Genomic DNA, 142,433 nt, shown 5'->3' with positions numbered 1-142,433 from the left:
TCGGATTCTGTGGCTTATAGCTGGCTTCCTTAGCTTCAGTGTCAAGTTTCCGTCTCAGCACTGAGGTCTGGAACTGAAGAATTTGTTCGCGTGATAAACATCGGTCTTGCACGGTGGGTTGCTGTGATTGCATAAGGTGAAAGCTAAGCCAAATCTACTCCTAAGATAGAAGGTAAGGGCAAAACAGATCATGTTGGCATTAGCTTAATATTGTTTCTTGCGAAGGTTTTTCCATAGACAAACGCCCAGGCTAAATACTCAAATACTCGCACTTAACATTTCAACATCCCTAACAACGCGTTTTGTCGGAAATAACAGCGTTTCCTTGAAGAAGGACTGTACTCCATCTCGCAGTCATTAGATCTTATTTACTATAGTAGGAACCTGGCTCAGAATTTTGCTTTTCCATGTGTTTTACTCAGTTACTATCCTCTGTTTACTTTGATTTATGCTAAGATGGCAAAGTAAAGGCCGTATATAAATCTAAGCTACGCGCTCTGCACGCAAACTTTAGTACGTTCCTATTTACTGAGTTCATTTCTTTAATGTACGCGTAACTTAATTTTTGTACTGAGGATTACAATTTCGTTGTTGACATCTTAGTACAAGAAAGCGAAAGCGAGGAAGGCGCAACCTTTGATTAGTTTTGTTGCCTTCCCATCTTCGGTATGAAATGACATGACCTTTGACTGGAACAAACATATTTATCATATTTCATCAGCGATGAGATATCTTCGCACTCTCTTCACGCCGCCTAGGATCAGTAAAATAAGTTGGAAACAAGTCAGCGATGAAGTATTTTTCTCAATATAACACAATGATTGATGACTCCGATTTATTTTTGTGCGCGAGACTCTCAAGTAAGTTTCCGGCCAGTTTTTCAATCACTGTCTCCATCAACAGCCTTTTTCATCTCTGGCGCCATTTGGTAAGATATCACTGACCTCCATTAGTGATGCTGAATGGTAAATGCGAGACAAGCGTTTTTCTTTGCGAGCCCGAGACATTTTCACTGTTTCAGTTACGAGAGCGAGACTTCAAAGTGTTTTAAATGCGAACTGGAGACTTTCAGGTTATAAGATGTTCACTCATTTAAGCATATATATAAAAAATAAACAAATTGGTACTTCTCGACTTTCTTACCCTTGAAAAAAATGGAGACTGTGAGACGCACATCACCGTTAAAAAACGAAACTGCGAGACCCATGAAATTCGGCGAAAATTTTGCGAGACCCAGAGTTCAAAGGACCATTCGCCACCCCTTCCAAGTTTGTACAGAGCGACCATCTAGCATTGAGACCCTTGAAACTCTTCTGCCCAGGCGGTCTCCCAGTTTTTGAATCCTGAAAAGTGAATAAATTTATTCATTGACCCAGAGAAAAACCTTCCTTGTTTTTAAAAGCCAAACATGGTAAAACTATAGAGAATGACCCGTAGTCGAAATATTGCAATCTGAACCGGCAAAAGTCCTACAGTTTTGTGACCGCAATTTTTTCGCCTCCCGGGGGGTACTCCCTTGCATGGGCCTACCCCTCGGGCAGTTTCACAAGACAATCACCCTGGCAACGAATCGATTTATTGTAGATTTACGCGTCTAATACCCGGTACTAAACTTTGAATTTCGCAATTTCCGGTCGGATGCAGTTTCTTAATACTTAAGAACACGTTGTCATTGCATATCGCAGTCCTAAATTTCCGGTTAGTTTGAAGAGAAAGGCTGTGTTTCCCAGCCTAGCGGTAGAGAGAGCGCTTGTAGCCTAATGTCTGCGTCTGACTCCTCAAAAAGGTCAATTAAAATTCCGCCGGACGGGAGCCGGATAAGAGATACAATAAACGGCACGCAATACATGCTTAGAGATTTGTTACATGTAGAATATGTGACCCCATAAAGACGTTAAATTGTAATCATTTTAGTGTTATACAAGTAGATTAAAACACGGTACAAATTATGAATGGATATAATTATGAAGCAATGAATTGATTATTATCAATTATAAAGAACGGTATAAAATTATTCTTACTAAAAACGTAACCACATTTTATTAAAAATACTACAATTCGATTACAATATTTCCATGGATATCTCATTAGTGGGAATGGCAATGGACACGTTTGTAATATACCAGCGTATTGAAAAACCCAAAATTCACTTCAACATTATTAGCAGTCAAGTAAGAAACCTTGTGTATAAGATTAAATATATATTTTAAAACTCAACGCTTTCGTCGTTCAGGCAAAACAGAACATACAGATAACTCACCTCTTCAATATTTTCCACAAACTGCCATAGCTGTCACAATAAAATCTCCGCTCAAACGGACTTTCCCAAGATGGCGGATGACAAAGAAAAGGTCTAGTCCCAGTGCTCCTCGGTTCTAATGAAGGAATAATGAGTAAAATAAAAATATAGCAAATTTAAATTTCAGGGGAAAGAATTCCCCAAGCTCCCCCAACCCTTCAATTGCGTTTCTGGCACCTAGACCATTCTCCGTTGTTTTGTTTTCTCTACGTAAGCACATTTTGACGCAAAAACAAAACTCGTTATTGCCGACCTGCTCACCTTGCCTAGTTCTAGTAAAGCTTTCCCCCAGACCACCGCGCTTAATTCATTTTGCGACGTATCCTACACGTAATTCCACTCTTCCCTTCTACCCCTTCACCTCCAAAAAAAAAGTAGTGGTGAGATACAGTCGCAAGTCTGCCAGTAGAAAGAACAGAAATGGTTAGACTTGCACAGTGAAATCAGGAGCCTCCTAATCTGTTGGCAGGGCATCTCATGATCACCACTTCTACGCATGCATGCATTCGATGTACTCGCAGCTTTTTACAGTTAAAATTCTCTAGCCGTGTTTAGGCAAATCTCTTAGTATCTCTTAAATGTAGATAAAAAAAGATTAGAAGCTTTCTGAAGTTTTGTGATTTTTTCCTTGTGATTTTGTTCTTTGTGTCTTTTGACAAGGATTTTAATGATGGCTACGTGGAAATACGAAGGACGAAGTGCGATTATCTTGATGACTTTCATGGTACAGACACTCTTCATTATCAATGGAGGTATGAGAATAAAACAAACTAGTAGACTAGGGCTCTTTTTGGAATTCACGATATTCCCCCTTTCCCTAGCTCAACCGTCCGATTTCCCTAGTATCTATGAACAATTGTTGGAAGAAATTGAGCTCAGTAGAGAACAACACGAATTGACTGCAACATCGCGAACAACTTATGATTAAATTAAAGCCCATTTTAGACCTAAAATATGCAGCCTTTTTGATTGTGAATCCAGCGCCAAGAAATTTACCCACTGTTCCCAACGTCCCGGGTCCCAGGAGCCACCAAAAAGTTTTGATCATGACTAGGGTTGGTACGAAATAACTTTATTGCTTAAACTTTATTTAGGGGTTCAGTTTGGAAAGCAGTAGATTCGATTACCAACCGCTGTTCTGGAAAGGAGCCCACGCTCCTGGCCGGACCTGTCGAGCCTTTCAGCTCAGGTGTTATTTAACAACCCCTACAATACAGCCGGTCTCGTTATGTAACTTGACCCGATATTGGTAGCCTTTTAGTAAACTTAGAGGACTTTGATTTGTTAATCTTTTTAACCTTTAATGGTCCGTTTCGTTTTAGATGGGGCAGAGAGCTCAACAGTCGTGGCCAGCTCGTCTCCATTAAGCAGCTTTGTTGAATCAGTGGAGACCTCTGTGCCTGTATCTGCTTCAATAAAAAGCCGACCCATTTCTTCTCTAGCCCAAAGTTCAGCGGTAATTGAAACTCAGGTTTCATCACGTGCATCTTCTAGTACACCTGTAATTCAAACTTCTTCTCAGGCTGTTACAATTGTAGTCATGAATTCGTCTCCTCAAACGTCAATTACAACTTCATCCACCTCCCCTGTCTCAGTAACAGTCACACCTTTGACTCAGGACCATACAACAACCGTAGCCGCGGTTCCCTCTCCTCAAACGTCAATTACAACTTCGTCCACCTCCCCTGTCTCAGTAACAGTCAAACCTTCGACTCAGGACCATATAACAACCGTAGCCGCGGTCCCCTCTCCTCAAACGTCAATCACAACTTCGTCCACCTCCCCTGTCTCAGTAACAGTCACACCTTTGACTCAGGACCATATAACAACCGTAGCCGCGGTCCCCTCTCCTCAAACGTCAATTACAACTTCATCCACCTCCCCTGTCTCAGTAACAGTCACACCTTTGACTCAGGACCATACAACAACCGTAGCCGCGGTTCCCTCTCCTCAAACGTCAATTACAACTTCGTCCACCTCCCCTGTCTCAGTAACAGTCAAACCTTCGACTCAGGACCATATAACAACCGTAGCCGCGGTCCCCTCTCCTCAAACGTCAATCACAACTTCGTTCACATCCTCTGTCTCAGTAACAGTCACACCTTTGACTCAGGAACATACAACAACCGTAGCCGCGGTTCCCTCTCCTCAAACGTCGATCACAACTTCGTTCACATCCTCTGTCTTCATCAATGCCACATCAGCGCCTCAGCAAGAGTCAGTCTACATCGAGATGACCTTCAAGATGTCGTGGGGAAGATTGTGTTTCTTGCTAACTCTGTTTAAAAAGGCGCTGTCAGATGACTTGATTGAAATGAAAGACTTGGAGTATGAACGTGTCAACCCGGCAAGAATTAAGCTTATGAACAACAATGCAAAGTGCGAGAACAAGACGTATTATAACGACAAAGCCGTTTTAAAGTTCTATATTTCCAACAGCACGGAGGATTTCGACACATTGGATAAGGAGATGACTATCAAGGCTTTCCAAATTCTGTACGATTATTGGGTGAACAAAAAAATGATACTCCTCGATGAAGTGTTTGAGAGAAAAGTAAGTAGCCGCCGGAAAAAAAAAAACTTTTTAATTAATGAGTAGAATTTAACTTGTGGTCTTGAAATAATCCACTTACACAATGACTCTAATAAGAACCAATTCCTGTTTAAAAGAAAAAAATTCGCTCGAAATTTGGAATTCAGTTGACACTGAAACCTCGAATTTTAGTTTTATCGGAAGTTATCTTAGGCCCGGTCATCAAACGCCGTACTTCACATGAGCCGAACTTAATGACAGTTTAGGTCGACTCAAATAATTTAAAAAAACGCCTTTTTGAGTCAAATGTCACACTTAATTCAGTCGAACCGAATGCCAGAACTGCTACACCAAACAAATAACAAAAGCGGTCTTGTTGGTCCGTGGTTTTTCAAGGTAAAGTCAAAATGGCACCTTTAGGCATTATGCATTTGATCCGACTCATGTGACGATCGGCGTTTGACCCAAAGTCGGTCTTCAGGCGCTATTCACGGCTGGCCAGGCGTGAAGAACGCCTCAGCCTCTCCAAATAAAATCAGTCGAACTTAATTGGGTCAAACGCCGAACTTCACATGAGCCTAATTGGTTTAACTGGGTTCGGCTCTTGTGAAATACGGCGTTTGACCCGGGCCTTATCCTTTGATGCAGACCTCTAACAACACACGGAGGCAAGGGGTTTTCTTTTCGACGTTATCAAGTTTGTGAAGTGTATTTAAAACGTCACCCTAATGCAACATGCAGTTCCGAGCTTAGCAGCAGTTGGACACAGCGGATATCACAAATGTTTTGATGGGTTACGCGAAAACCGAACATATTGGATATTATGTAATTATTGACTAAGTGGGGAGGCCGGACGGGAAAATATATGTATTTGGCTCGAGTTCAGGACGTACGGACCCCGAGCCAAATATTTTTCCGTCCGGCCCTCCCACGCAGTCAATAAGTACATATTATTATATAGACACGAGCGTTTTACTGGAAAATACACCACTTGTAAAATTCATACGAAACAACATCCGGGACCCGAGTACTACGATTATCAGTTGCAATTGAGTAAGGCGCGAACGAGCTTTGGGGATGAAGTTCTGGAGTTAAAATTACGGTGTTGCCACGGGCAACTTCCACGTTTCCAATGGCAACAATATCGTCGCCTGCAATTTCGCGCGTTTTGCTGCTAATGACGTCAATGCAGACAAGCTGCCACTGTATCGGAGCCAGTTGCCGTGACAACAACACAAGTTGAACGTCAAAACCTGGTCACCAAACTTTCGTCGCGCCTTACTCAACTGGTAATCGTAGTAGCTTATTTTCCATATCTTTAACCTGAGTATCAGACCTTTCTTAGCAAGAGGGTAGGGGTAGGGGGAAATTGCAGAGCCTTCTTTGCCGGGTGTTTCCTCCTCCTACACCGCGAGTAGGAAAAGCCTGATACTCAGGCTACTATATCCTCAGTGGAAGCGAACTTTGTGCATGTAGTTCTCGAATCCACTTGTTCACCCGCCGTAAACCGGTGGCAGTACACGGTGTCGTGTAACTTGCCTTCCTTGTTACAAAATCGCTTTTTTTTTTTTCTTTTGTACTTTATCTCTAGGTTGAAAAAGTGGAACTAATAGGAACTGATCAAGATGCATACGTTGAAAAATACACAGAAGCTCAGCGCATCGGTATTGGTATCGGAGTTGGCCTAGCTGTGGTAGTCCTCATTTTACTTATATTCTACTGTGTGGTGAGTTAAGAGTCCTAAGACAAGGAAATGTGTTTTTGACACAAACATCGACCGAAGTACTCCGCGGCATGCTATATTTTATTTGGATATCTATTTTTTAGGAAGGATTTTTCTTCTTGTTAGCTACTTTTCGGAAACATTAAATGGAAATTATTTATACAATAAAGGAAAATTGAGGGTCTAAGTTATGTTGTGCTCTGCTCTGCTGTGTTAGTTCCCTCTAGATATTTTAATTCGTGGGTGGAGGGTGAGAGGTGGGGGCTATGCGATGCGTAAGGGGAGCGCAGTGGCCTTCAAAAGAGTCTCAAAAGAAATAGATAGATCAGTGTGCGAGGATATTTTCGACGACATTTAACTGATACCCTGAGCTTCGCCGAAAAATGAGTGCATTTGTGTGTACGTCTGAGGTTGTTCTTTAAATAAGCATTTGAAGGTGGATCTGAACAATGGTTGTATCGTAGATTTACTACGCCAGACACTGTCCAAGATGATTGAGCTTGGAGCGGGTTTTATCTCAACGACTGACTCATTGACTTGTACTGTTGTTCGATAGAGATGTTGCAGAAACGTTAAGAGTGTCGGCCATTCTACAGAGGAGCCCCGGATGATTTTCACCAATACAGTCGCAATAAATAAAGAAGCCACAACAGACGCTGATGGTGAGAATACAGATACTCCTCGGTCGGACGATAAGCAGACAGACGAACCAGAGGAAGTGGTCATACATAAACAAACTCAGGATGAAATGCCGCTTCTGTCTGCAATCAAGGATTTTGAGGACGGTCAAAAAGTAGATCAAAGTGAGTGAAGCTGATCTTAGAGATCAAAAAACTCAACATGATGCAAATCTCTTTTTGTTGTAATCGCTTAAAGTGTGAACCCGGTTTAAGGAACTAGGATACCGAGAATTAATCTAATGTTTTGATACTAATCATTTCTAAAGAGGATGGCCAGACGTTTTTACGAGTGAAATGAACTCGTTTGTAATGAGTGCAGTTTCTAGTCCTAACATCAACTAAAGGTCACATTCACTCCAGACACGTATACTCTCGTGCTCTGCTGCAGACATCTAAGATTATGAATTACTAAGGAAAATAATTAAGGCTGCATACACTCATTAAGTAGTTTAACAAATTGTTTTGCAGCCGAATCTGATGGAAAGCCCAATACTGAAAAAGCGCCGCTGGCCAAACCTGAGCCCGATAACGAATCCGAGGGTGAGCCAATAAAATCAATAGATGAACCAGAACCGAAGCCAATCAAATCACCGGATGAGCCGGCAGGAGAGCCCTCAAATGAATACGAGGTTGTTGTAAGTAACTCTCTTTTTCAAACTGAACGGCGTTGACTCTAGCTTGGGCCGTAGGCCGGAAACGTTTTAGTTTCACGCGGATGGCTAGCAAAATTTCGGCCCAAAACAAGTGCGGACAGGAAATTTGACATTTCGATCGATAGGTCTTTAGGTAATCTTTGACAACTTCCTTCCCAAAATGCAGATATTCTGGTGCTCTCGATTGACGTATAGTAGTGACAGTGAGTGCTATTTTTTATTGGTAAGGATGGCTCGGAAGATGCTCCTCCAATCAGTGAACCGCCAGTTACAGAGAAGCCTCCCGAGACAGGAGAAGACACCGTCACTTCGTCTGTGACTATAGTCGTGAGTTGTGTACTTTGTAATTTTTTTTGTTTTATATTTTTCCTTCCTTTTCGTGGTACATGAATCCCTGACAATTTTTGTCACTCCGATTGGTGCAAATCACACTTTGTTAACTGAAGCACGAAAAACAGATGGGTCCAATGACAGTTGTCTCGAAGATACTGACAAGATTAATCGCGACCAGTATCAACTGTCTGCTCATAGAGTCGGCTCAAGCTAACTTCAGTAATTCAAAGAGAACCAGTATTACGGTTTACTTTTCTAAGAGATGTTCTAAGATGTTCGATTTCTAGGAGATGTTACTTCTGTGTAGTCTCAAATTGCTGGCACATACACAGTGAATTAAGGAACGTGTGTGAACGTTTACTGAGTGTCTACTGTATTCACGCACTGAATGCCGGCGGGTTTTCAAAAATTCAAAGGGAACTTCCGGGGGTACTCCCCTATAAAAAGGACCGGGGTGCTCGTCGGAAATTTTGAAAATAACCCCTAAGAGGTACCCAGATCCTGTTTTGTGGACCTCGCTTGAAATTTATTTTTAACCCCTAATAGGTACCAATTCTAAACAACGCATTAACTGACAGTTTCGTAGCATGAATACGCTAGTTTTTAAGTGATAATTGTCTCCCCCACAAGAAAAAGAATTGTTTTTGTAGGCTTCAAAGTACTTTCTGACGAAAAAAACCTACATTAAAGTACCACGCATTTGCAAGCTCTTTACGTTTTCATTTAATTATTAGATTACCCCGGAATCAAGTCCAGCGACAGTTGAATTCCCTGCCCCAGAACCTGCACCCGAGCCAGCGAAAGAAGATGATGACGACAAGCCTGACTTCGGCCAATCAGACAACATTGACGTAGGTCCTAACCAGGGGGCCATTAACATGGCATTTGACGACAAGGATGAGGCACCAGATGAAGGAGAAGAAGAAGAAGATGAGGTTAGTTAAAATTTATATTTATAATGGCAGTGAAACTTATTTACATAACTTTAATATGCTAGCTTCGCGTGGATGGAAAAATATTTTCGACCGTTGATAGGGCGAGGAACAGCGCTTAGTTAGTGCTGGGGCAAGGGCTGTGCAAAAACTATTAGCCCGGATATTACCGATCAGTCCAACCCACGCCCGAAGGTTCAGTTGCTTTGCTGACAGCGGAAGGCAGCAGCAGATGTGAGAGCAGATACTTTCTTGATATACCTCCAAATTCCCCGAACTAACATTTAAAGAAATGAATGACGGATACTAATGAGAATCAGTCACTCTCAAACTCCCTTATTCTATTTGGTATCAACATCACGTTACTTTTCAAATCACTTTTACTGATTTCCTCTGAGTGAAAGACAAAACCCGGGTTGTTATACCTCCCAACTCAAATACGTTTTCCGATTGGAGGAAAACGTCTCACGTGTCGTGGGTCAAAACTCACTAACTCCCTAGGGCGAACAAAACTCACTAACTCCCTAGGGAAACAACAGCATGAACTTTCGACTTGCACGTGAACAGGTCGTGCACCTTGAAACCACGGCAAATTTGTGAGCCAGCCGGCGCAAAGCAAACGATTTCTTCAGTTTTTTTCTACTTTTGAGTTGAGAGCGTGAAACATTGTGTTTTGTTTCCCCTCGACCTCTTCGCCTCGGGGAACATTGAGGGTCTCGGGGAAACAAAACTTACTGTTTCCCTTGGGACCAGTCATTAAGTGCTTAATGTAACCGGAAGGGGAGAGGGGTGAATGCTCATCAAAGCATAATACGGGCAGTCTCTTTCTCGAGGTCCAAACCCTTTCCCTTTTAATACAATTAAAGAAAAAATGTAACCCTTTCATTTACCTTCGATATCTTTTCCCCTGACTGAGTACCCACTACATGATGCCAGTCTGTTCGAGATATTTTGAAAGGACCCTATACTTCGCTCTGTGAAATTCGTACTCTTTTATACACCTTCAGCCTGAAGAGGAACCACTTTCGAGCGGAATCTCAACGAATAATGAGTTCCCCCGGTGACTGCAAGGCCCGAGGTTAATGTAAATAGTGTACCCAAATCCCACAGTACTGCACGATGCTTAAATAGTCTTTTATATATTTTCCTTTTGCAGGAGACGAAATTTTAAAAATTTTAATAGAAGCTCACCCTGGAAATGTTAGGAGGCCATGAGCCAGTTTCAAATAGGCTGACGACTTTCTAAAAATGTATTTTTACGCAAATGCTATTTCTTAGTCACCCTTCGGACGTACAAAGCAGAAGAAAGTGGAGATGACTTTTACAAATATGTCGAAGTGGGACAACCCACCAAAAATGCAAACAATCAAAACTACACTGCCAAAGTATGCTTTAAAACCTGAAGTTCATCGATCAATTTCAGTAGGGGATCAATTTTTCGCGCATTGTTTAGCAAAACAGATCATTTCCAGTTTTTCATTTGAATTCACATATAACTCACTTTGCATCTGAGCTCCTCGAAGAGACCTTTTGTACTCATGAAATTACTACTTTTAGAGACAGAAACATTTCTCGCGCAACTTGTCTGTTTTCTTCAGCAGAAGACATATATGTACGAGCACTTCAAACAATTCTTCTGCACGACATACGTCCGCTGGGCGCATGCGCTCAATAAACTAGCAATTATTGGAATGCTTTTTCACTTATTTTGGACAAATACGCACAGCTGACTTGCAGGGCTCTTGGACAACGCCAAAGTCATCTATGACTGCAGTGCAGCTTGGAATTCGTGCGACTGCAAAGTCGGATGAGAACCGGTTATATGAATATGGATAAGCAGGGGCCTAATGGGTATCCCTCACCTCGGATCGAGCGGTCCCGGTTCGAGCCCTGGCCGGAGCAAGAGACGCATGCCACTCTCTCTAAATGGGTATACCGGTGAATATAATACCAGGGGTAACCCTGCGATGGGTTAGCATCCGGCCGGGAAGGTGAGGGAGGAGTAGATACACTCCTTATCAATTAGAACCACAGGAACGGTGTAAGCCCAGTATAAGAACCTGTAGAGTTCTCGAAACTGATGAGTTCTGCTATCGAGCAGCAGGATAAATCCATAATATATAACGGAGTTAAAGCTGGCTTCTTCACTAGATAGTTATTTACCTGATGCCTAACGTCTTCCACCCAGCCGAACAGACCTTGAAGCTGTAAAATCGATATCATAAATATACTATGGAGATTATAATATTGGAATATATATAATGCGGTCCTTGCAAACAAGAGTAAACGTAGAAGTGATAAAAGAAATGTAGTGGGTATTACATGTAACTAAGCAAGCAGACTCAGTTTTTGTTTAATATTGAGGTACAATACGAATGCTATTTTTTGCAAGTGTTCCTTCTTGATTACCAGGATATATTCTCTGTATTTGCATTTTTTTTACATGATATCTTTTTTTCTGTAACGGAATTAATAAATATCTATCAAAGATGGGGAAGATATACTCGCTAGCACGCAGCCTTAAAATGTAGATAAATGTCTGTGTGTAATTATGTTTCAATTTTTTAAATAAACTGAGCATGAAGCTTTTTCATTTTGGTCTGTTTTTTTTTTTTTTTTTTTTTTTTTTTTTAATGCCGATAAATTCTTATTATACAGTAATCTCGACAAATAAACAAAGAAGCAGTAGGGTGCAGTTTTCTTGTCACGGAAGTCTCCCTTCCACAGACTGAAACAGCCTAATCCATAGGCGTTTTGTGCTTCGAAGTACACGTGAGGGCCTGGAAATTAACGAGTAAGTTCCGTGGTGAAGAATTTCGCGTCAGAAAGTGTTGGAAAAAAGGAAGCGTCTGGGTAATAGGCTCACTACTGGCCTGCGCACCTAGAATCATGTCATCGTATATCTCGCGGAAAATTAACACGTGACGGTGAAACAAACAATAACAGCGCTTGTTATAAGTCCAACTAACCCAGTCATGCGCGGTACGTGTTCTGTACTCGTCTCAGCCTTTTCGCTTTTACAAGCAGTGACAAGACGAAGATTACGTGATTGAGTCTCTGGAGGTGACATCGATCTTCAAAATCACGAGGAAACTGTCAGGTATGATAAAACCAGCTTTTATCACAAAATCTATTATTTTTCTACATCATTTATCATTAGTTGTTTATTTCCTTGGACTATACGAAGAGGACCGCGCTGTACAAGTACACTTCAGCTATATATATATATTCCTTTGAAAGTTCACATCTGCGGCTGGCATAATTCACTGGAAAAATCTCGACTTTTTGGCCCCGATTCACGCAAGCAGTTCGATAGCATCTCTGCCTGAACAAACCGTTGCGCTCTTTATGTGCCCAAACCAACTGCGCCATTCGCGGCGTTTTAATTCGCCGGAAACAAGCTCAAACCAAGCACGTAAAAGATCGACGCTATTGTGATCTATTATAATTCAAGCAGGTCGAAATTATGGCAGCTAGGATGTTTTTTTTTTCAGTAAGTAAGTAAAATATTCTCCAATTGCAAACTGAAGTTAAACACAAAGACCAAATATTGCTTGGAAATTTTGCAACCTCCCCTTGTAAATGAACAATAGTATTTTTTCCTTTACTACACCAGTGCGATAAAGCAGGTCTACACGTAGGTTCAAAAGTTGTTTTCTTTTTCATTTTATCGTTCTAGCCCGAACTGTCATCATGTTTACTCAGTGTGTTTAATTTTTAATGACGTAGTCATTTAACAAAGACCATCTTTGCTTTGTTGATTCGGGATACGCTACTTTTGTCCTCTATTTATAAATTTAAAACTTCTAACAAATGGACTTCGTAGGTGCAAGCCGTCATTAGACTAATATTTCAGTGAAACTTCATGTACAAGAAAAGGACTGCATCTAAAAGATCCCTTCTTTGAAGTTTAAATGAGGTAAAGTGTTGCTGACCTATTAACAATGTTTTGAATCACGCAGATGAATTATATATGGTAATTTTCAGATCAAGAGCAGATCTTGCAAGGGTTATTTGAAGCATGCTCGTTTTCGCGGCATAGTTTAGTAGGGTCGACTTGTAGCTAGTTGGAAAGGAGTGAAAAAATATTTTGCTAAAGAAAAAGTAAGTGAGACAAAGCTCTTAATGTCCTTAATGGCAATGACATTTTGGATAAAATATTTATAGTTCTTGGTGATCAAGAAATGTTTATCGTGATCCAAGATAGGTGTACTTGTTCAAGTGAGATGTGGAGAGACTTCCGAGGATCATCAGTGGAAGATCGAATTTTATTATATGGCTAGCTCCGTGAGCGGGCAAGATGAATCAAATCCTGCGCTGTGATTGGCTACCCAAGCGGGCAAGATAGAGCTATCTTGCCCGCTCGGGACTACCCGCCGTGTCCCTCAAGAAAAATTTCCCCGAAAGCCATATAAATCCTTTATTGACCAAGCTGGTTCAGTCAAGATGGCTAGATATTGGCCTTGTTCTTTTTTTGCGAGTTTATGGACCTCGACTCCGTCTAGGTCCACAAACTCGCAAAAAAAAAGAACTTAACCAATATCCAGCCATCGTGACCTCACACTTGGTCAATAACCCATATATCTTGGCGGTGCACAATTACCTTACGCACTAGCTACAACTATACAAAATTAAAAAGGTTAACTACCGGCGACATTGCTACATGAAGCAAAACTGATAACAGTAAATTCACTGAGTTCGGTCAAGCTTTCGGCATAGAAGCCTCTTTTGCAAACGGACGTTTCATGGCCATTAGCCACTGCTCCGAACCAAGATAATTAAAATTTTGTAAACGCTGATGCGGGAGTTTGGATCCAGAATGACCCATCTGGGATGTTGGTTAGTATAGGTTGCAACCATGCAAATTTGTTCCTCTGGAGTCATGTTTCCACGATAATGTTAGCAATGGACGCTGGAAGGAGGCCTGGTAGTAAGTTTCAAATTGGCCAGCCCCAGAAAATTACGGCCCTGTTTATTTGCAATCATCCGAGCCTTTTTCACAAAAGATCCTTTAATTTTGGCTTCATTTTATTTCAATATCAATAGGCACCATTGTAATTTTTCCAGTTAATATCACTTTGATAAACAATTGTTTATACAATCTGCAACTTTCATTTTGCAAAAACAATCAAAACTCCTTAACTCGATTCGCTCTTGTGCAAACCAAACTTTTCAATCCAAAACTCATGAAAACTCGGGAAGAGCAGGCAGGGCAGCTTCGTAAAACTATTGGTAGCGTATGGCCAAGTGTTTAACAAAGCGTTTTTAATTGACACGTCAATCTTCAGTCTTTGTCATGCATCCACTCCAAACTCAAACCGATTTTGACGAAGTTGACTAAAGAACTTAAAACCAGTTCAGTTGAGGTTCTTGTTTATAGGGCTCGTAGATGTATAAAACGTTTTCTTTTTGACGTTCACTAAAGAAAAGTACACGATTTTAAAGGGCACATGCTGCGAATAAAAACATCTTTGAATGCGTTACTGAACGGAAATCAAATGTAAACCTGCTAACACTTGACTTGATCTTATATGTATTAGCTTAAGACCCTTCACAACTTGTTTGAGCCTGTCCCAGTCTTTGAAAATGGACCAATGAACACGTTGATCTGACAGTATGCAACAGTTGGCTGGCTTGTTAAAAGCTACGCTATCGCTGTTTTAACTAAAAATCCAAATTTCTCTCAGAAATAGGCCAGCTCACAAAAGGGACACATCTTCATGGAGATTCAAATATTTCGGAATTAACTCGGTTACCATCCTGTCAAACAACCTACCTTGCTGGACACATTCAAGCAAGCAAATAATGGTAAAACTAATCATGCACGGAAAAGTGTTGCATGCGTTGAAGCGGACTTACATCCCATAAAAACTGAGTTCGAGTCAGGTGTTGGAGCCCGTTGGGGCTAAGTTCTTACAAACTGCACATACGAATGTATGGAGCGTATCAGAAACACACTGAGGAGTCTGACGTTGACATCACCACGTACTGAGTCACTTAAATTTTGTGTAGGTGTTGTACTGGCGTAACTGAAAGCAACTTAATTGCTTTGTTATGATAATCAAACATCTCGAACTTTCATTTATACTTTGTCGAAGTTGTTAAACTATGACTTATTGTCATAAAGTCTTTATGGAATCTTAAATGCCGCGTAAATGCTTCAAATAGTTCTCCGATAGTTATTAAAGTTTTTCATGTATATTTGTCAGGGGTTTTTTTCACGTACTTATTTCCGTTGAAACTACTTTTGCATAACAACTAAAGTTAGACCTTTGACGTTGTCATTGTGAACAACGGAATATGAATATATTTGATCACAATACGAAATCTTCCCACGGTTAAATTCCTTCACAACAAGACTGCCCGTCGACTGTGTTAGTTAATCTTTGGGACAAGGTAGCAACGCTTCAAACGAATCAGATACCGGAGTTTCAATTGCCTCACGAAGCGAGGCAAAAGGTTTGCCAAATATTTGGGTTTATTATAGAAGCAGTCAGACTACGAGTGCTCCAGGCGATTTATTAAGTTAAAAATAGAGAAGTTTGAAGAGATCACTAATGTCGGCTTCGTTGTCAAGTTCCATCTCGAGCTTTAAATCTGTGATCATCTCTCGATACTGCTATGGACAGATTTATCAATAAGAGAACGATGCTGTAAGCTGAAAGTTATTCGTAGCCGGCAAAACTGTTGTCCATGTATTTACCAGGATTTAAAATTATCGCGTTCGCGGTTAGTGCACATGACCACCAAAACTCGGTTGCACTTTTCGTAATTCAGATTTACAGTTTTCTTTTTGTTGTGTACATGTATTTTAAAACGATGTTGTCGAAATAGCGGGTTAAGAAAGAAACATGAAGCTTTCTACCTGAAAGGGGTGTTTCAGTTATTTAGATTTCGCAATCCACCATGCTAAACCACGTCAAACGCCGCAACGTACGTGAGTCCTTCACCTAAAAGGAAAGGGACATTACACATTATTTTCACATTTGGGAGGCAAAATTAATCATCGATTTTGAAGGCATTTGACAAAATTGATTGTTTTAAGTTTCCAAATTTACTGATGAGCTGAACAGTAAATCCGTGACTGCTTTATCTAATTAGCTTATCTGCTCATTTAGTGAGATAATAAATGTTAACTGCGAATATGAAATTCAGGAGCCCGTTTCTCGAAAGTCCCGAAAAGGTTTCCCACCCGGAAAGCCGTAGATGAAAAAATCAAACCTTTTGATTACAGAGCTGTTTTATTCACATATTCTAAATATGAACCGAGGTTCTCTTCATACAAGAAGTTCCAGGCGTATACACCTCTCTGTTTTTAGATACAGATGAACTAAAAATGGCTTGACGGGTCCGAAAAGTTTCCGGGGCTTTCGAGAAACGGGCCCCTGGAGTCTTAAGTGGGTATTACCTTTTGAAAACGGCACGTGTTCAACGGGTTAAATTAAAAAATTCCAAGTGGAATTCTGAGTTGAATTGTTATTGTAAACGTTTGCCTTAATTCTTCCAACAACACGATCTGCCTACTCTTGAAAATTATTCAGATTTTCTATTTATTGTGTTAAGCTATGAAGTCACCCTCGAAAGAGAATTAATTATGTTTGTCACGGTTCATGCTTTTCAAGGGTCATTTACTGAGGTCTTTTATATAAAAATAATAATTTTTTCGACAGCGAGGACTTGAATAACTTTCAACAAGAGGTTAATGCACACGACTTTGAAACGTAATTATTTTTTTTGACTGATCATGAGATTTAATTTTTCCACTATTTACAAGTCAATTAATTGAAAATGGCATGGCCGGTATTGCCTCAGCAAATTGGTAATCACAATAGAGATATGGTAAAGATGAATGCTAAATTTGATACTCGTAACTTCGAGAAATATATGCACACATGCTCTCCTATCCTATGCGTAAGTTGGGTCGATTTCTTAATAATGCCTGCATCAAAGGCGGCGCACTACAGTTGTTAACTCATGTAGACTAGTTTAGGGTGCCTGGGGCGACAACAATTCGTTTGGAGGCAACCGCCAGTGCAAGTGATAAAGTGGGTGGTTTGTTGCCCCATTTCAGACCATGTGATGATACTCTTGAGAATTCTTGCTTTCAAATTTTCAAATAGTCGCGTGTATATGAATGGATTATTTCTAAATGAATAAAAGAAAAATTCTCTAGAGAAAACCACGTGGTCTGTAATGGGACAATGAACCTTCCAAGCTAAAAGGGTATATTGACCTTGGAGGGAAAAGAAGACTGAAGTTGAAGTTTATGTTAAGTCCAGGCCAACTCATTACCTGTAAACTTTTTTTTTCAGCTTTGAAAATCATGACCTTTCTGTCATTAGGCTTCGTAGTTTTGATTTGCGCTCCATCTCTTGTGACAGGTAAGGATGTGCTTAAAACTGAATTTAATTTTTAATTATTTGATCCAGACATTTTTTCGCAATAGAACGTGAAAAACCCCCCAACAAACCAGTCATTTCTTTGAAAACAGACAGTGAACGGAAAAACTGCCTCGAGCGACTATAAGCTTGAAGGAAGTAACTGAAACCTAAGTCATATTGCTGGCTTATTCATAACAATAACAATTTCCTCAAATGTGTTTGGTGCATAAACTGCAGTATTTTGCACTAATTAATGAGCAAAGTTGTATTCGGACAGTGTAATCGGACAATTGACTGTAATCGGACACCTGTAATCAGACAGTTACACGAGCCAATCATTTTAAGTCCTCTCAACTAAATCCACCAATCACAACATTGATTACAGTCACTGTAGTAACCAATTCAAATGAGTGACTTTGAAATTGTTATCTCCGGCGACTATTTTCAAAGAAACTTAACAGCCATTTTGCAAGCTATTCTCCATATTTGTAATCACCATATTTAATTCATATGAAACTTTTACTCAGTTTTTGAGAAATTGTAATAGTTATGATTTATTTGTAACGGGACACCTTGTCGTCCAATTCTTATACTCGTGATTAACAAATCGGACTCCGCTTCGCGGTCGTCCGATTTTGTTAATCACTGATATGATTACAGCCCGAATTGGACTTGCTCAGTTCTATTACAATTATACAGCATATCTCAGATATGCTTAAAGACTCTATTTCTTTTTCTCCACCGCAGGAGCTACTAAACCTTTGCCGTCAGTGTACCTCCAAATGGACTTTAAATTCACCTGGTCAGAATTCTGTCTTATGGAAACATATTTCAAGACAAAACTTGCCGAATTACTCCTTCAGGACAACGGCGAACCTATTAACGCAACACAGATATACCTCATTAATTTTGACGATAACTGCCCTACGAAGAACAACGTGGACAAGGCATCACTGTTGTTTTACGTGATTAAAGCTGACGGCACTGTTGATAAAGACATGACTAAACAAGCGTTCAATGTCCTTTATTACTTGGTTGAAAATAATCTCGGGCGACTTTTTGGACCAGTATTTGAATTAAAGGTAACATGGTTAATTTCCTGGCTATCACTGTGCATTTACTTATTTCTAACAGTAGGTGTGAAAAAAATGATCACGGACACAGAAGCTGTCCTCGAAGCAGACACACAAAGAGATGATAGTTTTGGACAAAATGATAAAAAAAATAGTTTTACATATTTGGCATTGCGCACGATTCATTATGCCTTTATTTATAGATCGAAAAAGTTTCAGCAAAAGGCGAGGACGCTCCAGCTAAGCCTACCGGCTTCACAGAGATGGAAAGAACCTACATCGCCATCGGAATAGCAGTCGGTATCTTGATCGTCATCATCACCATTTTGGTTGTAGTGGTAAGTGCAACTGATTATCACTGCCGCCTCCGCCGCCGCCGCCGCCTCCTCCTCCTCCTCCTCCTCCTCCTCCTCCTCCTCCCCCTCCTCCCGCTAGTGCTAGTGCTACTACTCCTACTCCTTCTACTTCCCCTCCTCCTCCCCATTCCTTCTCCTCCCATTCTCTTAATCCTTCACCTCCAGCAATGCGACAAATTAACTTGAATAGACGGGGATAAACTTCATCAGTTTTACCACTTTTTTTACTAACCGTTCTGTTACGTTTTCTTGGCATATATATATGACTGATAAAATCCCTTCCTCTGAAAAAGAGAATTCACTTTCCTTTTTCCTCCCTCCCCTCCTTTCTGTCTTTCTTTGCTTACTTGATTAGTTTTTTATTTATTCATCCAATAGTACTTGATCAAGGATCGAAAAAGACGAAAGCGTAACGGCGAAGCTAACCAAACACAGGAGTTTATTGGAGAAGAGAAAAAACTACAAACCACTGAACAAGAGCCTTCAAATGTCAACGTATCTCCTTATGTTCACGTCGAGGAGGTAAGCTGATTTTCTGCATTAACGTACAGCTGCAATTTATAGACTACAAGTGCGGCCCCTATTGGGCAGTCGAAATAAAAGGCTACTTGTACAAGTTCGTAAAAGCTTTCAGTATTAGAGGAGCTCAGTCGCGGTATTTTGATATATTTTGGCTACGTACAAAATTACAATTAAATTGAAGGAAAGCTGAAAATAGTAGTTTATTAAGAGAGAAAAACACCAAAGAGATAATAATAAATCATAACGGAACAAGTATGGTTAAGGTCGGAGAAGATCAACACGGATTGCGAACGAAGAACATGAAAAATTTAGGCTAAACTCTTCAAGATGCACAAACTGTGACGTAGCTCCTTTAATTAAACTATCGTGGCTGGCTGGTAAATCATATACAACGCCGTTGCAAGACAATTTACTTGGCGTCAATGGTAGAGGATTTAAAAAATACTCCAGCAAGCTTTCCATCAAGAGAACTGTGAGTAGAAACATACAGTATACATGATAAGAAAAACCAAAAAACTCTCTAATCCACAGTGCCATTTTGAAAACAGTTTTTCACGTGAAATGCATTCTCCGACAGCAAAAGTTATTTTAATAGACCCTTTATGTAATAGACGGATTCGGCCGACGTGTTTACATCCTTGTTGCCACCCAATTCAGACCACGTGATGATTCATCAGGGAGGTTACAATCCTCCGTAGGAAAAAAAAATGGCGACTGGTACATTTACCCATAATTCTTACCGCATGAAAACCTTAAAAACGTTCATAAAAACGTACGGAAACGTCAAAAATCTCCAAACCTAGGCTACTTAATGTCTTTAGTACAGGGACAAATATTTTAAAATTTTGGCTTTCTTTGTGCCTTATAGGCTGTGTTAGGTTCGCAAGGCATTGTGGTAAAATGTACAGCGGCGATCTTTTTTCCTACCGTAGATTGTGCAATTTGCGTCTCGCAACTGATTGCATGGGTGTATGTACAAACAGAACAATTGTAACCTCCCAAATGAGTCATCACATGATCTGAATTGACCTGTATCCTTTTATGAAAAATAACTGAAATTTCGTGTTATAAACGTACATCATTCCGAAAAATTAACCGTAAACCGTCAAATGACCTAAAATACAATCGCCAACCGTCAAAACGGCTTATTTTTAACCGTCAACCGTCAAAGAGACCCCCCCCATTGGAACCCCTTCTACTGTGTCGGTGGGTAGTCCGTGTTTTTGGGGTTTGTCGCATAACTCTAATCCAATATTTGTTTCTTCAACTTTGACAGCCCAGCCACGCCGAGACGAAGTTCTAGAGTTCCAGGTTATACACCAGCAGCTTCTAACCCGACAGAGGACTTCAACGTGTAGACCAACTGAAAAAACGACGTTGTAATTGTCTATATATTTCTTGTATTATATCGTGTCTTTGTTAGGTCTCATTTACGCTCTTTTCAAATACTGTTTAACGCTAATTGCACGTAAGATTAAACAGTGCGTCATTTTCAGATTGAACACATCCATGTACAAGTACGGTTCATCAATGTATAATTCCCTTATGGTTTAGTGTCATCTCCTTCATATCCTTTTACCTTAGGAAAACAATGCAAATTATATATTTCAAGGTTTCCTTGGGAATAGCGCCATCAATGTGCGGATAAATCGTAACAAAGCTTCTCCAGTTGTCCTTTTAAGCTTTACCAGGTCATTGCTTCTTATTACGATATCAATAAAAATAAGCGTAAGACATGCAGATGACGAGGAAACTTCAAATCACTGACTGAGAATATTTCCTTAATCGATAATCGATTTCTTCCAGCTATACTGTTATACGAAATATAGCACTTATACCAGGGTATTCTCTTAAATTTAGACAAGAAGAATGTACCCTTTTGTTGCAACGCTTCAAGGTTATTGACTGTTATAGAGAATATGCCCTCTGAGGTTAAGTTGCATACGGTTTTGATTGGCGTGCACATGTATTTTCAAATACTAATGCCAGTTTAAATTTGTACTGATTGTATTGTTTTATAGTTATATAGCCACATAAGCACAAGGGAGAGGTGTAAAGACACGTGTTCTCTTGCATAATTTATTTGTTTTTCTATTCATTCATTTGTTCATTGTTCTCGCTTTAATCGCTTCCAATTTAAAAGAGAATGGCTGTAATTAGTAATAAAAGACAGAATTAACACCGAAGCAAATAAGAGTTTATAGCTACTATACATGTGCACAGTTTCACTGAGGTCGTCAATATATGAAAGTGCATGAGAAATAAACAGTCAAATTAGCACAATATTATTATTTCTATCCCTTCTCCTCACGCGCCATTTATAATCAATATTTCCCAAGTGCCCACTTCTCAAGTTTTAAAGCATATGCTAAATTGAAATCGTATGCAGATCGCTGGATTTGTTGTCCGATGTGAATTTAACAATAACAAGCACAGCTGTCGGAAATACTTTTTTATTAATTTTCTTCTTTCTTTTTATTTCTTCAAGAAATTATGGCGCATTTCTTAACAAAAGACCTAGGAAGCCAACTGACACATTGAGAAAAATCAATTAAGTAACTGACTCATTTTCATAAAAAGAGGTCTCCATCACATTTTATCATATTTTTTTGGATAAGTTTTATCAAAATAGGGTAAAGACAAACACGCTATGATATTTGGTTGTTTTGAAAGGTACCTTAAAATTGTATATATTGTCATCCTTGTCATAACTAGAAAAGCGCTGCACTTCTTAAATAATTGTCAAGACAATATTGTAGAAAATATGATAAACTTGTTGGCAATGGTCGCTAATTGGCGCTCAAGAAGGAAACAAACAAAACTCGTCCGCGGGAAATGTACACTCAGACGCCAAAGCATTATCTGAGAAATTGCGATCAGGATTATTTTTCTGCATTCTAATTAACATTCTCATAACAAGAGTTGCGCGACCACTAGTAAGCATAGTAAATAAAGTAAGGAGCTTGAAGAAATTCACCTGATCGCAGTTCAATAAATTATAACAGAAGTTTCACATCGCACCCTCATCAAATCCTTCGAGATAGAGACACATGATATCAGTGAATTTGATTCCCAATTTCCATGCGGATGTCTACAACGATACCACGATCTTTGATTGGTCGCTTCTCGCCTTTTATCTTCCAATCAACCAATGAGAAGCATTGCACGAATTTCTCAGTGTATACTACGTCACCGGTAAATAATTTGTCGGGCGGAATCTTCGATGAGTTATATTTTTCCTCAACTCTCACGCTACGGAATTCAATAAGGACAGTAAGGTAACCTAAGTGTGTTTTAACATTTTGTGGTCGTCTGTTTTGCCTCTCATTTCACCTTGGCCAAAGCGGACGAAGACAAATCATATAAAAATAAGGCTTAGTAACAATAAGAAACCTTTACACGGTGGGAGACCATGGCCAAATACTGGCGTCGATGGCCCACCTTGATCTAAAACGCTTGTTTAAACCTCATAAGAGGTTTACATGTCCATTCGAGAGTTCCAGCGTTATAGCGAATTTGGACTCATCATCAAAAATGTCAGTCTGGATAAAATTTTATTCCGATTTCCAAGTCTATGAATAAATTTAGGAAGTCAGGATTCTCTTATTCGCAAGGCAAACATCTCAGATTATCAGACAAGTATTTCAGCGAGACTCATATAGTTGAAAAAGAATATTGCTTTCTCCAAATTAGACAAAGAAAAAAAATTACAAGCAAGTGAGCCACTCATTGAGCACTATGTTTATCAGAACTTTGTCCTTTGGGCAATGACCATCAACGTTTACATTCACTTATCGCCTTGGATCAGACTGTGTGCATTTACAGCTTTTCACTATGGTTAGCAACTGAGTTATAAGTCGTCTCTCACGCAGACGCAGTTGCGAAATACAATAAGACCTTTGTTGTCACCCATTAGCCCGAAATAGAATCGGCAACTTTCAATCGGTCGTAAATATACTTTCCTTCCCCTTGTTACCTAAATACTCCCATGCTGGCTAGCACCTTGGTAACTGTATCATCCATATTGCGCTCTGAGTACAGAAAACTATTTTATATTTTACTCATGATTCCAGAGAAGGAAGACAATATTTTTGAGTGTGTATTATTTAGATTTATATTATTCATCATACAAAATGACTATTTTTGAATGCAATTTACTCAAAATGTTGTTCACTTTTAAAATAGGAGTAAACCTTATGTTTGTTTACCTTTGAAGTAGAACACCTCGAAGAAGTTTGCAAACCAGTTGTACATAATGTTTTTTGCTGTCAAATCCTAATCGCAGGATAGAAAGCGAGATAAAAATTGTTATATTTACCATTTTATACGCGTTTAAATTAGATCTAGCAAAATACAGCTCTAATATGTCGTGAAATCTCTAGTCTGTGAAGGCAGTTGAAACACTCTCCATAGAACGTCAAAAGTTCGTAAAATCTGTCTTGTATTTACGAAAACGAAAAGCAATAAAAGCGGGGACCGGATATAACGTATATTTTGAAATTGTTTAATGAAAAAAAAATGCCATTCAGAGATCTTGTAGTAGGAACGCGACACCGCAGAGCAAATTTGCCTACTTTAAGTAGTTTTCCCGAGGATTTCACGTCCTGATCACGAGGAGAAAAGTATTAAACGAAATCTGACATACATATATCAAAACGACATCAGAACATGTTTTTTTTTTCTTTAGGTAATTTCGTTTATATCTAGCTAAGGTGATCGCAGCTGCCTTGATGATGATTTGCTTTTGTTCTTCTTCCATGCAACTTCCTTTTGACGTCAACTCAAAAATAAGGACGAGAAGAAAAAAAAAAAAACAGAATAAATTATTAAATAAGACATCTTGCCGCCAGAGTTCCGCAATCAGTCGTCAGCAAGGTTGGCTGGTGAAGGACGCCGTCGAGGTAAGATGCCAAACTCCTTGATTTTTTTAGTTGAACACCAATTGACGATTCTTTGACGAGAAGAATTTTAACTTGACATTCTTGCGTTGAAAAGTAATTAAAATCGATCGTTTAACATGGCGCGCTGTCGCAACATTTTGTTGCAAATTTTGTCGCAAAATTTTGTTGCTGTAGCACGCTGTGCAAAATGTTTAGAAACACTTGAAAAAAGCCTGCAATACTGTCACTAGGCGAAAAAAGGTTTCTCGAGTGTTTGTTTAGTGACAATGACCCTCAGAACTTGACTATTGCATAACCTCGATATTTTCTTTAAAATTTTCTCTGTTCCCAACTGAAAATCAAAATGACTTAAAAGAACTAATATTATATTTCTAGCGCCTTTTAACTGCCCCGGCCTGTAAATTACGCGCACAACACCAATAAACAATTGTACTCAAGCTTACTTACATGCAAACTATTTATTCTCTGTCGTACACTAAGTTATTTCTGTACATTATAAAGTTTTAATGCGATATTTTTTTACGTCGTCTGGGATAACAAGCAAATGAAAAGATTTTTCAAAAACACAACCCAGAACCAAATTTATCTTCACAATAATCATGATTAAACCAACGTTGAAATATAGTCAGATTTATACAACTTTTTACAGTTTTTATAGATCTTCAATGCTTTTAAGTAATCAGACTTTTATATACAGTTGAACCGTCAAAATCTTACAAAACTGGTAAACAAAGGTTGTAATGTCTCGACTCAGTTGAAATCCTCTTCCAAAGCAAATATCAGCAAAGCAAACGTCTCTTTTGCTTTACACGAAACGAAAGAGGATGTGCCATTATCAGCAGTGTTTTTTCCATTTTTTCCCGTCTGTCTTGCTTTTTTTGTTAATAACGTACAAACATTTGATGACGCAGAAAAAGGTTCCGGTGAAAAGAAGCGGTATAATACACAAAATTTAAATTTCAATACAGGTAAATTAATTAAATAAACTAAAATGTTTATCACTCTGGATAGTCTCATAAGCGTAGGCGCGCTACACGCATACAAGAAGGTTTACATGCTTGTCTACGATGATTGGGTCAATAGCAAAACCTGGCACAATATCAGTGAATTACAAGACATAATGATCGTCCTGTCTGGTGAAATATAAACCCAAAGATACCTCTTCAGTTTGAGGTTTGTTTCCAGTTTTCGATGCATTTATGAAAAGCGCAATCTCGCTAGCTTTCAATCCTAAATATATACAAAAAAATAATAATAATCGAAATGCTATTGGTCGATCTCCCGAACCATCATAGACGATAACCAGCCATGTTCTTCGTGACACTTGTCTGGTCGGGACGTTTGATCTCCCTTGCAGTACCTACAGTGGCGGAAACTTTTTCGAAAGCCAAGCTTTCAAATTCAGACAACACGTACGTCGTGTAGTTACCTATTACAACCAGACGTGTTTAAATTCGAACGAAAGCTAAGCAACGCCAGGATTAGAATAACAAAGGTCTGGGTTGACCGATATAAAAGAAGGCAATGCACAACACCATTTACTTTGAGGATCACCCTTATCATGACATAGCAAGAAATTTATTTTACTGAACCTTCCGCATTCAGTTTTGTAAGATTCGTGTTCGGTCGATTATGTACGAAATTTCTCAGATAATTGTCATGTGCAGGTTTCGTTGAAATTTTAATCCAAAAATCGCGTAGAAATTTCAGCTTAGATACAAAACGTATGGGTTATTGACCAAGCTTGTTCGGTCAAGATGGCTGGATATTGGCCAAGGCCAATATCCAGCAATCTTGACCGAACAAGCTTGGTCAATAAAGGATTTATTATATGGTTTTCGGGAAAATTTTTCTTGCGGGACACGGCGGATAGTCCCGAGCAGGCAAGATAGCTCCATCTTGCCCGCTCGCGTAGCCAAACACAGTGCAGGACTTGATTCATCTTGCCCGCTCACGGAGCTAGCCATATAATAATGGAAAATATTGCTAATTTAACTTTCATAATTCCACCATGGGTAATATAAAGAGCAAGACGTGATATTTATTGGCGACTACCCTTCAAAGAAACAACACCACAGTAGTGCTTTGAGTGTGCCATATGTTTGGCATGCATTCTGGTTTTGTTTTCCAGGGCACGGTCACGAAAAACGAGCACTGCTTGCATTAAAACTGACCCAAGATTAAAAAGTCTATTATGTTAGAAAACATAAATAGGTTGCTCGACTGGCATCCAGTGTAAAGAGATTAAAAATAATTATGCATCCATCACATCCAACTTAAATGGCAAACGTCACGACTGACTACTTTTCCTTGTTAATCAGAAAAAATTAAAGATCAAAATAAAATTTCACGTTACGATCCCACACTCAGTAAATTACTCACTTTTTACGAAGAGAAAAGCAAGTGATTGAACGCAAATGGTAGGATTTTTTGCTGTCTGTAGAAAACAAACAAAAAAACAAACAAACAAGCTTCTAGTCTCTGAACACACCTTCTGGGGCAAAAGACGACAGCGCTTTACTCCTCTCTTCAAAGTAACAATTAAGACAACAGACGAAATTACTTTTACAGCAAACGCAAAACTACTCATGTTTGCGAAAAAGCGTAACATCTGTAGACTACAAAGAGCGGGACGCTTGCTGTTAGCGAAAAATAAAACAAACAAGCACACGTTTTGCAGCTCTTAGGTCAAGGTAATAACCGCAATCATTGTATTACTCGAATTAAGTTTTTTTAGCCATAATCTGTGGGTTTTGGCCTCAGATCTGTGAGTAAGATATCTATAACAGGAAAAGCTATAATTGAGTCAGAAGAACTTGAAAAAGTATTTTGGTGATTCAGGACCTTCAGTTCTATATTGATCAGATAAGAATACCCTACAGATTTGATCTTGTACATGATGGACTCCACTTCTTTGTAGTTTGGTTTGTTTCTTTAATCAAATAGATAAATTAATAAACAGAGTGGTTTTAAGTTGAGTGTTGAAAGTAATCAGGCAATTACTTTAGTTTTGGTTTTGGTTTTACTACGGTTTGAAATTAGCTGAGAAGTCCAGTTGGTAAGTAATTGGTTTGGTTTTGGTTTTACGACACTCATTTGAAAATCGCTCCAAATTAATCAGTTAAATAAATAATAAATACCTCTTACTAACCGAGGTTCAAATGACTGACATACGTGAAAAGCAAAGCGAGTCAATTCGAAATCGTTGCTAGTTTCAATACCTGTCAAAATTTTAGAAAAACAGAAGGTTTTGAAATTTACATTTGCCACGAACGTTACGAAACTCGGCGCAAATCACGAGACAGCAGCTGCAAATTCAGTATAATACGGCCTGCTAAATTGACCAATCACAGGTAAGCATGGTAACTGAGATATAATAAAAGCACTTATTTTTGAACGATAGGTTAATAAGCAGCACAGCTGATGAGCTCGTGTCATACAACAAAAAGGTTTGATATTGCTAAAATTACAAGTTAAAAGTCCTAATACATTCTAAAATTACGAGAACACTGGATTTAATTGTTATTTTTCAAACTACATCATTTACATTTTGCTTTGTTATGTTTTCTTTGGTTTTGTTTTTCCATGAGATTTCATTGCCACCTTTACAATAAAATACAATACAATACAATACAATACAATATTTTTTTATATAGCGAGTATATGCAAAGCTCTATATCGCTTTACAGTCATGAAAGTAAAACTAAATATAATAATTTAAACTAACTTAAGTATAAACTTTAAGTTAGAAATTATCTAAAAGCAATTCTGAAAAGATGAGTTTTTTAAACGCGATTTAAAGACGGCGACCGATGGACTTAACTTAATTTCAAGAGGCAGATCATTCCATAGTTTGGGGGCGGCAACTGAGAAGGCTCTGTCTCCGTAAGTTTACAAAACAATAATGAAAAAAGGAAATGACAGATTGCGGACTTTTGTTTCAGGGGTAACAAAGAAAAGTGCCATAAGTACCATACACTTTTAATGCATTATTCGTCTGAGTCAGATAATTCCGGTATTTTTTTTTCCAATGCACCTTTGAGACAGCATTAACGCGCCTAAATCGTGTTCGGTATGTAATACCTTAAAGAATGAATTCTTCCTGGTGACTAATTCCTTTCAGGCGAATATTAATTTAAGACGGATTAGTCGCCAAAATAACTTTGGCTATTATTCCGGAAAGCGGCTTAAATTAAAAAAAGCTGTGAAACGAATGAATTTGTCTCCTTTATAGGTGGCAGAGTTGAAGGGCTGAACACACATTGTGAGCCTCCAAGCAACCACGAAGACACAAGTGCAAAGACGTGATTCATTTTTCTGGGACAATGACCTCTTTAAACGCCACGATAGGCAATGATTCAAAAGAAGAAATGCTCTCCTTGGCGACTGATGTTGCGATGGCTTCGTCGACAGCTTCCAAAGTCTTAAAAATAATTCCACTGGCCTTGGTGATGCTCGCGTCAATAGCCGGCAATTCCATTGTGATCCATGCGGTCTACGCGGACATACGCATGCAAACAGCAACGAACATTCTCATTATGAGTCAAAGTATTGTCGATCTTGGGACGAGTGTTCTTGTGATTCCATTCGCTCTGATTTCCGTCGGTTGCGACGGGTGGATTTTTGGAGATAAATTCTGCACTGCAAACGGATTCTTTAACCTGTTCTTCACGCAGATTACTGTCTTGCAGCTAGTAATAATCGCATTTGATAGATATTTAGTGATCGTGAGACCGTCAAGACGTGCTATCGATATTAAGGATGCCATGAAATTAGCTGGAATAGCTTGGTGTGTGAGTTTTGTAGGATCATTTCCATGGCTACCGTTGCTGACCAATCGAGTGGAAGTCCTGTTCTTCCAAGGTTTTTACGTGTGCGCACAACGGTACCTACAGAAACCTTTGAACGGTTTGGAATTATTTTCTGTTACTGTCACTATTGGTGTCTTTGCGGTTTTACCATTGGTCCTGATATTTTACAACTACTACCACATTAACAAGGTTATTCATCGAAATAGGCACAGAGTGTCTCCTGTGTCCTTGTCGAACGCTCAGAAGCTGGCGATCAACGTTTACGCGAAATCTGCCTCAACGTCCAAAGTCGTGATAGGTACAAGTTTATTTCAAGTGTTTCCCGCGTGTTTTATCCTACTTTTAGACGGACTGGGCGTCGGTTCTTTTCCACACGATTTCGAAACAGCCGTCAAATGGATCATGTGGTGCCATTGTGTAGTCAAGCCCATAATATACGCAGCGAAGAGCCGAGTATGGGCGAGAGTCATTCGTAGCTACCTCGTGACGATTCCGATTTTCTCGTCAATAATCGGAATAGACTTTAAGATAGCATCGTTCTCTACGCTTGCAAATCGCGTTAAAACTTACAGACTCTCGAAACGTAGAAGATCTACACAGAAAAACTTGAAAGGCAGAGGCCCAAGCGAAACGAAGACATCACAGCAGAATACGGAGAGACCGGCATGGTTTAGCAATATAAAGCAGGCGTGGCTGGCTGATGATCAGCAAGACAATTTTTGTTCGTTTTAAACTTAGACATTGATACATAACTAACCCCCTCCCCCTTTCATTCGATGGTAGACCTGGCAACAGCAATGGCAACGGCGATGCCACGTGCAACACCAAGTAAAAAATGAATTTACATTTACCAAAGAATCCCAAAATTACATATGGCTGTTCAGTAGCTCTACTAGTTTTAAACCTAGTTGCAGCTGAGGATGTAAGGGAAGCGTTGAACTCCAAATAGAAGTAGGAGAATTACACCGTCCCTAACGAACAGATCCCGAAATCCCTGGGTAAAATCTATTTTTCCTATCGGCCGGGCATTGTGCCCTGTGACCCGGTGGCATGTGACTGTTCAAGCTCCCTACTGATCAAGAAATATCTGCAGGCTAAGCCACTATTTTACCCCACAGATTATTCTTTATTATTTAGACATACCTTTCTTATGTTTAATTTCAAAATGTTGTTTAAGATCACGATAGTTATTGCGGTGAACTCTTTACTTTTTCTAAACTATATGTTTTTAATTTATTCCACCGCAGCATAATTAAGTAGTAACTAAAATGTTTTTTGATGGGTAATCAAGTTTACACCTTTACCCAGTCACTAAAATTTATATTTTCAAAATTACGTAGCATGATTAGTCTAATGGTAAAACGTGGCGAAGGTTACCATGTTTTTAAAAGATTAAATAGTCTGTATATTTCATTAACAGCACGTATAAATGAAAAACACTCATTGGATATATAATTCCGTTGGTTGTTTTTTCTGCTCTCGTTTTGGTAAACCAAAAAGTTTTTCACAAAGCTAAACACTTTAAAGCAAGCACTACAGATAAATACAGTATGTTTTGGAAGTAGTATGTGTGACTTAGTTCATTTTCTGTGTTAATACATTCTTCTTTTTCTGATACAACACTTCTGGTTTAAGCCCATGTCGTCTGAAGTCGCCAACTGGGAACTGTTACAGAAAAGAAGATAATCTTTGCTATAAAAAGGCTACATTGAGATAAATACACAGGAAGCTCTGCCATTAAGCTAGTTAATTCAAGGGCACAATTATGTGAGTTAGGGAACTGTCTACAATACCGTATCAATTACTCTATTACACTGTAGGCTTTTTTAGATGGAGGAGACGTTTTCCTGGTAGCACTGTATCACCCTCCATACTGTCTCCCTGGGTGAGATAACTCTTGATACATTTCCTTATAGCACCGATCCTTTTATACGATGAATCTCAAAGCTGGGAGTGGAGGGGCAAGTTGGAGGGTATTTGCTTCAAAAGAAACATGGCCTTAGGGGGGAGAGGGAGGTGAGCTATTATTGATTCGCCTTCAAGAGCCACGTCGCGACAAGTGAAGCATGCGTGAAATCTGTAGGACCAATTTTTTGGATGGGTTACCAGGCACAACGTAGACTTGCCACAAGTCGACTGCGAAAATGCGAAAGCGAGCGAGTCTCAACGGAAACGGGCTTTGAAAAAGTCTAGGCACAACGTTTTCAAAACAGTCGCTCGGTAAACAGTGGCAAGTGGTATGTGCTATCACTTCCACCCATCATTTATTTTTCTTCATTTAAACAATCCCTTTAGCGGTTGATTGCAGGGTGAGGTGCAGTTGTATGCCACATTTCAAACATTTCATTTGTCAAAAGAAACTATTTTAAGATGTCTTCAGTCGTCTTTTATAGGAAAATTTGAGACGGCCGCGTATTCTATTATTATCCTAGGTTCTTAAAATATCAGTTCCCATTACGGTAACAGACGAATAGGCCCGAGTCACATTCTATATGACAGCTTTGTTAAGATTTACACTGGTTATGTTGATGCCTTTGTGATTTGAAGTTTTCGAAGTTCATAAGTTTAAGTCTTCAGCTTTTAATTGTAGTTTTCATTGTTTTTTGTCACACTTTTATTATCGCTACGGTTAGCTTATATATTAAGTAGGAAACGTCCTCGATAGGGATAATCTCTCATGGTTTCTTTTTCATAATAAATTTGGATAGGATTGGATTGAAATCTGTGGCTTTATTATTCTAAGTGTTATTCTGTTCTTGTCATAAATTCTTTTTTTAGAAGCCGCGTTTCTTCGGCACCCTTTAACAACTAACACGTTTCCAGAGATTTTACTACGTGGTGTAAACTGTTGAACAGTCCATAAAATTGTCATAGTGGAAAAAAAAAATGTGATTTTATAACTGTAAATCGCAAATGCCCCAGATACTTGGGTGAGATTAAGCTACGTGGCATGTTGCCTTGCATAGGGTGGCTGCGCCCGCAGTACGAGGGGCAGTCAAAACTTAGCTGTTATTCCGAAACGACACTATAATTTAGTCTTTTTCTTCGCAGCTAACAAAAAATAAAGACAATTCTTAAGTTGCTTTGGCCTCTTCTAATGCTTAACTCGAGAATTCTTGGTTTAATTTGACGAGGAATAGCATATTTTGTTCAAATGACACAACTATTATCCTATCTGGGACAGCGTTCGAAGAGCGAATTGCCGAACGTGGGCAACCCATTTTTGGCGCCAAATTAAAAGCTCAGAGACTTCAATACCTTTCCTGTCAACATACATTGACGTCAGGACAGCAGAGTTTCTCCCGCCTGCTGAATTCTGATTGGCCAATACAAATTTCAGGTGCACCGCCCGCATGCAAGGTAAACAAATACATAAGTTGTACTCACAGGGATTCAAAAGTGTGTCGTTTCCACTGCGTCATATTCCACAGCATCAAAGATGGAGAAACGCGACTGTATCTCTGTTTGTGTATCTCGATTACACTTCCTGTTTATGCAGGTGGTAGCCTCGCAACTATCTGCCAGCGAGTCCCTCATATTGACATCATGTTGTTCGCCTTCATCAAAACTGACATCAATTACCCCCGTGTCTTTCACTGTCGCGAACAAGGTGGGTATTTCCACGTTCCCAGTGTTTAAGGGGTTTTTAAGGACGTTGGTTTCAACTAGACCACCAATTTCTCCCCGCAAATCGTTGAGAGGAAGAAGAAAAGCCAAGCAGCAAGAACATGACCAATGTGGATTTTTGCGCCATTCCTTGAAGTAGCCATAAAGAAACATTGCGTACTGAACTAAAAAGGAACCAGAAACAAATAGTTTTCATTTAAAACAAAGAACCATAAAAAAGCTGTAGAACACATAACCAAGATGACAAACAGCAAAAGCAGCGTCACACCTTCGTGACCTGATCAAGACAAGGTGTCCATCGAGTAGCATACATTAGATTATCAGCAATGCATGGGCATTCATTTATTTGTACGGCATTATTTATACATGTCAGTAAATCGAGAAGACCTTCAGTGAAAACGCAACAACTGAATGCCTGATAGATGCTTTGGCACTCACAAGTGCTTAATTACTTATGTAATTCGACATAGTTCGAGAAGAAAGTAGAGTACATGAATTGCTATATGACACCATAATGAACTCGAACTGATCATGGAGTGCGAGCTTTCTTGAGTATTTTATAAAGCAGAATAATTGGAGAAGATAATCAACCCATAAAAATTTTAAAGGATCAATAAAAGTACAAAGCTTGCCCACGCAATTGCATGTTATTAGTATTTTCTTACCAACAAGTACACCGATCACCAAAGTGTTTGCTCCAACCACCAATATGTCAAAGAAGACTGTGTTCATGAATGACACGGTCGAGTCTGGTATGTTTTCTGCAGGAATTTTACTCACGGCTCCAATGGCCAAGTTGACAACAGTAACGGCGAGGGATGTTGACATCAGTCTGTTTTCAAACGCGTCTTGCATGGGACGGACATAGGAAAAGAGCATCCCATACATCCCAGCAATGGTCAAAGCCAAGCCAATGTAGGACCTGCTTTCTTGTCCCACAAGGATCAGACCAGATGTGAGGATTACTTTACGTGACATTTCAACCAGCTCCCAATACCACGATTGGGTTTTATAATTCTCAAAGAGAAAACGCAATCCTGTGATCACTTCCACACAAGGTCCTGGTTCCTCAGATGCGCCGGTGTCTGCTGCATCTAATGTCAGTCTTCGTTTCCTCCAAAGGGTGATGAATGTGGTGACAGATAGAGCAAAAATATAGGCAATAGAAATATACGCCACGATAAGCAAATGATTGTACTTTGTCCCTTGGCACTGTATGCTGTAATCTGCGGTTAGGAACTTGTTACACAACTTTTCCTTTTCATCTCGGCAAAGTTCCCGACAGGCAAGTGGCAATACATTGGCTGTCTTTGAACACGTGCTCAGGTATGTCACGTAAAGGAAGAAAAACAAATTTCTGAACACAAGTTCTTTTGCCTCAGATACCTTTTTCGACCTTTCCTCTTCAAGCAGGCTTCGATTTCTTAAGAGTATCACTTTACGAACTCCGTATGCCACGCCATAAATGCCGATGACAATCGCATTTATTGTCATCATCACAATCAAGTTTCCAAACGCATCCACGTGAAACCCCGGAAGGAAGCAGTGAACAGGTGCTATCTGAAGAATATCAACCTGGAGTAGTCCTGAATACTTTCCAATCACCCGCAGGGAGGTTGGCCATTGTATGTGCGAGAACGTTTCCAGTAAGCCATACGTCACTTGATAAAAACCTATCACGATCTTAAGCTTTGCTAGAATCATGTCGACCAAAGAGTGTTCTTCGTCCCGGTTACTCTTTCTCTTGTTTATCCACACCAGGATTACCATGATCATCAATAAAACCGCCGCCATGATCGACAGCTGTATAACCATCCACTTTTTAGACGGACATGGCCTGCATGTTTGTAACTGCTTATAGTAACCAGGACTGCAAACTCCACAGAGTGGACCTTCGTAACCAGTATTACACAGGGAATCTAAACCACCCTTGCAAGACTCTTCTACAAGGCACTTGAAAGGAGTTGGTATCGGATAAGGGTATTGGACATCACCATGACCTAACGCTGGTGCCGATGCCAAGAGGTTTGCTATAAAAACGCGGTAGCGATTTTTCTGAGAATCATTCCTCCATTTCCACCAATAACCAGATTTTAAAGTTGCATAATCATCTCTGCATTCTAGCCCACCTTGTCCACATTTATGACATTTCTCGAACATATGGGTTCGATAAAATCCTTTCAGGCATTTGCAAGCTCGTAATCCAGCAAAGAAGTCTGATTCAGTTCCTGTTGAAAAAGAAGGGGAAAGAGTTTATACCCCATTGATCCTGAGAGACATTTACATTTCATGATTGCGTCGGTGTCGCTCGGTTTGTTGGGAACAGATATGACGTGTCGCAGTCTGGCATTTTTTGGCAAGTGACCCTGCCGCTTAGTATCGGTAACGAACGCCCAAATGCCAATAGTCTAGCTTTAAAAAGACAAAAATGGTTACTGTACGCATTTTAAAAATGGACGGGTGCTGGTTGAAAGTAGCCAATTACGATCAACTGACTGGAAGCTAGGACAGATTCCTTGCTTATATTTCATAATAATAAGGAGCATAAAGCTAGTTATTCAATGAAAATCCTTTTAAACATGTTCACGTTCAGTTTATCTGAGAGTGATAACAGACGCCTCTCTCATCTACTTCACGCCAAATGGCGCATAAGGCTTCATCTGCAAGTAACGAGTTTTTCAAGCTTTCTTTAGTGGGATTCAGTGACAATCTGTTAAATGACGGTTACCATACGTAACATGGGTAATCCCGTTATTACCCAAAGAAGGATTGAATTGAAATGAGTTTCATAAAAATAAAATGAGCATGCTCATTGTTTACCTAGGGGACAAGTCTTGCAATCCTGAGCTTGGGTACCTGGCGCTTTATCAAATGGAACATAGGAACCATTCGGACACTTCTTACAGCTGCTAGCCACGTAACCGACATCGTCTGAGTAAAAACCGCCTGAAACACATAGAAAAATGGGTCTGTATTGGACTACAAAGAGGAAAGTTAACGATGGCAATAGTTGCAGGGACGTTTACTGTAATTGTTGGGATGAACTGATATAGTTACAAAGATCATTAAAACTCATTTCTTGGTTTACGTTTGAATTCTCCTCACTTCGAGGCAAGTTTAGAAACCGTATAAACTACGTGACGTGCCATACCTGGGGGACATTTTCTACATCCCCATTCTCCTCGAGAGGTAGAGTTTGAAAATGTGCCCAACGGACATGGGAGAAATACGTAATCAGCTGAGCTTTTGTCGGGTATACGTCTGAATCCGGTCACCAAGAGAGCGGATATAAGGTGTGGACTGTAGTGCGGGTTTCTGACTCTGATAGCTTCTGTAAGGGAATTGTCAGGATTCCTGGAAAAGAGCAGTTACATGCATCCGTTAAAGTTAGATACAAAATGAATGGAGTGAAATGATTCTTGTTCGTGTATGAGAGCTTCTGTTGAGTCCTTCATTATATCGCAAAAGTTAACTTTGTGGATAAAAATGACTCATATTTGTGTAGAAAGCGGTGGCACCGATTTTGAAAGCTGGAAATCAGTACACGCACAGGCAGGTGATCTCAAATTCTCTTTTTCTAGGGGGTGAGAGAATATCTTCTTGCAAGCGTCAAGAAAAGCAAATTCACGTTCTGGACAGACAGTTGCCTGGAACACAGTTAAAAATGCTCGAAAATACTTGAACGAATTGCAGAAATCTTTGAAATGTGTCCTCAGGAATTCTCACAAATCTTCTGTTTGACCATTCGATTAGCAATGAAAATGTTGTTAAAACAAACTGAAATAATAGAATGTATACAAAAAAATACTGAAATAGTTTTAGTTATGATATACATACACATTAACCGGCCACACCGAAATCCTTAATGACTTTTGAACAAAAATAGAATACTGATTTGGCCACGGTGTTTACTGCATTGTTTTTGTGATTTTTTAATTTTTTAAAAAAATAAATGTACTGACAGATATATTTTACAGCGCGTCTTGTCCTCAGATGAATATTTCAGTGTTCTAATCGTTCTGTTCGTTATCATTCTGAAAAGAAAGAAGACTGATTTCAACACTAGCTTTAGCATCGATTGCATAAATTTATGCGGCAAAACGCGACCGCGAATAATTTCGTTATAAAACTATGTTCAGACGGGAGACGGAATCTGCCCTTACGGACGCGAATATAAGCATACGTCATCCAAACTGGCGACTCGTTGATCGTAAATTCATGACGTCCTTACCACGTCACACGAAATTATTAAGACCCAATAAAAGCCTTGCTGGGAATAAAAAAAATCAAAATTCAGCGAAGGTAAAGAAAACGTAGCTGAGTGCTGAGTCAGGAATGCGCAGACAAGAGAGAAATGCAGGAATGATGCAGTTGAGAAAAGTGGTACTTAAGAAGGCCTTTACTTAAAGCACTGAAATAAAGTGGTTTCTTGTTTGTGTCGTTTCTTTTTTTCAATATATTTTTAGCCTTTATTAGTGATACGAATCCCTATTTATTTGAAACGATACTTCACAGTTTGGAATCCAAACCGTGGACACCAATGAAGAAATCAAGACTAAAGATCTTCAACTTCGTCCGTAGCAAATATCTGACAAGTTAAAAGAAAATTATTTCTTAAGAAAAATACAACAAAAACAAGTTACTGAAGAAAACAAGTGCAACTCACGCTATATTAACACACGTGAAACTGTTTGGTTAGAACGGTTTTAATGTGCTATACTGACACCATTTTTGTCACAAAATCACTTCGAATTGAGTAAGACGAGATTGCCTTTGTTGCCTCTTTTGTACTGCCTCTCCCCGCGTTTGATTGATCGTTTAACCTCAGTAAAAGTAAATACTCCGCCATCTATATCACCCTGATAAATCACATTTTAATTGTCTTTCACATAAACAATAGCCTCCATTTGGCGCGAAAATATGTTCGGTTATTATCTGTTCCGAGAAGCAAACAGTTTTCCGAGAGCGTAGCTCGAGGAAAACTGTGATCTTTGAGGAATAGATAACGTCCAAGGACAAGTATCCGAGCATATTTTCGGGCCAAATGAAGGCTATTGTGTTTATTCTTCAAAAATATTACAAAAAAAACGCGCAGTTTTAAAAATTCGGGAATATAACCCAGTTTTAGCTGGGGCATATTCAGTCACGTGACGCGTTTAGATGAATTAAACGTTTAGATGGATTATATTATTAACCTTGACATGGGTAAGGTAAGGTAAAGTCTGCATACGAGCCAAGTGGCCCACCAGGCCGGAGCTTATCCCCGGTTCTGTAGCATGAAGCGACTAGGAGTATTTCTACTCCCCCCCTGGATGGGTTACCCCCAGCATTAAGTTCGCCGGCACCCATTCATACACCTGGGTGGAGAGAGGCACTGTGAGAGTAGTGTCTTGCCCAAGAACACAACACAATGTTTCCCCGCCATGGCTCGAACCCGGACCGCTCGATCCGGAGACAAGCGCACTAACCATGAGGCCACCACGCCTCCCATAACCTTGTCATGGGTGAATAAATATTTACTTAAAATCATCGAAGCATGTGTGTGTGCGACTGAAGATTTGTATGCTTATAAACGATGTTAGAGTAGAAGTGGTAACTTACACTTGTAAACTCAGTGTGCCGAGTCTAAATGCCTCTGGGCCGATGGTCTGTATAGGATTATCCGATAAAATTCTTTAAAAAAAGCAAAAATAAAAGAGTTTACTCCGTGGAAAATGCGCGTACGCTTTTCACATTTGTTTACGAGTTGAATTACTTCAGAAAACGAACAGGTAAACGCAGCGAACGAGTAGCTTTTCTGAAACACTTCAATGACGTCAGTTTACTCTTGAAACTCACATAATCTCTTCATCTTCAAAAATGGTACTCTGCCGCGGATACAGATTAAAGAAAGCTCGATATGGAATATTCTTCAATCGATTGCCGCTTGCAAATCTGGAAGATAATAAAAGATGACTGCCGCACGGAAAACCATTCCACTGTTAGAAATGCTTTGGTCTTTAGACGTTTGGTAGACGTAATGACTTATTGTGTGGATTATGTTGGGACTCTCGTTACTCACTAGACGTTTTTAAAACCACGGTATTTCTTCTATCAAATGGTAATATTGTTAACGTCCATGCCTTATGCGACTTTTTACAACACTCCTTTCTGTTTAGCCACTGAAAAGAGCTCAGTGTTAATAGAAAAAATATCGGCAATTTGACGAAGGCTTATACGTGTTTTTTTTAATATCCACAGAAAAGTAATCACTTACGATGAGAGAGCAAGGAAGTTAGAAAATGGGTGAAAACAGTTTCAGGACATTACAACAGAGAACCTTGACATACACCCCCCTAGCTACCAGTTATGAGCGCTTGGTCGTTTCATCGGCTGTAATTAAAAGCGTTTTGTTAGCTGCCAAGAACCATATTCCAATACTATAACTACAAGACCCTGTAAGTACTTACAGATGCAACAACCGTGTTGTACAACAGAAAAAGTCTTTCGGTAAGTATTGAATTTCGTTGTTAGAAATAAAGCTGTAAATCAGAAATTTAGAATTAATGTGTTATCTAATTAATCCACAGGCGACGACCCAAGCTCATGATGCGAGGAGTGTTTTTTTTTTTTTTCTGCTTTTTTTTGTTGTTGTTGTTGTTTACTTTTTATCGAACGTTCAGCGAAACGTGACATATTCTAAGCATGGCGAGAGTCATGTTTCGCGTATTCCAGGCAAACTCAGTTGTTGTGTAATAGAATATGTGACGTTTCGCTGAATGCTCGCTAAGACGTGAAAAAAAAAAAAAAGAAAGAAAGAAAACACACACTCCTCGCATGATGAGCTTGGGCCGCCTGTGATTAATCTTGGACACAATATTTACATGTGCAGGATAGCTTGGAACCTCGTCAAATATTTTAAGAACAACAAAACTCTTAAATACAATTCGTAGGCATAGCGATCCAATAGTCACCGGACTCGGCACAACTGTGGTATAAAGCGCATGGATGTCAACATATTTAATAAACCAGAAGTTATAGAATCCCAGCGGAAACCTTCAACTTACGCTCATAGAAAACGAGTGTGATGTGATATTATACTATGATCAGCTGCATTATTATGTTATCCCCAGAAATTGAAAATAAATTTTTTTGGTAACAGGTTTAAGGCAAAAATAGTCTTTGATTTCTTAGATTAGCTCCAATAGACATCAAAATTAAATGAACGCACCGGTTGCGTTTCTTGTTTCATTAGTTCTTTGATAATTCTCTAATAAACATTCAGTTGGTGCCCTACTCATTTTATGGGGTATCTGGAAAACCTTAATAGGGAACAGCGAATAGTCGCGAATAGCAAATAGCGAATAGTACGAATAGTGCGAATAGTCTCAAATAGTGCGAATAGTGGCGAAGTGTCGCGAATAGGGACGAATAGTCGTCAATAGCCACCGCTTTAGTTCAGCAATGATCTGGATCCGTTGAAATTGATCACGTGGAGTAAAAGCTTTTATCCGCGCGGACGCTGGTAGATTATATTCGACCAAGCACGTTCTGTGAAAAAAAAAAAAAAAAACAGTAAAATACGTATGTGACACAAAAGAGCTGCTCTGATAACCGGTTATAAAAACAACATCTAAGCTATATCTCAGGTTAATTAACTATCCAAATAAGCGACTGAATTTCAGTGAATTTATTAAATTTTCTTCTCAGGACTTAGGCTAGGGCTGTCCATCGCCGACATTAAGAAAACAGAAAACACAAGGATAACCAGGAGTCCAGTTCCTGGGATAACCTAACAAAGACGTAATTACGCTTTTGCAGCGGTGAAAACAGAAGAAATTACGTTAAGAAACACCTTTTGTGCTGATGAGCGTCTATGCTTTTTAGCGGAAAAATCCCATCACACGTTGCTTCGTGGTTGACCGCGAGGTACTAAGTATCAAATTTCTGTCATTCGTCACTATTCCCCACCCCTATTTGCCACTATTCGCGGCTATTCGCGACTATTCGCGACTGTTCGCCACTGTCCGCACTATTCGCGACTGTTCGCATTATTCGTACTATTCGCTATTCGCTATTCGCGACTATTCCCTATTCCCTAATCGGGTTTTCCAAACACCCCATTTTATGGGCGTGTGGTCTTACATTTCACTACAGTTACACTACAGTTACACTTACAGTTTCCACAATGCTGTTAGATTTGCAAACGCTCTATCAGGTAAAAATGTAATAGCATTGAAAGACAAATCCCTGCAACGAGGTTTCACCAATAAGAAACAAGATAAAAACATGCTTTATTTCTAACTCATACACTATACACACGTTTCACACATGTACTTTAAAAAAAATGTTAATGAATTCAGAATTCGCTTACAATAACCGAAGATTTGCCAGATTGTCAAACACTCCGTCAGGTAGAGATGTAATAGCATTTGAAGACAAATTCCTAAAAAAAACAGTGGTCATGCACTTAGCTATACAAGCACTAAGCTTAGCTAGTTTATAGGTATGCCACTGAAACAAAGGAAAAATCTCCTGTTGAGTACAACGTTGATATTGAAATGAGCACGTTCCTAAGATGCAACTTTGGCGTGGTTTTCCTATTTTTGCATAAGAAACGTTCCTCTTAGCTCTAATCCGTTGCTTACGATATGGTGCAGTAGCTGTATGTTCATATAACTACACTATTTCACTTCATGGTGGGTGCAATGCGTTTCAATGTACTCACAGATTAAAGAGGTCCTCAAGCGTCGAAAACACATCCGCAGTAAGACATTCAATAGCGTTTGAAGCCAAATCCCTATAAATGATATCAAAACGTATGTACAACAATAAAAAATATCACTCCAGTAAAAAAAGCATCGGTGCGACGCAAAACGTAACCGCTAACGTAAAATGTAACAATAACCCAAAATAAGAATATCAATTTAAAGTACTGCCTTTAATCTTACACCTTCCTTGATAAGCCTGCACACACATGTACCGAAAAAATCGCATTTTACAAAATGTCACGGAAGACAGAAGTAATATATCAAACACGAAAGACTGTGCTTGACCACATTTCCAAACACCGAGAAAAAAATTGAAAATATGACGCGCAGCGGACTATTTTTGAAGAACTTCGAGGTGTTTGGAAATGTGGTTAAACACTGTCTTGATTGTTTGATATATCTTCTCAATCGAAACCAAAACTAAGGAGAAAACAGAGAAATAAAATCGTAAAAATCTATGCTAATTAAGATCAGTTATCCAAACACGGTCACGGTCATGATTTCCTTTGTTCAAACTTGATGATTTATTAATGAGTTTGAGAAAGTCTGTCCTTTTCCTTCTCTCCCCTCCTCTACACCCCAACTACTTCTACATGGTTTGTAGCACTATAAGTGGAACTGGTACATGAATAGACAATGTCTTCTTTTTTGTCCTCATGAAAGTGATAATGGCTTATCATAATAATACCTAATCTTATTAGAAGACTGAGAAAATTACTATCTATGATCCTAAAATCACTCCTTCACAAATTGAACGATTCCTCTGATCCTTCTTTCAATAGTGATATTGCTAAATTCAATTCCAATGATGTACAGTGCACTTTTCTTCTCTCTCTTTCTCTCTCTCTCTCTTTCTTCTTTTTTGTTATTGTTTTCTTTTACGGTTTTGTTGTTGTTTCTGTATTTGGACACTCATAACAAATTACGAATCTATCCTCCAAATTGATCGTCCATGATGACATCTGTTTGCGCTGAGACAGATACTGGCTATCTCCTATAACGCATCAGTGTTAGGTTTTGCGTTGATACATTTCTCCCTGAAGACGTTATTACATTTTTCTTCAAGAGTTGTTAAAATTCTGGTTAATTTTGCATCTTGTGTCAAAGAAAGATTGCACTCGACTTTGCTTTTAGATTACAAAGAAAAGAGTCCATTAAGCTATTGCTTTTGTGGTGTGTACAAGGCGTTTAACTTACAGCTCAAATAGATTTTCCAGGTTGTGAAACACTCCGTTGGGTAGATATTTCAAAGAGTTTGAAGACAAAAACCTGTGGGAAGGTATCAACGTTGAGACAAGGTTTTGGGATAATTATATCCCGAACGTTTGTTTCCAGTACACTATGTTCAATGTCTGGACTTTTTAAGAGGGTGCGTCCATCTTTTTACTTCGGGCTAGTGACCGAGACAGAAAACAAAATATTGCGCTGAAATTCAGATGATCTCAGTATTTTCCACTTCATCAACCAACGCCCAGAGGTTTATAAACAGTTTGTCCTAACTAATAGATGTTTGACGTTCTAAAGATAAGCTGCTAGGCCCCTTAATGTTTGAGTCACAACCATATTTGGAACGTTTAGTACTACCAGTAGCTTCCAACAGCTTGCACGTTTTGACATGACAAGGTCAATAATTAAAGAACGTTTCAATGCATAAGGCGTCGCATGACAAATGCTAAAATTCACATTACCGTTAAAGTTAATTACATTGACGTTATGACGTCATAAACGTGTGAAACGTAAACATTTTCTTTAATATTGCTGTTGGTGGCGTAAACGGAAACAGATTTTATGCTTGATAAAGGTGGATGGGCTTCACTGGGTACCAAATATAAAATACCTAGTAAGCCGCTAACTTATATCACAATTCACTGAATCGATCGTAAGGTTAACTGGACAAACTTATTTTTTAATTTTAAAGTTATCTTTCTCTTGTATAATCTGAATTTAACACGAGACCTAAAGAAAAATTCGTCAATTTCGTTCTTTTAACCTCAGAGCAAGGTTAAATTTAATACATTCAAACCGTAATTCAGTCTTTTTAAAATGTTTTTATGTTTCACTGTCAGAATGCAAAGTACAGATTAGAACGAAAAGTTCGAAAAGTCCGTCAACACTCTGCAGCTTTTTCAGTCCAGTTTACGTATTGACGTGATGTTTTAGGTGTTGCAATGACTGACTCCAAACCTAAATCCCTGCTATAGCACATGCTATGGACAAATGATTACAGTGATGCGGTGGGTGTGTGACGTTTTACTTACAGATTCCTTAGAATTCCGAGATTGGCGAAACATCCGTCAGGTAGAAATGATATAGCAGTGGCAGACAAAGCCCTGTTGAGAGTTTAGTTAAGTAATAATTAGTCATACATGCAATAACTTAAATCTGCTTGTTCTAACTGAGTTCAAACGAAGTTGTACATTACCTGGGAGGAACTAACTTATAAGGGTTTAATGCACAAGCTTATGTGCTAACTGAACGCACGCCTGAGATTCTCGCCTGAGATTCTCGCCAGAGACAACCAGCTGCAGGTATATAAAACTAGGTACTCGGATGTGAACCTACACATACCCAGCTGACAAAGTAGAGCAAATAAGGTCTAGCCAATCAAAACTAGGTAAAACTAATTTCAAGGAATTAACCTTCAGTCTGATTAAGTGAGCCAAGGCCGCAAGGAAAGCGTAAACAAGTTTACAACTAAAGCCTACTTTTGAGAGTCTCTGGAACAAACGAAAGTGGCGTCCAAGAATCGAGTATGCCTCAGCTCTTCAACAACTTTTAGTAACATTCCAACGTTTTTCGCTTTACAAATAACAGATCACCGAGTTTCACTTACAGGGTTCGGAGATTCTTCAGGTTGGCAAATACTCCATCAGGTAGAGATGTAATTGCGTTTGAGTACAGAAACCTATGAAAAAGTTCCATTCATTGAGTCAAAAGTGTAGTTGATTTGCTTTTACTTTTGATGATTAAATTCCACTGAATGTTATCTTGTGTTGAAAGAACATGGTATAAAAAAACAGCCGGCATTAATGTTTAGCTATATTATATCGTGCAATGGTGGCCTAGGCTTCACTTACAGGGAGTCCAGATTTTTCAAGTTAGCGAATACTCCTTCAGGTAGAAATGTAATTGGGTTTGAAGACAAAGCCCTGTAAAAAGATACCATTCATTGAGGCAAATGAAAAATTAAGTGGAATAGCTTCTATTTTTCACGAGTAACTGAGTACCAATGCTAAGCTTCTAATCACTTACAGGGAGTCCAGATTTTTCAAGTTGGCGAATATTCCTTCAGGTAGAAATGCAATTGCATTTGAAGACAAAGTCCTGTAAAAGACAACATTCACTGAGTCAAACGACGACTTAACTACATACTTGTTGTGTTGATGTACCATATCACAAAGGAAGTGTAGCTTCAATATTTATTTCCTAAGCAATAACGCACAATGTTTCACTTACAAGTCCTGTAAATTTGTCAGATTGTCCAATATTCCAGGAGGTAAAAGTGCAATAGCGTTTGAAGACAAATCCCTGTGAAAAAGTACCATACATTTAACAAAACCAGAAAAATGTACGGAAATTACATTTCTTAATAAAATTACATTCAACTGCTGAGGCGTTTGATATACTTTTAATTTATTCTTTGTTATTAAATACGTCGATACCCATTTTTATTGCATGCCACACAAAATACAACCAATCAGAATACAGGAAAGCCGTTGTATCCTTGACAGTACCACACCCAGCCTTCCCATCGCGCGCTGTTGGCCAGTGTATCTTCTATAGCATGTTATTAAAATAGTTATGCAACACTTTCTCGTGATATTCCACTTGTCGCTTGTATCTTCTTGGTATACACACTCGCCTACTTAACCCTGTATGAAGAGAAAATACAAGTGACTCGTGGGGTATTCCACGGAATACCACTCGAAAGGGTTGCACACTCGCTAGTACATACACCAGCATGAAGAGAGGCATTGTGTGATTGAAGTCTCTTGCCAACACAGCACATGGACTTCTCCAGTTATTAGCACATTTTCTAATAGGTACTGTAAGTGTCATGACTGACATTGACTGCAATGTGTGTGACGTTTTGTGCTTAACCCTACCCTACCCTAAAGGTAAATACGGGTGAAATTTACATTTCATGATTTCATAGAGATGCAGCACAATCATTAGCTACCCTGAACTTACAGTGTAACTGTTTGCGCTACATTTCACTTACAAGACACGGAGACTCGACAAATTAGCTCCGAATCCAACAGGTCGAGATGCAATGGCGTTTGAATACAGATCCCTGCAAAAAGGCATTGTGTCGTGACTGAGACAACAAGAAATCAAATGTATCAAATAAGTGGACCTTTGCAGACTTCTTTTTATAAGCTTTTCCCTCCTTCTTTCTAGAGGTCTTAGATAAAGCACAAACTATGAAATGGCTTCATTATATAGTTCATAGACAGCAATATCTTTATTTTTCTCAATGTAAACAGGAATATTATTACATTTTTTTAATTTAGGTTGTATGTTTCAGATGAGGTAATTGTTATAATTTTGTTTGAAATTAGACTGGAGGCTAAATGAATCGTTAGGCTTTCGAGTTAGCCTTCAGCCTAGTTATGTCTAATTGCAGGGCAGGAGAGATGAAGGAAGAATTTGCAGCTTAAAGGTCAAATGAACCAAAATTTAGACATCTTTTCTTCAGCCATTTTATAGCGACCAAATGTTAAAAAAAAAAACATTTAAAAGGAAACTTGTGAAATTTTTCTTTCTGAGCCGTGAAAAGGAGTAAAAAAGTTAAAAGTACGAAGACAGCCGATTGCTTCACGGAAACGTTTCCAAAATGACCGCGCACTTTAATAGAGGAATGGAACTGAGACTGCTTTGTGACGTCATTGTTGTCTTGAACATTGCTGCGTTTCTGCGTCAGTGAGTCTTTCGTGGGGAAGGTTTTGGATCTAAATACAAACCTTATTTCACTTCCTTATTTTATTTTACTGAGTTCGCCCGCTGTTCTATTCGGCTGGCATTATTTGCTTGTTTGTAGTTGTTTTTGTCCAATTGCCGGCTTGCAACGTTCCATAGTGAAATCGTCGGTACCGCGTCTTTCTTGACTGCAAGTTGACAAAGCTTGAAAGAGGGTCCTAACAAACTCATTACTACAAGATTTTGTTCGAAGCTGTTTTCGGTAAAGCGTTTTTACACAAACGCGGAAATGCTTCGAGGGCATGAAGGATTCTCAATTCATTTTTATAAACCATTCTCTGTTAAGTTTTGGGTCCTGGGGGAACTTGAAAGTGCTAACTTTTGATTTTGAGTGGTTTTCCTCTGAAGTTCACAGTGAACTTGAAACCAAAACAGTTTCAAATTTCCCGCATTTCTTGAGCTCACCAACAGTGACGTCACAAGCGTTATTTCCGACAATTATCTGAAAATTTTCCGAACCGCTCTACGATTATGACGGATAAAAAACAGTGATTTTAACATTCCAATATCAACGCAATGCTTCATCCAATTCGTTTGAAACTTCAGAATATGTTTATTTTATGCTTAATGAACACATTGAACTCAAATGAAAACAGTGTCTTAATTTTGGTTCATTTGACCTTTAAAGAACAAAAAAGGACATAATTAACTAATTCGCGTATTGGTCAGGAAATAGTGTTTTATGTTTTTTGAAAAAGCAAATACGCTAAGTTCTTCGAAGCGGGTTGGAAGTTCTTTTAAAATTTCCATGATTCAGATTGACTTTTCCAGGAATTTAAAATGCTCCCAAGATCTCAATGTTAATTCTCCTTACTGCCATACATTTCTTTTTATTAAGTCTAACAGATTTTCAGACGTTTCCAGGACCAGTAACCTCATTCCAGGATTTCCAGTCCTGGAAAATGCCAAAACAAAAACTGATAAATTCCAGGAATTTCCAGGTTTTCCAGGACCCAAAAAGTTCTTGTTTCTGGACGAGTATTGATTAAGGGCAGTGAACGGAATATTAAACCGCTATATTTCACGTACAAGATTTCCAAATTTGTAAGCTTGGCAAAGAATCGCTCAGGTAGGATTGAAATAGCGTTTGAAGACAAATCTCTGTCAAAAAATCAAACAATAACGAAATTAGCAATTCATATCTATTTTTAAAGTAAAGTAGTGGAATTAGTTTCTCGCTCTTTGTGACAATACGTGCTGCAAACAATTGATTGCAATGACGTTTCATAGTGTGGCGAATGTGTTATGATAAACTTACAGGTGCTGTAGACTTGTGAGATTAGCCAAAACTCCGTCAGGCAGAGATGATATCGCATTTTTGGACAAATCCCTGTTAGTAGCATTCAAAAAAGCAACAATCAATGATTTAGGTTGATGGACTCTGCCTTTCACGCATCAATTCTATTCACGAAATATTCTTTGCCTCAGACGCTTTGTTTGTCTTTCTCCCCTGATCGAGCGCGGTACAAATAACTGCGTTTCACTCACAGGTGCTGTAGATTTTTCAGGTTGGCAAATACTCCGTCAGATAGAAATGTAATTGTGTTTGACTTCAGACACCTGTGAAAAGGAATCGTTCAATTGTAACTTAAGGAAACGAGGAGAAATCTGTAACGAACCTCTTCTTGTTATCCCTTGTGGGGCCGTTACTGGGGGACAAAGCAAAGCATGAAAAGCTACATAGTAACTAGAAATGGTCCCAAAAAAGACTGGCAGATAAAACTCGCCCCAAATCAGCAAGATTTCTTCTCGTTTCTAAGTGGCAAATTGAGTCAAACGATCAATGCAGAGGACTTGATTTAAATTTCATTATTGAATTCTACGGAAGAATGAATTGTCATGTATTGACATACTGTACCAGACGGCCAAAGCCATAACTACACTAATGTTTCGCTCTATACGACGTTTCACTTACAGGGACTGTAAATTTATCAGCTTGGCAAATATTCCATCGGGTAAAAGAGAGATCCCGTTTGAAGACAAATCCCTGTGAGTGAAACGAGAAAATAAGGCAAACTTTCTTCTAAGCTAACTTAATGATTCAAGCTTCGTATATTTAGCCGAAACACTTACGACCTAATAAGGTTATTAGAAATGACTTTAAGTGACAATGTATTCAGAACTAGTATGTTAAGGACGCACACCGTAAATAAATCGACAGACACTGCAAATACAACAAGATCATGTTACTGCGCCTTTCAATAACATGCGGACTCTAAAATTCAAGGCTCAACCGACAAATGCGTTTATCGCTACTGTCAATCAAATGTTCGGCGGCTCCTCCCAGCTTCCGACTACTGCCGAGCGCGCGGTAATCAAGTCGTTGAGCACAGTTCAGACAACGAAACAGTGCTCGGCAGCGAAAAACGCATTTGTCGGTTGAGCTTTGGATTTTAGAGTCAGCATGTTATTGAAAGGCGCAGTAAGAATGCCACCTAGTAGCAGGCCAGGCCGACAATTTAGTTATTTACAAAGCGCTAGCGTGGTCGAGGAGCTGAACTCGAGACTCTCGCGCACGTATTTTGCAATCTATAAATTGAAGTCAGATCTGAGTGCCAACCTCAGTCTCATTTCTGTTGAAAGACTCTGGCGTTGATCACGCTGCATGTTGTACCTCCAGGTTCACATTAGCATAAGTTTGGACCTAGATTCCTACAATTGCAGGTTACTGCTACGACCATGAGAAACCGTTGTAGATGAGCTTCAAGAAATACCGACAGAAATTATTTTTCGACCATCCGTTTTATATCATTATAAATGATCCTTGCGGCAATTCTTAAGCAATTGTAGTTGGCATATGAATACAATGTAAATACGTCAATGCACTCAGGGGCGGATCCGGGATTTCACATGATTGATTTGCATCAACTTAACTAGGAGTGTTGGGGGCATGTTCCCCAAGAAAATTGAAATTTAGTGATCTCAGAATGCAATTTTCCCGCATTTCCACAGAATGCAATTTTCCTGCATTCTGAGAAGTTTGGAAACATTTCAGTGATTTCTGGAAATCACTTGAACTACTCTGGGTCCACCCCTGGCACTGTTTCGGTTCCTTCACTTACAGTGTCCTCACATGATGAATTGTAGGAAAGACTTCGTCAGATAGAGATCCGATATTGTTTGAAGGCAAATCCCTGTTGAAGAAAAGGGCAATCCAGTGAGAGGAACGTCACACAAATACGTTTGCTTCGGTGATGTCCGTCCACACTCGATAAAAAAAAAAAACAAAAAAACAGATAGACAGAGAGACAAGCTTAAATACATGTAGACAGGAACTTACAACCAAGTTAAAGTTGTGAGGTTAGAAAATAATCCCAGTGAAGATATTGAAAAGTTGCTTGACGACAGTATTCTAAAAAAGAGACAGAAAAATGAGAATTGTTAGCTAAAGTACATAACGGTGCAGATTCGCACATATATTCCTCTTTTTATCCACTCTCAAATTGATTTGAAGCGCTCTTTCTATCTTGTTTGTATTGCAATCTTTGAAATATTTTGTAACAATGTGAAGGCTTCGTCCACACTACGCCATTGTAATTTGAAAACGGAGCTTTATTTCTTCAGTCAGGCCACTAAACCGTCACGAAAATGGAGCTTTTCGAAAACGCTCTACAAGCCGGCGGAATTTGAAAACGCCGGCTTTGCGTTTTCAGCTTGGACGGAAAACATTTTGAAATGGAAGCTTTTCGTGAACGATGACGTCACGATAATCGTGACTTTCCTCGGCTAGAGTTTTACTCAAACACAAATGTAAAATGACCGGTGATCGTTGCATTTTCAAATTCCTCTGGTGTAGTGTGGACAGAAAACGTAACATTTGATGCTTTTTCAGAGTGAAACCTCCGTTTTCAAATTCCTCTGGCGTAATGTGGACGGAAAACAATTAATGCGTTTTCAGAGTGAAAGCTCCGTTTTCAAATTCCTCTGGCGTAATGTGGACGGAAAACAATTAATGCGTTTTCAGAGTGAAAGCTCCGTTTTCAAATTCCTCCGGTGTACTGTGGACGGAAAACAATTAATGTGTTTTCAGAGTGAAACCTCCGTTTTCAAATTCCTCTAGCGTAATGTGGACGGAAAACAATTAATGCGTTTTCAGAGTGAAACCTCCGTTTTCAAATTCCTCTGGCGTAATGTGGACGGAAAACAATTAATGCGTTTTCAGAGTGAAACCTCCGTTTTCAATTTCCTCCGGTGTAGCGTGGACGGGGCCTAAGCCAGACAGCTCAATCGAACCGTCACATTAAAATCACTTGACAAAAGTGGACGTTTGGAGACATTGAAACGAGCAATCGAGTACGCAATGTTGGAGAAGGAGAGCGGCGCCGCTGTAATAAGACTATCAATTTTCATTTTGCGAATACGTGATGAAAAGTATTCATAATTGAAACAATAACCTGTCAAAAACCTTACATCCTTTCAGCAATTGTTGGAACGCATTCACTGATGTCCATGAGTGATTTTAAGTTCTTGCATGAATAAGTGTTTCCAGTAGGCTGCGATTGATCAGCTGCACAGTTCGGTCCACAGTCTAAGAAGCAACCGCAAATCGTAACATCAAGCTTCCATTTTTTGTACTTCTTTCTGCTCCACGACTCGCGCATAAGCATAACCAACATGCGCAAACGCAGCAAGGTCCCGTTAAAGCCTGGTTTTCGCTAGCGACGCAAGTACAAGTGCAAACACAAACGCGAGCAATAGGGATGAACCAAGTGAAAACGAAATTCGACGCAAACACAAGCACAAGCAAAATCATCCGAACCTTCCGCCATTTTGGAAAACTGTTTAGGCGCGAAGTAATCTGAATCCAGTGTTTTCATTGACCAAACATAACCACGTGTGGTAAATATTGTTGTGTGTTGTGCCTGAGCGGCATTTCGTTTTCACTTGTTACAGCGCAAACACAAGCATAAGCGCAAGCACAAGAAAACGGAAAAAGTTTGATCCTTGTGCTTGTGCTTGCGCTTGTGCTTACGCCTTTATCAAGGCCGTTTTCACGGTAAAATAAGAAATATTGTGTTTGCGCTTGCGCTTGCGCTTGTGCTTGTGTTTGCGCTTGTGTTTGCGCTTGTGTTTGCGCTTGTGTTTGCGCTTGTCCTTGCGCTTGTGTTTGCGCTTGTTTGCGCTTGTGTTTGCGCTTGTGCTTGCGCTTGTGTTTGCGCTTGTGCTTGCGCTTGTGCTTGCGCTTGTGTTTGCGCTTGTGCTTGTGTTTGCGCTTGTGTTTGCGCTTGTGTTTGCGCTTGCGCTTGCGCTTGCGCTTGCGCTTGGGATTGCGCTTGGGATTGCGCTTGGGATTGCGCTTGTGCTTGCGCTTGTGCTTGCGCTTGCGCTTGCGCTTGCGCTTGCGCTTGCGCTTGTGTTTGCGCTTGTGCTTGTGTTTGCGCTTGTGTTTGCGCTTGTGTTTGCGCTTGTGCTTGCGCTTGTGCTTGCGCTTGTGCTTGCGCTTGCGCTTGTGCTTGTGCTTGTGCTTGCGCTTGTGCTTGCGCTTGCGCTTGTGTTTGCACTTGCGCTTGTGTTTGCGCTTGTGTTTGCGCTTGTGTTTGCGCTTGTGTTTGCACTTGTGTTTGCGCTTGTGTTTGCGCTTGTGCTTGCACTGGTGTTTGTGCTGGTGTTTGCGCTGGTGTTTGCGCTTGTGCTTGCGCTTGTGCTTGCGCTTGTGCTTGCGCTTGTGCTTGCGCTTGTGTTTGCGCTTGTGCTTGCGCTTGCGCTTGTGCTTGCGCTTGTGCTTGTGCTTGTGCTTGTGTTTGCGCTTGTGTTTGCGCTTGTGCTTGCGCTTGCGCTTGCGCTTGTGCTTGCGCTTGTGTTTGCGCTTGTGCTTGCGCTTGTGCTTGCGCTTGTGTTTGCGCTTGTGTTTGCGCTTGTGTTTGCGCTTGTGCTTGTGCTTGCGCTTGTGCTTGCGCTTGTGCTTGCGCTTGTGCTTGCGTTTGTGCTTGCGCTTGTGTTTGTGCTTGTGCTTGTGCTTGTGTTTGCGCTTGTGTTTGCGCTTGTGTTTGCGCTTGTGCTTGCGCTTGTGTTTGCGCTTGTGTTTGCGCTTGTGCTTGTGTTTGTGCTTGCGCTTGTGTTTGTGCTTGTGCTTGCGCTTGTGTTTGCGCTTGTGCTTGCGCTTATGCTTGCATCGCTAGTGAAAACCAGGCTTAATAGACGACGTGAATAGCTCTGGGGAGCCCAGCAAAATGGACAGTCCTGATTGGTTTCCTTTGAAACAAGGACAGCGCTTCATTATCGATGTAGTCCCTTTTGAAAGGAAACAACTGCTTAAAAAATGGACTGGATTTAGTACGAACTCAACTTTTTACTGCACATGCTCATGGTAATACAAAAATTTTAGAAATTCGTGAGAAAATACGAAAATGTCGAAGAATTTTTTAAAAAAATTTTCTAAAATTTATTTCATTTATGACCATCAATTCATAATGTAGACGGAAGAGATTGAACAACACATGTTAAGTCCAGCAGCACTGATTTGGTTTTGAACATAGCATGCGCTGTGTGGCCAACAAAGCCAAAATTCGGCTACGTTCGCTCAGAGTTCCCCAAAGCTTCGTGTCTTGCTTAGTCAAGAAAGCGAAGGACTAGGGTCGAGAACGCACCTTTTCCTGACCTTTTGTTACAAAACAAAACGCGTGGTTAGTTGTCGACAACTCACTGCGTCTGTGTACACGGTATGATCCTTATGCTTATGTTATGTGCTAGAAAAGGCCGCAAATTATAATGTACAAGTCAAAGAAAAATGGCGAGGAGGTCTAAACTATAGATATATACTATATACATCAATGTTTACCAATCTTTGGAAATCACAACAAAAACAGGTTTTGGAGCCGTTTTTATGATAAAAAGTCTTACCTGTGAAAATGACTGAGAAATCCCTCACGTCAATTCCGTACTTGCTGCTGGCCACACAAGAGTAGCTTTCTTCCTTCTCTAAGTAGATACTCGCAGTGTTTGTTGTATTGAACAGCACTGTAGAGTTCCTGATGAGTGCTGTGTATATGGGAGGAGTTCCAGTGACAGGAATTGACAGTCTGAAGGTTGGTGCTGCTCGTATAACAGAAGTTGATAACATGACCTTGGGTGCAACTGATAGAATAATAACTGTATTTAGTTTAACTCATATTTACGTCATGCCTTGCACACATAAAGCGTACCGTAAGTGGACAAGGCTTCTTTTAGCGTAATAAATCCTGTACAGTAATGGTATAAATCAATAAATTTGAGCACCTCGGCTACTTTACTCTTGCTCTCTCTCTAGAGTTCTTCTTACTCCTACTTTTGTGGCTTAATAAAACGTCCGAAAAATTTAAGGTGTATTTTGAATGCTCAATTACATATGTGTGCCTTCATCTACAAAACACAAAGAGCTGCACTGGTTATTTCGACTGATACAACTTCGTTAACATTTCTCTGAAGCCATGTTCGAAGAAGAAAACATAGTTAACAGTGGGAAATGGTTAAGGAATCCGGTAAACATCAAAGAAGCATACAAACAGGCCAAGATTTATGTACGAATGTCCACGACCCTGCACATTTTTTGTTCTATGCTCATAAACTATGCACAGTTTGCGCAGTTTAGGAGAATTTTCTGGTTGATACTTCGGCTTAAAAGGGATTGATGCCTTGTTGATTCCAAACATGGAGTGGATTAACTATCAAACAACATTCTTCTGTACATACCAAGGGGAATAAAAGCTAAAGATATGTGAAATCCTCTCCTTTGAAGACTGTAGTCTGAATGGAATGTTATTACTCCATATTCTCCTGTTACAAGAACCTCATCTCCGGGCCTAGGTATCGGACCACAGAACACACCAAAAATCTCGCTCTTCTCATTTGTAATCCTTAAAAAGTCTCGCCTACAACAAACAAGGTTTAACTGAGAAAAAACATCAATTTAGCCCTGCCCCACCCAAGTAACATGTCTCCGAACACCATTATTGATGTCACTTTGGGACGGAAATTGGAACTTTGCCCCGGATCCTGGAACACAATCGTTAATGAAAAGTAATAGCAAAACAACTCGTAAGTGAAGTCATAGATAATAGAGAGAATGATGATTAGGAGGGCCGGTAAACATCAAAGAAGCAAACAGAAAGGCTATGATTTATGTTGGAAGGTCCTCGACCCTGCACATCTTTTGTTTTGTGCTCATTGACTATACATGAATTACATAATCGCAATGCTTTTATATTGTTTAGTTGTATGAGCGCACATAACTACCTTTTGTGTTATGTCAGGTTTTGCACAGGGTCAACCCCCAAAATAACCAACAAAATCATACAACAAAGAACTTTGCCAGATTTCCTAACCACGTCCCTCTATAAACTATGGTGAAGTGTAAAAGACATCTTTAGCGTCTCTCAGTCTTCTGAGCCCGCCATTATTAATTTAAGCTACTACATTGTCCTTGATAACCAAGATTATTCTTTGTACATTTCTGATTTTCAATTTGTCCAACACATTTGTCAACGCCAATCAAATAAGGTTCACCTACATGGACGTCGTTGTATCTTACGAAAGCAACGCACCAGCCAAACTGAAAAGATTAACTTGACGTCCTTGGAGCTAAGCAAATCTAGGAATTACTTATCCTCCTTTATAAGCGCTTTCGGAACTTAATGTTCAAGATTACATCGCGCAACTGAACAGCTTGACATCTTGACTAAGCTCTAGAATGACTTGCTTTTTTAGATTTTCGTTATTTTTACAGTGTACTAAACTAGTATAAAAAGCATGATTTTTCTTTAAAGAATATAAAATTGATGTACTTACAGCTCGCACAAAGGAAATTTATGCTCAATCTCCAAGTCAAAATCATGAAATTGAATGTTCATCGCCATACCGCGTGGAATACGAACTGTGTAATTACAATCCATGTTTCGTGGATAGCTGTTTGGATATCCAGGACTTGTCAGTGAATTGTTTACCACTGATCCACATTCCGAAATAGTGAAATTTTCTATTCCAGAGAAAAAAGGGTTCAGATAAGATTAATATACTAATAGCTACGCGGGATTAAACATCTCACTTCAGTTAGTCTTTGTTTGAACGATGTATGTGTTGTTGCTTTCTTGTTGTGCTTTGGCTAAGTATTCCTGTCATTACATGACCGAGAAAATTACTTCATTGTGTTTAGCTGAGAGCAGGCCAATTTATCATTAATCTTAAATTTGCACTGTAGTGCAAATTAACGGGGGCACGTTCGTTAATTTCTCAGTCATATAATAAATTAAGGATTTAAACTACTAATTAAGGATTTAAACCACTAGTGATATTTGAAAATTCTTTCAAATTACACTCGCATAAAAGCTCATGCAATTTTGAGAGAATTTTCAAACAGCACTCGTAGTGTGGATCCTTAATTGCACTCGCACTCATACGATTACCTGTACTAATCATATACTAATTCCTTTGTGGGAACTTCTACGTTAGTTATTAGTGAAGGAGATTAAAGTTGCAGAACTTAAGTTTTGCCCTGTAAGATGGGAGGGTGCTCAGAAAGCACTTATCCTTGTGATATGTCATTTGCTGTGTTTAGTAGTGATCGTCACATGTTTATACACTATCTTCTCAAAAGAAACGAGCCTGTATTCTCTCAACTTACTATGAATGTAGATATGAATGAGTAGGTCGAAAGGTAATCAAGGGGAGGCGCACCAGCTAATGGAACATAAATTCTTTACATAGGAATGCATCAGACAAATAGTTGGTAATTACGTAACTAGGTTTTCTCTAAAAGCCAATTTAATTAAAGAACCATTTGAGATCAATGAAATACATTGCCATAACTCCTCTAATAACTCCCCGTTCGATTCCATCAATGCGGAATATTCATACAATCGAAACATCTTTTTTGGTTACACAAGAAAGTGCACGCACGGCATAATAACCTGTATTCTCTAAACACTTACCAGGTGGAATGGCAGTGAAAGAAATTAGGAATCCCTTTTCCTCATAATGGTTATAAAAGACGTTTGAGTGAAATATCATCAAAACGAGGTCTCCAGTTACAAGAATTACTTTCTCGGTCCATTGGCCACAATACACACCAAAGTTCTTGTTGTTCTCATTAGTAACCTTCAAATAATCCGTCCAGCTGTGAAGAGAAAAGCACTCCTTCCATATTTCAAAGTCCCTGTTTTTAGTTTTTTTATTTTTTTTTTCGCTTCAAAAGGCGAACATTTCACGTTTGTTGCGCAACTTGTCAACAACTTGTATATCGCAGTTGCCCCGTGGGTAAGCCAATAAGAGACTTTTCGTGTGTCCCCATTGATTCTTTAGGCAGAAAACATCTCGTGTGGCTAGTTGAGCACAATACTCCGTTTTCAAAAAAATCTGGATACGTGTAGACGGGTCTTTATATTAATAAGTTATGCTACTTACATACATTCCGGGAAGCTGAACTCCAGGTTAAACTCGTGGAAGTTAATTTCCATCATCATACCGGGTGGAATAGGAATCGAGTAATTACAATCCATATTGGGTGGGTAACTGTTTGGATATCCAGGACTTGTCAGTGTATTGTTTACAACTGAACCACATTCTGTTGAACAAAAGCGTATAAGGTTTACCTTCTGCTGATCTACATCGACAAATGCATATGGAAAACAACGTGAAGCAAAACTTGAAAGAACAAGTGGCTTCCATTCAAAACTATAGGTACTCTGAAATAGCTTATTTTGATTGGCCTTGATCTTGTTAATCGTATTTTTCCAGCCTCATATTTAAATAGTTAGTTCCGGGACTTTCAAATTAACAAAACCAGAAGTAGATACACATCTGACGGCTTTCTTTCATCTCGTGCCGTTTAAGGTTTTTCACGGCTCGCAAATCTTCCTTCGTGTGCATGTGTGTGGTAGAAGAGACGCGTCTTGTATACGTCCCCGGGAGGGTGGGGGAGGTACTTCCAGAAAAGTTGGGTGGCGGTGTGCGGCCCACTTCCCAAAATCCTTACCCTATTTATGACCAACATCTGCGTTTTTTGCTACCCTATTTATGACCTGTCTAAAAATTCGATAGCCTATTTATGACCGTTGCGGCTGACACAGTTGCCCCAAACATAAGTTATGAAGGGCTTTTGTTGACGGTTTTATCGATAAAGATGAAAAGGTAGCTTCTCTTAAGAAACATACCCAATTCAAGACTAGAGTGCTAAAACCATACCCTATTTATAACCAAAATGGCCAAAAGCGATACCCTATTTATGACCAAAACGGCTGAAAAACCCTACGCTTTGGGGCCGCACATACCTATATGGCACATATTAGGGAGCACACCCCCCCCCCCCCGGGTATACGTCCTATTAATCAGAGGGATTTTCACTTGAGTGAAACTAATTCGCACTTACTACTACGTCTAGAGATTAGTTTAAAAATCTCGCGCCACTTTATCATCCAGTCCGAAATAAAATCATAAATCAATCGTGACTCGGTCCCAAACGTTCTCCCATACTCCGTGACGGCTAGATGTACTTACTGCGAATTTGGATTGGTTCACTGTACTGTCTATGGCTTGCAAATGGCAAAAGCAATTCCTTTGGTTTCGGTTTTACAACAATCAGATGAAAACTGATTCTCGCCAACCCCGCTATGAAACAGGAAATAGCGTTGCTTAATCCACCGTGTTTTGTGTAAATAAGATATTTTTGCATTGGCACTTCTGGGTAACTTCTACAAGATTTCTATCTTAATAGAAAATCCGCAGGTGACCTACAGCTACCTAGGAGTTGTGGGCGAAAGGAGGCGTCGTGATTGGTGATTTTGACGGCGATAAATTGGATGCCTGTTTCATTGGAATTGTAGATGAGATTTCAAGTTACAATACAAGAACGTACTAAACTATAAGACGACTTAGGACACTTAGGCGTCAATTTAGTGTTACTTTAAGAAATCCTCCGTAGTACGTAAAAATGCATGTCCTGTCGAAAATCTTTCAGGAAATTTTAAATCTTAGGGGTTGACTTCGGGCAGATCATATGGTCAAGATTTACGGCTGTCTGATATTCCAAGTGACACAGTTCAATGAGTCAGTTAATCGAGAATTAATAGCGCTACAGCACATGAATAGCTCTTGTTTAAAGCCATTGTGAGCACGCAGAGGTTTGCATGAAATTTTCTCATGTGCTATTTATATATCCAGCTTTACTGGATGTAAAGAGAAAAGAAAACTTAAGATGTAAAGTTATATTATACATTTACCGAGTTACAGTTTTCTTAGGAAGCTGATTCATGTTTTAGATAGATGCTTTTGTCACATCATGTAGTCATTATGTATTACTCGCCCTCTGCCGTACACATGCCTTCCTGATAACACTCCAAAACTTAACTACCTACTTGCAATCTCACAGTATAAACTGATTCAAAATGCCCATTTGTTTACTCAAACTGTAGCTTACCTTGTATAGCGAACGCCTCATCCTTTCCACAAGACAGTAACAAGAAAAGAAGGAAACATTTGTTCATGGCGTACAAGTAATTTTCTTCATGCAAGATCGAAATATCAACCTTTCCTGATAGAGAGGAATATAAAAAAAATACCTGGAGTTAATTTGTGCGATACCAGAGTAAAAAAGGAAAACTAATGTTCAGGAAGGTGATTTTTCTCGGGTAATTTTGAACGACTACGTTAACCTTGAAAAAGTATTTACCTTAGGGTCGTCGTCTGGCAAAAGTTTTCTTTCATTAACTAATTCAAACTCTTCCTACGTTTTTCTTCGTTGTTCCATTTCTTCCCAAGTTTCTTATTCCCCTAGCTCGTGGTCGCTAAACCAGCCAAAACCCCAGCGCGTTTTATTAAGTCGAATATCCTCAATCCGTTCACTTGTTTCTCGATTTCTGGCTAATTTTTGGAAGAATTCCTCCATGTCTAACGCATGTGCAAGAGTGCAATAGATTCGTAAGAGTTGTTCGACACTAGCTATGGCCTTGCGCCATGGCTTGTTCAAAGCAGAGTGAAGAATTACTTCAGACATATTGCTCGTGATTGCTCGCTTTGTTTTAATCATACTTTAACTACCAGACCTTTTGGCTACTTTTACAGAAAAAAATTCCAACAAAATAACCTTGAGGCTATTATTCAGAGGATAAAAAAAACGTTAAATGGGATTTTTTTTTTCCATTCTAGGGTAATGATATCTTCACTATAACCCTGAGTTATTTTTCCTTCCTTTTAATTTAGTTGACTATCACCTGCAATTGTTGTTCAAGCTAGCGCTAGAGGTTTACGCTATTGTTCTGGTTATGCAAATCTAAACCACATGTTGCAGAAACTCGAATGAAAAGCCTTTTTACTCTGCAACGAAACTTATGAAACTAGGGACAAAAATTTTTTAAAAGGCGGAAAATCACCACAAATTTTAATGTGAGCAAATAGACCAAATAAGCATATCTAGGCAAATAACTTTCGTGTTGCAAAACACGGCATGAGAAGCAGCATGTAGCCCAAAGAAATTGGACATTTCCAGCTATAATTTAGTAAAATTGAGGAAAATCACCATAGCCAGTTTTTTTGATGAACAAGGGCATTGCCAAAATGTGCTAAGCGTAATTAAAATCCCTTGAGGTAGAGATCACAAATCTTTAAAACTATTTCGATGAACGTTTGGTCTTGCGAAATACTCGGAAAAAGATGCCTAATGCACCTCTTTTATTCTGGGGGCAATTTGCAACATATAGTGTTGTATTGTCCCACCATAAAAAAGGATTATTAAAGATTCCGAAACCACTTGCATATGTCACAAATTGAAGGATTTCAATTCCGTATACCAAGGGCAAAACAAGACAATTCAGCTTTCAGCTTCATAACATAATGTTTTGCTTGTTCCACGATTGCACTATATTGAGACCCAGTAGGGAAAGAGGATCATCTACATAGCTATTCAGGGAGATTGATCCCAACTGGGCCAAACCCATCAGAAGGTACCAGTGACCTTTCAATAGCAACATTTCAAACCATAATTACTAAAAAAAATTGAAACAGGTGTGACTAATTATCGGTTCAACCGTGAGAGATGAAAGACAACAACTGATTTGGGAAAAACAAAAACAAAAGGTTTGATAAAATGGGCGTTAATGCTTTCAAGAGTTAGTCACGTTTAAATAAAACTTTTGTGTATAGAAGCAGCAGATCGCCTCGTAATTACTAAACTCTTCATTCAAACTTTCAATTTTCGGCCTCGGTCAAGAGTTTCAAATTAAACTACAGCCTCCAAGGGTTGAACATAAAAAAATTCTTATCCTGAGCTATGGGTGTGTTTCTTTGACATGATCCGAATCAAGATTTATGATCCAAGATCACTCTCATTATGATTCATCAAAGAGGCGTATTTGAAACACGAAATGGCGAAATAACACTTAACAATGTGGGCGACGGTTAACCCATAAAATTATTGAAAGCTTACCACCTTCAAGTCAGTGATATTTTGGCTAACCTGAACGCTAGTCTGTCTAATCGGAACGCTATTTTGCTTTACTTAGGCTAGCCTTAGTCACATTTCGTCATTTTGCCATTTCGTGTTTTAAACACGCTCGCATCAAAGGATCTAAGAGCTGATGTATCCAGCTCTGAACAAGGATTCATCGGTTCCTTTGGTGCACCATGATCCGGGTGATCTTGGGTCATTGATCACACAAGGGACAAACACCTGTTTTGAAATACTACTGATTTTGATGGGAGCAAAACTGATTTGCCTGCTGCGCTTTATCTCAAAAAGGGAAATATCAACGAAATCTCCTGTTAAAACTGTCCATAGAAAACCTGACGTTAAAAGGGACGAGTAGCAACATTAACTTGACAATCTGAAATTAAAACAAACCCAAAAAAAAAAGTTGAAATGGACAAGTTTTCCACAGCTTCGTGTTACCGCGATAGCATGTGCCGCTTGTACAATCGAGTTCCCTATTCTGAGATTTATAGAAAAACGTTTCGATAAGATGAAAAATCAGTTTCTAGAGAGTGATCACGGAGATAAACTTATCCAAATTAAACATATCAGTGACCCTTCCAGCGAAAGCCGCGAGGTAGCCTTGAATGAGCTTCCTACGGTTAGAATAAAAGGCCAAGGACCTTTGAATCAGTGTGATCGAGCCTCCAAAATCGTCCCTCAAACTCAAGACAATCGGACATCTAATGGTTCCAATACTAATTTTAAGGAAATTTCTTATGAATTTCATAGTCGTCATCTCTTGGACTCGTCTTTATGAACTGGTAAGCGAGGATAGGTTCCGAGATTTTTATGTTTAATGAAAAGGTTCCAGCCTCCACAGTCTCACCTCAAACTCCAGACAATCGAACATCTAATGGTCCCAATACCAGTTTTAAGGAAATTCCTTATGAATTTGGGAATTCATAGTCGTTATCTCTTGGACTTGTCTTCATGAACTGATGAGCTGGCTTAGGTTTCGAGATTTTTATGCTTAATGAAAAGGTTACGCCTTTTTTATGACAATCAACTACTGATGCCAATCAAAATCGATTTCAATGTGATTAGCAATAGGTAGCGCATTCGCTCTATGCGCGTTTCTTAAATGATGAATAAGTCAATATTTCCTACTCCTGATGATCAAAACAGCCACACTTCTAAGCAGAATTGGTAAAAAATGTGTAACAATCGTGACTCCTTGAGCGATGAACAGAAAGGACCTTCAGTTGAACAAACTAAGCAAAAATGGTTGTTGTAAAATACACCTAAGTCGAGCAAGGAGTAATGTACGGCCCCGCAAATGATCCCGGCCCTCAAATGATCCCCAAATTGTACCGCAAATGATCCCAGGACCGGAAATGATCCCCAGATTGTACCATAAATGATCCCGGACCGGAAATGGTCGCCTCGCCATAAAATTTGAAAATGTGAGGACTCAGGAATTTGGACAGTGGATTTGAAATCTATGCAATCGCTTTTTTATGACTTTGAAACTCAGAAAACCGTGAACATTTGGATTTGATTCCAAAAGGTTAATTTGGTACGGAACCAATCACTATAAAGTTCAGGACACGCGAGAAAACCTCAAAACCACAACCAATAGGCCACGTTCGATATATCAATATTCTAACATCGATCCGAGGCTTTCGGGTCAAAATTGAAATTTTTTTAAGTTTCTTTTGTCTTTCAATTCCCAAAAGAGCGTCGGATACAAAGAAAACACCACCAAACATAGAATTTTGCCCTGAAAGCCTCGGAGCCATGTTAGAACATTGATATATCGAACGTGGCCAATTACCGCTGGTGTTTGCGGTTTCGTTTTTTCACCCTTAATTAGCTTTTTCCTAGCTGCACAATAATAATCCTTAACTATGTCTGGTATTCACGGTTTTCTGAGTTTCACAGAAATAATACAGTATTTTGATACAACAGTTACTATATGAAACGCAAGAAAATGTGCAGTTAGTCTCCTGCGTTGCGTGACATCCCAAAAACGGCTGCGAAGGAGACTAATGTGCAGTATGAACGATTTGAATGCAAATTTCACAACTTTAAAAATGATATCCAACGTTACGAAATCCTGTGTTTGAAGTTTGTAGTTTAGCTGGATCCTTCCCTGAATGACTTTATTGGGTCCGGGCCTGAAATGTATGATAACACACGCAGGATGTTCACTATATCCTCAAATTTGGAGACAACTGAGAATTCCCAAGTGGATTGACTACATTTTTACTACGGTAACTAGCACGAAGAAATCTTGACTTTCGTGGGAGCCTGTGACTATCTAGGACGCAGATATTAGAAATGTACAGGGAAAAGTTCTAAGCGGTTAATCAGATGGCAGAGGCATCTTCGAAGATTCAAGTTTCTTTTTGCAGTGCGTTTCCTAAACGAAAAATTTGTGCAGTCGACACATGTCAATTTAGTATTTTCCGCAGTACGAGAAACTTTTTTTATTGCTGCTTTTATGCCTGAGGTACTTGTCTTTTCTTCACCTAGGATAATTAAGAAAATATGTATCCATCCATAGACTTTTCATGCAGTCCACGCCATTCCTAACTTTTTGCGGTGGGATCAGTTCCGGTCCCGGGATCATTTGCGGTACAATTTGGGGATCATTTGCGGTACCGCCGGAGATCATTTTGCGGGCCGGGATCATTTGCGGGGCCGTACAGTAAACTTAGACAAAATGGACGTTCTCCAATTGGCAACTGTACTGCATTTTACTGCCCGTCTTGGTTTCTCTATTAGTTACTGTCATTTACCCTAAGCTCCAAGGGTTTTTTCCGGGTTCTCCGAATTCCAATTGGACAAGAATTGGGGACCCGCATGAAATATAAAAATAAACATGTTGTAATTTATTCCTAATTGCTGCAGTTTCGCTTATTGAAAATATTGCAAACACAAGCTGCACATGCTGGATTCTAAATAACTGAATCGGAATGGTAATCATTGAACATCTCGTTCCGTTGAGTTTGATACTCGTACGCGTAGCAGTAAGTGTACTGAGTGATAAAATTCGGAGAAAAAGTGAAAAAAATTATCTCATTGCTACCTTCTCGAGACATACTTTCGGCCCTAAATGCAGATCAGTCTTACATGTCTCGCGCTCCTTAAAATTGTACGTTAATTTTTTCGAAATTTTGAATTGTATCACGTTTTCCTTATACGCCATTGCTTGTTTTAATTCAACCGAACTTGTAAACGAATTCACAACTGAAGATGATCGTTGAACGATCGAAACATGTCTTGTTTTAAGCTAAAAGTTGTTGTCCATTTCTTAAAAATAGGTCAGTCTTGAATTTTATCACGACACAGAAATATCCGTAACAACTTATCCACTCCTGATCAGAAAGTGGTTGTGTGCGGGGTCCGTCTGTTTTCGGACACTGAGGAGTTACGACTAAGAACAGACTGAACGGCTAGTGAGAAGAGGGACGGAGAGAAAATTTGATGGAAATGTCGGGATCCCTGAAATAAATGAAAATGTGAGAGAATTGTGAAAAAAAAAAAAAAAAGGACGTCAGAGTAAGAGGAAGACATAATAAAGTTAAGACGTAAATTCTTAGCACGTACTGCCACTGAACTATGTAGCCAAAACATCAACCTATCAGTCCTCTAGAGTTCGATTTACATTTTTCCTCTGATGTCATGATCTCTCGATTTCTAGTTCGTAAGCAAAGTTAGATTAAGTATTCCTCTCGACCCATTTTAAAAGGGAAGATGATGTGACAGATGGTTGCTAATGTAAATGAGTTTGAGCTTCGATTGACAGTTTTCGAATCTAAGAAAAGCACAGGTTGCTTTACTGCGGAACATTTTAGCGAAGGCAGAAGAGAGTAGCCTTAACTACACGGTTTGTTTTATGTGAACCGTATTCATGCTCTCCTTTGCATCACTTTCAGAGTAAACAATAAAAATTACACAGAACAGAATATGATTGCTAACAAAAGAATGGTAACGGATATGAATTTCGGTTTAATGATAACACTTTGCTGATCAGTGAAGAAATAACTAACTGCTACAGTGGATTTTCAAGATTTCTGACGAAAAAAGCATAAATCAGCTAGACTGCCTGTAAAACCCTAGGTTCTCGGGTAAAATTACGTTGGGTAACCTTGGGTAAAAATATCAGTGACGTCAACTATTGTCATTTTAAAATGTGTCAACCAGAGAGCTATTAGCTTGCGAACAAAATACGTCTGCGTTCGCAGGCTAGATAACTATTGGCTGGAGAAACAAGGAAGTTTTAGACATTTAAATAACAATAACGATGTTTCCAAACAGATGTCTGCCTTAAATGAGAATAATTGCATTTAATTTATGCTTCCTATGTTATAATTTCCACTCTCAAACTACGTTTAGAACGATGTTAATACATCCGAATTGAAACACCAGGGTTACATGCGTCCTCGCACTTTCGCATGGTTGTAAACCTTAATCCAGTGTCTTTATGTAGCATTCAAAGCTGGTCGACGTAAGGTAGATTTTTAGGGGGAAAAAAAACATTTCACACGAAGCAATGTCCTCAGAATTAGAACACAGAAACCTTGCTCTGAATGTTCTCGAACCCGCAATCCTAATGTTAATGGCATCAACGTGTTTGGTTGGAAATAGCTTAACTTGTATCGCCGTTTACAGAAACTCAAGACTTCGCACATCCACAAACCTCTATCTGATTGCCTTGGCTGCCAGTGATATACTCAACGCATCCATAGTGATGTCGTTAGCCGTAGGCGTCCTCATCACTGGACGATGGCCATACGGGGAAGCGCTATGCAATTTTCATGCGTTCTTCACCCTGTTTTCCGTGTACGTTTCTCCAACCACAATGGGACTGACCGCCTATAACAGATACGTTCGTATTGTCAAGTCCGCACAAGACTACTCGCGCATCTTTACACCAATTCGGTCAAAAATGTACGTGGCAGCTATTTGGCTAACCGTCGCGGGATACGTTTCCATTCCCAAGTTGGCTGGTTGGACTGAATACGGGTTCATCCCTGGATATGCTGTCTGCACCATTGTGCATCCCACAGAAACCATGAAGATAACTCATTATAGCATCGTCGTGTCTTTCTTCTTTCTCCTTCCCTTGGGAGTTGCAACAGTTTCCTACTACAAGGTGTTCAAGACGATAAAACAGCACAACCAAAACATGGCTTCAACAAGCCAAACTGAGGACCAGAACAGTCGAATAACAGCAAGGGAGATCAACATTACCAAATCACTCGCCATTGTCGTTTTGGCGTTTGGACTGTGTTGGATTCCATTTTGGATTATTGCCGTCATGCAGCGTTTCACGTCTGATGCTGTTGTATCGCGCAATGTCCAACTGCTTTGCACATTTTTGCTGTTCTTTTCAAGCACTATCAATCCGTTCATATATGCTGGCATGAATCCATCTTTCAAGGCTGAATTTCGAGAAACTTTGTGCTGCAAGACTAGATCAGATGATCTCGACTTACAGCAAATATGAAAACTCCAGGACGACAAAGTTCGCGGAAATTATTAGCAACAAGTATGAAACGCCTGGAAACTGAAATAAGGGATTGAAGAGTAATTTAATAGTCGAGAATGGCTAAAAAATAACTAAGTAACGTTGACTACTTAAGTTGTTTGAAGAAAAGTAGATAAAGAATATAAATCCGAAAAATAGAGGCTTGGAGAAATGGATACATGTATACATGTATTAAGCTTATATTGAGTACTCGTGGATAAATTTTCCGTTTCAACCCACGAAAATAATTTCCGATATAGTGTTTCGAATTCTTCTGAAGTCTTGATGAATCTGAAAGTGAACGACCTTCGTCTTAACAACAGGAAGACGAACTTCTTTATGAACAAAATTGAAGCAGTCAGGTAATCATACTTTGAAGTTATCCGTTTGAACATGGCCTGTTTAACTAATTTATCGAGACCTGTTTAGTTCTAGAACATTACATTGTTACGAGTTGAAGTTGGGAATAGAGAGCACTAAGAAACTTGTCTTGATGTTCTTCAATATAACGCGATTTTAGTTAATTTGTTTTGGAGTTGACAGAGTTAAACGGAAATAAAAACAGACTGATATCTAATTTGTTGTTCATGATTGAATACTTCTAATGACTGAGGTACAACAAGACAATTAACACGACATTTTACGATATAGGGAGGTGCATCAAGCCTGTTGAAGGCTTCGAGTTGCCTGATTGTTTTATATCCAACTGAATTTACAACTGAAATGAAATCACTAGGAATCTTAACGAAAACAAAACGTTAAAACCTGGAATTAGAAATGTAAGGGCTTGTTGCATGCCATATAATAAAGCTTAATTTAATTTCAAAGTTTTACACTTATGAAATATAAAATTCTTCGATTCAGAATTTTAGTCAGTTAGAGAATTTTTGAGTGCCATAGCTGCATGGGTAAGGCTGGTAAATGCCCGTAAAAGTAGCTCTTTCCAAAAATTAGATTGATCGTGATATACCGACTAGGTTAGGTGAATACGTATCATAAAACCAGCAGGTGTTTCGCTCATCTATCCTCGCGGACACTGTTTGAAAATAACATAAAACTAGAGCTTGAAGATTTTCCAAGTAATAAGAAAGAACCTCTTATTGTAGGTTCCAGTCATTAAAATAAAAATATGTTTATATACTAACCATGAACTACCGTGTTCGTGCAAATTTTTCACTCGTTTACCCGAAAGATTTGAAGTACGTAGTTCGACAGTAGTGATGACAGATTGCTTTTGTTTAAGGTAGCTGGTGTTTCATTGAGCGTTTGCAGTTCGTGAATAATTAATGTAATGAAGATACCAATGAACTGGTTCTAATTAATGACTTCGTCATTTCAGCACGTATTTTACCTTGTTAAAGGAAGTCACAAAATGAATTTTGGCAATAACGCTAAACTCGTGCTGGAAAGCTTACTTTTAGTCTGTTACTTATTGATTGGAGCATTTATTTTCGAAGCTCTTGAGAAGAAAAACGAACAAAGAGAAAAGACTCGTCTAAAAGACGAGATTACCTCGCTGCAAAGAAAATACAATATATCAAATGAGGCTGTAGTATCATTAAAGGAGATATTCCAACGTCCTTATGCTACGAAAAATATTGAAACATGGAGCTTTGGAAATGCGTTTGTTTTTGCTGGGACAATTGTAACTTCTGTTGGTGAGTATAACTGAAAATAAATAAATATATTATATTACTATGCTATTCATGATCAAGTTAATGGTTAGTACAGTTTCATTCAGAAGTTTCAGGCTTGCATTATGTCTCCGAATTCTGGGAGATAAGTTAATGGTCTGTAGGGCATTTCATTCCAATCATTACAGGAATACATTGCAGATTCTACTTTTCACATACTGAGACAAATAAAGGGCATTTGTGAGTGGATCTCTTGAACTGAATAATTCACTTTCAGAAGCACCTTGCTGGGCATTTTATTAGCGCAGGATTAAACTGAAGGAAAACACTACATTTAGCTCGAGTAAATTCTCCCACTCTGTAATCCGTTCTACAAATTCTCGAAATTTTCGAACGAGAAAATGCTCTTCCATTAGTTATGAAACGGCGTTCAGACAAACACATATTATGTGATTCTCTCAATATACAGAACGGCAAAAATTACGCCGTGTTCTCAATATATGAATACTACTTTCATATGCAAAATAACATTAACATATATAGACGCTCTTTCTCGCCGATGTTCAGCGGCGAGGTAATTCTGTCTGTATAATAAAGGAACCAAAATCTCGCCGATGTTCAGCGGCGAGGTAATTCTGTCTGTATAATAAAGGAACCAAAATCTCGCCGATGTTAAGCGGCGAGGTAACTCTGTCTGTATAATAAAGGAACCAAAATCTCGCCGATGTTCAGCGGCGAGGTAGTTCTGTCTGTATAATAAAGGAACCAAAATCTCGCCGATGTTCAGCGGCGAGGTAATTCTGTCTGTATAATAAAGCAACCAAAATCTCGCCGATGATCAGCGGCGAGGTAATTCTGTCTGTATAATAAAGCAACCAAAATCTCGCCGATGATCAGCGGCGAGGTAATTCTGTCTGTATAATAAAGCAACCAAAATCTCGCCGATGATCAGCGGCGAGGTAATTCTGTCTGTATAAGAAAGCAACCAAAATCTCGCCGATGTTCAGCGGCGAGGTAATTCTGTCTGTATAAGAAAGCAACCAAAATCTCGCCGATGTTCAGCGGCGAGGTAATTCTGTCTGTATAATAAAGCAACCAAAATCTCGCCGATGATCAGCGGCGAGGTAATTCTGTCTGTATAATAAAGCAACCAAAATCTCGCCGATGATCAGCGGCGAGGTAATTCTGTCTGTATAAGAAAGCAACCAAAATCTCGCCGATGTTCAGCGGCGAGGTAATTCTGTCTGTATAAGAAAGCAACCAAAATCTCGCCGATGTTCAGCGGCGAGGTAATTCTGTCTGTATAATAAAGGAACCAAAATCTCGCCGATGTTCCGCGGCGAGGTAATTCTGTCTGTATAATAAAGGAACCAAAATCTCGCCGATGTTCAGCGGCAAGGAAATTCTGTCTGTATTAAAGGGACGGAAATCTCGCTGATGATGATGATGATGATCGTCGACTAGGTTAATGATCCTCGCCGAGATGAATGAACAAGTACTCTAAAGCAATTCTAAACATATTTTTGTTGCTTTTGCGATCACATAGTGTAAGATGAGGATGCTGTGTGTTTATATTCCGGAGGGCAATTTTTAAATTTTGAAAATCACTTATTATCGGAACTTGAAGTCTAGTAGCTGTAGTTTGTAAAAAAAATATCCCGTTGCGTTTGCATACGTTGCTTTCATTACGTTTTCCCATCCTACGTACCCTTGCCACTCTTGCCAATCTCGCAACAATTAGCCTCTCTGTGCAGTTCGAGTACTCGCTGTTCTTACAATTCGAGTGCCAGAAAGTGATATTTCCCTTTATGATTTAATTTAATCAAAAAAACGAAGGTATATGGATCTATTGTTCTATCTTTAATCTCTGAATTTTACATAGGTCATGGCCCCTTGAACTGCACAATTCCATTAAAATTTTTATTACGCGAATAGTACGCATACTCCATCAGTTATTACTCAAACAGTCGCACGTCCTTCTCGTCTACAGACTGCAGCCATTCCTGGTCACCGTCTTCATAATTTACTAAATAGCCCTTGGATCTGTTCCATGCCGCGATGGTGCCCTTTATCCAGCCGAGATATTTAGTGGAGCCATCCAAATTAACTCGGTTGTATTCTACCTCAAGTCTTGCTCCAATAAGGGCATTACCTGTGGAATGAAGTACATGAATGACTTCCGCTACATGACATCCTCTTCAGTCATAGTTAATTTCTCTTGTAATCAAAATGAAAACAAAAACGGGCTTTTTTCTTTTATGATATAAGCTTGCAACAATGGAATCGGTCAAATATCATCGACCAAAATTATTTTGTACCTTGTCTCTTTTTACCATGTTTTCCGTAGTTGCAGGCACGTTGCAACTGGCGCCTTTTATCCGGTGGACCTAAAAGATTTTAACCAGTTGTTAACTATATATAGTACGGGGAAATGAGTTTAGCTGGAGCCCTGTTCGTTCTCTACCCTTTCAGTTGTTTAGGATGACTTCAAACATTGACTACATCCATAATAGTTATAGTAGCACTGCGCCTAACTTGTCCTCTACTGCATTAGCTTAATTGTCAAAGAATCTGAGTATTGCTGCTGCCTTGAGTAGACAGGACGCAGGTCTTGCGCCAGGGGCGCTTAACATGTTATTTTGAATATAGGTTGAAAATTTCCTTACTGAGGGGAATGGAATTGAAAGCTGCTGTAGTATTTTCATCAAATGTTGGGAAGGCTTGGGTTAAAACAAAGTAATCGTCCCTAGCAGTTATATGAAGCAAATGGTGTTCATAACACCGATTGTTCCGGTGAAATCTAGAAAGGTGATACCTCGAAGGTAATAGGTTGCATTTCCCAAAGCCCTTGAACAAAGATGCGGGCCAGGTCCCGCACCCGTACCACTAGAACGAGCTTCACATGTGATAACAATAACGCATGGTCTCACATTATCCGTCAATATCATCTCGAAAAGCTTTCAGAAAAATACTATGGTCGAGGAATTTAAGAAGGCTCGACAATTGATTAATCCCAATTGATATCACTAAAAACTTTTAATTTTTGGAGAATTCCCTACCGTCTTCTTTAGGAGCATGATATCTTCGTTTCCTTCTGCGATTATCGTTTCGCCTCCCTCTTGCTTCTTCAGAGTTGTCACGATAAGACAGCGAAACATTCTTGCCTGCTGCTACAACTTTGGCTGCCTGCACTCTGTCTTCCCGATATATGTTCTCCAGCAAGGGTGCGAGACTGTTTCCTTTTTCTGGAATTGATTGCTTATTAATACTTTCTACCGGGTTGTTTGTGTTGGGTCCTTTCTCCCAGGTTTCCTCAGAGAGTAAGGTGTAGGCTTTTGTGAACATTCCTAGACACAGTAGTAATGACGTAAACGAAAATGCACAAATCGTTTTTAAAATTTCCTAATAATCCGAATTAATTTCATTACATTTTTAGTCGTCAGGTAAATTCATAGTACTCGCGACCACTTTTGAGTTAGTTTAAGGAAACTAAATTGCTATACAAAGAATATTCTCCGATATTAAACATTCTAAAAAATTAAGAAATAAAACTCTAAATTTAAGTGCGGCCCAAAACTAGCCTAATTAAATTGCATACTAAAATTGACACTAAAAATTATGAAATAAGATTTAAATACGGCCCAAAGCTAACCTAATTAAATTGCATACATGTCACTCACGAGTTACACCTGAGTTAAAATTGACACAGATGATCTGATAGCTAGGATTTAAATCTGCTTAATGAGGGTGCATGCATAATGTTCGATGGAATATCATTCCAGTCAGTTGTGTAGCGAGATGGCCGCGAGTCCATTATTTTAGCAGACCAAAGCAGCAAATTTAGTCTAGCATTTAAATTGGTTTTACTTTCCGCCGCTTTACTTTACTTTACTTTACTTCATTTTGTTTTACATCTGTAATGCTTAATTTTCCTAACAAATCATGAAAGTGCGTTGAGGTGCGATGTTCAGCAGTCGGGGTTACTTTGTGGCACGCGAAGGTATATTGAATTGATTAAAAAAAAAAGAAAAAATTAAGCGCTGTTAACCAAGAACTGAAACGTCACCTATTAAGCATATTCAAGGTCTGGGCTGCCTGTGTCCCTTGTGCAATTACCATTATAATTACCTCGCCACTGATCTTCGGCGAGATTTCCGTCCCCTTGATAACAGACAAGATTATCTCGCCGCTGATCATCGGCTAGATTTTGGTTGCTTTATTATATAGACAGAATTACCTCGCCGCTGAACATCGGCGAGATTTTGGTTCCTTTATTATACAGACAGAATTGCCTCGCCCCTGAACATCGGCTAGATTTTGGTTCCTATTATACAGACAGAAATACTTCGCCGCTGAACATCGGCGAGATTTTGGTTGCTTTCTTATACAGACAGAACTACCTCGCCGTTGAACATCGGCGAGATTTTGGTTCCTTTATTATACAGACAGAATTACCTCGCCGCTGATCATCGGCGAGATTTTGGTTCCTTATTATAAAGAAAGAATTACCTCGCCCCTGAACATCGGCGAGATTTTGGTTGCTTTCTTATACAGACAGAATTACCTCGCCGCTGAACATCGGCGAGATTTTGGTTGCTTTCTTATACAGACAGAACTACCTCGCCGCTGAACATCGGCGAGATTTTGGTTCCTTACTATACAGACAGAATTACCTCGCCCCTGAACATCGGCGAGATTTTGGTTCCTTATTATACAGAAAGAATTACCTCGCCGCTGAACATCGGCGAGATTTTGGTTGCTTTCTTATACAGACAGAATTACCTCGCCGCTGAACATCGGCGAGATTTTGGTTGCTTTCTTATACAGACAGAACTACCTCGCCGCTGATCATCGGCGAGATTTTGGTTCCTTTATTAAACAGACAGAATTACCTCGCCCCTGAACATCGGCGAGATTTTGGTTCCTTATTATACAGACAGAATTACCTCGCCCCTGAACATCGGCGAGATTTTGGTTCCTATTATACAGACAGAAATACTTCGCCGCTGATCATCGGCGAGATTTTGGTTCCTTTATTATACAGACAGAATTACCTCGCCCCTGAACATCGGCGAGATTTTGGTTCCTTATTATACAGACAGAATTGCCTCGCCCCTGAACATCGGCGAGATTTTGGTTCCTATTATACAGACAGAAATACTTCGCCGCTGAACATCGGCGAGATTTTGGTTCCTTATTATACAGACAGAATTACCTCGCCGCTGAACATCGGCGAGATTTTGGTTCCTTTAATATACAGACAGAACTACCTCGCCGCTGATCATCGGCGAGATTTTGGTTCCTATTATACAGACAGAAATACTTCGCCGCTGATCATCGGCGAGATTTTGGTTCCTTATTATACAGACAGAATTACCTCGCCGCTGAACATCGGCGAGATTTTGGTTCCTATTATACAAACAGAATTGCCTCGCCCCTGAACATCGGCGAGATTTTGGTTCCTATTATACAGACAGAATTGCCTCGCCGCTGAACATCGGCGAGATTTTGGTTCCTTTAATATACAGACAGAACTACCTCGCCGCTGATCATCGGCGAGATTTTGGTTCCTTATTATACAGAAAGAATTACCTCGCCGCTGATCATCGGCGAGATTTTGGATCCTTTATGATACAGACAGAATTACCTCGCCGCTGATCATCGGCGAGATTTTGGTTCCTTATTATACAGACAGAATTACCTCGCCGCTGATCATCGGCGAGATTTTCGTTCGGTATATAAGAGAAATTAAATTATCACATATTCCAACATTTACATAAAATAGTTTCAATATATATATTTAAACATTCACATAATATGTGAATATATGTAAACCCGTTATGAAAAACTTCCGGAAATTCAAAGCGGAATTTTTTGTTGAATGGGAAGCATTTTCGTTTAGTGGAAGCATTTTCGTTGAGTGGAAGCATTTAAAACACTCCAATTATTTGGAAGCCTATGGCCCGGTTTGCGCTTCAGCATGTGTTATAAAATGTCTTTCGTTTTATATTTACATCTGCCTAGTCATTGCGTGTTCACTGTAAATGGTTCCTTTACCGAGATCCCAAGTTACGCAATTCACTCCGCCACCGCGCGCCTGGGAGGATAATTGATATTTCATCAATCTATTCAATTATTTTGTGCTTGTTAGATAGGTTCTATGGTATAAAGATATCAGTCTTCAGTAAAGCTGTCCATTTTATTGATTATTCTTGTTATCTCTCTGTAGTAGCAACTATATTGGATGACACAATTAATAGCTCCTGTCAGCTATATTTGGCATGATTTCAAAATAAAAATGGCAAAAACTGCTTTCTTCAGTATATTACATAGAGATTTCAGTTATTGTCTCACTAATTATAGTGTGATTATATTTAAGCAAAAGACCACAAGTTTTTATGGTTTATAGGCTGATAAACCACGCGGGATGTTGGAAGAACACGAGAAGAATTCGTAAATCACAAGCCGCAGGCGAGTGATTTACGAATTCTTCGAGTGTTCTTCCAGCATCCCAAGTGGTTTATCAGCCTATAAACCATAAAAACTTGTGGTCTATTGCTTTTATATAATAATTCAGAAGACACACGAAATTTCCATGAGTTTACTGGCACAACAAACCATAGCTGATAGACCAATCAGAGCCCGCGCATTCGTTTAATTATTATATAAAACAGTATGAACTATCTGTTCATTTAGACGGTGTACTGCCAGTACGTTTAAACTGCGTCTCGCTTTCTACAGGCTACGGACACATTGTTCCCATGACAGCTTGGGGAAGGATTTTCTGCATTGTGTATGCGCTATTTGGGATACCGCTGACCTGCGTGGTTTTCAAATTAGTGGGCACGAACATCAGCGACGTCATCAAGAAGATTATCAGCGCAGTGAAAAAGAAATGGCCGAGAAGTAAATCGCAACATTTGAAAGCTGCTGAAAGTGCGTTAGTTGCCATATTTCTTAACATCTTTGCTCTTCTACTTATCTCCTTGGTGGCCTTCTTTAGGCGAAGAGAATGGACATACTTGGAGAGCTTTTACTTCTGCTTTATAACGTTTAGCACCATAGGACTGGGTGATTTTTTGCCATTCGAGGACACAAACGTTGGAGTCACTGAATACCTACTCATGGCAGTAGCAATCATTCTGGGATTTTCAATGATGTCCACGATGCTTTGCGCTCTTAGTCAAGCGCTTGAGGAGGCCACCCCTCTACCAAAAGTTAGACCCTTAGGGACTACAACTGACACACACGGCGAAACAGACTTGCAAGCCAATAATAACATAGAACTAATCGATATTGAGAAGGTAAACGACACACAAACCTACCAAGCACATACAAGAAAAATATCGGTAGGTTTGGTTACAATTTAGTGTATAAGTTTTGAAGAAATGCAACAAATAATTAGCGTAAAGAATGCACGATTATCTAGTGTAATGATTAGAATGCAAGATCAATGCACGATTTAAGGGTATCGTACTTGCTCAAACTGATGAAAAATATATATATATATATATATATATATATATATATATATATATATATATATATATGTCTGAATTTATGAAAACCGTGTTAAAGACTTTGCACCAAAATAGCGGGCATGTTTTTGAAAAAACGGTTAGAAAATGTACATAAATATGGCCACGTCGCACCGAGAGTGCTATCTACCTCGTGTACTCTTAATGGAGTCCATACCATGCCTATACAAGCCTGTAAAGTCGCTGCAAATGAGTCGAAGGAGCCAAACAAAACTAAATTAGAGCTTAAATTGATCATTTGGTTCGCCGCGGCACTAATTTAGACAGGCTTAACCTCTGCGATTTCACCTAAATGACCTCACTGTGTCTTTACTGTGGGTTAAATTAGCCAGTCACGCTAACAAGAGCATGGTAAGCAGTGGAATCGGTTATTTACCTCTATATTTCAGCCAAAAAGTAGTCGTTACGTGACATTTCATTTCAATATCTGACCGGATTCGCAAAAACATAGCCATAGAATTTGACTTGTCACTGATAATCTAACTTGCTACAATTCTGTCCTAGAGCTAGCTTTCCACGAGGCTTATCGTAGCTCAAATAGCAGCAAATAACTCTCCTGTATGCCTTTTGAGGCCAGGAAGACTAAATTCACCATCTTTTCGTTGAATCATGAATTGTACAAGTTAATTAAGAGTGCTTTTAACATGAAATTGGAGTCTAAATCAACACGAACGTACAGATATCAAAACCGCGGCGGAGAGCTAATCTATCGCTTTCTAAAGGCCTGCATCGTCCTAAATGGATTGAAAAAGAGCTTCCTACATCGAGAATCGATTGAACTTCAGACAAACTAGGCCATAGTTAGCAGTAAGCGAACACTCAACATGTTGTCGTCACGTCAATTATCGCCCGGAAGCCACGCAAATAAATTTCTTCCGCGCTAGCGAATCACAGACAGTTCTGATACTTAGCTAAGCCGAGAACGCCTAAAATTGATAAAGCAAGGAAATTCTACTCACGATCAGCGCTTGAACTCATGTTCTTCTCTCTCCTCGTGGCCATGTTTTGCTGGCAAATAGCAATGTCCCGGATGTACTTCAATTTTGTCGAGCGCGGAATGGCACATCCAGATTTCAACAGATTTAAGTCTTTAGCTACATCAAAGTTCAAAGCAAATGACGCCAACAGCAGCTAGAAATGTCTAGTCCATTGCACGTCTAAGCCCTAAATTGATGTGGCTAAAGAGTTTTGCTGTCTAAAGCAAGCACAACATTATCGCCACAGGGCAAACGGTCTTCTGTTACGGGACTAAATGTGACCCGTACAGTTTACACATCTCCTCAGGCCCGCCTCACGTACGATAATGGACGACGCTTACTAGCAAATCGTTAGACTTGGGCCTTCATTGGACTTAATGATGTCCTCGGGCAGACTTCCTTTAGACAGCAAATACAGAACGCTAATCGGTCGCTCCTTGTCAGAGTCACCGCGCGAACTGAATTCAGACGAGTGTAGCCTGGGCTAAACTTAACGCAAATTGAAAAAGGGGGGGGGGGGTCGATAAATAATGAAAAAAATACCTAAATAAATGAAACATGCGGCACGGAGTTTCTACATTTCATGCTAGGTAAGATTTACAAGCTGCTGTCATAGCGAAAGCAGAGAAAAAAAAAACAAAGAAATGAAAAAAAAAAATCAAAAAACACCTGATTCAGTCTTTAACACCGTTTTCATAAATCCAGACATATATATATATATATATATATATATCTATATCTATATCTATATCTATATCTATATCTATATCTATATCTATATCTATATCTATATCTATATCTATATCTATATCTATATCTATATCTATATCTATATCTATATCTATATCTATATCTATATCTATATCTATATCTATATCTATATCTATATCTATATCTATATCTATATCTATATCTATATCTATATCTATATCTATATCTATATCTATATCTATATCTATATCTATATCTATATCTATATCTATATCTATATCTATATCTATATCTATATCTATATCTATATCTATATCTATATCTATATCTATATCTATATCTATATCTATATCTATATCTATATCTATATCTATATCTATATCTATATCTATATCTATATCTATATCTATATCTATATCTATATCTATATCTATATCTATATCTATATCTATATCTATATCTATATCTATATCTATATCTATATCTATATCTATATCTATATCTATATCTATATCTATATCTATATCTATATCTATATCTATATCTATATCTATATCTATATCTATATCTATATCTATATCTATATCTATATCTATATCTATATCTATATCTATATCTATATCTATATCTATATCTATATCTATATCTATATCTATATCTATATCTATATCTATATCTATATCTATATCTATATCTATATCTATATCTATATCTATATCTATATCTATATCTATATCTATATCTATATCTATATCTATATCTATATCTATATCTATATCTATATCTATATCTATATCTATATCTATATCTATATCTATATCTATATCTATATCTATATCTATATCTATATCTATATCTATATCTATATCTATATCTATATCTATATCTATATCTATATCTATATCTATATCTATATCTATATCTATATCTATATCTATATCTATATCTATATCTATATCTATATCTATATCTATATCTATATCTATATCTATATCTATATCTATATCTATATCTATATCTATATCTATATCTATATCTATATCTATATCTATATCTATATCTATATCTATATCTATATCTATATCTATATCTATATCTATATCTATATCTATATCTATATCTATATCTATATCTATATCTATATCTATATCTATATCTATATCTATATCTATATCTATATCTATATCTATATCTATATCTATATCTATATCTATATCTATATCTATATCTATATCTATATCTATATCTATATCTATATCTATATCTATATCTATATCTATATCTATATCTATATCTATATCTATATCTATATCTATATCTATATCTATATCTATATCTATATCTATATCTATATCTATATCTATATCTATCTATCTATCTATATCTATCTCTCTGTCTCTCTGTCTCTCTGTCTCTCTCTGTCTCTGTCTCTGTCTCTGTCTCTCTCTCTGTCTCTCTCTCTGTCTCTCTGTCTCTCTCTCTATCTGTCTATCTGTCTATCTGTCTATCTGTCTATCTGTCTATCTGTCTATCTGTCTATCTGTCTATCTATCTATCTATCTATCTATCTATCTATCTTAAAAAATGATTAAAAATCTCAACTAGCGGGAGGAACACCAATAGGTTATTTACAAAGCGTGACCAAGGAGTTGACCCATTAAACTTAAATTTCTTAATCAGCTTTGCTGCACTAAAAGGTGGTATTTTGTACTTTCACACGTCATATGTTTATAAATGTAAACGATAGCTATTAAGAAGTTTTAATGTAATATGTGCACGAAAGTAAAGTTACTTGCGTTCTACAAAAGACGAAACTACTTTTTTTCGGTGGGTGTCCTGTGATGTCGCGAGTGTCTTATGTACGCACACGAAATAAGACCCCGTGATGTTCCACTTGTTCAGTTCGCGTCCCCTTTCAGTGTCATTTTTGAATTGATTATTTCTCCTCCGTCGCGCTCTTTCAGGCTTACGCGTGTCGCGCGCGCTCTACACATAAAGCCCCCTTCCCAAAGCTGTTCCCGATTTCCGACATGCGAACTACCTAATAGGTTTTATAATTCATCAAATATTTTCGCTCGTACGCGATTGGTCTAGATGCGTCACGTGATTGAATATGTCCAGCTAAAACTGGGGAATGTCCGAGAGATATTCCCCAACTTTTAAAGCTGCCAACAGATCCCAGATTCCCAAAAAGAGCTCCGCCCTCGGAAAACTTTACGCTTCTCGGAACAGATAATGACACGAGCTGGCATCCTACTCATATCTAGTTGGCTGAACCCTAAAAGAAGCATTCGAAATTTTGCTTCTCGAATGGCCCGGGGATTTCTTTTCAAAAATTAAAAACAACAAAATTGTGTCGTAAAAAGTAGGTCGTAAATTGAAACTTGGGGCAGTCTTAAGGTGTCCGTTTTTTCGGTTGAATTCTTCCCAGTAATAAATTCGTAGTGTGAATCTAATCTAAGCACGCCATACGAAGAAACGCGACGAAACGTAGCAGTGTTTCAGTTTGATGTTTCTTCTTTCAGTAATTTACATTTAAGGGAGCGGTTCAGTTTGGCCATTACGAAATATTGGCGAAGATATCTGAAGGAAATTTAAGTTGTTTAAGGCGGCTCAAAACAGTTTCCAGCAGTTAGATTTTGATGGGTCGTTATAACCACTCCTTATCACTTGATGTCACAATCATGGTATCAAAAAACTGCCCAATCATTGGTGAACACATTGTTATCATTTTCGTGACGCAAAAGGTTACCATAGCAACAGCATGACCTCCTAAAAACACCCCCAATTACAGCTTTAGGGGCTTATAATTCAAAAACGGCATATCAACTTTTGATAAGCATGATAAGACGCAACTTTTGGCAAAGTTTAAAAAATCCTGTAGGTGGTGACGACATCGTAACTAGCTTATGGAAAACTAATGTGAGAAGCGTTTGGCAGGGTTTCTTGTTATTCTGATTCACAATGGAACAAAAATTCACTAGAATTTCAATAACATGGTCACATAACTTGAAGCAAAAATAGAAAATCATAGTTCAATTTATGACTTTGTCCAACAAGAAGTCTTTATGTATGACTCCGTCGTTCATCTTAATTACAGAAATTAATTATTTTGGGATAAAGGCTTTGTTAACGACGTCAGCTATCTACGTTATCAAATTTTATCATATAATTTTAAATGATCTTGGGTCTGCGACATTTTCATTTCGTATTGGTAAAAGCAATTTTAATCCACTTTCTTATATACTGGAAATCAAAGTATTGGCCGAAAGTTAAATATCGATCTTTATTAAAAATACAATGTCAACTGCACAAATAAATAATATACCTCCCTCCTCGCCATAACATACCAACAATAAACTAGTTGCTATCCATGAAACAAGACATCTTAAAAAAAAAATGCCTGGAAGAGCTGAATTCATTCTACTTTGGCTATAATGCGCGTTTGCGGTTGCTGTGAACGGGCTCAAGGAAACATACAAGTAGTTCCAAAGTAATAGATGCCCAACAGTAACAATTAAATGTAGCCACGTAGATGCAAATGCAGCCATAACACTACTGGAAAAAAAGTAGTTCATTGCCGCAATCACCAGAACGTTTTGTGGAGAAGATTCTTTTCGCTTCTTACGAGGGATCTATCTACACTCGCTGGGTGACCGTACTCAAAAGTGGAAATTCAGAACTAAACAGAGCCAAATTATGTGTCAAAATAACTTCAATTACTTAATTTAACCGCAAATAGCAAATAATTCACCCTTTTTAGGCTCATAAGTTTGATTCTAGTGTCAGGAAGCTGTCATCTCGTGCTTCACTTATATTAAAGATTTGGCTCCATGCAAGCTCAGTGCAGTTAGGAAGAAAGGAAACTCTAAATTTACTGGCTCATTTGCATTTCTTTTTTTTATTTGGAGAAAAGATCAATCTAGGTATTGTTTACTTTTCTAAGACGTTTCACAAAAGTGTACCGAGAAGACAACCAAAGCTCAACAACAATTAACAACCAAGAACACGAGTATACTATTCTCGATATATCTTAGAACTACGTTTAATTACACGACTATACGTCTAGATAATATTTTCCCCATTCTTTCTGATATCAAACAGTAAAGTGAATTGAACTCCAATATCTGCATGTTATCAGCACCTCAATGACCACCTGTTCAAAGACAATGTCCTTGTTGGTAGTGACAGCTTTTAGCTCTATTTGTGTACCAATGACTGTGGACTGAAAAATCGAAAGTGTTGGTTCCTTTTTGGTAGACTAGTTTCGAGTGAATCTCTGTTTTATCGACTGCCAATAAGTTATCTTGTGCATAAAAGACATCGAGATGATCTTGGATAAGGACATGAGGAAATTACTTATGTTTTCTTGCTTATTCACAACTTACATTGTAATCGGAGCGCTCGTCTTCCAAGCACTCGAAATAAGCAACGAGATCAAGGAGAGATCTTTATTAAGCGCAACGCGAAAAATCCTTAACGAGAAGTACAACATTACCGACGAGGATTGGTACAAACTGGAAAGCCTTTTGAAGCACAGGCACAGTTTGGATTCAAACACCATGTGGAGTTTTGGGAACGCGTTCATTTTTGCGGGAAGTGTCGTCACAACAGTGGGTAAGTAATTCTAACGACCTTTCTACACACGCTTGTTAGCATCTTACAGCTGTTCCAAAATACATCAAGGAACCTGATATTTTCATCTTTGAATGCTGTCCTTCAAATTATGTTGTTTTTTTTTTTTGAAACTATCGCTGCTTGTTCAATTCTTGCTTACGAGGCAATGCAACTGAAATCTTAGACATATTAACTACAAAATATTTTTATGCTACTCATATTACATTTCGCATATTTCTTTTCTCATAGATGTCTCAGTCGTCCATTCAGTCACGTTTCTTACATTAACCATCATCATTTATTGAAATGCCTTTCAGTTAAAGCCTCATTTCAAAAGAAAATTCTTACTGTAATTAATTTTCTTGGCATATTTTCATTTACTGCTTGGGATAGTAAAAAGTAGAACTCAAAAATAATCAAACATACTTAATCATAATATGGACGATAAAAAAACACCTTTTGTAAAACGCATCATATTGTTTTCAATACAGTCGAACCTCCCGTAAGCGCTAACGGGGGGTGGTCGTTTGCGAGAGCTTAGACCATAATGGGTCAAATTTTTGCCTCATTAGCATATGGTAACTGCAGAGACTTACCCCATGTTTTAAATGTTTTAGTCATGCGAAAAGTCAATTTCGAGAAAAAATCCTGTACTTGCCATTGAGAAATTTCCGTCTCTTGTGCTACCCAGGAATGCGATATGCTTACAACACCTTTAATATTATTCAATTTACTCGCCAAGTCAAGTGGTCGCTTACGGGAGGTTAAAAACAAGAGAAAATTTCAAACTTTTAGTTCTAGAAGTGCTCGCGGTCGCTTACGAGAGGCGGTCGCTTTCAAGAGGTTCCAAATGCAGTGATTTGACTTGAAAACTTGAGGTATTTTGGAAAACTGGTCGCTGAGAAGTGGTCGCAACCGGAGGTTCGACTGTAGATGAAATAATTAAGAGGCCTTTTCCATTGTTTGACTGCCTGTCAAATTTGATATTTCAGTTGCCATTAAGAAATAATTATTCGTGATTTATAATGAGAAAATTCAACAACTTGTGAAAGTTTTATTACTGTTTTTACAGGTTACGGCAACATTGTTCCTCGGACGGCAAACGGTCGCCTCTTCTGCATATTCTACGCATTGGTTGGTATACCGCTGACCTGTCTGACTTTAAAAACTATCGGAGAAAAGCTTCGTGACGTCATCACTTCTTTAATTCAAAATATTAAGAAAAAAATTGACGGATCAAACGAGGAGAACGTGCGAAAGGGAATCGTTCTTGGTATCAACGTTTTCCTCTGGCTCGTAACACTCCTTCTGCTTTCTGTCTTAGCAATTTGGAGACGTGGTTGGACAATGCTTGAGAGCTTTTACTTTTGTTTCATAACTTTCAGTACTATTGGTTTTGGAGACTATGTGGCATTCGATGAAAACGAGGCAAATACGTTCGCAGATTACTTTATTATTTTTCTTGGCGTTGTCCTGGGGTTTGCCGCGACATCGACTGTTTTGTTTTCCTTCAGTTCTTTGATGGAGGATAAATCTCACCAAACTAGACTCTTAGAGTCCTTTCGCGTGTTCAAAAAGCGACTGACGGCGGGTAAAAGAATTACCGTTGCTAAAGCTTTGAATCCAAGAGAGAAAAAAGAAGGGGAGGAACTGACTAAAACTGAAGCTACAGTTAAAGAAAACAAGTGAAGAGTAATAGATGACAAAGCAAAAGTAGGCAATGACTGGCCTTGGCTACGGCGCACTTCTCCAGCACATGTGGCAGAATGGTTGAAGACGAAAAGTTGAACCAAGTGTGTAAAGTTCAACAAATCATTCAGAAGCTTGCCTGATTTTTTGGAATAATTGCCCGTAAATAGTGCGAAGGATAGTCACGGTTTTCAGGAATATTTCTGACCGACTGCCTTGGTGTCTAAGACGATCTACAGTCTACTTACTCTGCGTTATCTTTTTGAACTGTAATCACATTTTAAGAACTTAAAGGGTCCTAGTCACCCACACCTCTGTTTTTGTTTACACGCAAGAGTTTGCCTATGATATCTTATTCCGAGAATGTCGAAACGAAGGAAATCACTGTGAAACTACCAGAGATAATTAAACATACTTCCCGGAACACAACTTACAGTAAAGCAATAAGATTTCACCTCACCATGCAATATAAATAATTTCGCAAATGGACATATGAAAGATCGTATATTTGAACTGCGGAGAAAGATACGAAGACACGATTGATCATCGCAGTTATACACACAACTTAAGCAGTTGTGAAATTAAAGCCTGAAAACTCACATACTGACCAGCTCCCAACCAACTGCATATATGAGTTTTTTCAATTGAGGTTTTTGCGCTCACCCAAAGCATCATCACTCATCACTATAAGATCCTGCAAGAGGTCCGGGTGGTTTAGTTTCAGTTGGGACAAAGCATTTAGCATCTGGCAGTTCTACAGTTTTAATTCATGAATAACCTCGAATAACAAAAGATACAGACGTTTAGGTCTGTAAACGCAATCTACTTTTGTCCACGCAAATCTCGAGACTGTTTGTGGATAGTTTACGCCTGTCATTGATTTCATTCCAGACAAGAAGGATGAAAGGAATAGCTATTTACTTAACGCTCAAAAGTCCACCAGACGAGAACGTCTGGGTACACACAAGGCCAGGCTACATCAACGGAGTTGAACAACAATGAAGTTATCCATTATCCACTCTGGGGAACGAATACGAAAATACACGTTTACGTTGGCCGTTTAAGTCGTTTACGTGTGGACTTGTTGTCTTCCTAACGAAATTGGTTTTGATGTGTTTCTCCAAAGGCAAAGGTTTAAATTTACGAAGACCATTAGAGTCGCCATGGGCAGAAGTTAACTCTAAATTCAGAATGACATAACAAGGTTTTTAGCTTCTCTTTTTTTCCCGGTGTAGAGCCAATGATGGCAACATGAACCACGGCATTCATAAAATAAAACACAATTGTCATTATCTTGACAAGGATTGGGGGGATAAAAAGAAAATTAAAATTTGCACAAAGCGAGTGCACCAACAACGAAAAAGACTCACGCTGATAACCCTATCATTCTTTGGATATCACTGGATATTGCTAAGACAACGGCAATGCATGACATTTTAGTGTCAATGTTGTCGAACAAGTTTGTCTTTCACGTAAATAAATAGAGGACAACTAGATCAACTCGAAGAAATAACGGCACTTGAATGTTGTAGTGTTCTCTTTCTTCTCCAGTAAGGGAAACAATACCAATTGTCATAAGTGACATTTAAGGGATCGTTTCTACTTGGACATGATTGACAGCCAGATATAATTAAACGTTCAATACAAACATTACCAGCAGGTATGCAAAACAAGGCCTTCGAATTCAACCCTTAAATTAAACAGATGCAAATACGTTGCTCTACTCCTTGGTGGTGAACAATGTTGAGTGGAAGTTGATTCTTTTTAAATCGGAGCCCGGAGTTTATCTCATGAATGAGAGATAGAGGGGAGATACTTCCAAAGAAAATGGCTTCATAGGTAGTAGAAGGTAAGACTGTATACCTGGTGACTTAAGACTTGGAGGTAATACGCGTTAGATTTTTATTAAACATTCATAGTCAAATTAAGTTTTTCTTGACCTTCTCAGAGACCTCCGAGTATGGGCGATTGCTCAGTGCTGGTCGAAAATCGTCGACCGCCACCTTGTTAAGATTGACGCAAACCAAATTTAAATCTTCCGAGAGCATGATGAGAGGAAGCAAAACAAATTTATAATAACATTCAAGGAAAACCACATTTAAGACAGTGAAAAAATGGAGCAACCAAATTAACGCCTTAAAACCGTACAAGAAGTCACCTGCATCGCCTTTATTCAATTTCTCTTACATAATTGAGGGCAACAAAAAGCGTCGATTCATCACGCTTAAAAATTCCACTTACTTGATAGGCGCCGCGAGGTTGTTTTTAAAGAGAAATAATTCAAGCTGGCACAGCACAAGTGTCAGAAACGAACATAGCCATGTTGTAGCCCGTATTCAAAAAGCTAGGGGAAATATCTTTTCTCCTTTTTCACGTATGAGTGAGGTAAAAGTGCTGTTAAGTAAAGAAAAAAGCCAAGAGTTCAGATTTCCAAAACGTATTCTACCGGCCGTTCTTACCCAAAATCGATTTTAAAGATTTGAGGTTGTATTCTTATCGTTCACTGTTTTAATGCATAACTGAGTAAAGGAAAAAACTCTCCAGCCGACTACCTTTCAGGGTCACAAGTATAACGGAACTAACTTTGAACCACATTTGTAAGATGTTCCAAACGTTTTCCAAGGAAAGAGCAGCTTAATATCTCTTGACGCTGCACACAACTGATTCGCAAAGTCTAAACCAAACCAACGATTACTTCACAGGCTATCTGATAGTAGCGTTGTGGAAGCTAAGCCTTGAAATTAGGAACAAAAATTGAAATGTATTATTTTAGTTTGGTAGACGGTCATGCACCAGGTGTCGAAGAGGGTAACACACGCATATCATCAAAATATACTTCTGGAGTTGGATATATGCGCCCTAATCTAAACTGCAACTGCCCCTGTTGTAGTGTTTTGAAAAAACGACGCTATTTTGAGCAATATTTGCATCCAAGTTACCGCATTACCAATATTATTTCCGGATTGTGTTTTTTAATATACCCAAACAACAAATTGCCGCCATTTGAAGCTTTACAACGAGCTTTTTGTGGGGAACATTATTTTGGCGTCGGGATGAAAAACCATATAAGCCATTCGGGATTTGAACGCCAAACACAATTTAATTTTAAGCTAGCCGTCTCGCTGTGTTTATCAACTTTATTGTGTTTGTGTTGCAGTGGGAATATTGTGTTCTCTCTAATAAGTTTTCGAATGTTTCCTATTCGTCTTTGTAGTAAAATAACTTGATAACAAATGTCTCATAAATGTCGCCTTTTGAAGAAAACTAATAGATCAGAGTGTCAAACTGTGACAGCAAATAAAAAAGAATGGTAACCAATTGTCAAAACCTGTGACTATGTTTACTGCAGCTAGCAATAATTAACACTGAAAATTTTCTTGTGAAGTATATTGGTCTATATTAATTCTTGAAAATGACACGGATGTTATCATCCTTGATAAAAACGATTGTCTACTCAAGTTTGAAAATCGAGTACGGGATTTTGTTCTTTCGAAAATGGATATCAGTCTCGGCGCGTTTGTTCATTCGTCAAGACGCATGAAAGATCTCAGACGGATCACACTGATGTGGCAGGAAATAATTTGAGTTTTGGCTCCCTAAAAAAATATTAGTACTTCACTGTCACTTTCCAGTGCACATAGTGGAAACCACAACATAACGATTTCATCTTAAAGATTTAACCTGATCAAGCGTTTTTAGCCACGTGTATTTACCTTTTTTAAATTTTTACTTTAGCGATCGGGTGAGTAAAATCATACAATTGATGCTACATGGCGATGTTGACGAAAAGGAAACACGAACACCCTACCAGTTGCCTCTTCTCGTCCTTTCGCGTTCACAAATTTTCCAATCTTGCCAAGTGGGGTCTGGGACGGTTTTGCAAGGTGGAATATGGAATCCAGTTCATCTCCGTGATATGCATAACATGACATTTTACAGGTTTTTGAAATCCAAAAACAAAGTATTGCATTTTGTTTTGTCAAGGCTACCGAGATTAACTTATCCATATCGACATCACTATTAGCCTCTGATTCGCTGCCACACTTTTTCCAATTTTGGTGACTTCTAGAGCGCCATAAGCGGGCGAAACCATCTAATACCAATCAGTGGAGGGTCTTGACGGCGGCCATAATGGTGTACTTAACGGACCTTATTCACAAAAAGCTTTCATGTTGTAATGCAAATTGGTCATGTGGTCTGCGGGTGCGCAAACATTGGAAAAAAGACGTTACAGTGGAACCCCGTTAATACGGTCACCAACGGCCCAATGATATTTGGCCATATTAACGGGGTATGGTCAAATTTCACGACTGGTCCAAATTGAGTAACGTCTTAACAGAAGCTAACAGATATATTACGATTGCACTTCTCAACAATTGTTCTTTACTAATTGTCCGGAATGTACATCATTTTTAGAAACTGAAACTTCAATCGCTACATACAATATTAACAATGGTAAGATGAATATAACTGAGCCGAGTTGTTCGAAAGCCGGTTAACGCCAACCCAGGATTAAAAGTTAACCGAAGTATTTATTTCTCTTACATAAAAATGTTTTTTACTGCTTACGTTTTGTGTAGTTTAAGCTTAGTCAAACTCAAAACTGAAGGACAAACAGTATAAACATAAAACCTCACCGAAATGTTACAAACTCAAATCAAAATTCTCGCTAATCCTGGGTTAGCTTAATCGGGCTTTCAACAACCCGGCCCTGGTTTGAGTGGCCCTATAAACGGGATATAATTTATAGGGTTACACAGGTTGGGATTTCAGAATGCTGCCGTTGGCCGTATTAACAGGGTGGCCGCATTAACAAGTTTTGTTATAAGAAAATGTATGGGCGTTTCGCCGGGACAAAAAAAGTGGCCGTAATAACGAGATCACCGTCGCGTGTATCAGTTTTGAAAGAGGTGACTGTAAGGCGGGGCTCCACTGTACTTGAAATCTCGGCTCGTCCTAATAATAACGCAGTTGAATCAGAATCACTTTTGAGAGCTAAATTATGAAGTCTTGATATCTCTATCATGGTTAGTTTGGAATAGATAATCGATATCTTTCTTGACTGGTTAACTACGAAAGGCGTTTGGTTTTTAGAACTGCAAGGACATTGCATACAATTAATGGCGGCTATTTTAAACAAAACTTAAAGCATGGCATGGCTAGGTTATATTTACCACACATAATAAGAAACCAGTTGAGAAATTAAGCCCCCGGCCTCAGAAATCATGTGCCAAGTTTGCATTGTAATGAAAGCAAATAATGAATAGAGTTCGTTAAACAGCAGGAAACTTTGGCATAAGGACAAAAAATTATTTTCCCAATTAAAGAAGCAAATTTCCTTGTTTGGGTAAAAGCAAATGGCCGCCGTGAATCTGTGAAACGCTACAATCTAAATTCTATAAACGAAGAATGACAAAATTTGGACTCGAATCAACAACAGGTGAGATTTCCGAATAGCCTTTACTTAATTATACATATGACATCTTTCATACAATCCTTTGCACACGAACGCCAGTCATGAACAGAACAATACTCTCATATGCATAATTAAATATGGGGAAATACTGAAAATGTCTCCTTCTTAGCAGACAACACGGGGAGAGTTTATAATCTTTGAATTTAACAAGTTAATCTTATGGCCATGGCTAAACAGTTATACAAATTTCAACTTGTGCCGTCGATTGCTCGATCTTTTTACTACAGATCATACTTAAACGGAGCTATTTCACGGTTTTCCCATCTTGAAACTGAAAAGTTTAGCCCAAATTTTTCAAGTTCGTCGTTTGTGATCCGCGTTAATCCTCTCCATTCTTAATCATTCCTGTTCGTTTATGGTTTAGTATTATCTCTTTGGTGTTTTTCTATTTTAGTAAACTACTATTTTCAGGTTTTCTTCGACTTAAAGGTAATTTTTGAACGCGGCCAAAATAACTCAAATTATAATTCATCAAATATTTTCGCTCGCGATTGGTCTAAACGCTAAAACTGGGAAATATCCGAGAGAAATTCCCCAATTTTCAAAACCGCGCGGTTGCGAAAAATATTTAAGGATAATAAGCATAATAGCCTCCATTTGAGGGGGAAATATGTTCGGATATTTGTCCTTGGACATTATTTGTTCCTCAAAGTTCACAGTTCTGTTCTGCTCGCTTCTCGGAACAGATAATGTCAGCGGACAAATATCCGAGCATATTTTCGCGCCAAATGGAGACTATTGTTTATATACTGCGGATGAGTTCTATTAAAATGCTTTGTTAGTTCCTTGCTTTAGGACTGACTCTGCATAAGCAATCATATCCAGCCTCAAGGGCTGTTAATTCCTCCAGGTGGTTTCGGTACAAATTATGAATGATATTTTAATACTTCGGAAGCGGAGTGTTTTTCCTTAAGCTACAGCACAAACAAATCATGCAAAAACAGCCATGCAATAAATATTCCATCAGTAGAGGTCTCCATGACAACCCAGCTGCAGAAGAAAACATCAGCTAGGAGCATCAAATTATGACATCTATCCCATCGATAGCAGCTAAAAATAATAAGTTTGTCGACACTTGTTCCTAAAACATAAACGGTCAAACATCATAATTTGAACGCGTGAGCCACTGTGGAGTTAACAACGAAAACTTCCGGGCAGGCAAGCATTAAAGGGCCCATTATTCAGATAAACCATTGTAAGTTCTTATGACGTGATAATTTCATGTTCGCTTTAGTGACTTTCTCCACAATTATACCCCGCAAAAGAATTCCCCGGTAAAATTTGAAGGTAGGTGTTTGAAGGCAAGTTCGGGTTTTTAAGCATGTCACGTTTTCCTAGCTTTCATAAAAACACGAAAAGTAAAATAGCTTAGAAAATATTGGTCTTTAAACATCACAGAAACAAGAATATTACGAACGAAAAGAAACATCTGCAACACTAATTGCTATACCTCACTTAACGTTTTTTGACTTCTTTATTCATTTTCTGACAAAACTACGTAATGGCCCTTATTTTTAGTCCTCGGTACATGTTTATGACACCTATCCTGTCATGTTCAAACAACCAGTTGATTCTTGATAGGCATGACATTTCTTAATTACTGCATAACGCAGACACATAGAAAGCAGCTTGGAGGATAATTGATTCTTGTATTTACAGGTGATGCATGAGTATTATTTCCACAGCGGAACATTTCATGCAGTTACCACTCTGTCTTTTTATGGCAACCTTCAACATAAACAACCATTTTCGTGAATATTTGCAGAACCTTTCGTTCTCTCAGCTATTGGTGTGATTCCTCATGGCCAAGTTTGGCTCACTATTGTTTGGCACACTGATATCTCGTTATTCATTCAGATTCAGAGTATTAGTTTTAAGACTCAGTGACTACGTAAAAGCCGACTTATTCAGTTACATGGGCTTTAAGTCCAGTTAGCAAACTCTACTCCGTGGTAAAGAAGATTTTTGCAAGGACATAATTTCCAGAGAGTGTTGTTTCAATTTAAGGCTTCTTTTCTCATTTTAGAATCTCATTTTAGTTCCTATTCATACGCGATATAGTCCTGTTTTCAACAAGCGACGCGGTGTTCTTCAATTAGATCATCCCGGATTTTAAAAGGCTCTGAGCTAAAATACCTTTTAAGTTTTACTACCAGGCATGGAATTAAAAAGTTTGCTTTCAATGCAATTATTCAAACCAAACTCAAGTTAAAGCGTGTAGCGAAATTCTCACAAAAAAATCTCTTCGTCGAGTCGTCTTTCCCTACGGAATATGACGTCGTATGGAATATTCTAAACGCAATTTAGTTGACAGTATGTAAATTTTACATAACACTTTGCGTCGTTGACACAACATGTCACTCATCTTAAAAAAAATATATCAACTGAATAAATTGACGTGTTTCTGGGAAAGGACATACGCCACATATGTACAGATTTGCAATAGGCTTAATAATACACCATTGAACATTTTCAATTTCAATAATTTGTGTTGGCACTGGTTGAATCTTTGACATGAGCTTATACTTTTCACAGGTGGTAACCACAATAAAACAATCGCCATGCTGGTTTTGCCAAAGGTCTTGAAATTGAGGGAGACTGACACTGAACGTGAGTTTCACTTTTTTCTGTTGATAAGGATAGACTATTGCTGTCTCTTCGTACTTAGATATACATATGCGCGTTTGGTTTACTTGGCTACTGTAAAGTAAAAACGTAGTTGAGATGCGAAACCGTTAAGATGTGTCTTTCTTTATTTGTTTAAGTTAAAGCTTGCTTACTCTCCATACTTCTTTATTTACCTTCGTCCATGCTTTTGTGATTTAGCTCATCAGAATTAAATGACCTTTAATTCAGAGGATGCAGTGACTACATGTAGCGTGAAAACTGGAAATGGCGTCAGCCTTTTCTCCACTAATTTCAAGAATTAAGAGTCACTGACTGGAAATATCGAGAATGGCTGGCCAGGTTAGAAAAATCGAAAATCCTGAAACTTTGCCTAAAGAACGCTTTTAGGGAGCCCAGGGCTCGAAAAAACCCCCGACCGGTCGTCCGGGACGAGTAGATTTTTCCTTCGGACAAGAAACTTTTTCTCCTTGCTTGCCCCATGGGTAAGGACCCGGGCAAGCCGTTCGCCAACTAAATTTTTGATAACGATTTTGTGAGGAAAAGGTAAATTTTAGGCTCAAGGGTAATCAGTACAAGTGTTTAGATGAAGCTTGACGAAAATTACAATTTATAGCGTTGTTTTGTTGATCGCGTGACACGCGCTTACGGCTCAGAAGTGGTTGCCTAGCACGTGATCAAAATCTGCCCCGGTCAAATTTCTTTCCAGGATTAAAAATAGCCGCGTTGGGCACGAAAACGCGGTAGTTATTCCTTAAAATTTTAGCAATTTTCTGCGTGCATTTTCCAGTTTCTTTGTACAGAACTTAACTCAACAACAATATATTAAAGCTGTAGAAATTGTACGCAAAAAAAGCCGCATATTTCTACCGCGAAAACGAAGCCAGTATTTTTGATGCTAAAATCGAGGTAAACCTCTGTTTTCGGTGAAACATGCAAGTTTGCTAGTGATAAAATACTTGGGCACCGCTGCGCAAAATGAAAACTATTGTATTATTAAAAAGAAATCGATAAGTAAGTCATCAAAATACTTTCAGAGTTCCTGGAACTATTTTTCATTCACCCAAATGAAAAAATTTGCTCTCGCCGGCTTTTCAAATTCGACACTGTGCCTGTATCAAAACTGAAGTGAGAAGGCGACTTATTGGTAATTCTGTGTGTTATAAATTTCTCGCGCTTCTCTTCACAATGATTTCGTGGAGCTAGAAAAGACGCAGGTGAACATTCAAGGAGTCGAATGCAATCTTCGACGAACTGAACAAATTTATTCAAGGCTGTATAATAACAAAGTTAATTACTGCAAACCGTACAACTTCATAAAAGCGGAATGAAGAAGTTAAAAGTTGTGGAAGTATTACAATATAATGGCGTAAACATGAAAGTGATCAGCACTAAGAGGACTACAGTCAAGATGGGGTTTGTTACATTAAAACGCGCCCGTAGTTTGACTTCCTTTTTTGGGTTCATGAATTATTAATGAGTTTGAAAACTTGGGGAAGTGGGGAAGTGCCCGGGGCAAGCAAAATTTGAGAGTTACTTGCCCAATGGGCAAGGTGGAGTTCAATTATTTTTCGAGCCCTGGAGCCACTTTCGAAAATATTATTCCAATTTTCTTAGAATTTAAAGTCTTCGAGAAATTTGCAAAAAAACGAAAATATAGCTTTTTGCCTCATTAAATATGCAAAAAATATCTGGAAAATTGACAAAGTTCTCGGTATTCGCATTGAAACAATTTACAAAACTAGAACTCGGGGTAAACTTAGCATAAGAGCTTTACTTTTCTTCTATCTAACAATAGGAAGTTTTAAACTTTTCAAGCATTTTGAAGGATTCCGTCGACCGTTGAAGAATTGCCTTCTAAAGCCCCTACGAAAACGGCAAAAAATTGCGTACTTTTACGGGCTTAAAACGCATCTTGGTATGTCCGATATGGAACTAAAACAAGTACTGTGCAAAAGAGTGTAGTTTCTACTATAATAATATGGAAAAAAATTCCTGGGCAATCGAGGTTCACACAGGTAAAATGCAAAAGTTCGCGACAGCCTCTTCTCAAATTTGCATAATGCGGTATGTTCAAAGAACTCTATTGTTGAGCACTCTAGTCTGTTTTTGTTCCATTTGTGGGCGTTGCTTTGTGGGAAATATACAAAAAGAGAGTTGATCCATGTCGTTATCGCAACATTGTTTCATTATTTCACGCAAGGTACATAAAACTATAGACAAAGCCCAAAATATAAGTTCAAACACGCTGCATGTATTACATGACTGGCGTCACGTAATATTTATTTTCAGTTAGCTCCAATTGGAATTACTAGATTGTTGAGGCTTAGACACTTGCTTATAATAGAGACATAGCAGGGTTTGTCTTTCCCGTTTATATACACTCGATTAGTCTGCAAATATTCGAAAGGAGACTGGTCTTTTAAGGTAAATTTTAGCATGTGTGTCGATTTTGATCTTGATGGAAAACGAATCAATTAAATACACGAAATGAAACGAAGAGGTTTTATTAACTTGATCCAGCCAGACCAAGGAAGCAAGTTTTCTTGAAAAATAGAGTAAGACTGTTTGATGTCTATCCCGCGATCTGACTTCGGTTGGAATTCGGCCTAGTCCAAACGTCGTGCTTCTGCCGTGCCGAACTCAAATAAATTTGGCCCGGCAGTGGCATGACAAAAAGCTATGAAAGATTCAAACGTCGAATTTAATTCATTCGCCTAGAAGATCGGAAGAAGTTTGCTTTGCTGAAAACCTTTTTAAATGCTAGAAAGCAACTGCAGCTGATGCAGCAGGATATGAATTCACAGGGACGGCGGAGTCTTTTTTCAAGTAGCCTGCGAACAGGGTCCCAGCGAGGGCGGAAAAAAAATTCGAGCGAAAGCGTGATTCGGTGAGCGAAGCGAGTGGGAGTCGGAGCGTGAATCCGCGAGCGAAGCGAGTGGGACGCGGGGGGGGGGGGGGGGGGCATGTGCTAAAACCCAGACGGTGGATTCTGGACGATAGACGATGGACGATGGACGATGGACGATATTTCTGACATTCATTTATTTCTCTCAGACAAAGTATAAAATTGTCACACAATCTTTTGCTCTTGTCACGCGATGTTAAAATATTGAACAGCGAAAATCGTGCCCTCCCCCTTCCCCCGAGAAAAAATCTAACTTATTTGAACTGGACAAAGTTATGATCGCGAATTGTTCGTCACGCAATTTCACGCATTCCTTCTTTTATCACGCGATGTCACCATGGAATTTTGAAATAGTGCACAGCGAAAATTCGTGCTCCCCAGCAAGAAAAAAAAAACAAACTTATTTTGACTGGACAAATTTTGACCGCGGATTCTTTGTCACGCAATGTCAGTTATTCATTTATTAAATTCTGACAACAAAGTATAAATGTGTCACACAATCGTTTTCTTTTGTCCCGCAATCGATTGCTTTTTCACATGAATTATTCCAGACTGCACGCAGAAATGACGCAGGATAATCGTATCCCATACGGCAAGCACGTGGTATGTTTTTTGCATGAGTTGCCGTGGGGTGGGGTGGGGGGGGGGGGTAAATAAGCAGCCTCACCTTAGTTTTTAAGCTGTTTTGGTGAAGCTTTCCACAAGCGGTCTGCCAGGATTATCGGTGCTTGCCATTACCAGTTTTCCCTTCCTTTCCTTACGTGTTTCAATTTCATTTTCGCCAGCTCTGAAAGTTTTTATTGCAAAATACCAGCGCTTACACTTGCCAAAAGGCCAGAAGATTTTTTTTTCGAAGCATGAACTTTTACACCAAGCGAACCCGAAAATGGGAATCGTGATAATTTGTCCATTCCCTTAAAGTTAGATTTTTGCTGGGGAGGGGGAGGGCACGAATTTTTGCTGTTCAATATTTCAAAACTTCATGGTGACATCGCGTGACAAAAGCAAAAGGTTGTGTGCAAAATTTATACATGTATATGTACTTTGGCTGAGAGAAATAAATGAATGCGTGACACTGCGAGACGAAAAATCTGCGATCAGAACTTCGTGACAATTTGTCTAGTCCAAATAAGTTATATTTTTGCTCAGGGGAGGGGAGGGTGGAGGGCACGAATTTTCGCTGTTCAATACTTTAACATCGCGTGACAAGATTGTGTGACAATTTAAATGACAAATAAATGAATGTGACAATTAAATGAGTGTCAGAGACATCCTCCATCGTCAATCGTCCATCGTCTATCGTCTATCGTCCAGAATCCACCGTCTGGGTTTTAGTACATGCCACGCGGGGGAGCCTGTAGACATTGTTTTTGATACGCCGTTCCGCCCCTTGGTGATTAGCCTGTCACAAATCAGTCAAGTAGGTAATTAAACCTGTCAAAATTGATGGTTTTTCCCGCGCTGATATATCGGCTTTTTATAGCATTCTACCGCACGCGGGTTTTGCGGTAAGGGGAAATGCAAGGCGAACGGGAACGTATTTGCCGTTTCTGCAAAAAGTTATTAAAACCGCTTGAAGGGAAAAGAGTGCCGGTGGTGTCAGTTTTTAACAGGGTAAAAAACAAGGAACTGACTGGGGGCTTCTGGTCAAGAGAGCGTGGTTTTGGCTGCCGAAGTTGACAAGCTAGGACATTGTTTACACCGTGGAATGAATTTCCCTGGATTGTCTTGCCTTTCTTGTGCCAGGCAAGTCGTTCGCGTGGTTTATTCTTGCACAGTAATAACAAGCCGACATGCACATAACAGCGGAAACCATGCAGACCTATGACCTATAAAAATTTGCCATAGCACGATCTAACGGCTCAACTCCACTTAAAATTCCTCCTTATTACACAACATGAAGTGCCCTTCATGAACACGAGTGAAGCGACAAGAAAGGTCGACTGACCGAACAGAGAACGGCAAATGTACAAATGCCACGAACCGTAGAAGTCGTGTAGGCTAGTCAACCCCATTTTACACAGAGATGTGATGAAAATGTTGCAAAGAATTGCTCAAAGCTGCCTCGAATTCCACGTCAGTGAACTGTACATTGCACGCAGAAGCCATCTTTGTCGGTCGCGGCAAGAATTATGCAAATTTACATGCAGTTGTCAAGATCTGTCAAATATTTATCTCAAAGCTTCTCAAAGCCGTCAACAGTCATCAATTCAACCAATCAGATCTTGATACCAGGAGCTGGTATCATGGAACGGCGGCATCAATGGAATGTCTACAGGCTCCCTCGTGCACTCCCTCGTCACCAGACCGCTCTCGGCTCGTCCCCCTCGCCCTGTTCTACATTCGGCTAGCTCGCTCTGAAACCAACCGGGAGCCTGTTCGCAGGCTATTTTTCAAGTGAAAGAAATGAGGGGGGGGGGGGGGGGGGGAAGGTGCAGGGCTTGAAAACGAGCGGTGCCGGCGCAAGTTTGTAGAGGGGTCTAGGGGCATCCTCCCCCGAAAAAACCTTTTTAAGTTTAGGGGCTCGGAAATGGTATTTTTGACATTCTCCATGGTGTAGTTCCTGAGAAAATCAACCTAGCGGATGAACTATAAAATGACAGGTGCTTTTAGTACATTTACAGCAATATATTTTGAAGGTATTGTGCGCTTGATACATCTTTCTCAGCCCCCCCCCCCCCCATGATATATCACAGCCTTAGTACTGACTGACCTGCGCTTTTACACAAGCCCCCCCCTCCCCCCCTCCCCCCCGTGAGTGGGAAGGAAGTGCACGCTGCGGAAAGGTTAAAACTATGTAAACACGAAAAGTTTCCTACAGATTTGGTGCGAGGTTGTAGCTTTGTGAATTCTTGGTAAAACTGTATAGTCAACCTTTTTTCGTTTTCTTTTCCTTCTTCTTTATTTCTTCATTTTTACCTCATACTAAAACAAAATAAACTGTCATCGTGGTAAAAAGTGGAGGGGGGGGGGGGAGGGCTTAAGCCTCCACCCCGGCTCCGCCGTCCCTGGTTCAGTTCGGCACGTGCATGGCAAGAGCACGCCGTTCGAAGCCAAGTCGCGCTACTGCCGTGCGGAACGGGAGATTAGGCCTGCTGTGCTATAAGTAGTCGCGCCGACTTCCATTTAGCCTGCCGAACTGAGTGAGTGCATGGTTTCAAACGTCGTGCTACTGACTAGAACATGGGATAAACTAAGTATATTGAAAACTTTATATTAAATTAAATTTTGAGGGGTTCCGTCGGTTGACGAAGAATTCAAGCCCCTATGGAAACGGCAAAAATTGCGTAATTTTACGGGCTTATAAAGCGTTTAAGTCCGCCCAATATCGGGTCGAAATAAATACTTTGATTAACTTTTGGTCTTCTTCAATCAGTATTCGGAAGAAAAAATCTGGGCAGTAAGAACGCGCGCCAGCAAACACAAACGTTTTTAAGGCTAGGTGAACTTTTTTTGCATAATTGACGAAAATTGAAAAGTCTCTTCATAGAATGATTACTCGATATATTTCTAACAGTGTTGTTTTGTCGTTGTTGGTGCCTTCAATTACTTAGACTTAATAGTTTCCAAATAATAAAGAAAGAGGGAAAATCGATGGTTAAACTGACAACCGTTTACATAACAAATTATTCCCTGTCATATTTTCCGGCTCAATCCCGGTAAAAGGTAACGCAAAAGCTCTCGCGGTGGACCTTTTGAAGATTAACCCCGAAAATGTACGACGAGCACCCCCGTTATTTTTATATGAGTCTCGATTTCAAACAGTCTTACTCTATTTTTCAAGAAAACTTGCTTCCTTGGTCTGGCTGGATCAAGTTAATAAAACCTCTTCGTTTCATTTCGTGTATTTAATTGATTCGTTTTCCATCAAGATCAAAATCGACACACATGCTAAAATTTACCTTAAAAGACCAGTCTCCTTTCGAATATTTGCAGACTAATCGAGTGTATATAAACGGGAAAGACAAACCCTGCTATGTCTCTATTATAAGCAAGTGTCTAAGCCTCAACAATCTAGTAATTCCAATTGGAGCTAACTGAAAATAAATATTACGTGACGCCAGTCATGTAATACATGCAGCGTGTTTGAACTTATATTTTGGGCTTTGTCTATAGTTTTATGTACCTTGCGTGAAATAATGAAACAATGTTGCGATAACGACATGGATCAACTCTCTTTTTGTATATTTCCCACAAAGCAACGCCCAAAATGGAACAAAAACAGACTAGAGTGCTCAACAATAGAGTTCTCTGAACATACCGCATTATGCAAATTTGAGAAGAGGCTGTCGCGAACTTTTGCATTTTACCTGTGTGAACCTCGATTGCCCAGGAATTTTTTTCCATGTTATTATAGTAAAAACGACACTCTTTTGCACAGTACTTGTTTTAGTTCCATATCGGACATACCAAGATGCGTTTTAAGCCCGTAAAAGTACGCAATTTTTTGCCGTTTTCATAGGGGCCTTAAAAGGCAATTCTTCAACGGTCGACGGAATCCTTCAAAATGCTTGAAAAGTTTAAAACTTCCTATTGTTAGATAGAAGAAAAGTAAAGCTCTTATGCTAAGTTTACCCCGAGTTCTAGTTTTGTAAATTGTCTCAATGCAAATACCGAGAACTTTGTCAATTTTCCAGATATTTTTTGCATATTTAATGAGGCAAAAAGCTATATTTTCGTTTTTTGCGAATTTCTCGAAGACTTTAAATTCTAAGAAAATCGGAATAATATTTTCGAAAGTGGCTCCCTATAAGCGTTCTTTAGGCAAAGTTTCAGGATTTTCGATTTTTCTAACCTGGCCAGCCATTCTCGATATTTTCAGTCAGTGACTCTTAATGTTGTATGGCGTGCAAATCTTTAGACCTAAGTTACAAGACAATTTTGTTCAATTTATTGTACGTTTGCTTCAGCAGTTTGATTTTGGTTTTCTCGTACTGAAGTATGTAGAACTTGACTAATTCTGGGAAAATACACATTGGCGGACACCTAATTCATGTAAGTGTTTCAGGTTATTTGCATTTGGACCTTTTAACCGGGCTGGCTCAGTTAATTGGGCGAGTTTTGTCCTATATTCATATGAGAAAACCAAGATGAAAAACGGTTGCGCGGTTGGGGTTTGTGCACGAAATTCAAGGAATAAAACCGTGTGATAAAAAAACTCATCGTTAAGTTTTCTCGTTCGCGCCTAACATAGCATTTTTCAACCTCCGGCTCGTTGTTTAACAGCTGCAATTAAGTAGCAAACTTCTGATGTGGAAAATACAACAGGCAAGGGCTGCCTTCCTACGGAAGCCTGTAACTAGGCTGGCGTGTTCATATCAGAAACACTTCAAGCCCAGTTATCACAATCTCGGTCGCAAGAAACCGGAGATATAAAAGAAATAATAAAAATAAAATAATAAAATAATAGCCAGTCGAATTTCTCGGAAACCAAGCCAGCCCGCTTGGCTGGGCGTCATATTAAAAGGCGGTTAAAGAACGTCATCAGGTGCGGTAGGCATGGACATATTTGCCTGACTATTTAATGACGATCATTTTATCGCAATTTACTGCTGCCTGTCATGTGTTCATCCGGCGATCACCCAATTGGACAGATATCCTTTAATACAATTGCATCCGGCTGTTATCACACCTAAGAACTTTGTGATATCTGTCCAACTGGGTGATCTCCGGATGAACACATGAAGGCTTTTGTTTTTTGTTTTTTGTTTTTTGTTTTGTTTTTTGTGTGTGTGCTTTTCAAAAAGGTAACTTTCACGTTAGTCCATATCAACTGAATGAGCATGAAATGTTACTCCTTTTTTTTTCGAAACCGTTTAATATTGCTGTATTCATAATTTCTGTTGTTTCCAGACCAGTGTTAAATGCCAAAATATATTAACTTACTTTATAAAGACTGCACCCGTAATTCACACCATAAATAAGCGTGGTTATAAACCGAGTAAAACCATTCACTGCAAAGGAAACCGATTATAAGTCCCCTCTATTTTGATTATTTTATAACATCTTCATTTTCCAACTATACACAACCCCGCCAAAGGAACCGCAGAATGCAAAATTTAACTTAAAATGACAAGTGTCAATTTCAGCTATAGCAAACATAGATTCTTGTTGGTAAATTTAGTGAATTTTCCTTATTGTATAGGACTTGACAGCTTTCCCAGCTCGTATTTGAGTGGTAAATCAAGAGGTCACTCCAACATTTTGCCATTTTTTCCATACACTGTATATACTAGACTTACCACAGGAGTTTCAGGGTAGAGCATGCACCTAAGCGAGCGACGCGAGATGCGAGGTTAAAACAAGACGAAGGACATTTCTGAAAGTTTATGCAAATAGACAAATGATATGTGCCCATATCATTTGGCAAGTGGCAACGATTGAATTTCGGCTGTCGTCGAACTTTAGCCGTCGTGATCTGAAGCAAATCTTAATTTTCCAACTATATATAACCCTCCCAAAGGAACTGCAGAATGCAAAATTTAAATTAAAATGACAAGTGTCAATTTCAGCTAAAGAAAACAGATTATTTTTGGTAAATTTAGTCAATTTTTCTTATTTATAGGACTTGAAAGCTTTACCAGCTCGTTTTCGAGTTGTAAATCAAGAAGTCACTCCAACATTTGGTCATTCTTTCCATATACCGTATATACATTATGTGCCCATATCATATAGCAAGCAGCACGAAAGATTGAATTTCGGCTGTCGTCGAACACTAGCCCTCATGATCTGAAGCATATCCCGTCACCAAAGACAAATTTACTTTTCAAAATAAAATTTCGTTTTCGTCCCTTTTATATTTGTAGTTATCAGTTTGTTAATTAGCTAAGGACAAGAGCTGTTTTGATCATCACATATAACAATTAAACCCATTCACAACAGCTCCGTTTATAATCATCAAATCTGTTTCCTGCCTATACTCTACAAAACCACCTCCAAGAAACCTCGGATCCTACAATAGTTCTTAATTGACAATTCCCTTTTTTCAGTTTACGCCAGTTGCTATGGGCCTGACTTAATTTCAAAATGAATGTTTCTTAACTTACTTATTAAGATACCAAACGAAAGAGCCACAGGCGAGTGATCTAGTTATTTTAACGGTCGGTGATCATCGATACATAAGGCGAGATTCATGATTTTCATAACTGGGATTCAAATTATTTTCCAATTCTGAAGCGAATCACAACTCAAACAAAACGCAATGTAGCTATTTAAAATCTGTTCATAGTCAGATGTGTAACCTTTGTCTACACTCTAAAATCAAACAGAGGCAAAATTATCCTACACTAAGCTCTTTTAATTTATTTTACAGAGTACGTTTCCTTTACAAACGATTTCAAAGGAAAACTGGGAAGAAGATATGTCCTTAGAACAATTTACACTCTCCTCGATGGAAATAAATTAAATCCAAAAATTAATTATTAGGATTCTCAGGAAAAAATTATTCGCATGGCGAGACTTTTTAAGCTTATTGTCTACCATCGTATGCCTGTCAACTGAGGGAGACAACTCAATTAAGCTACTTGCAAAAATACATTAGTGAAAGTTACCTATTAAAAAACGCGTATAAACCCCATGCACTTACAGTTGAAAGCTTACAAGCCAAACACAAAATCGTGCCTGAAACTTCCTCTGCGATAAAGTATTACGTCACGATGCAAATCTATTTATTTGATAAAGCCAATATTGGAACACAGCAAAACGTTTTAGCTTTTCCAAACAGTTACAGGCTCCGCCTACCAAAAAATTTATTTCTTTTGCACCCAACTGTTTCAATATTTTACAGAAAGTTGTGTTTTATGTTTCTCCTCTGTGAATCAAGCTATCAGGATTTCAACTGATCTAAGTGTTAGTTAAGGTAAGTTACCCTCGCTGAAGCCATAGATTGTCATTCATAAAAACAGCGGAGATGAATAACAAAAAGCGTGTTCCCTCACTGCACGTTCCCAGCCGTTTATCGACCATGCCAACGCGCCGAATAGGTGTGCCGAACAGATGTTCCGTGTAGTCAAAACGAAAAAAAAAAACATGAATAGTGTGGATAATATCTTACAGCAATAAACGAAGACAACCCGGCAGATTTTTGTGTGTGGCGCAGGACAAGCTGATATGAAAAAAACGACAATAAGGTAAACACCACTCGAGTATATTTTGACATTTTCAGCTTATAAATTTTGACGATTGGAACTGGTCTGACCAGCCGGAGAAAATTCTCCGTAAAAGTCCTGTAATTGAAAGATAGGCAGCACTACCTATACAAAAAGGAGCTCAGTATAAAGTTCGAAGGCTTATTTAAACTCATCAATAATCGATATGCAGATCGACGTAAAATAGCGTGTTGCTTTCCCGGTGTGATGTTAATTTAATCACAATCTGAACAAAATGCAGCAGTAGGTAGTAATTGAAAATGAAAATACAAGAAAAGTGTCTTTCAATGGTTCCTCCACACGTGCCTTGGCACGCTTTTCACAACCAGAACATTTGGCTGCTACGACACTTTTCAGGTCGGACTTATCGACAACATATGGTTTCTTCTCACGATATTGGAGAGAACAGTTGGTCCATTTGATGGGTTGGTGAATGATTATTGTTTTGGTGATGTGAGGTTGCATAATTTTAGATTGTAGCTGCTTGATAGTTTGTCCTCCTTCCAGTTCTGCTGGGTTTTTTTTCCATACCTCTGTAACTGTTTTGCTCCATATTTTTATATATTCGATATTCTTTTGGGGGGAATTTGTCCACCCCCCTCCCCTATATCAATGATCAAATGGCCCTGAGTAAAACTACAGTATATGCTTGTCGCTCACTTGTCAATACCACACTCTATCTTATCACGAATACTAAATCTATGCATTGTATTTCAAAACCTTAAACCGGATATTACTATATTATTAGCGCAGTTTTGACACCACAATACTCAACCTATTCCAGTGATTTATAAAATGATTCAAGCTAATAGAAATCTCTTAAAACAGCAATCTTCAAGTTAAATAAATATATTTCCCTGCTACAATAAGTTTAACTTATCCCAGAGTTTTCAGTGTTTGATGGTGCCGCCAAAATACAGGAAATGCAAAACAACCGACGACAGAGGTGCCATTAGCAAGTTTACACGAGATCTTAACTACGCCAGTCATCTAATGAGTTGTTTTTTTGTTTTTCAACAACAGATTGCTCCGCACCATGATCAGGTCACTCGTGACTTGTCTAGTGTTTTGGTTATCTAATGCCATGCGCGAAGAAGTGCGAGTAGGTGTATTAGTGCCAATCACAGGAGGAGGATTTCAAGTGGGAAATGGCATCAGACCAGCTATAAAATCCGCCTTTGATGACATTAACAGAGATGAGAACTTACTTCCTGCTTTAAATTTGACTTACACGATCCACAACAGCGCATGCGACTCGGTGAGCGCGGTAGGGATAGCCGCTGACCTTAAGCAATCGCCTGCATCTGTAGATGCATACATAGGTCCTGGCTGCTCAATAGCGTGCCTCGCTGCCGCGCTTCTCGCACAGTATTGGAATAAGCCCATTATATCATACTCTTGTTCCTCGTCGGACCTTGAAGACAAGACCAAGTACTCAACGTTTGCAAGGACGCAGCCGTTTAGCCGCACGTATTCACAAAGCACGCCGTCAATCCTACTGCAAATAATGCGAAGATACGAATGGCAAAGGGCGGCCATTCTTGCGAAAGACGACGGTTCTACTAGTATCTGGGTACCAATTGCAAACAATGTAATGAAATATTTCAAAGAGAACAACTTGACCGTCTCATACTATAATGTCTATAAGGTGGCCGACGATCCAGAAACACAACAGGCAGACACTGAGAGGCTACTCGGAGAAACGAAGAAAAACGCTCGTGGTAAGCTCATCCACCAATACTGATGCTTGTAAAGCTCAAATATAAACAGAAAAAAACGTTTCGAGTAGTTGTAAGTGTAAGCCTATCGTAAGTCAAACGGCTAAATAAACCAAATTTAAATCTCAACCTTCAGTATTTTTTTCTGAAATTTTCATGAGCAAACATTCGCTATGCACGGTTTATATCAGTTTTAATAACGCCACCTTATCAGGTCTATTGCATCTATTGCATACAGACATAAACAGCCTCTATTTACATTTATACTTATTAAAAAGTGGACCATTGGATAATGCAATTCAAGAATTTTCATTGGCTTAGCCATCATGGTATGAGCTATTATGTCATGCTCTACAAATCAAATATGTATATGGAAAGGATACGCGTAATCTTTTGGATCGTTTATTTTTTTTTAGTTTGGGGGCGTTTTTAACAAAACAATTATTCCAATCGCGCTTGTTGGATATGAGATGATTCTAGCTATCTACCATCTCATATTCAACCCGCGCCTGTGGAATAATTGTTAAATATGTGTTCTTGAACTAGCGTGAAGTCCGCATTGAAGAAATATTGCTTGAGTTCTTTCATCGCGGACCAGTTCAGCCATAATATAAAGTAGCATATTTATTAATTCTTACATTCGGTTTTATATTTTCACATGTCACTTCAGTTATATTCATTTTAGCCGTAAGGACTGAAGTCGCGCGCCTGTTGTTGGTTGCTAAGAAGCTAGGGATGCTCGAAGGCGATTTCGCGTTCGTCACCTTGGATTTCTACATCTCGGAATCTCTAAAACTATCCTTGGAGAAATTCCCGTGGTATCAGAGTTGGGACGAGATGCTGGAAGTATTTGAAGGTCTCATAACATTGTCCGTGAAAAAACCCGGAAATCAAGAAATACAGAATATTACAAAATGGTTAAATGATGGACTTCGGGACATGCCACAGTTTCAGAACCACTCTGCCACCCCTTCGGTAAGTATTTATACCAAACACGAAAGACCGTGTTTGACCACATTTCCAAACACCGAGAAGAGAGTTGAAAATACAACGCGTAGTGGAGTATTTTTGCAGACATTTAGGTGGGTGGTCAGTCACTGTCTTGAGTGTCACTGATTCGGAGAAATAAAATCGCAAAAAATCTATGCCAATTAAGATCAGATATCAAAACACCGTCACCGTCATGATTTTCTTTGTCTAAACTTGATGAATTATCAACGAGGTTAAGAAATAGCTATCAAGTTATACATGTAAATAGTTGTATCGCACTTATTATATTGCAGTGCTTTCTGTTAGCCAGCGGTTACTGCGAAAAGAGAATTGACAATTTAAAGAAAAATATGTCAAATACGGTTTGTTTCTTAAGTCCAAGTATATCAATTAACTCGAAAACATTTTTATGTAGGCAGCCCAGACTGCACCTTATCTTTACGACGCTGTGTGGCTGTATGCGCATGCTTTAAACCGCACTCTCGATGAAGGAGGGAACATCTCCAATGGAACAGCAGTGTTTAAAAACATTATCACCACAACACCGCTATTCACAGGTAAATAACGCCATGGCTTCCTAAAACACATTATTTTCTCATCATTTCCGGCACCAAATATGGTCCTTGTTTGTTCTCAACCCTAACAAACAATGACCAAGTCAGGTAGTAGTGTGCCTCCTACGCTATAAACTATACATCTGTATGGATTTTGTAAAGCCAAACTAGCGCCACTAAAAGCTTGAAGAAATAGTATTCCTTGTTTCTAATTTCTACTGTACCTACAACCTTGGTCACCAGGGTTGGAAAACAATATTCTATACGGATTTTGCCCCTCCCCACCCCTGTGCAATGTTGACAAAACACTTTCATCCAACACAAGTTTGCGTTTTACCATTTTCCAACTTTGGAAGGGAGAATGGGAGTGCTCACACTTATTCTGTAGGAATAACGGATATGATTTCATGTTTTTGCACATTTTCCAACACAATTTGTCCACGGTTGTAAGTATTAGGTGCTGGGTGCAGTGGAAATAAAAATACAAACAAGGAAAACTGTTTCTTCAAACTTTTAGTAGCACTGTTTTGGCTTTATGCAGAGGTATCTAAGCGTGAGTCGCCGGTGACATGAAAGTAGTATCTTTCTAAGATGAATTAGTACCAGAAATTATAGCCGTGAGTTGTTTTTGAATTCACAGGGATGTCCGGACCAGTGATGATTGACAGCAAAGGAAACCGCGTGCCGTTTTTCGTATTTGAGAATATACAAAACAGCGCAGCAAGAGTGCTACTGGAGCTAAATTCAAGCGGAACTGTCGTCAGACAACCCAACGTAATGGCGGTGTGGCCAGGGGGACTAACTAAAGTCCCTGATGACGAGCCCGAGTGTGTTTTTAATGCTGAAACTTGCACAGGTAGGGAGAGGAAAAACAAGTCATCTGATAAGGCTCTCAATTATGAAGACTGAAGTGAATTTAAGGTGAAACGATTTTAACGCGGCGGCGATGCTATCTCTGTAGGTAATAATCTGGTTCAGGATCGGAAATGGACACTGGCTGGTTAGTTCAGGAGTCATGTTATACCACAGGCCACTAACTTCTGTCCTCAGAATTGCAATAACATCAGGCTGTCACACCGGAAATGTCTCTTAATTCAAATCATACTGAGAGTTGTATATAGAGCTTGCCTTTCTCTCCCACTACTTCTTTCTCATTCCGATTACAGTTGAAAAACATTGAAAAGACATTTTCGCGACTGTTGCGGAAAAACGATATTTAAAACAGACTAATGATTCGAGCGTGATTGACGTAAATTGGACACAATTGCCACCTTCTGTTGCAGAAATTTAGTAAATTGAGTTCCATTAACAACCAAAAAACAACGAGGCCAGTATCCAGCCATCCGAACAAGCTAGATCAATAAAGTATTCAGTATATGGCATAGAGGGACACCATTACGGGACGCCGCAGGTAATTTCTAGCAGGCAAGATGGCTCCATCTTGCCCGCTCGTGTAGCCAATCACAGCGCAGAATTTGCTTCATCTTGCCCACTCGCTAGATAAATACCTTCTATTACCCCAATGAAAACTTTGTTTTATTGTGTTTTGCAGTGACTGATAACGCGATGGAAGGTTGGCTGATTGCAGTTATTGTCCTTGCTCCTCTTGTTGTCATTTTATTTTTCGTGGCATTCTGTTTGTACAGGTATTATTTTAAGACATTCTCCTCTTATTCCTGGTAATGCCTTGTTTTAGTCACCCATTCATCGCCTCTTCTTAAAATTCTGATAATTTCAGGCGGAAAATGTACGAGAAAGACCTGCTGAATGACGCGTGGATCATAGACTTCAGTCAAATCATATTCGGCGCAGTGGATAACAGGTTTGCTAGCAAGGTAAGAATGTAAGCAAGTTGATTTAATGTAAAGTATACTTTCTCATGTAGCATGATGGCTAAGCCCGTGAAAACTCTTGAGTTACATAATCCAGTGATCTAGTTTTTAATAAAGCTGATTTTCAAAGGAACTGAGCTTAATGTCCTATGTATACGCTAGCATGGCTAGTCTACCTACCTATGGTGACTACCTATGGTGGCACACGGTCGTAATTTTGAACATAGGAGCAAACAAGTGCACTGTGTGCCTTTCAGTGCACAACCGAAGTCCGACGGAGAAACTGCCAGACAAAAGTGTCAAAACAAACTGAAACCCTACTACTCAAGTTTCTCGAATATTAAACTTATTAATTCATAAAGTTTAAACCAAAAAAATCCTGACTGTGACGGTGCTTGGATAACTGTTCTTAATTACCATAGATTTTTAAGCCTTATATCTCCAGTCTCCCTAGTTTTTTATTTTGATTGAGAAGATACATCAAACACTCAAGACAGTGTTTGAACACATTTTCAAATACCTCGAAGTTCGTCATAAATACTCCGCTACGCGTCGTATTTTCGACTCGCTTCTCGGTGTTTGGAAATGTGGTCAAACACGGCCTATTGTGTTTGATATATTAAATCACCTTCCAACTCGCAAGTGAGCCTACTTGAGAGTTCATTGTTACTCACTTACTAACTTACTTGGCAGTCATGGCTTAAAAACACGAATGGTACAGAACTGACGTAAATTTGTGAAAGCAAATGTCGTAAAACGAACTTCCGTTTTCGTCAGACTAATGTTGTGACTAGTTTTTCGTAGTCAGTCGTCTGAAATAAATTTGCCGTTCACAAACGCATGAGTATCTCGTTTCAACACGTTCACAGTGGAGCTTCAATGATGGCAGCATGCAAGAAAAAAGCCCGAGAAAGGCAAGGACTCGAAATAGCATTGGTTCTCAGTTCACTGTGAGTAAAACCAGCACCAAGTAAAACTGTCTGCCCTTGAAATCTGACAGAAAACTCAGTCACTAACTGCCATCGGATGAGATGATAAGCACATAAACGGCACTTTCTTTAAAATGCACTAATACATGTAGGTGCACGACTTCGTTACTGCACCATAATACGATCAACCATGTATCAAATATAACTGGGGTATATAAATCGTCTTTTGTGACCGGCATTTGCTCTCTTTTTTATGCCGCACCCCTGCGTTAACGTTCAATCAGTTCAGAGTTTCACCCTTTCATGTTCCAGCAATAATCAATTTCTATTTTCTTTCTATGTTTTTTTTCCCTACAATTTAAGAAACACGCGTGATGACAGTAAAGGATTCAATCTCCCTATTGAAAATGTGTCACAAAACAGTTATTAAATAAAAAATTATGCGACTATGCTACAAGCGTTACGGAGAATATTCAGTGATGCTGATCCCTGCTGAACAAACTAACATGGTGGATAAAACTATCACCCCATCTAATCGTGAGGTTTGAAATACTTTTCTGTCCACTCTTTCCAGTTCTGAACTGAAAAATTGTTGTTGCATTGGTTACTGGCTATTTGAGACAGTTGTTTCAGCTGGTACCACATTCAACTTTTAAGTTCTTACGGTGGCTTGTAAATTTGTTTGTATTTCGGTATATTGTTTGTATTTTGACCTTACAGTTGTTTTTACTTTGATCTGTTAACTAACCGTGAAGGTTTTAACAGTAATTTGTGACCTGACAGTGGTGTTTATACCGTGATGTGTGACCTTAATGTAATGTTTTACCACAGGTCATTAAAAGCCTTGGTCGTGTTTCACAGCATTCCTTGCAGTCCGAATGGGTAGATGCAGGAAAACCGTTATCTTCGAACGTTGGTCGATACAAGGTAAGGGTAAAGATTAGAATTTTACATAAGCATCTTTGTGTTACTGATCTCACTAGTAATATCTTTTCCTCACTTCAGGGAGAACTAGTCGCTATAAAACGGTTACGAAAGGATTCCATTAGCCTCACACGTGACATCTTAATAGAGATGAAACAGGTAGGCACGCAAACAAAACTTTAGAGATTACAGGAAATGTCATTAAGTTCACGTACTAACGAATAATCACCGTCTATCATTCAAAACAGATTTTGCAAGATCATTAATACATTTTCTTAAGCTAACTATTTCAGTTGCATAACGCAGCTTCGAGAATGATGGACACATCGCGCAGAATGCCGCGACATATCCGGGACTTAAATGTAGAGTGCGCGCGAAATTTAATTATTAATTAGGCTGCCGATGGCTAAACAACAAAGAAAATGACCAGAAAATGGCCGACTACGCATACTTGTTTAGCGTTTACGTGCTTCATACTTGTGTTTCGTAGTGGTTATCATATGGCTTTTGTAGATGAGACATTGATGGAATAAAGGAGACATTTTTTGAAATGTTACGAAAAGTGGATTTAGTCGTTTTCTTTTCCTGAATTTGGTCCATTTGAGGGAAAATATTATATGAGGAAATATTTGGAGGAAGAATTTTACTCCTTCAAAGTGCCCTTCTTAACGGTTATCATATGGCTTTGAATGTATGTTGTTAAAGGAAGCTTTATGCCAAGTTTTAACGGAAAATAATGTTTCGAAGTGGTCGTTCTGCCAACTTTCGAACACTCGTAACGATCCTTCAGCCTTCGTTCGCCTCGGAGACTAGAAGAACAATAGAGCGAAACTCTTTTGAATTTCCCGGCAGAATATTAATATATGCCAAGCTCCGCCTCCACAAACAATAGGACACACGCCGACGCTATAAGGCATTGAAATTGAGAGGTGATAAAATGTATCACTTAACCATCGTGTTTAAAGTAACGCTTTGCGCGAGTTGCAATAAACGAATTTTCAGCATGTCATCTGTGCAAGAAATGCAGCGCGTTGATCGGGAGCTCTTTTTAGAGCTCATTGAATCCCCGGTCACTCCCGCTTTCTTGCACATGTCCACTCCACTGAAAGGCTACGACCCAATGTTTTATCTTCAAATAAACGGCGAGGCTCTCTGGCAGTGGCGCGTTGTCAAGAGACAAAAACAAATGTTCACTTTACATGTAATTTCATCAACATAAGAAGTGTTCGGACGGCTCCTATGTGTTTTCAGTTAAAGGATAATTCTTCCACTGAATAAAATACTCTGCCTTGCCCCCTTGATTTCGTTGAGAGACTATGGGCTCAACTTCATAAATACCCATAACAACGGGCTTTTGCTTGGGTCGGTACTTATAACTGAGGCCATGATCATAAACGTCATCAAATAGTGATGCGTAAAAGCCGAGCTGTCTCGTACGCTTTGACATGTTACTCCAAAGAGGATTCTAATAACTGAATACTCGAACCTGGGCCTTTTAAATGTTTTGATCAATTAAAACGGTTCCAATTTTGAATAATTATCTCACACATGCAGTGGACAACAATGCTCACTCAGGCGTAAGACGCGCTGCGTGCCCTTGCTTTTTTGTTCGGCTCTGGATTTCAAACAGAAATGTCATTTATTTTCCCCTTCATCTTTCGAATAGATAAAGACCTGTGTTGTCTTTTAAGTCCTCGATCAACGACAGACTACGTAAACCGATCGAGTAAAAGACTACGTCTGGTGAACTGCTTTGACCGGTCGAGTAAAAGAGGACAACGATAAAGTAGAAGAAAGTTTTATGCGCACCGTTCTTTCAATTTGGCAACGCTTTGGAAGAAGAATTTTTTGTGGGAGAACTTTTGGCTCCCGCGCTCAAACCATTTCGAGTGTGACATGTCAACAAAAAAAGTGAGAATGTCGCTGCACACGACTTTGTTGACAAAAGTCTTCGTGAAGAGCGCAGGCCGCCTTTAAATTAGAGCGCTTTTGTTAGCTTATTACACCTTGGGATTTACTTCACACATCAGACCGTTTGATTGACAGCCGCCGATTCATTGACGAGAGCAGTCGGAATTCCGACAGCAAATATTTGTAATTATTATTCCGCGCATTGAAAAAATGAGCACTGCAAGTATATGTCGCGAAAGACAATAGAATTCTGCGCGATGAGTGATGGAAAATCTGTTAATATTTCAAAAGAAGCAAACAAAGACAAAAGATTTGAATTTTTCATTATTAAATGTTTAAAACCGTGAAATTGATGAAAATTCCAACTGGCTGTTTAAATGAATAAGCCCAGACTAAAGGAATACGTAGCAGCCTCACACCCCCCCCCCCCCCCCCCGCCTGAGGTGTTAGAAGGATGATGATGATAATCAGATGAAAGGAATACGTTGCTCACTTCACTCCTATATTTTTGTTCCTCACTGCAGGTGCGCGACATTGCTCACACAAACCTCAATCCATATATCGGAGTATGTGTCACATCTCCAAATGTCTGTATCATTTCACAATATTGTTATCGGGGCAGCATAGAGGTAAGGCCGTTGTTAAGTAAACATCAACAACTGACCAGGTTTTAAGACTTCAGTGAAATATCTACACCACGTGAATTGTACGTTAACATTTTCTGTCTGCTCAATTCTGATACCTAGTAAGGTTTGTAATCGAAACTTAGTGCATTTCTCTTTTATTTCAGGAAATTTTAGCCAATGAAAATATAAAACTTGACTGGTTCTTCCGAGCATCGTTTTCGCAAGATATTGCCATGGTAACAGAAACATTTTACTTTTTGTCTGATTGACAGAAATATCCTTGGCATTCATCATAGCCTTAAAACCTTTCTGAATAAATTTCGTTTTACGCACTTTTTGCAGTAAGGTTTGAGAAAAAAATAAATGTTATTTCCTTTTTAACATCAAAACGTGATCAGAAATATCATAAATAATCGAGCTCAGATCGTCATCATTTGAGTCTGTCAACCTGTGGCAACCTCCCTACCAAGTACCTCGCCATGTGTCTTACCAAAAATAGCATTTGCTGGTTCCTCGGTCTATTAAGTGTACAATTTTATACTGCCATAACTTTCAAATACCTCTTTAGGGATTGGCAGCACTGCACGCCTCTCCTGTCCAAGTGCACGGCCATCTTACGTCATCCAAATGTTTGATTGACAGTCGGTGGGTGTGCAAAGTAGCTGACTATGGGCTGCATCTTTTAAAGTCCGGCCAAAGCTCACAAGATGCTGGTGAACATGCTAAATACAAGAGTAAGTTTCCATCAGTTTCTGAGTGGTTCCTTTATATGCTAGTCTAAGCGTTACACAAGATGGAATATTTTTTTATGTATACTGTTTTCCCACGCTTTTTAATTTTCTATCAGAACTATTCTGGACAGCCCCAGAATTCCTTGGGGAGGATGTTAGTGTGCGTTGTTCTCAGCCGGGTGACGTGTACAGCTATGGGATCATTCTTAGCGAGCTGCTCAATAGAGAGGAGCCATATTCTTCACTCTGTATGGAACCAAGGGGTAAGTTTCTCAATTACTGCGAAATTTATTCTAAATTATTAATACAAATGCATCACTGCGCCTTTCAGTAACATGCGGACTCTAAAATTCAAAGCTCAACCGACAAATGCGTTTTTCGCTACCGTCAATCAAATATTCGGCGGCTCCTCCCAGCCTCCGACCACTGCCAAGCGCGGGCGCACGGTAATCAAATCGTTGAGCACAGTTCAGACAACGGAACAGTGCTCGGCAGTAGCCGGAAGCTGTGAGGAGCCGCCGAACATTTGATTGACGATAGCGAAAAACGCATTTGTCGGTTGAGCTTTGAATTTTTGGAATCCGCATGTTATTGAAAAGCGCAGTAATGCCAGTAAACCATACTAAAATGAGATATGCTAAGTTGCAAAGATATTCTGTATATGAGTGTTGTGAGATTTGATAGGGAGAATAGTGTGGTTACAACGGCAAGTGCCATTTCTTTCAAGAGAGTCAAGAACGTTATTAACTTAATGTAATGGTCAGGATTTAGGTTTACTTTACACAAACGAGAGCATGTGTTTAACTTTACACATAGCTCCCAGGCATTCAGGACAAACTTCGGTAATTCTCTGGTGTTGTTTTCTTTGTATCCAAGTCTCTTTTGAGTATTGAAGGGCAAAAGAAACTTTAAAAAAATTTATTAATTATTTCCTGAAAGAATGGGAGCCATGTTAGAATATTGATTTACATTTACATTTAGATTCTTGCAAAGTCACCCAGTGTCATAAGTGCAAGATTAAATACACCGTAAACAAAATTTGATTACAAAACTAAATATAGAAAGTTCGTATAAAAAGGAATAAAATTACAACAAATAAAAGTGGTCAGAGATGGTGACCTATCGAACGTGCCCTATTAGTGAGAACCAAAGAAATAGCAGACGAACAGTTAGTTAATTCATGCTTCTCTGAGACATTCATCAAAGCTGAAAAGAAACTATGACTATTTTCGTCCCCGCAGATATCATCGACCAAGTAAGAAAACGGCTTATTCCAGCATTCAGGCCTGACTTACCGAGTGAGATTGGTGATAACAAAGGCATTATTCACTTGATGCAAATGTGTTGGGACGACGACCCGTCGATGAGACCAACATTTTCGGAAATAAAGTCAAAGTTTAAGTCTCTAAGTCGCGGAAAGTAAGTCTGTACTTATGTCATGTTTATATGTTTATGCTTATGTTTATAGTGCAGAGTCTGCTTGACGGAAAGCAGAATTAGTAGTTTAATAATGTCAAATGGTTGTGTAGAGTACATGTATATGAGTAATGAATACATGCCCATTACTAAATTAACTTCGCCAAATTGGATTGTAGTAAGTAACACAAAATAAAAAAGCGAGGTCCAAATCTTGTCTAGGACAGGCGAAGTCAGGTGCCAGTTTTAACTTGAAAACATACGAATCGAAACTAATCAGTTCTACGAGGTTGGCCATGAATCGAAAATTTATTGGAAAAAATGCCAACCGTGTCAATACATCAATCACAATAGAAAAGTATGTTCACTGAACGCCTTTTACAGAAATGCCAACATTGTGGATAACATGATACGGATGATGGAAAGTTACACAGACCAACTGGAACATCTTGTAGATGAGAGGACAATGCAACTGGCGGAGGAGAAGGCTAAAACAGACGAGCTTCTTTACAAAATGCTTCCAAAGTAAGCGTCATTATGCTAAGCATTAACTACTTCAGATGTAGTTTGGTATAAACGATTTATAAAGATATAGCTGAAGGACTGAAAAAGGTCTTATCACTACTGCGTCAAAAAAGGAATCAAGTTCCTTTATAACAATACTTTTTTAAATATTGTTTTTTAGGTTTGTTTAGTTAGGCCTGGTTTTCAACACGACATAAGCACAAGCTCAAGCATAAGCATATCGGTAGTGAGAACGCCCACAGCACAAGCATAAGCACATAGGCATGCGCAGAATGGATAAGTACCTTGTTTCCGGTTTCATACCTCAATTCTCGATACAGTAAAACAATTAAGTCAGCGAACTCTCGCTTATTCTTACGCTCATGCTTATAGCAGCGCGTTCTCACTTGACATAAGCACAAGCACAAGAACACAAACGATTCTTCTGCTTGTGTTTGTGCTTATGCTTATGCTGTGCGCGTCCTCACAACCATATGTACTTGTTCTTTTACGCTTTGACTGTTGGCGTCCTCGCTACGGTTATGCATATGTCTGTGCTTATGTCGTAGTAAAAACCAGGCTTAAAAGTTATTTATTTTTGAAGCGAGCTTATTAAACTGAACTGAACCATTTGAACTAACTTTCTCCAAACAATAAACGTTTTCCAGTTTTATTGCTTTCCTGTGGTTAATAACAGGAGCAAATTTGTTTACAAGGTAATACGCTTTAGTTATCAGTAATTAAAAGGAATCAAAGTTATATAAAAAGCCAACAGTACGCAATGATAATTTGTTTGAAAAGTGACTTCACCTCAGTATCAAAATCAGTTGTTTTAAATTAACCACCCAGTAATTTCAGTTAATTTCAAGCACACTAAATGTAGTGCATTGTCTCCTTTTAGACCAATCGCAGAGGATCTTAAGCTGGGAAGATCTGTGACGGCTGAAAGCTTCTCTTGCGTGACAATTTACTTCAGTGATATCGTGGGCTTCACCTCCCTGGCTGCTCGGTGCACACCACTGCAGGTACTGATCATCTCTTCAACTTTCGATTCCAGTCAAAGTTATTGTAGCTTTTGCTGTACTGTATTCCCACCCGAGTAACTTCACTATGTCGTACGTTATAAAGTCGTTGCATCATTTTACTTGCATAACATCTGGATTAACGTCCTGTTGCGTACTTCTATCAAGCTTAAAGGAGCTCAGTAACGGGATTTTGAGTTACTTTTGCCACGTACAAAATTACCATTATACTGAAGGAAACCTAAAAATAATAGTTTACTTACACAGAAAAACACCAAAGAGATAATAATAAACCATCAAGGAACAGGATGGTTTAGGATGGTTCAGATTGACACGGATTAGAAAACGACGAACTAGAAAAAATTAGGCTAAGCATTTCATTATGCGCGAACAGTGAAGTTGCTCCCTTTAAGACGGAAGCCGCTGCTCATAATTCCGTCCAAGTATCTGTTCGTAGTGCACCTTCACAAAGTCTGGTAGAAATGTTGGTAACCAACACTATAAACAGCTTACTGTCTTTCCGCAGGTGGTGCATTTCTTAAACGATTTGTACACTTGTTTCGATAACATTATTGACGCTCATGATGTTTACAAGGTAGGTCGTTTTATTTGGCGAACTCTAAACCTTGTTTGTAGAATTATGCATTTCCTTCTTCCCGTTGCTGCCTGAACGCATGGTTCCTTAACTTCCAAAAGCTCATTGTAATGGGAAAACTTTGAAGGTAATTTATGTATTTCTTTATCTCACGAAAAAAGCAGAAGAAACTGAGAATAAACAGCTTGATTGGGGTAGAACTTACTTGAAGATGCTTTGTGTACCCTGATTGGTAACCGACCAGATCATATTACATTAGGGAGCTTTAGCAAGCCACGACGTCGACGGTAACGGGAATGTCACCAAAAAAAAACGTTTTGTGAGCAGAAAAATGGCTGTGCACGTGCGTTATAAATCTTTGCACATTTCTTTGTCGTCCTCTGCCCAACAACAACTTCAAACGACCAAGTTCTGCGTGTGGCCGCTAATTTTTTGCATTTTCATTTGGACAAACGCTGATGTTATATATATTTAGCTTGCGCCAGTTTTGATACCAGTAGGCGAACTGAACAGATCTATACAATTAAAAAATTCGAAGTTAAAACGTAAGTTCATTTTTTACTAGTCGTTGTCCTCGGGGTCGCCGTCGTAACTACCTAAGCTCTCTATTTATGACAGCGCCTGCGCATGGTTGTTGACTTTACGAAGTTATTGCTGGCTCAAACTGTTAAGAGAGAAATGTTATACTTACTATACTATAAAACTATATTATACTACGATTTAACTACATCAGTTGGCATGAGTTGAGAGAATGCGAAAATGCTTTATCTTCCGCATTCGAAACAGGTTGAGACAATTGGTGACGCATACATGGTTGTATCAGGTTTGCCTGTCCGGAACGGCAATAAGCACGCTGGTGAGATAGCCACAATGGCGCTAAACTTACTCAGTTCTACAAGAGACTTCACCATCCAGTACCTACCAAACAGGAGACTTCAACTACGAATAGGAATTCATACTGGTCAGTATAGCTTGCCACTTGTCATGCAGATAGACGTTAGACATAGCTTACCGCAAGAGAAAAACTTTCATTTCTCAAACTATTCAGAAAGTTGACTTTTGAGGAACCGACTAAGAACTGTCATTTTCTCATTTGAACACGTGTAGGGTCGTGTGTGGCTGGAGTTGTAGGACTCAAAATGCCTCGATACTGTTTGTTTGGTGACACTGTGAACTATGCTTCAAGGATGGAATCTAGTGGTCTAGGTGAGTTTTTGTGACAGCTCTCTGAACTGGTAATGGTAATTCTTTATCTATAATGCCAACTCCGCTTAGCTTAAAAAACTACTTAATTAGCAGGATGCCCACTCTTAAAATATCATATAAATGTACATTACCTAATAAAAAAGTAACAAAAGAAAATACAAACTAGTTAAAATGTAAGTACATAAAATTAAGTATTCCCGATGTTTGAAAAGTATAAAGTGAACTTAATCTTCTACACTTTTAAAATTGAGGACTACGAGCTATGCTACGTTACGTTGAAAAGTAATCTAGCCTGTGAACAAGCTCCGACTTGAAGGGTCTGACCGCTGCTGGAAGGGCCGAGGAGGAACTCTGTCCGGTCCTCCTCTCCATTCTATCCTCTTTATTCCCGCTTTCTCTTCGCGCCATCCTCGACGGGAGAGCCTGTTCACGGGCTAAAGAAAAACATGCCATATATATGTTTAATACTCCAGACAATCTAGTCTTCTCTCCGAGACTTAATTTCAGCGTGCCATTCTAGTCAAAATAGTTTTTGTGTTCCTACCTTTCGAACGAGATGTCGAAGCGCCACTGATCACGGTCGAAAATGGTTTTGCAACGTAGTACATTTAAGGCTTGGCCCGGCTGACAATCTTTTTTTCGCTGTGACATTTACACATTTGATAAATACAAGTCTAATCATTTGAAGTACAATAGTACCCGGGTTTCCGAATCACAACTACGCTCTCTATCAAATCTAACAAAATAATATTTCCGTTTTCTTTTTTATCTTGTTTATATTTTTCCATTTACGCCGAACTTTTTCAGCGTTAAGAATTCACTTAAGCCCAGAATGCAAAGCGGCCTTGGATCTTCTTGGGGGTTTTCAGATGGAGGAAAGAGGACCGGTTACAATGAAGGTAAGCTGTCAACCATATCCAGAATGTCTTGAAAACCAAAGGTGCAGTTAGGTTTTGTGACATCATTTGTTACTATTTAGACCAATTAAAGGAAGTATATAGTTTTTGTTCAACATTTGACTCGAACTAAAAAAGATTTATCTTGGGTAACTCGTACTATGCATAAAGCCCACAGCAAGGTCACGACGCATTGTTCTACTCCAACATTTTATCCACGTTTGGTGTGAAAGTATCTCTACCAAAATGGTGTTCTGTCGCTTTAGTATCCGAAACCTTGCTTCTGACTGAAAAAAAAGAAAAACACAATTTCTTGTAGTCAGAGGCCCCGCAATGTTTAGTTTATAATTACCTCGAGTGTATAATAACAGATCCTTTCGTCAGCGAAAATAAAACTCATATGCATGTAAAAACTAGTTATGGGACGCTTTCGAGTTGTATACCAGTGTGTACACTGAAAAAACACAAGTGACGAGTGGGCTATTCCATGGAACACCACGAAAAAAAGTGTTGCATACCGTTTTTTACAGTGTATACCATGCCATAGAAAACAACTGACAGTGGCTAACACAATCAGTTTGACATACGCGCAGCACACGATGGGAAGGTTGGGTGTAATACGTAATATATCAAAAACGAGAGACAGTGTTTCATCGGGATACCCAAATACCGAGAAGAGAGTTGAAAATACAACGCGCAGCGGAGTATTTTTGACGAAATTCGAGGTTTTTGGATAGCCGATGAAACACTGTCTCGAGTGTTTGATATATCTTCTCAATCGAATCAAAAACTAAGGAGTGAACGGAGAAGTAAAATCGTCAAAACCTATGCTAATTAACACCGGGTATCCAAACCTCCTTCCAGGTTGTACTAGGTAGCCATCGTTTCGCGTTAAGCCTCATAATCCTTCTTTTGCAGGGAAAAGGAACTATCACCACATACTTTTTAAACGGGAAGGATGGATTCACAAAACCTTTTCCAGATTTAAAAGAAGCGGCCTCTTTATCAGAACACGAATTCAAGTAGCATCCACGACTGCACACATACAAGATGTCTTTCTCTTTTGTTACCTTAGAGAGTTGACAGCTCTATAAACGCGCCATTGAATGATGACAATAACAAATATCTAAATAAATTTTATATACCGGTATATACTTCTAAGCTACATGTAAATGTTTCCAATCCTCGGAAGCAACGCGATTCAACGGCTTGACAAGGTTTTTCCTTCGTCCGGACTTATATTGCATCAGAAGCAAGCGTATCACGCTCATGCTTGCTTCTTGTCTTATTTTTCAAATAAGGAATTATGAAGCATAACTGATAGAAACTGCATTTACCAAATGAGAGTAAACTGGAAAGCTGCTTTTTCAAAGGCAGGTTTTAATAGGCCTACATTTTGCTAAACGTCTGGTCCGGGTTGTTCGAAAGGGGGATAACGCTATCCACTGGATAAATCACAATCCAGTGGATAGCGTGGTTTGTCTTGTTAACACTTATTTACTGGATAGCGATTTATTCGGTGGATAGCGTTATCCAGCCTTCGAAAAACTGGTGCTAGATTTGATTATATTAATATAGCCGTCAGTAATCGAAGGTATTGCCTATTTATTTCTCGCGATCACGAAATAATTTATTTTAAACATTACGTGTCTAACTTCATCTCCCATCACTATCGTATGACTTCAAAATTTGCATTTTTAATGGCGACAAGATGACACCGATACGTCATGTACAAGCGTTCACTTTCTTCTAAAATGTTCTTCTATATGTTAATTCTTTAATCTGTTAACAATTTCTTGAAATTTTCAGACGAATATAGTTCCTGTAACGTCAGAAATAATTCATTTGTAAAATAAGATCTTTTTTTAAAGAAGAGAAAGTAACGAAGTTTAGTTAAATAAAGCATGCACATAACAAAAATAAGGCGAGACTCGTTTCTGTCTGTTGCAACATCACGCAGATGGACTCAAAGCCATGGTCAGTATCAGTTCAAAGTGGGTTCAGGTACCGTCCACGCTACGCCGGATGAATTTAAAAATGCATCAATTACCGGTCATCTTAAATTTGTGTTTGAGGAAAACTCGGTCTGGGAAATCACATGATTATCGTCACGCCATAATTTTCGACTAAAAAGTTCCGTTTTCAATATGTTTTCCGTCCACAGGAAAGTCAAAACCCGTCGTTTTCAAATTTCTCCGGTTTGAAGAACGTTTTCGAAAAGTTCCGTTTTCGTGATTGATTAGTGTGGGCGTTTAGGCCTAACCGGAGAAATAATTTCTCAGGCGTAGTGTTGACGCTGACTCAAACCAGCAGTTTATAACGAACACATTTCTCACTGCGTATTCAATCATACCAAATAAAAGGTGGTCCATTAGGCAAGGAGCCATTAGTCCCTTGTCGCTTTAATATTTCATTTAACTTATTTCATTAAACAAAATAAAACAACAGGTGGAAAATGGAGAAAATCCAAGACGTTTGCATCGCTTAACAGATATTGAAAAGCTACGTGCCGTTTCTAGGCACAACTATATTTCAAGTGGTAATTTTTTTTTAAATTTAATTGACGTTACGTGAACGCAGCTCTCAAGCCTGTTGCATCAATTAATTCTTTGTATAAATTAAAGTGAGGTTTTTGCATATTTGTTTATTATACCTACCAGCTATGTTCCGATGGCTTAGCGTAGATCGTTCTATTACCGACATAGCCAAAAGACCGAAGCTTACGCGTGTCAAACACATGAAAATTTGAAACAGCTCGCTTTTAGGCTCACGTTTTCTTGGAATAAACTGGTAAAACGGCGGCCACCGAAACAAACAAAGACAAACGATCGAATCATGGATTATTGATAACAGATTATTGGAATTATACCTAAAAGTTGACAAGCTGAAACAACACAGACCTTAACTGTTGACCTACCAAATAAGACAGAAATTCACGACAATTTTAGAAGAGGAATGTTTCAACACATAAAGTGTTATTAGAATTTTCCTTCCAGACTTAAAATGTCAAAAAAACAACCTCTTTGTTATGAGCGCAGCACAGTGACGACACGAATGACAGGCACTATCAGCTATAATCGATTGATTGAAAACCCCCCAAGTCATCACCTGAATTTTAATTAACCTAGTGGTAAATACGCGGCGTATTAACCCAAGATAATTCGTCGCCTGCAGCAAATTTTGTCGCCGTTTTAAAATTTCTTACCAGATAAAATTCAACAAAGCACAGGAACCAGAAAAGATGAACAACACTTGCCAAAGTGAGTATAAAGAACTGAGCATGACAGCAAAGGTTCTCTTGTCGACCTGGTATGGTCTCGTGGGTTTGGCGGCCACAATTGGAAATGCGGTTGTTTTGTGGTTGATCGCCAAAACCCAGTCACTAAGAACAATTTCAAACTTATTTTTAACTTCGCTGGCAGCAGCCGACCTTTTAGTTGGTTTGGTGATTGCCCCAACGTGGATATTTATCAGATGCTTGGGATATGACGCTGATACTTACTTGCAAACCCACGGTAAAGTTAACGACTATCTTTGGATACACACAACGGTGGCCACAACATTTAACTTGTGCTGTGTTAGCCTAGACAGGTACATCGCCATCATTCATTCTCTCCGCTACCGAGAAATTCTAACTAAAAGGAGATGTTACGAGCTCATAGCCACTGTTTGGTTGATGTCCTTGATTCTCCCCTGTTCGAGGTTTGTGGTCGCGGAAGGTAGCGTAGCGCTATGGTTGTCTTTTGCAATCATCACGGTATTGATACCTATGATAGTCATCGTATCTTGCTCCATTCGGATCTTAAGAGCCGCAGCAGAGCAGTCGAGAAAAATAATAACAGACAACAGCTTCCTGAATCAAGACGCGGTTAAAAGAGGAAAAAAGAATTCCAAGGCCGCCAAGACAGTAAGCATTGTGGTTGGGCTGTTTGTTGTTTGCTGGTCGCCAAGTTTAGTCACGTCTTTGGTGAATTATTTCACACTGGATCCTTGTGGTCTCAATCAACAATTATCTTACTACACAGAGTGGACATCCGTCGAAGCACTTGCCTTTACTTCATCGGGAATCAACCCGTGGGTGTATTGCTTGCGAAATGACGAGTTCTACGAGGCCTTATCTCGCACTTTTCCATGTTTTCCAAGACGAAATTTGGGACAAGATAATTTTCATCTAAGAAATAAAGGCGGTAATCAAGCAGAAATTTGAGTGGCAATACCCAACAGGCGTGAGGAGAGTAAAGCCTTACTACACCAGAATTAATCAAACGAAATTTACTAAAAGCGTGAGCCTGAAGCCGGATTCGCTCATCCATGAACGTTGTTTTTGAAGATTCCATTCTAAAAATCATCAAGCGCAACTTATATGATTACTTGTGTGTTTAGGAAACAACCAATAAAATTTCAAAGAGGAAAGCTAATAAACTAAAAATCGTGTTTAGAACAAATAACACTATAATTTCCCGTTTAACAGCTGCAGAGTCTCGATTTTTTACTTACGTCAGCCCTAACTACGTTTAAAAAATAGGTAAGACACACTGGACAATGCTTTTTTAACTTCAGCAAGAAATGTACATTGATTGATCTTAGTACAAGGCAGCAAGGCTTACCACAAAGAAAATTCTAAGAACTTCTATCTGTCACTTATGCAATAAATAAATAATAGATTTTTTAAGGTCCCCCGGGAAGATCCTAAGCGGGAGAGGAAATTAGTTTATGGAAATCAACGTTACAAACAGACAACTAAATTTTAAGTAGTTCCAACAGGAGTTCTAAAGCCAGGAAATAGAAAGTTTTAGGAAAACTTAGCGCGAGTGCAAATTAGTTTGAGGAAATCAACGGTAGAAACGGAGAGCTAAATTTTAAGTCGTTGCAAAGGCAGGAAAAAGAACGTTTTAGAATATCACTGCTGCAACTTCTTCAATCGACGCTTTGCATTCACTCACGCCATAGAAAATTCGGAAAAGAAGGAAATTGCTCGTAGTCAGCACAATGATATCGACAGAATGAATATGGATAGATTTAATTTATCATTGACAATTTCAGATCTCACAGGAAACACTTTGAGTTTTTAAATACTTTTTACCAGAGAACGCTATATCCTATATTATCATGATCAAACCTGGTAACCGATCCGCGATATTTTTACTTTGAGTTTCATTGGCTTCGACAACGGATTCCACAAACATGAAAGCAGCACGTATAAGTCGATTTTGCTGAGTAGTCCCCAGTCTTGTAAAGACGACTGCGCTCGAGGCTATAGCTTGATCATAACAAAGGTCACCGAAAAATAAATATTTAGATCACGTCTTGAAGTGCCACTATGATGAAATTTGCGATATCCATTTTTTTACATTTTCGTACACAATAGGTCTTTCCTAGATATCTTGGCAGATTTCAATCTATTACGAACATTAGAACTCGCGGTTTTTGGACCTTTATTTCCGAGAATTTATGGCCGTTATTAATTTTCCTTGTTCTGAGTCTTGGTTGAGAGTTTGAGAAAATGATGTCATTTTCTCAAAAATACCGCACGGGTTGAAATTATAACAACAATTAATGTAGAAAATTGTACGAATATATGAGCCAAAGTTTTTGTTATTCTTTATGCGAATTGCTGTACTAATTGTTATCATAATTTCAACCCGTGTGGTATTTTTGAGAAAATGACGTCATTTTCTCCAATCCTCAACCAGGACTTGGAACAAGGAAAATTAATGGCGGCCGTAAATTTTCGGAAATAAAGGTCCAAAAGACATGAGTTCTAATGTTCGTAATAGATTGAAATTTGCCAAGATATCTAGGAAAGACCTATTGTGTACAAAAATGTAAAAAATGGGTATCGAGAATTTGAGCATAGTGGCACTTTAAACAACTCGTTGTTACAAATAAATTTATAAGTTATAGATTTTAATTGAATAAAGTTAAACAAAATGTGTCAGTCTTTCATCTTAGACGTAACACTGAAAATGAACCATATGTAAGTTTAAAAATCGTTCTGGCGTATAAATGGTTCGCCGATCTTATAATCTTATAACTACAGTTTACGACTCGATATATATACGAATGAAATATTACAAATAAAAAGAGCAATTGCTTTCAATAAGCTTTCGTAAGAATAAAAAGAAAGTCTACATTCACAATGAAAACGATGGATTAATTCGACGTTTTTGAAACGAAAAAAAAACATTGACCAATAACAATGCACCATTTTCTATTCTCGGATTGGAACTAGCTTGTAACTAAAGCTAATGCGAGGAGTGTTTTCAAATGCAAGTGACATTAATCTTTTTTTAATGATATTCCCCAGCATGAGCCATCATTGCAATCTAGATGCAATCCAATACCCCGAAAAAGAAAACGGTCAATTGACCTTCTGTATTGTGTGCATTGATGTCCATTATAGCGGAGCCCCATACTCATATAGCAAAGAAAAGGAAACCCATGAGTTGATTTTCTCATGGTTATCATGGCTAGCGGTATTGCTCGTGGGCGCGTACGCACGACGACGACGACGGCGGAGTTGCCCAACATGGCGACCATACTCCAAATAATAGGTTGGCAGAGACATGAAGCCTTGGGGTACTTACCATTTACATGAGAAAACCGGAAATTCCAGTTGGAAAATCAAATGGTTCGCGCCATTCCATTTGGGAAGCTTCAGAAATTATGGGCTGTGATTTGAGGTGATGCTATTTTTCTGCTCTTTTAAGTCTCTCTAGCTTATGTGGACATACTTTATAGCGATTCCCTCTCCGGCAACGTCGCATTTGATTGTTTAATGTTTATGCCTGAAATTTCCAACCGGATGGTTTTTGTAAATGGTAAGCACCCTTGGTTTACCGTGTACTTTCTTGATATTGGACATCCATGTTATGATCAACCAGGAGGGAGAGGTCAACTTTCCTTGCGTAGCCATGCGATTGCGCGCCCGATGATCTTGGCCATTATGACGTCACTCGTGAGCCGGCCCGTGAAGTTTCAATGGCCGCTAAAAAATGATACCAGAAAAGTTTTTCATCTGATGATTGCTCGAAGGATTTGAAAGAAAGCGATCAACAGACCACAGGAATAAGACAACCTGTTAATATTGTGCCCAAAAATACTTTGGTTTTCAAAAACTAGATGTCAGGAGACACAAAAACACGCAAAATTTCGAGATCGCTCAATTGAAAACGCGACTGAAAAGTGAAGCTTTGCGCCCGTTTCTTGGGCGATATCTGGAGAACCCAACAGTGAACAACGCGAACACAAAAATATGATCTTCATATGGTTTAAAACGTTTGAGTGGTGATGAGAACGAATCATTTAACATATGCATAAAAATGATCAGTGGGTTTAAACCCATTATTTTGTAGACGATAGCGTGGAGGACCTGCTGATCAATACTCTATTCGAAACCCTTGAAATGTGAGAAAGTATATGATGGAAAATGCTCCCTTACAAAGACATTTGAACTATCAAGTCATATGCTGGGTTGGAAAGTAAATAATGTACCAAGGAATTAGTTTCTTGTGCTAAATTATCCGCAAAACTGTCAACGACAACATTTAATTTTCTTCTTCGAGGCCAACCAACTGACACAAGCCGAGCAGACGTGTGGATATTTTAGATGGTAAAATGATATAGAATCACTGTACGGGAGACCTAGATGAAACGGATGATATTCAGAAGAACAAGAACGAGGCCTCTTGGCAGAAAGGTGCTTTATTTCATGTCAGTGTTCGTCAAATATGAGATCGGAGCAGGATCTGTTTCCTTGGGCGTCCGCATGCAATGCAAAGCTATTTAATTTTCCTGTCTCACTGCTTTGTTCTAACTTTTTTATATATATCTCACTGTGTTCACTCAAACTTGTATAGACTGTAAAAGAAAACTGTGTAGGATGTTATAAGGAAAGAACTAAAAAATACAGAATCTGGTTCCAAGCAGTAAGGAAAGAAAATATGAACTGGGACATTTCCTATGCTTAGCCACTGGCAATATAAGAGTTAACCCATCCAGGAGAAACTAAGCCAAAATGACTTATTGCCAAAACAAAGAGTTCAGTAAGGAAGGTTATGACAAAGCTGGAAAGATCAATATCAGGTGATCTCTTATTATAACCAAACCCCTTGTTTTCTAATGGTATCTGTCTTGAGAAACTGTAATAGCTTTACTGCCTGTAAGTTTGAAATGCTAATCAGTTATTTTCTTTATACTTTATGCTTTTAGTTTTCATCATAAATCTTATGAAAATAAAGATAGCTTAAACAATGATTTTACATTAAGTTTAAACTGACCTAGAAAGAAATATTCTAGAGAAGAGTGTCACAGAGGTTGTCCTTGTAAACATGAACCCCGAGCCTGATTTCTCCCCAGCTCCATCCATCCCAGGTTCCCTGTTACTTTTTACATTGATGAGTTTATTATTGGCTTCAAGAGAATGACAAGCGTACATTTTCAGCAAATAACAAAAAAACACACAAGATTGGGTTTTAAATGTTTAATTGACAGTACAACATTGACAATAAATAGATAGCTTTCTATGGTGGTTGCATGTATTGCCAGAAATGGGGCCTGCTTGAATGGTCTTGCAAAGGTAGTGGAGGATGGTAACCTAAGGTCTAAAAAGATCAAATAAGACTTCTCTTAATATTCACCAGTTGAAAATTGGAGTAAATGTTTATGACCTCCCTTCCCTCTTTGGTTTTTACATCGCCCCAAACTCTTTTCAACAGAAAATGTAAACTAAAAGATAAATTTCCTAATGTGATCTAGCACCAGGAACTCAATATGTATTTACGATTAACAAAAAGTAATTCTCACAATTAAACGATCCAACCCCATCCACCTTTTAAGTCCCTTCCAAGCAGATACAATGCGGTAATGTACATGGAGCAATTATCATAATTTATGAAACACAAAATAGCTCATTTCCAGTATCAATGTATTGAATTGAGGTCTTCAGATTTTCACATAAAGAAATTTTTTTTCAGCACCCTCACCTGCACAAAGGAAACATAAAATTTCTGAAGCATGTCAAACAAACTACAACAAACACTCTGCATAAAGCATTTTTGGATCTTTACATAAAGAACAGTTACAAAATTGTTTTGGAATGAAAATAAATCAAACTTCAAATTCCTAAATTGTTGATCAACTGTGCCAATTTTGTAAACATAATAAGATCTAGCAATAGGAACTCAAGGTGACCAGAGTTTGAAACTCAAGTTTTATTACATAAGCATACATGATTCCAGCCGACAGTGAGGCCCCTTATTTGGTCTTAGGTAACCAACAAAGCCCTCGCCCCAGTGACCCTGGACAGGCTAACTTTCACCATTTTGTTGAGAAAGTAAAACACAAGTTACCCTTAGCAACATAACTAGGGTAACCCTGGTAGGCCTGATAACCTTTTTTCATCAAAATACTATGACTGGCTCACCAGGGGCAACTCATAGTATGAGGAAATCAAAATTAACTCGCAAAACCCCCCAGTGATCAAATGACTGAAAGGAAGCCAAAGGAAGAAGGATAACTGAGCACTGGAATATGAAAAAAGACTTAAAGTGCACCTAACCCCAAAATTTTTTTTTCGCTAAAACAAATCTAGACTTTATTTGAAGCATTTGGGCGAAGAAATTTTTGAATTTGGTTGAATCCTCGATTTTCTATGCCCTTTCAAAGTCGCGATTAAGTGTTTCACGACCGCGTTTTAGGGAGTCTGCGGCGGCGGTACCTGATGACGTCTACCCAGGAACCAAACACAATAGCGCCTCAGTCAACTCACTGTATTTGCTCGAGAAAATAGAATGCAAAACTAATCGTTCCGATGTATTTTGGGACTAAAACGTCCAAGTTTTGTCTCAGAATCATTTCTTTTTCGTCACTGGAGTCAGAGTTAAGTTTCGATTCGGAAGGCTCCGAAATAAACTTCGATCGAGCACGTTCGACAACTCTGAACTTACTGCTTAGAGCTTTGAGAGCAATTTACAATATTTCAAGCGACGACGGGGAAGACTTCTTTGCGGACGAGCTGCTTGTATATTAGGAATGGAAAGCTAGATACGAAGTGGAGGAGCAGGCAAACGAACAGCAGGAAAGAAAACTCAAGGACTGCTTTGGATGGTAATTTCGTCAACTAAACATAAGATTCCCACGCGTGTTTATAACCCGTTTACATTTGTCCTTACCGAGAATGTATTTTGTCAAGGTTCTGTTAAATCCAGTTTGTGTTTTTCTTTCAGTTGAATGCTTCATGTTTATAAGAGCGACGTACGTGTTGCAGTTTTCGAGACTTGATGACCTCCAAAACATTGGCTTCGATCGATTGAAAATCGTATTGTTTGGACCTGTATTTTTGAAGCTGCGGGAAGCAAGGCGGAAGGAAACATTTCATACAATTACCGATTTCACATTGTCACACGTTTTAATTCGTAACTCCAAATAACCAATGTAAATTGTTCTCAAAGTTTGCAGTGAAATTCGTCCGATAAGCGAAAAGGATGTGTTCCCTAAGCGGTCCGCAGAAAATGTTACGCGGTCATATTTTCGACGCTATTGCACAGAATCTTTGTCACACTGCTGATTTCCAAACCTTCGAAAAACTCTGTGAGTCTAACAATTTTGTTATCATGTAATTCTAGAGGATTAATCTTCGACTTTCATCTAAATCGAAAGAGAAATAAGTGTTGGTTAGCGGCGTACAGTTGCGATCTATTTACATATCAGTATAACGCTTCTTGATCATGACCGGATCACACAACTTTGCCGGTTATGTTATAAATACTGCGGGATTGGAAGATATAGGTTGTCGGTGGTATTTCTACAAATTGCTGGTTAGCTTTAAGCAGAAAATTTATGAAAATAGCGTTCGAAAGTCTGCGGAACAAATTCCAGTGAGAGTTCTTCAATGGTTCTCACAGATTCAGTTCGCTTGTTTCGGTTCGTCAAAATCAACCATCGTTTACGTCTTTATTGCACCATTAGCCGATCATCGTCAGTAAATTGTACAGTATATCTTTCTTTAAACCTGGAATATTGCTGCAACAGCCGATAGCACCTCTGGAAGGCGTTTCTGCGCACTTTTCGAATGTGTATTGCACCATCCTGAAGGAAATGAGAGGAAATGAGATATCCAACCTTCCTGGGTAGACGTCACAAGAGCCGCTAGACCCATTCTCCTCAAACTCGGTCGTGAAACAAAATGGCGGTGTTTTGGAGCTATTTTCGAGATTTCGTCGTGGCACAGAAAATCGAGGATTTAACGGAATCCAAAAATTTTTTCGCAGAACTATTTCAAATAATAAGTAGATTCGTTCTAGCGAAAAAAAATTTTTGGGGTTAGGTGCACTTTAAGTAATCCTGGAGAGACAACTTTGTTTCACATAAACACTTGATAAAGGTGCCTAAGAAGGGTCCGATAGGGTTGTCCCTAGTACCCAAGACCATATAAATGGGGCCTTATACTCTCTCCTCTGCAGAAGCTCCCTAGGGGAAAATTTAATATACTCCACACTACCAGCCTATGGTCAAAGCAACACGAAAGAGGGCTATGCAGAGGAGAGAAGACCTTGTATGGCAATATGGTTAAAGAAAAGTCTTACAAGACTAGACTGCAAACCATGGGTAAAATGTAGACTGCAGAATTTTTAAGAATATCATATTCCCATTTTCAATTATAGAGAGATCGAGCTAACCATACACAGGCTAACCTGAGCTGTATATTTCAGGCTAACCGGAGCACTTAGTTCTCTATAAAGGAAATGGGAATGCAATACATTTCTTAAAAAGTCTACAGTCTACATTTTATCCTCTGTCTGCATTTTAACCACCGTTGTGCAGTAGGCAGACTTTAAGTCTTATTCAAATAATTAAGCTCAAGTTCTTGCTTGTGAAAGTTCTCATTTCCATCATTGTGGATAGTATTTCTGTTTGCTAGGACTGTTGCAGAATATGTGTCGAGAACGAGATCGCAGATATTTCATACTCAAATGGACTGATCATTTTTACTGCCGATTCTTCAAAGTCATCTTCAATTACCATGTTTTCCTATACATATACGCTATTCTGTGACCAAGTTACATGTTTCCTCAGGGTACCGGTCACGTAAAAAAGGCAATTTTACAGGGCAAATAGTGAAAATTTTGCCCCACATATTTCCATCGGAGAGCGATAGCTGTAACACTTTAAATACACTTTATGCAAGATTTTTCGGTTAAAATTAAAATCTACTTACCTCTCAAGAAAGAAAAATGATAATTACTCCTTGAGATCCAACAACAACACCATTTGAAGCTGGAATGATTGGAGAAATCCGCCTCAAAAAGTTGTATCAGCGAGAGGAGACGACGCCTTTTTCGAAAATTTTGTATATTTGCGCGCTTCGTTCGCAGTGACGTCAAAATGGCCATGATCATAGGGTCAGGCAAATCTGACGTGTTCACCTCTCCCTCCTGTGGTCAACTGACACCTGTTAAAACAAGGTATCCGCTGACCTGTATCACGTGGCCATATCGCGGGCTCAAGTTTACAGTTCTTCGAGGTCACGTATTTTTTTGAAGTTGACCGCTGACCAAGTGCTGGTTATCGATTGGATCGCGGGCTCATATTAGGTTAACTTGTTGGAAACAGGGCAGGATTGTTCGGAAGCCGGTTAACGCTAACCCAGGATTAAAAGTTAACCAAATTATAACTTTTTCTTCTATACAAATGTTTTTTGCCGATTTGTTTTGTGTCTATGGTGATTATTAAAACTCAGAACAGAAGGCCAAACAATATACAGAAAACCTTACCGCAAAGTTACAAAACTCAAATCAAAATTCTACCTTTTTCTGGGTAACTTAATCGGGCTTTGAACAACCCGGCCCAGGAGCTACGCTTTTAGGCTGGCCTAAATCTATATATTACAAAATCCAAAATTGGCTCCTGAAGGAATGATGACGTAATCTTAAATCACTCCTCTCATTCAGTTTAATATCCGGCTGAAAGAATTTCAAACTCACGAAGCTGTCGCAAAATGACAAAAACTTCAGAAGAAAATTAACCGGAACCGGGGAAATAAACGGATTAAGAATGATAAATGACATTTTCATAACATTTTAATTAAGTGCCGGAATATTTAAAAAGAGAGCGATTGAGGAAACCCCCCCCCCCCCAAAAAAAAAAAAACAGATGAATGCTACGTCCTACGTAGATGAATGCTATGTCCTCGTAAAGAGTTTTAAACCTTCAAGGATATTCGAAGAACCTACTCATTCACTGGAACCCATGGAAACCTATGGATGTTTACCGTTGACAAACCCGAATGATACTGCTTTTACGTAATATAATGTAAGTATACCAATGTTGTTTTCCTGAGTTTGCCGAGAACACAGGTAAATATCACTGCGGTTAGTGTGTACGCGTTGTTTGAGGTCTTTTTCTTCCACATAAGTACGCCTTAATGCTGTGACACGCGCTACAAACTAAACAACTAAAGGAAAAGGAAAGACAGACATGCATGGGCTGATGAAATACCGTCTTAATTAAATGCTACGTCTTCTTAAGGGCTTGTGTTTTTCCTCAAACGTGCTTAAACTGATGAACTGCCCACCACAAAATGAGCTCATGTGCCGCAGGTCTACTGTTTATGATGCAATCAAAAATGTTGATCGCGAAAAAAACCACCAATGCTGCATGGTAAGGCGATCAAAATGACCAGTCCGCCACTAAAAAGTCCCCCACAAAACAAATGAACGAATTATGTCCTTTTATCTCACAATCTATTGACGATAGGCTGGCGTGGTTTGTTGTATTAACCATAGACATGCTTCAGTTATGTGGGCGATGTTTAGAATATATTAAAGGAGACTTGCAAATGAGCCGCCTTGGCCACATCTCGGTTGTTAGCTTGCTGTTTTAGCGTCAAGTTACAAACTCCAGTTTATGATGTGGAACAAGTTAAAACTGAAAGATAAAAAGCTTTTCGAAGGTTGAAGGCTTTCTACATCTTATGATTGTTTAAAAACTCTTCCCACCCCTCTCACTTAGGGCCCCGTCCACACTTTGAAAACGCAACTTTATTTCTGCGGCTAGGCCTACTGTCCAAACTAATCCGCCACGAAAACAGAACTTTTCGAAAATGCTCTTCAAACCGGGGATTTTGAAAACACCGGCTTTTCGTTTTAGTCGAAAACGGAGCTTCTCGAAAACGGTGGATGGCGTCACGATAATCATTACGTGATTTCCCTGACTGAGTTTTCCTCAAACTCAAATCCAAAGTGACCGGTGATTGTTGCAGTTTTTAATTCCTCCGGCGTAGTGTGGACGGAAAACATTTGATGCGTTTTAAGAGTGAAACCTCTGTTTTCAAATTTCTCCGGCGTAGTGTGGACGGAAAACATTTGATGCGTTTTAAGAGTGAAACCTCTGTTTTCAAATTTCTCCGGCGTAGTGTGGACGGAAAACATTTGATGCGTTTTAAGAGTGAAAACGCCGTTGTCAAATTTCTCCGGCGTAGTGTGGACGGGATCTTAATCTGATTCAAAACCAAAACACATTTGCTGTGATTGGCCATTCTGAATGCTTTGGTTTTGAGTTTTACGAGAATTAAACGAGAAACGCTCAATCACCAAAGATTGTAGCATTAATTCGTACAATGAAACCCGCTCGGCTGTGAGAACGGCAAGTAAGGTGCTGCAGTCCTGATGTCAACACACAAATCTTTTATATTGATGTCCCAGAATTAACGCGCATTTGCTTGAGGTGATCCTTTTTTATTCCCATAACCTATTTCCCTAAGTTGTTAATTACATTTTGCAAGAATTTAAAACGATTATCGAACCGTTGACTAAATATTGATTATCAAAAAAATTGCGGCTTCTCACAAAAGCGGGCGATTTTAATTGAGCTTTAACGTCGCATCTAGAGGTCATATATCAATTAAAGAAACCAAATTAGGTCGATAAATCATTCCTGTTTTGGCTGCTATGGTAGAATAATAAGGTCCTGTCACTAACTATTTGTTTTTCCCTTGTTATTTATGTAGACGACATCCGTTCAAGAACAATGACGGACGTATTGTTAGCCACGTTACGTCTCGCGTGAATAATGAAAGAAAATGAAGAGAGCATGACTCATTTATAATCCATAAATAATACCTAATAGAGAGTCATACAATCAGCCGGATCACCCGCCTGTGAAAAATATGCAAAAACACATCTTTAATCACCCACCGCTTCCACCGAAGGGAGCAGAAATTCGTACACAACTACTGCAATTGAAAACTATTGTTTGTCGATTCATAAAGGGCTAAGTAATTCACATGTTTATGTGCGTATTGCGAAGAGCAAAAGAAAAATTTGCTGACGGAACTTGACAAGCCTGGAAGAGAAACTCTTTAACAAGTAGTAGAGAGTCAGGAGAGGCGGCTAAAAATAGCACAGGTAAGTTTGCATTCGTTGTAGCAAATAGAGTCATTTCAGGTTGACAGAGAATATCGTGATTTTGCCATTTCCTTGGCGCATACGTATACACATAAATTCCTGACTTTGTTGCATTCCCTTGCGATGCATTTGTTTCCACGCGCCGTAAGGGACGTTTTACGTAAGAGCGCTAAGATGACAACTGTCGCTACCAAAATGCTTTGTTTTGATTGAAGATGATAGCACCAACAGCTCCGGGCAAAATAACGTATTCAATAACGGTTCGATTTGGTAAAAAGAATACCAGTTTTATATCTACCTAGCCCGGCAAAAAACTCAATGTTTAAAGATAGAAATCTAGTTAGGAACTGTACTATTCAAACCCACATTTTAAACTTACTTTCATATTCTCGAAGATAAACTCCAAGAATAGTCAACCACTGTTAAAGGATCTTGAACGTACATTGCTTTGTGTTCTTTGATTGTTGTTATAGTCTTAAAGGTTTTGTTTTAATTCAAGCAAATATGTCCACATTTTCACGCTCAACTGAAAACAAGAAATACAGAAAAACTGTTGTTAACAAATTACTGTGCTGCACAAACTGTTGTCATTAAAACGTACAGGCGTTATTGAAATCACGAGATGTCGATGGCATACTATTCCTTCAGTCTGGCTAGAACCTCAGTCTCTATTGCCAGTAGTTAGTCGTGATATTAGATTTGAGAACGTTTCATTATAGATTGGTAGCATCGACTGGACACTGAACAACAACTTTTTCAAAAGCGTTACATCATATCTTAGTACACAGTACCACATGAGAGTCCAGGTGTTAAACCTATGCACTGATATATCAATTTCTCTGTCATTGTAGTAAAAGGGTCAATGGTCCTACATATTAGCTCTATAAAGCGTTCTTCATATCCTATCACCGAGCAAACAAACCATTTCAGTAAAAGTGACAGCACTTCAGAAAAGTGGCACGCTCGCCATGTTGTTTTCGCCGCGCCGTACTGCATCAAGCATAAAAGTACACAGGGTATAATTATGCCAATTCTTCCATCTGTTCAATAGTTTTTCGATCTCGAAATTCTTAGTATATCAATTTAAAGTCACTTTGGATAAACATTTCATAAACGCATTTGAGAAGGAACGTCTGAAATTAGTCTGAAAACAATGCTTAAGTCTATGTGGATGAGTGTTATTCACAGAATAATTAACAGGCATTCTTTAGTAGGATCAGAAAATAGTTTCCACAACATCGGACGAAGACGAACAATACATTTATTAAAAGGAAAAACCGCAGTTTAATTTACACCCCTGGGTGAAATATTAGCTTTATGCACGGCTTAACCGTTCTGACGGTATCCTTTGAATTGCGGTACTCAGTTTTGTTTGTTTACTATATAAATTACCCGGGACCAGAGACTAGTTATTAGTGGTTTAGCTTGCGCGATCAGTACTAGCTGATAGGCCGTGGCTATTTTTAATTAGTTCTCGAAGATTGTTTGCCGCTGCTGTGAACAAAACTTTAAACGAGTCCCTATATCATACATATAGGAAGATTTGGTTTACTTAGTAACCTGCTATCAGCAAATGTTATTGACGTAATAAAATAGCAATCACTTGTACAGAAAGATTGCCATAAACATCAGTTGCAACTTCATTAAGTTTCCTTCGAAACAGTAGAAATTGATTTGAATAATAATAACAATATTCCTCTTGTCTTAAATTGTTTAGCGCCAGCTGACATTGATAAAATCAGTAGAGTATATACTATTAAATTCGGACAACCCGTGAAATTTAATAATCCCAACCGATGGATCAAAATAAACTAAGATCAATCTGTTTCAATCACTTCGAATCACAAAACAAACGAGGTCAACTGAATTACAACACACCGGAGTTATAAATTATTACCTTTCGAAAATTAGTAACTCATAAATCTTTGAAATACACTATTAAAGTAGGCATTATTATTTATATAAGCAAGTTAAAAGTAACGATAATGTCATGACGTTTCGGCGACCTCATGACGTCATTATCAAGGAATGAATAAATGAGAGCGAGTTCAAAAGAGGTAAGACCTGTATATTTACAAAAATGAAGTTAAGTTAGACAAAGGCTTCCGCGCGCGTAAGTATCATATTTATTCATTCCTTGATAATGGCATCATAAGGTCGCCGAAATGTCGGGACATTATATCGTTAGTCTTTACTTGCTTTATGTTTCAAAAGCATTGTTACTAATTATTATTTATTATTTTTCATTATTTAGTCAGTTCTGTAAACATTGAAAACAATGAAATCTCTAACGACTGTTAATCGTCTGGATTTTGTTTATGAAATGTAAAATATTTAAACAATTAGAGCACTTTTTCCGTGTTTACAAAGCCTCACCTAAACACGAGGAGGGTTGGGAGAATTCGAGACAGTTTTGCAAACCCGAGACGTAGCCTAACTTTCGAGAATTCTCCCAACCCTCCGAGTGTTTAGATGAGGCTGTGTAAACACAGAAAAAGTGCACGGTTGCTTTTATAAAATAATCCTCAAAAATACGCGCGAATCTAAAACGTCACAACCGGGTTTACATACTTTCATCTAAACACACCTATCGACCAATGAGAGCGCGCGTAATAGCTCGGTTATGTAACAAAAGGGTAACATTGAGGATCGGCGAAAGTCTTGTGCCACAACCGGATTATTGCCAGTCCATCGCACTTTATCACAGTATCAGGTTTGCTGGTGGATAAAAAATTTCGCTATCACTCAATTATTTTCCTGGGTAAAGAAAATCACTGTGCAGAAATATAGTGTATAGCTTAAATGGAAGAACTCGACATGATACTCTTCGATGTTGTTGTGGGTTTCCTAATAAAACGATTTTTTTTTCAATTTTAAGTATTATGCGAAGCAAAAAACACACTTGGAAAATGTTCAGAAATACGAGTGCTGTAGTACAGGACAGTGTTTGTGTTGAGTAATCAGCGATTGTGCTATTAGTCAATTCTCCAAAATAGAACTACTCGAAAAGCTCGAGTTTCTTTTTTTCTATACCTATAAATCGCTCGACTGAACCTGACTACTGTGCTACACGAGTCGTCTCGAAAGTACACTTTGACGCTAATTGATGCTACGCAAGACTCAGATTACCTTTCGGAACTGAATTTAATTCAGAGATGGTGTTAATCGAGCCTTAGATTAAAATATGTGTTTTATTTATATATCGACACTCGCCGACAACCGTAATTTTCACTCTATGAAGATAACTAATGCAACCAAGTAAAACAAGCGCGGAAACAGAATTTTACTAATTAAAATCCGTATTGTGACGCAAAGCATTTATTTTTTTTAACGTGCCAAATAAACGTCCCTGTCGTTGTTAATGTAGCTTTAGCAACTTTTCCCCGCCTGTAGAAACGCTGTCTATTTGTCAAGATTTCTCCTTTTCTCAATTTGTTTTGCAAAAGTCTCAAGTCGCATCAATCTGAAAGACTCACTTTTTGAATAAGTTAAGAAACGTTGAATGGCAAAATAAACAGTTTTGACATACTTCAGTATTATATACCGTCTGGCTTTGAAAATTGATACACGCCACCCGCAGTCAAGCGAAAACCAAGTCCGAGAGTGACTGGAAACTTAATTGCGCGATAATTCTATTTTGTTAAAACACTGACCGTTTTCTTTAATATTAAAAGTTTGATGTTATTTTAGCACAAACTTCAGAAAGAAAACTCTCAGGAAAATTATCATTATTATTATAATTAAAATAACTAAGTCTTTTACTTAAAATTACATCTATAGACCTGATCGAAGACCTCAGACAGAAGTCAGGTACATATACGGTCCAACCTCCCCTTACTGCCAACTCAAGAACAGTCCACCTGATCCCAGAGAAAAAAAAAAAAACAGAATTAAGAAAAGTCTCTAACTCTATCATACAGACACCTGCATAATACGGATAGTAGGGTTTTACCGCTTTTGTTTCCGTATTAACGAGGTTTGACTGTAATTTGGTGAGCCTAGTTAGAAGGTGCCAGTGGGTTGATATGGCAACAAAGGGATCTAACCAATAACATGCTGATCAAACGAGATAAACTGTCAATAGAATAGCTACGTGAAATCAAACTGAGCAAACAGATGGAAGGCTTTCTCAGTTTGTTTTAAGTCTTACATATTGATGCAAATTATGAGCACTAACGAAACTAGATGAAGAATCGAAGACAGTCTGTTTTGTAAGTGGACAATTAGACCTTAAACGTAAGGTATGACACTGGCCAGTTGTTCAAAAGGTGGATAACGCTATCTACCGGATAAATCGCTATCCAGTAGACAAGTGTTAACAAAACAAACCACGCTTTCCACTGGATAGTGATTTATCTGGTGAATGGCTTTATCCACCTTTCGAATAACCCGGGCCTCCTCTAAACAGTTTCGATTCGTTAAAACTTGGCAAAACTTCAAAAACAGTTTATTGTTATATGCCGATGTACATTATATTAACACCACGTTAAGTTAATTTTTTTCGATTGCGTGCGTTTATTTTGACCGCAGTAAACAACATGAAAGACCTTTCTTCCAAACGAAGGGTTTACAAACAGTCTCAGTGTTTTGCATATAGCGATCATATTGTGCATCATAACATATAACATATAACATATAAACATAAAAAATTGCTTCTAAATGTTTATTCCAAGATTTAACTGAGACCCACCGCCGGTCTAATTGGCTCACAAGTGTATTATACTGTATCACAAGGGAAAAATTTCTTCAGGAAGTGTTCCTCGTCATACCATGCATCTATCTAGCTATCGCATATGTCTAATGAAACACAACCAGTCAATGCAGAGACTTCAAAGCAAGATGGCGAGGAGCGGCGGCAGCACAAAGCGACGTGTTAATCCGCATCAGCTCAGATTTTAGATCATCATTTACATTCCACTCTAATAGCAACCATCTTCATGGCAATAACGCTGATTTTCCCGATTGTAACCCAAACTAGACTGTGTCACAGCCGCACGCCCCGAAATAAAAAAATCGGAGAGAAGTCTCCCGCAAGGAAAACAATACCACCTCAAAGTCGTGTGCCTCTTTATTCTGGGAAGCTGTCTGTTTGTGGCATTACGCAATGTGTACAGATGAAAAATTATTCAGCGATAATAACAATTAACTGTATGAGGGGAAGCAAAGATTGGCTCACGACAGAATACTGGTTAAAAGTAATCTCTAGTAGAGAAGGCTTTCAAGTAATTTAATCTTCTGATTGTTCTCTTTTGCCACAGATTTCAAGCTGGAGGACAACCCGTCATGGAAATCCGTTATTTACGTCTCAGGACATTTTACGCCTTCCTGTTTATTCACTTTGCTGTGTCGGAAAACATTCATTTAGGTGTCATGCTGCCAACATCAAGGTCTGGATTTTCTGAGCTTGGAAGAGCTTTAGAACTTGCTATAGCTCCCGCCATTCAACACGTTTACAATCATAGCAGACTTTCGCGCCAATGGAACATAACGTACACCGTCAAAGACAGCGCATGTCACAAAACAACTGCAGTCGGTAAAACATACGAACTTCATAGTGCGGATGTTTTCATCGGGCCAGCGTGCTCCGATTCCTGCTTGTCAGCGGGTTTATTGGCCTCTTATTGGAATAAACCAATGATATCTTACTCGTGTTCGTCAGTGGAGTTGAGTAAGCGATTCTTCTACAGCACTTTTGCAAGGACACAACCTTTCAGTAGAACATACTTGGACGAGACCCCGGATATACTTTTACAATCCATGAGGGTCTATAACTGGACACGTGCCGCTATTATTTCCACAGAGGATCTCGCGTGGACGCCAGTTGCCATCTCCATGACAGAAATTTTTCAAAAGAACAACATCAGCGTACCGTTCAAAGGGTTTTATGTGCCAAGTTCTTCGTTTTCACACAATACGTTCCTAAGTCAAGTCAAAGATAAAGCGCGAAGTAAGCAATATTTTTCTCTTTTTTTAAAGGTTTTTTTAGTGGGAATACATTTTTGAAAAAAAAATGAATTATGTATATGTTGTATTAAAGTGTGAGGAACAAGATACATAATACATAAAAATCATTCAGCGTTCACTGTGTCAAAGAACCCCCGCCAGACGTAAGAAGTGTACGAATACGATTTCCATCTTGAAGACAGAAAAGGATGAAATTTAGCAATTATGGAATTTATCTAGAGCAAAAGGCAAACAGACACCTTTTCATCAAATCATACGAATTACAGAAATGTACTTCGTACGAGATACCAATAAAATGTTCAAGACTCAAGTGGAACCACGAGCGAAGCAAATGTTTACTTAAAATGTTTGAACACAAACAATACGCGTGGTGTCTCATCATATCGAATGTAGCTCTAGACCAATGAGCATGCAAGAAATGTTCCAGACATTTTCAAATTTAAGGTGGTCTTTGTTGTTCCCCTCGTATATATCAAAAAAGTCACGAAACGCAGTGTTGATGGAGATTATTTCAAAACATACATGTACGACTTAAACTTGTACAAACCAAGACATTCATTCGCTCCGTTTTTCAGGTAGGAATGTAGAACTCTATTTGGCTAACCTTCGTTCTTACCTAATTCTTTTCAGTTATCTTTCTTCTTGCCTTTAATAACGAGGTGGCGAAGCTTCTTGTAGCAGCAAATGAACTGGAAATGATGAATGGCGAGTACGCCTTCATCACACTTGATTTCACAATCGACAGTAACTGGGTCAAGGAATCGTGGGCCGGTGGTAGGAGCATGGAAGATTTTGTGGCACTTTTCGATGGTACCGTTAATCTGTCAGTGAAGGGGCCACACGGAGAAAACTACGAAACGTTTGTACGACAATTCAGTGAAACGATAAAGGCAAACAATATATCAGAACTTTCGGTTGTAAGTATTGTTTTATCAAGCAAACATTTTCTGTAAAATTGATAAGTAACATCGTGTTCTGAAAGATTTATGTACAAAATATTGGCCCAATATTTATGTACTTACATGCATTTTTAAGACAATATGTCAACAAAGAAGGAACAAGGAAATTGTCGCTTGAGTGATAAATTAAATATCTAAAGGAATAGGAAGTAGATCTGTTGAAAGAGGTTTTCTCTATATCGTGATTGCCATCACTTAAATCTTTCCTTCTTCAACCCTGCAGGCAAGTCCGTAATGTTCAACTGTTAGACTAGTGGCGACCTTTGTTCTTACATGTATAATAACAATATTTTCAGACCTTTCAGTTTGCCGCCTATCTTCATGACGCAATACAACTGTACGCTGTTGGTCTTAATCGATCTGTAAGTCAAGGAGGGACAAAGATTGATGGATTCTCAATTATTACAAACATAAGCAATGGCGATGTACTTTTCAAAGGTGATACGCCTATTAGAATTTTTATTTGAAGGTACAATAGAAACCCGCCTTACATCGAAACGGGCACCTCGTTATTACAACGGGTTACTTTTGACAACAAGGGAGTTAAGTTAACCTCTTTAATATGATGACACCGTTAGAAATACGAAATTCTGATGGCTCCCTAGAGACTCGAAGTGATGCAAATTAATGGAGTTGCAAAAAGTGTAGTTAATTGTAACATAGCGGAACACGAGATTTTAATTCATGCCGCTCTATTTTCTAGCTGAATTTTGTACTTAGTTATCAGTTGAGACGAAACTGGCCTAAAGGCTCGTTTGTATACCTGTAAAATACAAGTGACTTGTGGGATATTCCAGGGAATACTACTCAAAAAGCATGACATATTTACTAGTATGTATGACATGTCTAAGAATAATTATCCTACTTCTTGACACAAGACATTCAAGAGTTGCAAGTTCAGTTCTCTAACTTCATTAAAAAGAAAGCAGGTAGAAATGCAACTGTTTTTGTTTATATTTCAGGCATGTCTGGAGACGTGGCCATCAACGGGGAAGGTAACCGGATACCAGTGTTTGTATTTAGCAACAGACAAAATGGGCGTTTGATTCCTATAGCGGAGATTGATCAAACAAAGCCAAACAATGAAAGTGTCACAGTCTACAATATGACCACACTGTGGCCGAATGGAGTAACGACTGTGCCACTTGATGCACCTAAATGCGGATTCCGAGGAGAAAAATGCTTGAAGACTCCCGAAGGTAAAACAGAGATTTGATTACTTATGTGACTTATGCTGTAGAAGTGTTCTTTCTTGGAAGAACACTTTTGAGAACTATACAAAAAGAAACATATTTACTTTCAAATTTGTGGCAAGGAATTCCTTCTAAAGAGTCATCAAATCTATGTAACAATGTACTGATACCTACATTTAAATCTATAGAAACCTACATCATTTATCTGTTTTATAACCAGCTGAGTAAAACAAGTACAAGACCAAAATAATTTGGCATCCTCACACGTTATGG

At 38.8% G+C, this 142,433-nt stretch overlaps 12 protein-coding genes across 22 annotated transcripts in view; 9 read left to right on the top strand and 3 right to left on the bottom strand.

Annotated features, from left to right (window-relative positions):
* LOC145499730 (uncharacterized) overlaps nucleotides 1-13,048 on the top strand; it is a 13,455-nt gene extending 407 nt beyond the window's left edge. The window contains exons 1-10 of the mRNA XM_081479256.1: nucleotides 1-172; nucleotides 2,960-3,051; nucleotides 3,622-4,853; nucleotides 6,424-6,558; nucleotides 7,112-7,358; nucleotides 7,704-7,870; nucleotides 8,117-8,215; nucleotides 8,956-9,156; nucleotides 10,310-12,253; nucleotides 12,980-13,048. The exon at nucleotides 1-172 is cut by the window's left edge and continues 407 nt beyond it. Of these exons, the coding sequence (XP_081335382.1) occupies nucleotides 2,967-3,051; nucleotides 3,622-4,853; nucleotides 6,424-6,558; nucleotides 7,112-7,358; nucleotides 7,704-7,870; nucleotides 8,117-8,215; nucleotides 8,956-9,156; nucleotides 10,310-10,324 (2,181 nt within the window). The 5' untranslated portion in view covers nucleotides 1-172; nucleotides 2,960-2,966 and the 3' untranslated portion in view covers nucleotides 10,325-12,253; nucleotides 12,980-13,048. The remainder of the gene's footprint in view (nucleotides 173-2,959; nucleotides 3,052-3,621; nucleotides 4,854-6,423; nucleotides 6,559-7,111; nucleotides 7,359-7,703; nucleotides 7,871-8,116; nucleotides 8,216-8,955; nucleotides 9,157-10,309; nucleotides 12,254-12,979) is intronic.
* LOC145499843 (uncharacterized) lies at nucleotides 12,986-21,743 on the top strand. Of its 2 annotated transcripts, none has more exons than XM_081479378.1 (6): nucleotides 12,986-13,072; nucleotides 17,466-17,534; nucleotides 18,282-18,616; nucleotides 18,811-18,945; nucleotides 19,342-19,485; nucleotides 20,762-21,743. In XM_081479378.1, the coding sequence occupies exons 2-6, from the start codon at nucleotides 17,477-17,479 to the stop codon at nucleotides 20,786-20,788; spliced, it is 699 nt and encodes a 232-aa protein (XP_081335504.1). In that variant the 5' UTR covers nucleotides 12,986-13,072; nucleotides 17,466-17,476; the 3' UTR covers nucleotides 20,789-21,743. The 2 variants fall into 2 exon arrangements, with proteins under 2 accessions (XP_081335504.1, XP_081335500.1); XM_081479374.1 differs by lacking the exon at nucleotides 12,986-13,072 and adding an exon at nucleotides 14,302-15,612.
* Nucleotides 21,744-28,148: 6,405 nt separating this feature from the next.
* On the top strand, nucleotides 28,149-29,942 carry LOC145499778 (G-protein coupled receptor 135-like). Its single transcript, XM_081479309.1, has one exon. It carries the CDS (start codon nucleotides 28,712-28,714, stop codon nucleotides 29,927-29,929), a length of 1,218 nt encoding a protein of 405 aa, XP_081335435.1. The 5' UTR covers nucleotides 28,149-28,711; the 3' UTR covers nucleotides 29,930-29,942.
* An 831-nt stretch (nucleotides 29,943-30,773) lies between these two features.
* Nucleotides 30,774-36,186, bottom strand: LOC145499739 (uncharacterized). Of its 2 annotated transcripts, XM_081479271.1 has the most exons (4): nucleotides 35,976-36,186; nucleotides 35,645-35,770; nucleotides 33,490-35,052; nucleotides 32,577-32,988 (listed from the first exon to the last, which is right to left on the bottom strand). In XM_081479271.1, exons 3-4 carry the CDS (start codon nucleotides 34,982-34,984, stop codon nucleotides 32,591-32,593), a joined length of 1,893 nt encoding a protein of 630 aa, XP_081335397.1. In that variant the 5' UTR covers nucleotides 34,985-35,052; nucleotides 35,645-35,770; nucleotides 35,976-36,186; the 3' UTR covers nucleotides 32,577-32,590. The 2 variants fall into 2 exon arrangements, with proteins under 2 accessions (XP_081335392.1, XP_081335397.1); XM_081479266.1 differs by lacking the exon at nucleotides 35,976-36,186 and adding an exon at nucleotides 30,774-30,862 and having other exon boundaries at nucleotides 32,585-32,988; nucleotides 33,490-35,735.
* A 719-nt stretch (nucleotides 36,187-36,905) lies between these two features.
* LOC145499718 (uncharacterized) lies at nucleotides 36,906-112,898 on the bottom strand. The gene is made up of 26 exons (XM_081479246.1): nucleotides 112,831-112,898; nucleotides 58,940-59,053; nucleotides 56,929-57,088; nucleotides 56,457-56,641; nucleotides 55,318-55,504; nucleotides 54,223-54,401; nucleotides 53,395-53,628; nucleotides 50,965-51,082; nucleotides 49,835-49,906; nucleotides 49,617-49,688; nucleotides 48,470-48,541; nucleotides 48,043-48,114; nucleotides 47,584-47,655; nucleotides 45,797-45,868; nucleotides 45,031-45,102; nucleotides 44,827-44,898; nucleotides 44,652-44,723; nucleotides 44,408-44,479; nucleotides 43,833-43,904; nucleotides 42,772-42,843; nucleotides 41,532-41,603; nucleotides 41,178-41,249; nucleotides 40,982-41,053; nucleotides 38,663-38,758; nucleotides 38,426-38,497; nucleotides 36,906-37,412 (listed from the first exon to the last, which is right to left on the bottom strand). Exons 2-26 carry the CDS (start codon nucleotides 59,004-59,006, stop codon nucleotides 37,334-37,336), a joined length of 2,457 nt encoding a protein of 818 aa, XP_081335372.1. The 5' UTR covers nucleotides 59,007-59,053; nucleotides 112,831-112,898; the 3' UTR covers nucleotides 36,906-37,333.
* On the top strand, nucleotides 65,121-67,121 carry LOC145499801 (histamine H2 receptor-like). Its single transcript, XM_081479325.1, has one exon. The coding sequence runs from the start codon at nucleotides 65,487-65,489 to the stop codon at nucleotides 66,441-66,443; it is 957 nt and encodes a 318-aa protein (XP_081335451.1). The 5' UTR covers nucleotides 65,121-65,486; the 3' UTR covers nucleotides 66,444-67,121.
* LOC145483908 (potassium channel subfamily K member 9-like) lies at nucleotides 67,786-75,468 on the top strand. Its single transcript, XM_081462479.1, has 2 exons — nucleotides 67,786-68,122; nucleotides 74,840-75,468. Exons 1-2 carry the CDS (start codon nucleotides 67,786-67,788, stop codon nucleotides 75,466-75,468), a joined length of 966 nt encoding a protein of 321 aa, XP_081318605.1.
* On the bottom strand, nucleotides 69,989-72,552 carry LOC145499576 (uncharacterized). Of its 2 annotated transcripts, XM_081479119.1 has the most exons (4): nucleotides 72,444-72,552; nucleotides 71,158-72,390; nucleotides 70,417-70,485; nucleotides 69,989-70,250 (listed from the first exon to the last, which is right to left on the bottom strand). In XM_081479119.1, the coding sequence occupies exons 2-4, from the start codon at nucleotides 71,441-71,443 to the stop codon at nucleotides 70,054-70,056; spliced, it is 552 nt and encodes a 183-aa protein (XP_081335245.1). In that variant the 5' UTR covers nucleotides 71,444-72,390; nucleotides 72,444-72,552; the 3' UTR covers nucleotides 69,989-70,053. The 2 variants fall into 2 exon arrangements, with proteins under 2 accessions (XP_081335245.1, XP_081335235.1); XM_081479109.1 differs by having other exon boundaries at nucleotides 71,158-72,452.
* On the top strand, nucleotides 81,308-85,148 carry LOC145499811 (potassium channel subfamily K member 9-like). The gene is made up of 2 exons (XM_081479335.1): nucleotides 81,308-81,941; nucleotides 83,014-85,148. Exons 1-2 carry the CDS (start codon nucleotides 81,653-81,655, stop codon nucleotides 83,628-83,630), a joined length of 906 nt encoding a protein of 301 aa, XP_081335461.1. The 5' UTR covers nucleotides 81,308-81,652; the 3' UTR covers nucleotides 83,631-85,148.
* On the top strand, nucleotides 85,227-119,672 carry LOC145499649 (atrial natriuretic peptide receptor 1-like). Of its 6 annotated transcripts, none has more exons than XM_081479167.1 (24): nucleotides 85,227-85,479; nucleotides 91,642-91,716; nucleotides 102,695-102,768; nucleotides 103,810-104,507; nucleotides 105,175-105,479; nucleotides 105,910-106,051; nucleotides 106,689-106,904; nucleotides 107,601-107,694; nucleotides 107,787-107,883; nucleotides 108,750-108,830; nucleotides 109,641-109,736; nucleotides 109,815-109,892; nucleotides 112,169-112,273; nucleotides 112,435-112,506; nucleotides 112,839-113,004; nucleotides 113,118-113,264; nucleotides 114,243-114,420; nucleotides 114,802-114,942; nucleotides 115,823-115,946; nucleotides 116,470-116,538; nucleotides 117,325-117,499; nucleotides 117,646-117,744; nucleotides 118,552-118,643; nucleotides 119,559-119,672. In XM_081479167.1, the coding sequence occupies exons 3-24, from the start codon at nucleotides 102,749-102,751 to the stop codon at nucleotides 119,664-119,666; spliced, it is 3,303 nt and encodes a 1,100-aa protein (XP_081335293.1). In that variant the 5' UTR covers nucleotides 85,227-85,479; nucleotides 91,642-91,716; nucleotides 102,695-102,748; the 3' UTR covers nucleotides 119,667-119,672. The 6 variants fall into 6 exon arrangements, with proteins under 6 accessions (XP_081335293.1, XP_081335308.1, XP_081335300.1 ...); XM_081479174.1 differs by lacking the exon at nucleotides 85,227-85,479 and adding an exon at nucleotides 88,224-90,301; XM_081479182.1 differs by lacking the exon at nucleotides 102,695-102,768 and having other exon boundaries at nucleotides 85,228-85,479.
* A 2,195-nt stretch (nucleotides 119,673-121,867) lies between these two features.
* Nucleotides 121,868-125,487, top strand: LOC145499790 (beta-1 adrenergic receptor-like). Its single transcript, XM_081479317.1, has one exon. The coding sequence runs from the start codon at nucleotides 121,882-121,884 to the stop codon at nucleotides 122,845-122,847; it is 966 nt and encodes a 321-aa protein (XP_081335443.1). The 5' UTR covers nucleotides 121,868-121,881; the 3' UTR covers nucleotides 122,848-125,487.
* An 8,100-nt stretch (nucleotides 125,488-133,587) lies between these two features.
* LOC145499685 (atrial natriuretic peptide receptor 1-like) overlaps nucleotides 133,588-142,433 on the top strand; it is a 21,724-nt gene continuing 12,878 nt past the window's right edge. For all 3 annotated transcript variants that reach the window (XM_081479212.1, XM_081479225.1, XM_081479218.1), the window contains exons 1-5: nucleotides 133,588-134,044; nucleotides 139,303-139,991; nucleotides 140,639-140,925; nucleotides 141,264-141,405; nucleotides 141,930-142,166. In XM_081479212.1, coding sequence (XP_081335338.1) covers nucleotides 139,328-139,991; nucleotides 140,639-140,925; nucleotides 141,264-141,405; nucleotides 141,930-142,166 — 1,330 coding nt within the window. In that variant the 5' untranslated portion in view covers nucleotides 133,588-134,044; nucleotides 139,303-139,327. The remainder of the gene's footprint in view (nucleotides 134,045-139,302; nucleotides 139,992-140,638; nucleotides 140,926-141,263; nucleotides 141,406-141,929; nucleotides 142,167-142,433) is intronic.

Source organism: Orbicella franksi, chromosome 1 (assembly GCF_964199315.1).
Source record: "Orbicella franksi chromosome 1, jaOrbFran1.1, whole genome shotgun sequence".
Lineage (NCBI taxonomy): Eukaryota > Metazoa > Cnidaria > Anthozoa > Scleractinia > Merulinidae > Orbicella > Orbicella franksi.
This window is presented reverse-complemented; position numbering and strand designations above follow the sequence as displayed.

What these genes read in the sequence shown, in the direction of transcription:
- LOC145499843 (XM_081479378.1), top strand. Translation starts at nt 17,477, where the DNA reads ATGACCTTTCTGTCATTAGGCTTCGTAGTTTTGATTTGCGCTCCATCT. An exon ending in GACCAGTATTTGAATTAAAG is followed by an intron (nt 18,617 to 18,810) that starts GTAACATGGTTA and finishes CTTTATTTATAG; the next exon opens with ATCGAAAAAGTTTCAGCAAA. An exon ending in CTTATGTTCACGTCGAGGAG is followed by an intron (nt 19,486 to 20,761) that starts GTAAGCTGATTT and finishes CAACTTTGACAG; the next exon opens with CCCAGCCACGCCGAGACGAA.
- LOC145499778 (XM_081479309.1), top strand. Translation starts at nt 28,712, where the DNA reads ATGACCTCTTTAAACGCCACGATAGGCAATGATTCAAAAGAAGAAATG.
- LOC145499739 (XM_081479271.1), bottom strand. Translation starts at nt 34,984, where the DNA reads ATGTTCGAGAAATGTCATAAATGTGGACAAGGTGGGCTAGAATGCAGA. An exon ending in GGTGATCGGTGTACTTGTTG is followed by an intron (nt 32,989 to 33,489) that starts GTAAGAAAATAC and finishes GTTCCTTTTTAG; the next exon opens with TTCAGTACGCAATGTTTCTT.
- LOC145499718 (XM_081479246.1), bottom strand. Translation starts at nt 59,006, where the DNA reads ATGAACAAATGTTTCCTTCTTTTCTTGTTACTGTCTTGTGGAAAGGAT. An exon ending in CTTACAAATTTGGAAATCTT is followed by an intron (nt 45,869 to 47,583) that starts GTACGTGAAATA and finishes GCCTTTTTGCAG; the next exon opens with GGATCTGTATTCAAACGCCA. An exon ending in CTAACAGCATTGTGGAAACT is followed by an intron (nt 38,759 to 40,981) that starts GTAAGTGTAACT and finishes ATTATCTTCCAG; the next exon opens with ATTTGCAAGCGGCAATCGAT.
- LOC145499801 (XM_081479325.1), top strand. Translation starts at nt 65,487, where the DNA reads ATGTCCTCAGAATTAGAACACAGAAACCTTGCTCTGAATGTTCTCGAA.
- LOC145483908 (XM_081462479.1), top strand. Translation starts at nt 67,786, where the DNA reads ATGACTTCGTCATTTCAGCACGTATTTTACCTTGTTAAAGGAAGTCAC. An exon ending in GACAATTGTAACTTCTGTTG is followed by an intron (nt 68,123 to 74,839) that starts GTGAGTATAACT and finishes CGCTTTCTACAG; the next exon opens with GCTACGGACACATTGTTCCC.
- LOC145499576 (XM_081479119.1), bottom strand. Translation starts at nt 71,443, where the DNA reads ATGTTCACAAAAGCCTACACCTTACTCTCTGAGGAAACCTGGGAGAAA. An exon ending in TCATGCTCCTAAAGAAGACG is followed by an intron (nt 70,486 to 71,157) that starts GTAGGGAATTCT and finishes AAAATCTTTTAG; the next exon opens with GTCCACCGGATAAAAGGCGC. An exon ending in ACATGGTAAAAAGAGACAAG is followed by an intron (nt 70,251 to 70,416) that starts GTACAAAATAAT and finishes TTCATTCCACAG; the next exon opens with GTAATGCCCTTATTGGAGCA.
- LOC145499811 (XM_081479335.1), top strand. Translation starts at nt 81,653, where the DNA reads ATGATCTTGGATAAGGACATGAGGAAATTACTTATGTTTTCTTGCTTA. An exon ending in AAGTGTCGTCACAACAGTGG is followed by an intron (nt 81,942 to 83,013) that starts GTAAGTAATTCT and finishes CTGTTTTTACAG; the next exon opens with GTTACGGCAACATTGTTCCT.
- LOC145499649 (XM_081479167.1), top strand. Translation starts at nt 102,749, where the DNA reads ATGAAAAAAACGACAATAAG. An exon ending in GCATTGGTTCTCAGTTCACT is followed by an intron (nt 108,831 to 109,640) that starts GTGAGTAAAACC and finishes GTTTTACCACAG; the next exon opens with GTCATTAAAAGCCTTGGTCG. An exon ending in CTTTACAAAATGCTTCCAAA is followed by an intron (nt 114,943 to 115,822) that starts GTAAGCGTCATT and finishes GTCTCCTTTTAG; the next exon opens with ACCAATCGCAGAGGATCTTA.
- LOC145499790 (XM_081479317.1), top strand. Translation starts at nt 121,882, where the DNA reads ATGAACAACACTTGCCAAAGTGAGTATAAAGAACTGAGCATGACAGCA.